General features: G+C 35.1%; 1 pseudogene; it reads left to right on the top strand.

Moving 5' to 3' along the window:
- The first annotated feature begins 309 nt into the window (after nucleotides 1–309).
- On the top strand, nucleotides 310–1,220 carry LOC122737035 (annotated as a pseudogene).
- The last annotated feature ends 142,959 nt before the right edge of the window (nucleotides 1,221–144,179 follow it).

The raw sequence follows: 144,179 nt of genomic DNA, 5'->3' as shown, positions 1-144,179 counted from the left end.
CAGGCAGCCACTCCAGCCTCCCGAACTCCAGCGCCACCCCCTTTTGTTTTCCTTTACACTCCCAGGCACACAGTATGATCATTAGGTGTTCAGTTTCCCAGCAGCTTTCTATGGAAAATCAAGAGAAGTGCCCCATGGTTGCTGTGAGCAACTTTGAAGAGCAGGACACCTTTAGAAAAGCTTGATCAAGGTGCCATCATCATGAGACCTTCCAAGTCAGGACTCTGGCAGAGTTCCCCTATCTTGTCTTAATCATCAGAGGCCATCTTATCATTTCTCTGAGAAGTAGCAGAAAACCAGTGTCGAATCATGGTTGGATTTAAGCCTACAGATGTGCCCCCAACAGCCACCATCAAGTTCCATGGGGCTGGCACTGCTGCCTGCATCGCTAACCTCATCACCTTCCCCCTGGACACAGCCAAAGTCAGGTTTCAGATTCAAGGAGAGAGCCGGGGGTCCTTCTGAGCTTCCTCTGCCAATACACAGTATTAGGGTGTCATAGGCACCATTCTGACCATGGTGAGGGCTGAAGGCCCTGGCAGCCTGTACAATGGACTGGTGACTGGCTTGCAGAACCAGATGAGTTTTGCCTCTGTCCGCATTGCCCTCTGTGATTCCGTTAATCAGTTCTACACCAAGGCATCTGAGCATGCGGGCATTGGGAGATGCCTCCTGGCAGGCTATACCACAGGGCCTCTGGCAGTGGCCCTAGCCCAACCTGCAGATGTGGTTAAGATACATTTCTGGGCCCAAGCTTGTGCAGGTGGCAGCTGGAGATAATCAGGGCTCACTGGATGCCTATAAGACAATTGCCAGAGAGGAGAGGCTTTGAGGCCTATGGAAAGGAACTTCACCCAATGTTGCCCACAATGCTATCATCAACTGTGCTGAGCTAGTGATATATAATCTCCTACCTCATGACTAATGATCTTCCATGCCACTTCACATCAGCCTTTGGGGCTGGCTTCTGCACCTCCATCATTGCCTCCGCTGTGAACATGGTCAAGAAAAGATACATGAACTGTGCCACAGGGCAGTATGCCGGTGTTGGCCACTGTGCCCTAACCATGCTCCAGAAGGAGGGACCCCAAGCCTTCTACAAAGAGTTCATGCCTTCCTTCCTCCCCTTGGGCTCCTGGAATGTCGTGATGTTTGTCACCTATGAGCAACTGAAACAGGCCCTGATGGCCACTCACTCTTCCCAGGAAGCTCCTTTTTGAGCCCTCTCCTGCTAGCTTTCTGCCATACACCTTTCCCCTTGGAGTCCAGACCCCCAGCCTGCCTCCCATGCCATTTTTCTTCCCTCTTTCTCTCCTCCCCTGAAGAACCCCCCTGCTCTTGAGTTAGCACCATTTTATCCTTTCCCATTGAAGCCTCCCCAATTCTTAAGCTCTCCTTGCTTCTAATAAAGCTGGACCAAAACCCAGAAAAAAAATCAATTGAGAGAGGTAAAAGAAAAAATGGGGTGAGAAATGAAAGCAACACAAAACAATTATGAATAAAGAAGCAAAGAATCAGCAGCTTGGAAAAGGAAGCACAAAGATTAATTGAAGAAAACAATTCCTCAAAAAATTCATTTGGCCAAATAGAAAAGGAAGTGCATAATCTCACTAAAGACAACAATGCCTTAAAAATTCGATTGGAAAGACAGAAGCTAATGACTCCATGAGACACCAGGAATCACTCAAACAAAAAGAATGAACAAAAAGAAGAAAATGTGAAATACCTCATTGGAAAGACAACTGACCTGGAAAATAAATTGAGGAGAGACAATTTGAGAATTATTGGACTGCCTGAAAGCCATGATTAGAAAAAGAGTCTAGACACTATTTTCTAGGAAATTATGAAGGAGAACATCCCTGATATTGTAGAATCCAAGAATAAAATTGTCATTGAAAGAATCCACCTATCACGTCCTGAAAGAGACCCCAAAAGGAAAACTCCAAGGAATATTCTAGCCAAATTCCAGAATTATCAGGTGAAGGATAAAATACTCCAAGCAGCCAGAAAGAAGCAATTTAAATATCGTGGAGCCATAGTCAGGATTGCACAGGATCTGGCAGCTTCAACATTAAAGGATAACAAGGCTTGGAATATGATATTCCAGAAGGCAAAGGAGCTTGGATTGCAACCAATAATCAAGTACCAAGAAAAACTGAGCATTCTCTGTCAGGGGCAAAGATGGACATTCAATGAAATAGAGTACTTTCAAGATTTCCTGATAAAAAGACCAGAACTGAATAGAAAACTTGATATTAATGTACAAGACTCAAGAGAAGTTTAAAAAGGTGAAAAGGGAAAAAATGTTATTCAATAATGCTAAACTGTTTACATCCCTACATGGGCAGATAATACTTCTAACTTTGAGAACTGTATATCTATTCAGGCAGACAAAAGGAATACACACAAATAGTATAAATATAAATTGTCTTTGATGTGATGATATAAAGAAAATTAAGGGGTGAAAAAAGGAATTATGGGGAGAAGGGAAAGGGGAGGCAGAATGGGGTTAATTATATCATATGAAGAGGTGCAAAAAACCTATTACAAGAGAGGGAAAAAAGGGAGAGGTGAGCATTGTTCCAACTGTACTCTCATCAGATTTGGTTCAAAGAGGGAATAACATATGTTTATTTGGATAAAGAAATTTAGCTTGTTCTTTAGGGAAGTAGAAGGGTAAGGGGAGGGGGGGAACTGATAGAAGGGAGGGCAGAAGCAGGGGAGAAAATGATAAATAAAAGGGTGGTTGATAAAAGGGAGGGCAATAAAACGTTGCTGAGGAGGAATAGGGTGAAAAAAGGGGGGAAAAGTACAAAGGGGGTAAATAAAATTCAGGGAAATAGAAAGCTAGTAATAAAAACTGTGAATTTGAATAGGATGAACTCTGCCATAAAAGGAAGTGCATAGCAGAGTGGATTAAAAACCATAATTCTACAATATGATGTTTACAAGAAACACATGTGAAGCAGAGAGATACACACAGAGTAAAGGTAAAAGGTTAGAGCAGAATATATTATACTTCAGCTGAAGTAAAAAAAGCAGGGGTACAAATCATTGTCTCAGACAAAGTGCAGGCAAAAATAGATCTAATTAAAAGAGATAAGGGAGGAGACTATATGTTGCTAAAAGGTATGATAGATAATGAAGTGATATCAATACTAAACATGTATGGATCGAGTAGTATAGCATCCAAATTCTTAGAGGAGAAGTTAAATGAGCTACAAGAGGACATTTAAAGCAAAACTATACTAATGGGGGATCTGAATCTTCCCCTTTTTAATTAGATAAATCTAGCCACAAAATAAATAAGAAAGAAGTTAAAGAGGTGAATAGAATCTTAGAAAAGTTAGATATGATAGATGTCTGGAGAAAACTGAATAGGGAGAAAAAGGAATATACATTTTTCTCAGCAGCACATGGCACATATTCAAAATTTGACCATGTATCAGGGCCCAGAAACCTTATAGTCAAATGTAGAAAGGCAGAAATAGTAAATGCATCCTTCTCAGATCATGATGCAATAAAAATTACATGTAATAAAGAGCCATGGAAAGGGAGACTGAACATTAATTGGAAACTAAATAATTTCATTCTAAAGAATGAGTGGGTCAAACAACAAATCACAGAAACAATCAATAACATCATCCAAGACAATGACAAAAATGAGACAACATACCAAAACCTATGGAATACAGCCAAAGCATTGCTTAGGTGAAATTTAATATCTCTAAATGCTTATGTGAATAAAAAAGAGAAAGAGGAGATCAATGAATTGGGCATGCAACTAAAAAAGGTAGAAAAAGAACCAATTTTAAATCTCCAATTAAATACTAAATTGGTTGACCCTGGGCAAGTCACTTAACCCCAATTACCTCGCTAAAAAAAATGCTAAATTGGAAATCCTGAAAATCAAAGGAACAATTAATAAAATTGAAAACAAGAAAACTATAAAATTAATCAAGAAAAATAAGAGCTGTTTTTATGAAAAAAAAAACAATAAAATAGATAAAACTTTGGTTAATTTGACTAAAAGAAAGAAAGAAGAAAACCAAATTACAAGTATCCAAAATGAAAGGAGAGGTGGAATGGGGTTAATTATATCATATGAAGAGGTGCAAAAACCCTATTACAAGAGAGGGAAAAAAGGGAGGGGTGAGCATTGTTCCAACTGTACTCTCATCAGATTTGGTTCAAAGAGGGAATAACATATGTTCATTTGGATAAAGAAATTTAGCTTGTTCTTTAGGGAAGTAGAAGGGTAAGGGGAGGGGGGGACTGATAGAAGGGAGGGCAGAAGCAGGGGAGAAAATGATAAATAAATATTTACAAAAATACAAATTGCCCAGGTTAACTGCTTAGGAAATAATAAGCCCATACTATAAAAAGAAATTGAACAAGCCATTAATGATCTCCCTAAGAAAAAATTCTCCAGGGCCAGGTGGGTTTACAAGTGAATTGTATCAAACATTTAAAGAACAATTAATTTCAATACTACACAAATTTTTTGGAAAAATACGTGAAGAAGGAGTTCTACCAAATTCCTTCTGCAGAAGTCATCAAAACTATTTACTACTGGCTTAAGCAATAGAGTGCTAGATCAATGGAATAGGCTAGGCACAGGAGACACAATAATAAATGACTTTATTAATGTAGTATTTGATAAACCCAAAGACTCCAGCTTCTGGGATAGGAACTCAGTATTTGACAAAAACTGCTGGGAAAACTGGAAGATAGTATGGCAGAAATTAGACATAGACCAACATCTTACACCTTATACTAAAATAAGGTCAAAATGGATACATGATTTAAGCATAAGAGGTGATACCATAGGTAAATTAGGAGAGGAAGGAATAGTCTAACTTTCAGATATTTGGAAAGGAGAACAGTTTATGACCAAACAAGAGTCAGAGAATATTATGAAATGCAAAATGTATGATTTTGATTACATTAAATTAAAAAGGCTTTGTACAAACAAAAGCAATGCATCCAAAATTAGAATGGAGACAGAAAGTTGGAAAACAATTTTATGGCCAGTACTTCTGATAAAGGCCTCATTTCTAAAATATATTGGGAACTAAATCAAAGCTATATATTCCCATATGAAAAAATGCTCTAAATCACTATTGATTAGAGAGATGAAAATTAAAACAACTCTGAGGTACCACCTGACACCTATCAAATTGGCAAATATAATAAAAAGGGAAATAATAAATGCTGGAGAAACTGTGGAAAAATTTGAACACTAATGAATTGTTGGTTGATAAATACTTACCAACTTAAAAACCCCCAAAAAACAAAGAAAAAAAACCATAAAATAACTGTGGACAATAAAAAACACTTGGGAGTCTACCTGTGAATACAAAACCCAGAAATATATGACCAGAACTATAAAACACTTCTCAAACAAATAAAGTCAGATCTAAACAATTGGAAAAATATTAATTGCTTATGGGTAGTCTGAGAAAATATAATAAAAAATTACAATCCTACCTAAGTTCATTTATTCATTTAGTACTATAACAAACTATCAAAAATATTTTATAAATCTAGAAAAACAAGAAAATTCATCTGGAAAAACTAAAGCTTGGGGGGCAGCTAGGTGCCACAGTGGATAGAGCACCAGCCCTGGATTCAGGAGGACCTGAGTTCAAAGCCAGCCTCAGACATTTGACACTTACCAGCTGTGTGACCCTGGGCAAGTCACTTAACCCCAGTTGCCCAGCAAAAAAAAAAAAAAAGAAAAAAAAGAAAAACTAAAGTTCAAGGATATTATGGGAATCTGAGGAAAAAATTACAAAAGAAGGTAGTCTAGCAGTTCCTGGGATCAAACTGTATTAAAAGTGGTAATTATCTGGGGCAGCTAGGTGGTACAGTACATAAAGCACTGGCCCTGGATTCAGGAGGACCTGAGTTCAAATCAGGCCTCAGACACTTGACACTTACTAGCTGCATGACCCTGGCAAGTCACCTAATCCTTAACCCTCATTGCCCTGAAAAAAAAAAAGAAAAGAAAAAAGAAAAAGAAAAAAGAGAACTGAATCAAATTTATAAAGATTCACGTCATTCCCCCATTGATAAATGGTCTAAGGCTATGAATCGGCAGTTTTCAGACAAATCAATCAAAGCTATCTACAATCCTATGAAAAAATGTTCTAGATAACTAATGACAGAGAAATGAAAATTAAAACAATTCTGAGGTAACACTTTACACCTCTCAGAGTGGCAAATATAACAAAAATGGAAAATATTGGATGTTGGAGGGGATATGGGAAATCTGGGACACTAATCCACTCTTGGTGGAGATGTGAAAAGATCCAACTCTCTATTTCATTTGATATCTATGATTAATGGGGTCAAGCATTTATAGGACCCACATAGGAAGCATCTGATGTAGAAAACCACTATGCTTAGAGTAACTTACAAGCTTTGGTGTTGTTTCACTCAGAAACATCCACACTGAAAAGAAAAAAAAGAGTTATCTGCTCACTGCTTGAATGTTTATCCTTTCTATTGATAAGGTATGGAAATTATCTTCTCTTTCTTACCCAAACATCTCATTTACAAATTCTTTCAGTGAATGATTGATTACTCTTCCAAGAGTATTTAGAGAATGTTAACTCTTAATGTGAATGGAAGTTTTCTTTAAATCAGAGAATCACAATGTTCATGAAACTGACTACACACACACACACACACACACACAAGCACCCATGCACGCACATGTGCATGTGTGTGTATGTATATATACAAATATATGTTTGTAAATTTTAAACTATGATAATTATAATTTTAATTAGAAATTGGGGATTCCTTTCATGTATACACTGGACAAAATTAAATTCTCTGATTCTGAGATTCTACTACTATCATATTAATTTTGAGAAACAGAGCTTCTCAAAACAATTTGACCATAAAATGCTTCAGGATTTGTGTCAGGGTCTCATAATTTCTGACTTCAGGTAATAAGGAGAGAAAATTATTCCTGTTATAATAACAAAAATAAAATACTGGCATGTAATAAGGAGTTTTAAAATGAATATTTATATCTTAGGGATTTTAATTGGTAAAATTTCGTTGGAATTTTTTTCATGGGAGCTCTATTCCCATCACATGGAAAAATAAAATATCTTGGAATGCAATTTTGGCAATATTTATAAAACTAATTTCTTAATAAGTATTATGATATTTATAATTGGAAGGGATTTTAGGTTATGGAGTCCAATTCCTTTCATTTACAGATGAAAAAAATAAGACTAAGATATTAAATGCCTGACTGAAAATCCAATCAAACAGTTACAAAAACAATCTAAGTTTAGCTTCAATCTGCTCTCTGTGTATGTGTGTATGCACATATATATATATATACATATATACTATTTAAGATAATATATATTGAGTATATAGTGAGAGAGATACTATGTATTGAATGTGTGTATATGTATGTATGTGTATATAGAAAGATATACATATATAGAAAGATGTATTTGGAAATCACCATATAAAATATATGTATATAAATATTACATATTATATACAATATACAATAATGCATAAAATATGAAATATAATATATATGGAGAGAGACAGATTGATTTATGTTTAGATTATGAGCTCTTCAGTTCAGATTTCAGGTATTTGTTTTGCCTCTTTTTGTATACCCAACATGTACATATATATATATACACACACAAACACACACACACACACATATACATACATACATTTGTGTGCAGAGAAAGTGTATGTAGGTACCATTATACATGCCAAATATACTGGTACATACATATTTAAAATATATTGGTATACAAATACTTATGTTTGCATGTACATATGTATATATGCATGCACACATGCACATAGCGATACACACCTGCATATATACATATTTTAACATGTATTTATCTGTGTGCATGTACAGGTACACAAATGTATATGTGTAAACACACATATACATACATACACATGTGAGAGAGTATTTCTTATGGTTTTTGCACAGACTAGGAGCTCAATGAATATTTGGTTTTTTTTACTTTGATCCAAGGCCTAAGATGCTATGCTGCCATGGGCAAGTTCTAAATTGTTTGCACTTCAGTAAGTATTTGAAACTCCACACAATCTTTTAGAAATTATTAGCAAGATTGCTAAATGTGCTAATCCATATAATTAAGCCTTACGTGCTTCTGGTGAAGAGATATTAATTTGGTTTAAGTTTGTGGAGATAGTAGATGAGTTTTCCTTTGTACAAAAGATGAGTAATAAACAATCAGATCATCCACATTTGCCCTCTGCAAATAATTAAGTTCTGCATGCAAAAGTAGGATAAAAATCCCATTGTCATATGCAGTGCCTTTGCTCAAGTTCAAATCTCATACTTTGTTGGAAGCTGAAATAAAAAGTAAATTAATCATGTATTCATTCATTTGTATATTCCTTCTTCCATGCCTTGCATGAATTCATTCACTCAACATTTTGTGTGGGGCAATAAAAAAAACAGTGATCCCTGTCCAGTGGCTCATAGATTCTATTTCTGTCTCTGTTGCAAAACAGCAGTGTAACCTAGATCAAGCCATTTCTTTTGCTGGCTCTTCCATTCATCATACAAAAAACATGAGGGCTTTAAAAGGTATTTCTTTTTTCCTATTATGTTTAAAGATAATTTTAATGTTCTTTTTAAAATTATGAGTTCAAAATTATTTCCATCCCTCACCTAAGATAGTAAAAGATTGTTATACATTATGTATATGCAATCATGTAAGATATTTCCATATTTGTCATGTTCTGAAAGAAACAGGTCAAAAGAAAAGAATTATGAAACAAATAAAGTGAAAATAATTTCCAAATCAGCATTCAGATCCATCAGGTTTTTTCCATGGATGTGGATATCATTTTCCATCATGTCTTTTTTATTGTCTTTTATCATTGTCATGCTAAGAAGCGTTAAGCCATACATCATTGATTATCACAAAATGTTGCTGATACTTTTTACAATGTTCTCCTGGTTCTGCTCACTTCACTCAACATCTGTTCATGTAAGTCTTTCCAGTTTTTCTGAAAGCTGCCTGTTTGTAATTTCTAATAGAACAATAATATATGATCATAATCATATATCACAGCTTGTTCAGCCATTACCCAATTGATGGACTAAAGGATGAGATTTCCCTAGGAGATCTTTGGGATCCCATCTAGATGTCACTTCCTAAGATTCTAAATATTTGTTTGCCTGTCTAACAGAGCAATCGAGTGCTGTAATTCTTTCAACTTATCATCCTTCTTTAATTGGAAGTAAATGGCTTGGAATATTGAGGAGCAATAACATCTATTTCTATATTCTTGAATGTTGAGGAGAAAAGGATGTAGTAAAGGGAAGGAAGCATTAATGATCCAAAGATGTAAGGAAATAAAGCCTATCCTCAAGAAACTTACATTAAATTAAAAGCTCCAAGAAACAGTGTAATGGTGGACCTGAAATTTTAGTCAAATCGTGAGTTAATGTCCACAAAGCTTGAATCTTTGCTATTATAAACCACTATTTTACTATGGTCATTTACTTCTGTGTATTGTGTATGTAATCTATCCCAATGATCCACCATGCTATTTCTTAGACACTAGTAGGCTGTCTTCATGATTAACTCTGTAATAAAATTTGATATCTGGTACTGCTAGGCTGCTCTCTTCCACATATTTTTCCATTAATGCCCTTGATATCCTTGAACTTGTTGTTTTTTTTCCTTCAAGATGAACTGTATTATTGTTTTAGCTCTATAAAAGAAGTTTTTGGTACTTTAATTGATATGGTGCTGAATAAATAAGTTGTGGTGGAATTGTCATTTTATTATACTGGCTCAGCCTACCCATGAACATTCTTTTTCAAATATGTAGATCTCTATTTGTGCGAAAAAAGTTTTTGTTGTTGTGTTCATATAGTTTCTCTGATACACTCACAAGTATTCTATATAGTCTTCAGGTATTTGAAATGCCATTTCTCTTGCTATTTCTTCCTGTTGGACATTGTTGGTAGTATATAGAAACAGTGATGATTTCTGGGAGTTTATTTTAAATCCTGCAACTGTGATAAAGTTGTTGACTTTTTCAATTTTTTAGATGGCTCTCAAGAATTCTATACATATACCATCATATTATCTGAAAGGAGTAATATTTTTCAATGTGATATTACATACTTACTTCTATTTTTCTTCTTTCAACTTTTTTTTCATGATGTTGTATGGAATTATTCACTTCTACTTGCAAACTTTTAATTTTTAAGGAATTATTGTCTTCAGTGAGCTTTTGCAATTTTTTTTGTCATCTGACCAATTCTCCTTTTCAAGGAGATATTTTCATTAGTGAATTGTGTACCTTTTTTTCCATTTTACCATTTCTGTTTTATTCTTCTTTTACCAAGCCACTTATTATCTTTTCATTATTTTCTACCTGTCAGCTCCTTTCTTTATCTAATTTCCTTCAACCAATCATTTAATTTCAAAAGCTTTTTTTTTTTCAAATTTCCTATTGGGCTTGAATCAAATTCTTATTTTTTTCCCTGTGAGTCTTTGTACCTGTTTTGAATTAATTGTATTTCTTCTAAATTTGTGTCTTGATCTTCCCTGCCACTATACCACCTTTTCTATGATCAGGTATTTTTGTTTTGTTTTAGTTTCATTTGGTTTTTGCTATTTGCTCTTTTTGTCCTACCCCATTTCTTGATTTTGAATTTTTTTTAAAATTGGGCTCTGTTCCCAGCATAGGGCTGCATGGTGAAGCACTATCTCTTCAAAGTCCTTTTTGAGTTCCTCTATGGCCTGAGACCAATTCATATTTTTTTTTGAATCTTTAGATAGAGGGACCTTGATATTAACATCTTCCTCAGAGGGTGCACCTTGATCTTCCTTGTCACTAAAGACACTTTGTATGGTCCTCATCTTTCTCTTTCTGCTCATCTTGCCTTCCTTTTAATTGACTTTTAGCTCTTTAAAGTTGAGCACTGTTTCCAGGCTGCATTATCCCAAATTTCAGGAGGTCCCAGGTGGTATGATTTAATGAGGAGCAGGTATAGTGGCAGGGTTTTTGAACCCTGCTGGGAACCAGGAGGTAGGCTTGAGTAGCAGTGGCCCAGGTGGTTTGTTCACTAGTCCATAGATAACACCAGACCGACTTCCTAATCAACCACCTTTGTGTGCTGTGGCTGTCAGCTCCAAGGAGCCTGTGCCCCTCCCCCACCTGGGCCACTGCTACTCAAGCCTACCTCCTGGTTCCCAGCAGGGTTCAAAAACCCAAATTAAGCCTCAGCACCAACAGAGGCCCCTATAATCTTCTCCCTGACAACGGCTTAGCCCTCTCACCAGACTGTGAGCTTAGTTTCAGATAACACTGGTGCTGCAGCTGATTCAGAGGCTCTGGGGGTCTCTTTCAAAGCTAGTTTTGAGGGTTTGGAAGTTTTTGATGCTTCCAAGGTTGTGTGAACTGGGGAGATGAGTCATCATTGTTCTCCTGGTTTGCAGTCTAGTCATTATCCAGACAGGCCTCTGATCCCTTTGGGTTTCAGTTGATACTGCTCCTTGGAGACCCACTTTCCTTGGAACTAGAAGCAGTATTTTTTTTTCTCAAGGCCCCTCTTCTCTTGGGGTTGTGTGATATTGTTCCTAAGGATCCCTCAAGTCTTCTAATCTAAAGTAACACTTTTCATTAGCACTCCTGCTTCCTTTTGGTTTTGTTTTTTGTTTTTGTGGGGCAATGAGATCTAAGCAACTTGACCAGTGTCACACAGCTAGTAAGTGTCAAGTGTCTGAGGCCAGATTTGAACTCAGGTCCTCCTGAATCGAAGGCCAGTGCTTTGTCCACTGTGCCACTTAGATGCCTTCCTGCTACTTTTTGACTGAAAGTATTCTTCTCTTCCCTTAAACAATGACCCAGAAATTGGTATAGGCAATTAATTTACAAAAAAATGTTTGGTTCTGTTATTGTTAGCACAGGGGTCCTCATTTTTGTCTTTTTGACCATTTGCCAGGTCTCCCTATTATCTCTGCTTTGAGACCACCCAAACATGCTGATGCTTCTGTCACCACAACTTAATCACACTCCAGGTGTTTCATCCACATGGGCTCTGGGCCAGCCTCCAGCCTCTTATCACAAATGTCTCTTCTGACCTCTTATGTTATCTTGTCCTTCATTCTTTTTTGTGTATTTGTGTATGTGTATGTGGGAGGGGGGGCAACAGGGTTTAAGCGACTTACCCAGGGTCACACAGCTAGTAAATGTTAAGTGTCTGAGCCTGGATTTGAACTCAGGTCCTCCTGAATCCAGGGCCAGTGCTCTATCCACTGTGCCACCTATCTGTCCTCTTATGTTATCTTGTACTGAAAGATATAGAATTTGATACATGGCATTATTTGATATTGTTTAGAAGGGAACATGGGTTGTTTTTTCTCTTAAGACAGAAACCTTTCTAACACCTATAGATATCTCACTTTTTCTTAAAAGGCTAGATGAAAGCAGAGGGCTTACTATATAATAGATTCATAATAGATGCTTGTTGATCAAGTGATAGCTAGGATACTGTATAGAGAATTATACCTTGGGTACAAGATTGGTCTCTCTGCTCCTTTCAGAGTCTTCGATTCTACAATTTGCATTGTGACTTACACCAAACCAAGCTTATTTCCCTAAATACCTCTGATTTTGATGACATACAAACATAAACCCTTGCATCCACCAGCTATAAGGAATCTCAAAAATCATCTAATATAATGAAGGACATAGCATGGTAAAGTGAGAGAAAAAATGTGCAATGGAAAGATGTTTTGTTTGGGATCAGAGGATCTGAGTTCAAATTTTCATTTTATTACTGTCTGTATAACTTTGGGCAGATCCCTTAACCTGTCTTTGCTTCAATTACCACATCTGTGAAATGAAAGAGTTTTCCTGGTGACATTTAAGATCCCTTCCAACTCTTATCATATGACCCTGTCATTTAATAGATGAGGATACTGAGACCATGAGAGTGAAATGCGACTTAACCCAAGATCATTTAGTGAGCTAATGATTGAGCTTGAATATAAATCCATATTTTCATCCAAGTGCTATTTATGATTCAGCTCTGAATTTAAAATACTATTCCCAAGATTTTCTCAGGACCACATATGATGTTCTACTGATTTTTTCTGAGTAGCCTTCCATGTATAGTGTCAATCTTATCCTTAGTGCTATTAATCATTTAATTTATTGCCTTTAAGGGTTTAGACAAACATGCTGTTTCATTATTCATTGTTTTTGAAAGAGGAAAATGTAAACTACTTATAAAGAATTTTCCCCAAAAGGGATTTTTGTCAAGTGAGCACTTTGCCTTTTCTATCACTGGAGTCAAACTGGCTGACCTTAAGTATCTTAACTGGTTGATGTGTTGTGATCATTAAGTTTTATTAAAAGGAGATTCAAGATCTTTTTCCCATTTCCACTGATCAGAGTTTGTCTGGTGATTCATTAGGCAGATTACATGAATTATCCAAAGTATGTAGTGAAGATTCATACTCCTAAATGGGAAAAGAATTTTGAAATTGAAAACAAGAACTTAAACATAAATAATTGTGGACTACCAATAACTCAGGCACTTTCAAAAACCCATAAAGTGGAAGATATTTAACCATGACAATAAATAAAATATTATATTTCATGGTGTTTAGTCATAGTAAATGATGCTTCTGTAATTGGATCATTGTATGTTAGACTCAATTTATTACCCTCCTCTTCCTATGGTTCTCAGATCAGTAATCTGGAAGAGCTGTTTGTACATATTTTCAGTTATTTATGTCGTCCATTTTACCCTCTGATTTAGTAAACTAAACTCTTTATAAAAAGATATAAGGTTGTGATGGTGGTAGTGGTGTTGGTTGTAGTGGTGGTGGTACTGGTAGTGGTGGAGGTGGTAGTGGTGGTCATAGGCAACTTAGCTTAGTGGAGGGAGAGCCAATATAAGAGTCAGGAATATCTGCAATCAAGGCCTACCTATGATATTTACTGGTTATGTTGCCCTTGACAAATCACTTAAACTCTTACTTTTCCATGATACCCTCTAAGATGAAGAGATTCAAAGCCATTAGCAATGTAATATCCTGCATCAGTACAATCACAGGTCTGGAATATAGACATACATGTCTATGCATATGTGCTTCAAATAGCTCCTACAGATACACTATAATTTCCCCTATAATTTCCCACTCACCCACAAAAACCATAAAATGGCTAACAGGTTTGTGTGTGTATGTGTGTGTGTGTGTGGGGGGGGGTTGCTCTTTTTCTACTGTGAAAAAAAAACACACTTGATGATATATACGTGTTTGAATTCTAATTTGCTAGAAACTTTTGGTGACACTTACTACTAAAATTGTCTTTTATAGTCCTGTGAGATATGCTTCTGTAGTGAGGACTCAATGGCATGTCAGAATCCTTAATGACAAACCTACTGAAACCCGTCTGCCACTTGATAAGATGGACACAGGAATTAATCCCAGACCTGTGACTAAATCAATGCTATATACCTTGAAATGCTGATAGGAATAATTCCTTAAAAATTAGAATTTAGGGGCAGCTAGGTGGTGCAGTGGATAGAGCACCGGCCCTGGATTCAGGAGGACCTGAGTTCAAATCCGGCCTCAGACACTTAATACTTATTACCTGTGTGACCCTGGACTAGTCACAACCCCAATTGCCTCACCAAAAAAAAATAGAATTGAGCAAAGAGGATCTAATGATTTTATGATAAATCAAGAAACAATCCAATGAAGCCAAAAGAATGATAAAAGGAGACAATGTGAGATCCTTTGTAAAACAACTGACCTTGAAAATAGCTTGAAGAGAGATAATTAAAAAAATATTAGACTACTTGTGTAAGGGTCAAATTTAGTATGGGAAGAGTCAAGTGGGTGGCTCACTGAAGTATTGGGGTAAGAAAAAAACAGCCTCTTTCAAAAAATAAAACAGATTTCTTAATAGAAACAAGTTCAAAATACAAGTGATGTTAATAGAGTTAGGGAATCTAAATCTCTGGGGTAAAAAAGCCCCAGGCACCCCAAACCTGCCTCCAGCCCAACCAACTCCAAAGAGCTAGCTTTGCCTCAAAAAAACAAACAAACAAAAAAACATACTCACCACCACCCAAAATCTGTAGCTCTAAGGAGAATTAGCTTGTAGTCTCTTCTATTTTGATCCTAAGGTAAAAAACCAACAGCTTCTCTGTCTACCTTCCTTCCCCATTTCTTTCATAATCCTCTCCTCAGAAAAACTCTCTAACTTCCTCCAACTGTCTCTCCCACCAGAAAGTGCAGTTCTTAGTGCACTTAGTGTATCTTCCATTGTAGGAATGTAAACAGTTTAATCTTTTAATATCTCTAATGATTTCTTTTTCCTGCGTACCTTTTTATGCTTCTCTAGGTCCTTGTGTTTGAAAGTCAAATTCTCTATTCAGTTCAGGTCTTTTCATCACAAATACCTGAAATTCCTCATTTTTATTGAAGTCCCATTTTTCCCCTGAAAGATTATCATCAGTTTTCCTGGTAGGTGGTTGTAGTCCAAGTTCCTTTGCCTTCTGGAATATCATATTCCATGTCCTCTGAGCCTTAAATGTAGATCCTGCTAGAACTTGTTTTATCCTTACTGTAGTTCCACAATATTTGAATTCTTTTTTTCTAGCTACTTGCAATATTTTCTCCTTGACCTGGAAGCTCTGAAATTTGGCTATAATATTTCTGGAGGTTTTCTTTTTTGGGATCTCTTTCAGGAGGTGATGAGTGGATTATTTCAGTTTCCATTTTACGTTCTGCTTCTAGAATATCAGGGCAATTTCCCCTGACAATCTCTTGAAAGATGCTGTCTAAACATTTATTTTGGTCATAGTTTTCAGGTAGTCCAATTATTTTCAAATTATCCCTCCTGGATCTATTTTCCAGGTCAACTGTTTTTTCAAAGAGATATTTCATATTGCCCTCTATTTTTTTTTTTAATTTGGACTTGCTTTACTGTATTTTGGTTTCTCATAACATCAGTAGCCACTAGCTTCCATTTGTTCAGTCCTAATTCTTAGGTAATAATTTTCTTCAGGGAGCTTTTTTATCTAGTTTTGATTTGGCTTTTCAAGATGTTGATTTTTTTCTCATGACTCTCCTTCATGACTCTCGTTTCTCTTTCTATTCTTTCCTCCACCTCTCTTAATTTCCCTCTTTCTCTCCTACTTTCTCTTCCAAGTCCCTTTTGAATGATTCTATGGCCTAAGAAAAATTCATATTTTTCTTAGAAGCTTAGGATGCAGGGGCCCTGAGGTTATTATCCTTTTCTGAGGGTGCACCTCGATCTTCCTTGTCACTAAAGAAACTTTCTATAATTCTCAACTTTCTTTGCTTGCTGATATGGCCATCTTTTACTTGACTTTTAACTCCCCCTTACAATGGGGCCCGACTCCTAAGCTACACTGTCCCAAGCATCAGAGGGTCCCAAGTGTTTCAGTTTGAGGGAGGGAAGGTTTTTCTCTCACCTGCCCTGTTCTCTGGCCTGAAGATAACCTCAAGCCAACTTGCTAATTAACCAGCCAGCAGAACTTTCTGTGCTGTGGTGGTTCTTAGCTCTAATGAACTGGTTGCCCTCCCTGGCCTGGGCCTCCCACCACTAATGATTTCTTCCTGGCTCCCAGGCGGTGTGAGAGAGACAAATTTCTCCTTAGGTCCCACAGAAACTACTGTATTTTCCCCCTGGCCAACTGTTCAGCCATCTCTCCCAACCATAAGCTTAGTTCCAGAAGATGTCAGTGCTACAGCTGATTTGGAGGCTTGGGCATAAGTTCCTCTGGTGCAGCATGCCTAGGGTCTGTATTGGTGTGATTGCAGGATTGGACTCTTCTTGCAGCCCAGCATGGCCCCCTCTAATTTGTCTTTGGCTGGAAAATAATCTCCATCTATCTTTTTGTGGGTTTTGCTGCTCCAGGGGTTGTTCTATTATTGTTTTGGAGGTAATTGTGTCAGGAGCTCTGTGTGTTTAATGGCTTTCCTTCTCCATCTTGGCTCTGATCCCAGAAGTCCCTCAACTTGATTCTCTTTGTGATATCTACACATTGTACCTAGTTCTTCCATCTGATGGCAAACAGGTCCAGTCTAATGCCTCTTCAAAATGGCAGTAGTATTCAAGTTCTTTAGCATTTGCATATACTTGAACTCAATGATATGCTTGGGATATACTTGGTTAGGAACTTTGAAAGTCCAATCTTAGACAAAAAGCTTGAAGATATTCTAAAAGATGTGGATGCCTATTGGGAAAATTTTGCCCTTAACAACTCAATTATTGCTTTCTAGGTGTCTTAAAGCATCATATCCTAAAAAGATTCCTTTTCTTATTAAAACATCCAGACTAAAAACTCTTATTCTAGTCAATAGTATTGGTTAATTTTCTTTACTCATATATAAAATGAGCTACTTTCAGCTAAAATATAGCCACAATATAAAAAATTTCATTTACTAATTCTCCCTATAATCTCCTGAGCCTCTCTTTGCTTGATTCTGACACCTGAATTGTGATGCTTAACAACAATATGCTAGTTTGATTAGTGGTCTCTTCCTTTATGTATTTAATTGTAGATTCCTATTGATTTCTATTACATCTCCATAAATATTCACTTCAGAATACAAAGCATTCACAGGTCCTTCAACCGATCATGACATAGCTTGGAGTTATCTGGATGATACAGTAAAAAGAACTTTGGTCTTGGAGTTAGGAAGAGTTGAGCTAAACAATGAGATGATAGCTGTATAATCTTGTACAAGTCTTGCATGTCCTTTGAGCCTCAGTTTCCTCATATCAGAAAATGAATGCTTTGGCCTCAGTCATCATCTCTAAGACCCCTCCTAGCTCTAATCTATGAATCTATTACACTTGTGGCCCCTTTTTTAACTATGGAGCCTTCCATTAGACATTCTATAGTTTAGCAATATTCTTCTTAAACTAAGATGCTAAAGATTTAACAAAGTACCCAAATATGATCTAATAAGACAGAGCAGATAGCACATTAACATTTTAGATGCCATATCATACTGTTGACTCATTTTCAGCTTTCTGCTGACCAATCCCTCCCAAATCTGATCCTTTTTTTCAAAGAAACTCCTGTCTACCTATGTCTCTCCAACCTTACATCTATGAAGATGATTTATTTTTAAAATGAAGTATAAAACAACATTTTACCTATTTAATTTCTTTTTCTTATATGTTTGTTGCCTCTTGGTAAAAGTTCTGCAGTCAAATCATATACAATTGTATAGTTGAATAAAAAGTTAAATAAAGTATCCAAGGTTACATAAATAGGGTATTTATAAAACAAAGCTTGAATGCAGGTCTTCTGAAATCTGAGGATCTCTGTTCATACTAAAGCACTGCCTTGATTTTTCCAAATAAAATGTAAAAAAATAATACTACCCTTGTTGTTGTCCATAGCTTTTTTTTAATTTGTAGGGCAATGAGTAGTAAGTGACTTGCCCAGGGTCACACAGCTAGTAAATGTCAAGTGTCTGAGGCTGGATTTGAACTCAGGTCTGCCTGAGTCCAGGGCTGGTGCTTTATCCACTGTACCACCTAGCTGCCCCTTTCCATAGCTTTTCTTGCCACTCTTATCATATTCTCTATTTTACCATTTCTAATACTTTTCCTATGGTACCATGCCATGATTTTATATCCCTCTTCTCCTATATAGTTTTGACTGTATGCACAAGGAAGAGGGTTAAGTTGCTTAAATGTAGAATAGTACCAGCCTTCACCAGTACCTTTCAGGGCTCTTCAAGTGAGAGTCCTCTTTGAGCCTCTAAAGTTGCAAAAAACTCCATTACATATTAATATTGCCTTATCTTGACTCCCTACATGAGTCAGTAGTTTTATAAAATGGCCTCTCAGTTATAAGAAAATGAAAGCTGTAGATGTTTTAAAAAAATCTCTTCAGATGTTTTTAACCTATAAGATTAAACTGTGTTAAATATGTAAATCCTTGTTCTTAATTAGCTATTTGCTTATTAAATCACAATAATAGAAAAACATATAATCTATTAATTTCATTGTCTGCTTAGCCATTTATAAGAGTCTTGGTTTTAAAATATGTAAATATTCCATTAACAAAGTGATGTATCAGGCATTTTTTTAAATGGAACATTTTTACTTTCTTTTTACTTTCCTTGCTTTGTCTCTTGCCTTGACTTTGTCTTTTCTTACTTTTTTGTTTGATGTGACAATATGGTTTCTTTATCCAACTATTCTTCTCTATTAGAAAGTGTTGAAGTTTTAAAATAGGTTTTCCTTCTATAATTGTCAAGAAATAATACAAAGTGGGGACCTGAAAAAGACTCAGACTTGTGTAATTATTTTTAACTTGATTTATTTTTTTAACATATTCTCTGATTCCCACTACTTACTTCCAACCTTTGCTCCTAGAGAGGCATCCTTAATAACAAAGAGTGGAAAAACATAGTTCAGTAAAGACAACACAACATATCCAATCTAATCCAGCATTATATTAAGGACTTGGTTTGGAAATTTGTAATATTCCAGTCTAACATATTCTTCTCTCAGTAGACTTCATCAACAAGCCATAGGCTAATTTTGAAACAAAAGTAGAACGAAATGGTAATTTATTTTGCTCTTATTGGTGGTGGTGGTATTGTTATTCCATGCACGCACACATATACATACCCACATATATACATATATATGTGTATGTATCTATGTTTATGTATACTTATGCATATACATAAATGTATGTATGTATGTCTGGATGGATGTATGTACACACATACATATACATATATATCAAAAATTACAATCTTAACATTTTGCAATGCCCTATGAAGACAAAATCACACATGAGAAGGTAGCATATACTGATCTTTTTGGAAGAAGATTAGCATGAAATATTTTACTAAAGTTAAGAGGGCATGAAGGAATCTGAGTGATTCAAGGATGGTGGAAAACTGTTTTATTTAATGGTTTTGTGCCATGGAATTTTTATGAACTTAATGCATTTTCAAAGCCATCCTAAATATTTATGAAGACTAAATGAAGAGAGAGTTTTGAGAAATTTTTGCCTGCCCTCAAGGTCTCTCCTAGAAACAATGCTATAGAGGTATCAGCATTTTTAAAGAGTTTGCAATGAGAGGTCTTGAATCTCTTCAGAGACCTAATTTGTGGGAATTTATTTTTCTTGATTGCTTTCTCTTTGCAAAAATGTTGTTATTCCCATTTGTTTCAAAATAGGCTGACTTAACTGATGCTTTAGGAAATTGTCTCTCTGGAACATAGAATTGAGAAATGTAAAATGTTATATGCCAAAAATTATGGATACTGTTGCTCTTGCTATTGGGTAGTCACTGAATTTTCCAACTTGTTTGGAATGATTGTTCTAACCATGAACAAAAAGAAATAAAAATAAAAAACTCTATGAAAATTATGATCAGAAAGGGACAGGGTAAAACTAACTTTAAAAAATCTGACCACAAATGTTACATTTGAGAGAATCTTCCTTGTTTTATTTTATTTTGAAAAATATGTATACACATATATACATGTACAAATATATATACATATATACACACATATACCTTCATTCATTTATTTAAGATGTTGAAAAATATTTACTTCTCAGCCATCCGTAAGTGTTTGGGTTTCAAAGCATATACTCATTTATTTAACTAATTAATCGATCAAGCGTTTTCCATTGGGAGTGTTATTGACTTTTCCTTATCCTTTCCTTTCCTCGACTTGAAATACTCAATAAACAAGCTATTTTGATTGATATAAAAGGAAGCACTATCTTTTCTGACACAATTCCAGTGGCCACACTCCTTCTTGTATATGTACAGGCCAAGACAGGATTAACCCCAAGTTCAAGGTAATGAGTGAATCCATAGCCACCCAAAATACATATTTTGTGAGGCCCTACCAATGGATTGAATTTTTCCCTTCAGCCAGAGAATGCAATTAAATCAAAGGAGAGGCATTTAATGAAATATAAGAAAAAGAGCAATAAAGCCTTCTCACATAAACATGGAAAGAGAATAAGCATGGAAAATAGGCATGAAGAGGCACACAAAAGGACTAAATGTGTACAGAGTACATGTGTAGGGGCACACAAACACAAGGATCACACATTGCCAGGGTACTTTCCTGGAGGGTCAAAAAGAGGGAACAAATGTGCCTTGAAGCATACCACTGAGGTGCAATCTCATGTCATTAATGCTGTACATCCTCTGATACCTTTTGGTGATGTCATTTTACTCCTCTCAAATGTGCCTGGTCCCAACAGTTCTTATATATAGCCTATATCAGATATTTATTCTATATATAAAACATCCTATATTAGACAGATAGTCTCTACAAGAATCAAAGTATCTGTAGCAGGTGGCTAGACTGATCCTTGAATCTCTGCTGGCTATAGTTAGCTATAACTCATTATGTATGTGGTGGCAGAGCTGTTTTCTGGTTCCAGCTTTTGGCTTCAGTTAGAATTCTAATTGAGCCACAATCTCTCTTTCAAAGGATAAAGTTCCTGGCTTAACCCCTTTGGTTTTTAATGCCCTAAGGCTTCACTAGCTATGGCTTCTTTGGAAAGAAGTGTCCTATAATAGCTAATAACTAGCTTTTGCCAGAGCATACAACTCTTCCAAGTTTTTTTTTTCCTTCTATATGGAATGGCTCCTAGATTTCCAGAATCCTCAATTAGAATAGGATTTCCTTTCTAGAAGGTCAACTCTTCTCCCAGTACCATTGTTTTTAGGGGTGTGGGGCCAACATCATAGGTACTCCCAGCTTATTATTGTCCTCAAGCTTAAGGTTATTTTTGAAATGCATTTGCCTATCTCCTCTACATCTACAAAACAGATACCTCAATGTATTTAAGATATAGAAAGTCCATGAGATGTTTTAATTTCAGTGACAATGGCCTCCTTGCTGTTTTATGAACAAGGCAGTATATCTCTCATCCCCAGTCATATTCTCTGCCTGTCCTCTATAACTGGAATACTCTCACTCATCATTTCTACCTGTTAATTTCCCTGGCCTTATTTAAGCTTCAATTAAAATCCCATGTCCTATAGGAAACTTTCCAATTTTAGTGTTTCCTTCTTTTAATTATTTCCTATTTATTGTTTGTACACTTATGAATTTTCTTACTTCCTCTTATTAGATTATGAGCTCCTTGAGAGTAGAGGCTGTCTTTTTACTCTGTCATAATCCCAAGGTCTTAGCATAGTATGTGAAACATATTAGGAACTAAATTAATTTTTATTGATTGTTTGGGATTCATAAATTCATAAATAAAGTATTTTTGGGACTCAATATCCTTTGTTTCTTCTACACAAATACATATAAAAATAACACCCTATTCAATAGCCTACTCCACAAAGACTATGGATATTGTTACTGTATCATAAAGAGGAAACAAAAAATAGGGAAATGTCAATATCATGCTGGAGTAGCTTATGAAAACATTAAAACTTTAACAGAGATTCTGGAATTTCTTTGTACTGTGACAGATAGAGATATTATGTAAGAACAGAGAAAAAAGATTAAGAGAACGTCTTTCCTTAGTCACTGAGTAGTTGAACCATCAAGGAGAAAGGTACTGAAGAAATGAACTGAGTTTAATACTTATCTTGTGAAATAACCTTCTGAAGAAAATTCTTGAAATGATTTTCTTGCTTTTCTGAGAGACGAATAATAGAACTATTTGAGAATTGAAGAAAAGTGAGCAGAAGACAGATGTGCCTCTAATTACGGTATTTTTTCATGGCTGATATATAATAAAAATTATTAATGTGATTCTATTATTGTTTTTACATTGTAAATTAATTTTACAGCCAGAGACCTTGAAGTTAACTAAATCGAATGGATTAGGCAGTTTGATATAGAGATAGATGAGTGAAAACTCATGATAAAAGAGTGTTCTCCACTTTAATACATCAGACTTAAATATGGTAGGGGACTCAGTTAATATATTAATTAATGAAAGATTTTGCATATATATTTAAGAGTACTTATCAAAATATACCCCTTGTATAGCTCAGAACTTGGAATAAGAGAATTAATAAAGTAGTGAGTCAGCAAACAAGTAGAGATAGGTGATTTTTCTTGCGGTTATGAAACAGGAAGAAAAGAAATAAGCATGTAGTAAGTGCCCACCCTGCACAAGTGCTTTACAAACATTATGTCAATTTATTCTTTAAACAAATCTGAAATGTGGAAAGTTTTATCATCTCCGTTTTACAGTTTAAGAACTTGAGACATACAGGGCTTAAATAAGTTGTCCAGGGTCACACAGCTCGGTGTTTGAGGCTGAATTTTAACTCAGGTATTCCTGAATCCAAGCTCTTTCTGTACCTCTGAATTACTAGTGTATTACATACCTGACCTTGTCATTGGCTAGTTATGGATAAGCCTTTCTAATATAGGAAGTGAAACATTTATTTTCTACCTAGACATATTCCTAAACTTTCATATGCATTTCTCCTCACAAAGCCTTTCCAGGATTTGAGCCCACTCTATACTGAGCTCCTAACAGATGGACAATGTGGTAATTGTCAGTGACTGCCTCCTCTACTCTGAGAGAGTAAAATTTCTCCCTTGCAACTTGGACAACTCCAGAATTGGTTATTTTATCTTTCCCCCTTTCTCTTTTCTCAGAATTTTTTTTTCTTAACCAAAAATTTATATATTCAGGAAACCAAACGGGCAATAAGAGGGTCAGATATTTTATCATTTCATGCTTTGGGATAATGATAGTTCCTCAATGCCAGTCCCTACTACTTCCTCAGGAAAGAGACTTAAGATCATTTGTAAGCCCCATTGTCAATTTCTCTTGCCTCAAAACATGCTAAACCCTCAAAATATAAAAGATACATCTTTTGAAGAATCATTTTGACCATAGTATAACAAGGCTTCTCAGCAGAAAGGCCAAAAGTTAAATGAGCATTGATCCTGAAGAAACCTTTGAGTAGAACCCAGAGCTTCTCAAATCTAGTAAGATATTTCTTCTTATTCCAATTTTTGGTGGATGAATCCAGATAGTCATTAGCTTTGTTCTAGTGAAAAATTATCAGAAATCGGCTCACACTTCTGACTTTAATCATTTTCTTTACCAGTATTCTCAAAAAATTCCAGAGGATCTGTGATGGAAAGGAGAGATGTGGAAATTCCCTTTAATTATTCAGATAATAACTAATCCTTGTCTGACTATGTCTTGCAACAATCATCCATGTCCTTCCGTAAGTTTGAAGGGCCCTCTTTCCTTTCACTAGGTGTCATGAAGATATTATTGCATACATACTATACATTGGTTATCCTTTCCTATTTCCAAATTACCAATCCATCCCATTTGTTTCTTCATATTTGGGGGGGGGAGTTGAGGCAATTGGGGCTAAGTGACTTGCCCAAGGTCACATAGCTAGTTAAGTGTCAAGTGTCTGAGGCCAGATTTAAACTTAGGTCCTCCTGAATCCGGGGCTGGTGCTCTAGCTGCCTCCCATATTTTTTTTAATAGCATACATTCATTGAATCCAGGGAACTGCACAATGGATAGCATACCAAGCCTAGAGTTAGGAAGACTAATTTTTCTGAATGCAAATCTGGCCTCAGAGACAAACTAGCTGTGTAACTCTGGGCAAGTCACTTAAACTTTATTACCTAAATTCTCTCAGCTGTAAAATGAGTTAGAGAAGGAAAAGGTAAATTGCTCTAGCAATCTTTGCCAAGAAAACTCCAAACTGGATCAATTAGTATCTGAAATGACTGAACAACAAAAATTCCTGGGCTTCTTTTTCATTTGTTCTTCATAATTATTGTAATTTATTCCAACCCATTGTGGTTTTTCTCTAAGTCTTGTCTTAATCTTAGGGTCTTACATAATAGTGCAGTTGGAATAGTAGTAAAAGGAAGAGGGAAGAACCTCCTAGCAAATGACCTTATTCTTGTTTCAGTCAACAGCCACCTCATGACTATACATTGTTTTCCACAAAAATGTTCCTGGTAGAAATGATGTTGGTACCAGTCTCCAGCTACCATTTCTCCTGTTTGGTTCTTACACCCAGTATCTATTAAATATCAGCTTGCTCATTATAATAGATGATGGCATTGGCCTTTACAACCTACTAGTCCTAAGACATGATATATGTATTGTAGGAAGGCCTAATTGCCTATTGTACATCATCATTCCATAGGACTGTGTCATTTGGATCTTCATTCTGTGAGAGCCAAATTGGATATATGGAGCATTAATCTCACCCTTTAACTTTCCCATATATCTATATCTACATATCTATATCTATCTATCTATCTATCTATCTATCTATCTATCTATCTATCTATCTATCTATCTATCTATCTGTCCCAGACCAATAAGAAAAAGGAGGCACTGAGCTTTAATCTATGATGGATCAGTTTTTTATTTTATTGCTTGGGAATTAATTAGACAGCAAGAGTTGAAACCAATTAGGGAAATAAGGAAGGAGAAATACAAATGAATAATCTTAGATCTAAGCTTAGTCTATTCCTTTATAAAACTCACCGAATCCCAAACTGCCCACCAAACCACGAAACTCTGAAAAGACTGAACACCAAACCACGTGCACTTCTTTCAATCCCACTCTGTCACTGCTAAATTCAAGGCCAGAGAGAGAGAGAACTTTCTTTCCTGCCCTCACTTTTAAGTCTGCATCCTGGAAGTTCCTCGAGTTCTCCTCCCCAAAAAAGGAGGTCCTTCAAAAGTTGCTTCAGTAGCATGCACAATCTCTCAAATGATTCAGCTAAAACTTCCGATATATATCTTTACAATGAATAATTTTTAACACAATTCACTGACAATATTTCAGATCCACAATTGCAGCCCACTTTTTACTGGTCCACTTACTACTGTCAAAGCCAAATAGGACAAACCTATATTCTTTCCTTGTTGGCTTCCAAGGTCAAAGTCATGTATTTTCCTTCAACAGAAGAGATAAAAGTGTTGTTGAGCATTACTCTGTTCTCTATTCTACGAGGTAACCAAATTGCTTTCTACATATTTTCAACATTTTGACATGAAATTTGTATTTCTAACAAAAATCAGGTTTTCCAGGAAAACCATAACTGTGTAAATGGTATCCACATATGTGTCAAACACATAAATGTTTGTACAATATATATACACACATATACATGCATATATAATATATGGGCCCATCTATATATATTTATCTGTGTATACACATTATATCATGCTTAGCATTACAATGTAGTACTGGGGGCAGCTAGGTGGCACAGTGGATAGAGTACCAGCCCTGGATTCAAGAGTACCTGAGTTCAAATCCGACCTCAGACACGACACTTATAAGCTGTGTGACCCTGGGGAAGTCACTTGACCCCAATTGCCTCACAAAAACAAAACAAAACAAAACAAAAATCTAGTACTGGGTGAGTATCATTTTATTTAAATATCCTATTTAGTACCTGGATCTTTATGGTTTGCTAAATAGTCTTGCCCACAATCTTTTTTTAATGATCTGAGAAATAAAAGAATGAGGTTGCCTGAGGACTTTTTTTGATTCTCAAACCCATACATTGCCAACAAAATTAGGTTTGAAAAGTCATGTCATAAAATTATTCTAAGGCTGCTTCTCCAAGGTATATTTTCTGTAGAAAAAAAGATCAACAATGCACTTTCCTGGTATGGATCATTGGGGATTTTCTTTGGGTAAGACATATACCACTAAGAAGTGAAGAAATAGAACACAAAGAAAGACTGGCTGCATACATTGGCTTTAATTTAAACAGGCCACCACACAGTAAGCACATCTAGAGTCCACATGAGAACTACTCATAAAGTTATAATTTACTGGAGCATGCAACATATTAGCCAACAATTGCTAGTAAAGGATAATGACATCTCATAAAGAGAACAGTTTCCTGCAAATCAGGAAATGAACTGGCAAGGGTGGCAGGCAAGAAAATGACCTGAGCTTTTTAGAGAATCCAGCCAAATCTGCAGCAATCACTTTGCAATGAAGAGCAGTTAAAATGTGACTTGATAATAAGCCCAGGACTAACTGGAGAGGGAGGAGAGGAAAAAGAAAACTGCAAACTCTGGGGAAAAAAGACAAACAGATTAAACTGAGTCTCATAGAGATTCACCTGATTTGGTAATTTATTTATAAGCATCTTTGAAGTGTTTTCACTTTCAGATTCCCAGTAGGGATTTTTCCAATCAATATTTATGTTACTTCCATTTTCAAAACAGGTAACCTTCAAGGGCTGATATATGTAGGCAGAGGATCATGTTATCTTATGATAGACTCTATCTATGAGAAATATCTATGTTTATATAATTTGACCATTAGATGTGGTGAATTATAAGTAGGAGATGCATTTCTCCTAGCATAAATTTTAGTTTGGGAGTAAAACTTTTAATGACTATCCAATACATGCTGAAAAATAAAAAAATAAAATTATGAGGACTTCTGTCCTGGTTGAGGGCTATAGAATTCAGGCATAACTCTGCTTGTTGCCTTTGAAATGTTGATTGTTCTAATGAATATGAGCAATTTCCCGTGCTTGAAGTCAGAGGGGAATAGAAAAAGATGGCTCATGAAAGGCAAGCCTTTTTACCAGCTTATCACCTTCTAATCTTTTTTTTTTTTTTAATCAAGACGTATCCCTACACTTGAATTAACAAGAACAGGGAATGGAGAAGAGTGAAGAGGAAACAGAGTTGAGCAAAAGTGGCATCCCAGCATGACAGAAATATCCAAGGATGTTTTTCCTTGATAGAAATGAGAAGCCTTCTTCAAATAATTTGATAGGATGTGTTCCCAGCTGAAGCCCTAGTGGTTTGCTACAGCTGTTTGGGTAAGACTCTATATGTTTCCGAGACAAATTCAAACATTGGAAGAAGGAAATATCTAAACAGATAAATGAGTCTGAGCTAAATGGCACAAGCCATCATATTTTAACAGCCATGTTGACAAGACTGCATGGTTCAATAGGACTATAGTTGATAGAACTGTACTTACCGCGATTTCCAGCCCTTTTCAGGAGTTATAATATATCTGGAGCCCCAGTATGTCATCTGTTTCTTTTCCAGGCCAACTCATTGCAATGACCTTAGGTTCTTGGCAAAAGCATAGCCAATTAAGCTGACTAGAGTAATTCCAGCAGAGACTACCAAAAGTCACTGAAGAGCGTGTAAATAAATCACACATTAAACAACTTACCTTCATTTATTTAACTTTCCATTGATATTCTGTGAACACATTGGGCCTCTTACTATTTTTTTTTTTTGCTTTTTAAATAAATTTTGAATTTACGTGACCCAAATGAGTATATTTATGTATGTATGTGTATATATACATAGACATGTGTGTATACATAGCACAATGTAGTAAAAGATGGATATGAAACAATAAATCTTTACTATTATCATTTGCATTTTAAAAGAACATAAAAAATGCAACTTTGCCTTCAAAACTGTCTAGCTTGTCTGGGCGTTGTCCTAAAGCTTATCTTATTCATAACAACAAAACACTTTTTGTGTCATTGCTTCAAATGCCTCCTCTCCCAACTCATGGTTCTTATTAAAAACAAAGAGATAAAGAAAAGAAAGAGAATAAGCAATAATAGTCAACATAACATGAATCCACAAATCTATGATTCGCTTTGGGCTTTTAACTGTTAAGGGCTAAAATTCTAGCTAAACTGTCTAAAATATCTAATGAGTGGTCGCCAATCAATTACAAGCTTTAGCAAGAGTTAGACTTTTAAGCATTTATTAAGGAGAATAAGAATTTGGTAAAGAGAGAGAGAAAGGCCTAGATTCCTATCTATTAAAGGGAGAGCACATTTCTAGCTCCCTTCTCCGCCAGCGTCCTCAGGCAAAAGCCCCAGAGTCAGCGCCAGTCTCTTCCTTCCTCCTCCCACTAGTCCGCGTCACTTCCTCCCGCCAAAGAAAAGGCTCCTGGTCTTGCCCTCAAAGACCTTCGCTTCATGGGCAGAACTCTTCTACAGTAAGTATCCAGCAGGTGGCATCATTCCAATCGTTACAGTCCCCCCTGTTGTTCCTCAAGAAACAAAATGTTTCCTTGACGGAACAGTAAAAACAATATAATAACTATTGCTAACTAATAATATGTGAACAACAATATAGAAAAGGAAGAGAGGAAAGTTTTGTCCAGAGGGGCGATTTTTTGTCCTCATGAACCGACACTTTGACATTGGTCTTGCAAAGGGAGGGCCTCTGCAGAAAATACATATTACAGATGGTGTATATTATAACAGAAAAAGAAAAGAGAAAAAAAAAAAACAAAACAAAACTGTTCATTTAAAGTCTCTGAAAGTCTTTTCTCAGATGTCCTCTAGGTGTAGTCGTGGAATGGAAGTCTTTTCAGGGGTTGATGTGTGGATACTGGTAATCAGCCAGGAAAATTTCCTACAAAATTGAGCTTAACACAACTTTAAAATAGCTTTGTCAATAATCAAATCCAACAATGAAAGTTCTCAAAAACATGTCTAAGGGAATTCAGAATCTTAGTTGTTACACATGAAACATATAATAAAACAAAAATTGAAACATTCTTTAAAATTATAATATTACTATAGTCCCCCCCTTATGGAGGGTAATTGAGAAGACAATTGCTGCGATATTAATTATTAAAAATAATTTTTTATCTTTGTTTCATCACTTTTTGCATCATCTGCCTAATTATCCTCATGCCATTATGAGAAATTAAAAAATCTAATATAATTGGTAACAGGTGTCAAGGCCAAATTCAACACTGTTATTTATCATGACACCTGAGATAATTATGGGGGTTACCATAAAAGAACAGAGAAATGATGGGATATGAGCATTCCCACACTTGAGCAATATGTACTGCCCATACAGTATGCCAGGCTTAAAATAGGTGGATGGAATATACGTCCATGCCACCGAACATATTGGAGGAAACTGAGTCAGACTTAATCAGATGCATGGGATTGAGATGTCCATGGCATCAGGCATATAGGAGGGAGCATAGAAGCCAGGTGTAGAAGTGAGATGGGTGGGATCAATACTTCCAGCCATCTGTACAATATCATGGGGAAAAATAAAATAAAATATTAAACCAAGAGAATCCAACCTCAACATTTGTCAAAAGCCGTTCCCTCGGCCATACCTTAACTTCGTGCATGTCTCCCCTCATGTAACAGTTCAATGTCTGCTCTTTGCATGTATTCCTCTTGTGATTGGATGGCATCTTGGCCAACTGGCATCTGATAACTCAGAATAAAGGCAATTAATGTCTTAAATGATAAGTTCCCATAATCCAAGTCTCATATGGATTTAAAAATTGAGGATAATAAATGATTGCAAAAAATGTGAATACATCTTGACTCAGAATATAATATTATGCAACAATTTCAAATAATACCTTTTTTTTACTTAGCATACAATTACTTTTTTGAAAAATCTGAACATATTTAAATACAAGTTAAAGCACAACACAATCTCAAAGACAACTTTTACAAATGTTCCTCTCTTTTTTTTTTTTTTGGAATATGCTTATCAAAAATAATACTTCTAGAATCAATTTACACTTGCCATGGCAAACAATTTGCCAGGGAAATGCTTTAAAGAGTTTGATCAAATAATCAGTTGAGAAAAAATAACAAAAACAAACAACTCAGAATATGGGAGCACAATACTCCTAGAATTAACATTGTATTATGAAATCAAAACCATGTTTCAAAATTAGATAGATGAATGAATAGAAGAAAATACACGTGGAACAATAAAAGACAGTGAAATCCAAACTAAGGAAATCTAAATGAGCATGAACTTAATATTAATAAGAGTACTATAAAATATAAACTTGATCACATGACTATAAAAAGCTTTTACAAATATTCTCCTTGTTTTAAAAACTAAGTATGACACAATCTCAAAAGCATTAAAATCTCTATAAAAATAAACCCATACCATTAATTTCAAAATGTATATTTAATAGCACAGAAATCCTATGTAACCTCTGAACTGACATTAATAATCTGAGTGAACTCAGAACACTCTTGATTCCGATATCTAAAATCCCCAATACTCATATCAATACCTTGCTGCTTACTTCTACATTTCTGTAAAATATATACCCTTCCATGGCAAAAGAAGCAGAGTCTTGAACTATGTTGATTGTCATTCTTATTCAGCTTAAGTTTTTCTTCTTTAACCCCTCTATATTGTCTGTCGGGCTTTTCACCATACAAATGCTTTATAAGATTACTAATTAAAGACAAAAGCAGGTTAGCAAAATTATGAACAAAACGAGCATATCTGGAATTTAAAGAGTTTTCTAAGATTGTCTCAAAAGCACAGCCAGGCCGGGGAAGGGCTGAGCCTGAAGCTGCAAATGCAGGTAGAAAAAGTTGAGCATGCGCACCAGATCTCTGGACTTCCCAGGCAGGGGAAGCTATGGGCTTGGCCATAGGAGGAGTAGAGGTTGGGGTCTGGAGAGGAGGGGAGGGACCAGCACAATTTGAATCACACTTGATTTTGAACTCAGGTCTGGATTCCTCTTCCCCCACTTTGCCTCCAGGTGCTAGGGGATTAAAAGCTTCTAGAGGGTGGGTCATTGCCTCCAGGCATGCAAAATTAAAGCAACAATTAGTGTTAGAACTGGGAAAAGCTGCGGGAATCTCTTCAGGTTTCTCTGAAAAAGCATGGTTGGGAGAGGGAGAGATATTTCCTTGTGTGAGTAAGTTGCTGGCTCTTTTAACAAAAATAAAAAGAAAAATAGAAAATCCACAAAACAAAGCATTAACATGATCTTATCTCCCATTTGTCTGGTTAAACAGACTAAAATCAAAAATAGGGTAATTAGGGAGTTTAAAAGGTCCATTCGAAAAAATTTAAAGGGAAAACACAGCCAGTGCGCCAGTACTTAGCAGTTTAAAGGGTAGGGGAAATTTCTTACCCAACCGGAAGATCAGAAGTGAGGTTCAGCTTTCCTCTTCGTGGTCAGCCATCTGTTAAGGGCTAAAATTCTAGCTAAACTGTCTAAAATATCTAATGAGTGGTCGCCAATCAATTACAAGCTTTAGCAAGAGTTAGACTTTTAAGCATTTATTAAGGAGAATAAGAATTTGGTAAAGAGAGAGAGAAAGGCCTAGATTCCTATCTATTAAAGGGAGAGCACATTTCTAGCTCCCTTCTCCGCCAGCGTCCTCAGGCAAAAGCCCCAGAGTCAGCGCCAGTCTCTTCCTTCCTCCTCCCACTAGTCCGCGTCACTTCCTCCCGCCAAAGAAAAGGCTCCTGGTCTTGCCCTCAAAGACCTTCGCTTCATGGGCAGAACTCTTCTACAGTAAGTATCCAGCAGGTGGCATCATTCCAATCGTTACATAACCCATTACCTTTCTGTCCCGAGGTGAGTGGCATGCTGCGTCATAGGGTATTGAAAGCAATGGGTGGTAATTCTTTATACAAAGCTCTTAAGTTCTGTAGGGTTTTCCCCTTTATGTTGGCATTTTGCTTTTATACATTATTCCGAATTAGTTCATGTCACTTTATAGCATTTCATCATAAACAATAAATTGTCATTTCTTTATACCCAATTTTAATCCATTACTTTCCTTAACCAAACATCATTCAGCTATTTCTACTCACTTAAATTACATTTCTAATTATTTTTATTTTATTGTACTCCTTAGGAGCAGGCAGTTTGCTTTGCATGGGACTATTTTCTCACTGGCATTATCTTCCTCTTTAACCATCCTTGACATAACCCCAATTTGTTTCCGTTGGAGTTTGCCTTATTTCTATTCCAACTGTGTACAAGTATATTTTCCACACTTTTTTTGAAAATAGTAATCTCCAATATGCATTCAGACTCCATAGGTTTTTTTCTGGATGTGAAGATCATTTTCTTTTATGAGTCTTTTGGCTTTGTCCTGGATCATTGTATTGCTGAGGAGAGCTAAGTCTGTCACAGTTGATCATCACACAATCATGTTGTTACTGTATACAATGTTTTCTTAGTTCTGCTCATTTCACTCAGTGTCAAGTCATATAAGTCAGTTTTTTTCTGAAATCTGCCTACTTATTCTTTCTTTTCTTTCTTTTCTTTTTTTTTTTTTTAGTGAGGCAATTGGGGTTAAGTGACTTGCCCAGGGTCACACAGCTAATAAGTGTTAAGTGTCTGAGGCCGGATTTGAACTCAGGTAGTCCTGACTCCAGGGCCAGTGCTCTATCCACTGTGCCACCTAGCTGCCCCCTACTTACTATTTCTTATGAAACAATAGTATTCTATTACTTTCACATACCACAACTTGTTCAGCCATTCCCCAATTGCTCAATTTCCAATTCTTTGCTACCACAAAAATAGAAGCTATAAATATTTTGTACATGTGTGTCCTTTTTCCTTTTTTAAAATCTCTTTGGGATATAGACCTAGTAGAGTTGTTGCTGGGTCAAAGGGTATGCATAGTTTTATGGGCTTTTGGTCATAGTTACAAATTGCTCTCCAAAAAGTTTGGATCAGTTCACAACTCCACTGACAGTGCACTAATTTTCCACTTGTCCACATCTTCTCCAACATTTATCATTTTCCTTTTTTGTCATATAAGCCAATTCAATAGGTATGAGGTGGTAACTCAGAGTAGTTTTAATTTACATTTCTCTAATCATTAGCGATAGAGAACATTTTTTTTTCATATGGCAGTAGATAGCTTTAATTTCTTCATCTGAAAACTGCCTGTTCATATCCTTTGACCATTTCTCAATTTGGGAATGACTTCTATTATAAATTTGATTTGGTTCTCTATATTTGTTATAAATGAGACCTTTATCAGAAACATTGACTATAAAAATTGTTTCCCAGCTTTCTGCTTCCCTTCTAATCTTAGTTGCATTGGTTTTGTTTCTGCAAACCTTTTAAATTTAATGTAATTAAAATGATGCATTTTGGTCAAAATGACCATTTTAGTCATTTTCATTTTTGGTACAAAATAGATCTGACAAATAAACTATTCTTTCTTTTTTTTTTCTAATTTGCCTATGGTATCACCTTTTATGTATAGATAATGTAACCATTTTGACTTCACTTTGGTGTATTATGTAAGATGCTGGTCTATGCCTATTTTCTGACATACTATTTTTCAGTTTTCCCAACAGTTTTGTTAGTTTGTGTGTTTTTTGTCAAATAGTGAGTTCTAATCCTGGAGGCTTGGGTTTATCAAACAGGACATTGCTAAATTCACTCTTTTACAGTGGTGTTTTGTGTACCTAACCTAGAACACTGATCCACCATTCTGTTTCACAGCCAGTACCAAATCGTTTTGATGGTTTCTGCTTTATAATATGGTTTTAAATCTGGCACAGCTAGACCACCTTCCTTTGCATTATTTTTCCAGAGCAATGAGGATTAAGTGACTTGCCCAGTATCACACAGCTAGAAAGTGTCAAGTGTCTGAGGCCAGATTTGAACTCAGGTTCTCCTCAATTCAGAGCCAATGCTTTATCTACTGTGCCACCTAGCTCCCTCCCCCTTTGTATTTTTTCATTAATTCCCTTGATATTCTTTTTCTTTTTTTTTTTTTAAGTGAGACAATTGGGGTTAAGTGACTTGCCCAGGGTTACACAGCTAGTAAGTGTTAAGTGTCTGAGGCCGGATTTGAACTCAGTTACTCCTGACTCCAGGGCCAGTGGTCTATTCACTGTGCCACCTATCTGCTCCCTCCCTTGATATTCTTGATATTTTATTCTTCCAGATGAATTTTGTCATTATTGTTTCTAGCTCTATGAAATAATTTTTGGTAGTTTGATTAATATGGCACTGAATAGGTAAATTAATTTCATTGGAATTGTCATTTTTAATATATTAGCTTGGCATAGCCATGAGCAATTGATATTTTTTTGTCCAATTGTATAGATCTGATTTTATTTGTTTGAAAAGTGTTTTGTAATTGCGTTCATATATTTCCTGGGTTTGCTTTGGCATGTAGACTCCCAAGTATTTTATATTGTCTAGAGATATTTTATTTGGTCATAAAAAGAAATGCTGATGATTTATATGGGTTTATTTTATATCCGGGAACTTTGCTAAAGTTGTTAATTGTTTTGAGTATTTTTTAGTTGATTATTTAGAATACACTAAGTATGCCATCATATCACTTGAAAAGAGTGATATTTTTTCCTCCTTATTTATTCTAATTCTTTCTATTTTGTTTTCTTTTCTTATTGCTAAAGCTAATATTACAAATACAATATTGAATAATAGTGGTGATAATGGACATCCTTATTTCATTCCTGATCATATTGGAAATGCTTCTGACTTATCCCCATTGCATATAATGTTGTTGATGGTTTTAGATAGATACTGTTTATCTTCTTAAGGAAAACTCCTTTTATTCTCTGCTCTCTAGTGTTTTAATCGGAATGGGTGCTGTATTTTGTCAAAAAACTTTCTCCGCATTTATTTAGATAACCTTATGATTTTGGTTAATTTTGTTATTAATGTGGTTGATTATGTTGATAGTTTCCCTAATATTGAACTAGCCCTGCATTCCTGGCATAAACCCCACCTGTTCATAATGTATTATATTGGTGATACATTAGTATAATATGTTTGATAATATTCTATTTAGAATTTTTGCATCAGTATTCATTAGGGTATCAACACCATATTTTTCTCACAAAAGAAATTTGGTAGAATTTATTCTTCACCTATATTTCCAAATTGTTTGTATAATATTTGAATAAACTGTTCTTTAAATGTTTGGTAGAATTCACTTGTAAATCTATTTAGTCCTGGAGTTTTTGTTTTTTTCTAATGGAATTCACTGATGGCTTATTTAATTTATTTTTCTAAAATGTGCTTATTTAAGGATTTTGCTTCCTCTTCTGTTAATCTTGGTGTTTTTAAATAAATATTCATCCATTAAATTGTCAAATTTATTGGCATATATTTGGGAAAAATAGCTCTAATTATTGTTTTAAGTTCCTCTTCATTGGTGGTGAATTCACCCTTTTCATTTTTGACACTGATAATTTTATTTTCATATTTCTTTTTCTTATCAAATTAACAAAAGTTTAAGTATTTTAATAGGTCCAGCTCTTAGTGTTATTTGGTAATTCTATAGTTTTTTTACTTTCAATTTTTATTAATCTCTCCTTTGATTTTTAAGAATTTCTAATTTGGTATTTAATTGGGGAATTTTAATGTTTTTTTTTTCTAGCTCTTTTAGTTGAATGTCCAGTTTATAGATTTCTTCTTTCTATAGACATTTAAAGATATAAAATTTCCCTTAAGAACTCCTTTGGTGGGGGAAGAGGAGCCAAGATGGTGGAGGAAAGGCAGTGACTTCCCTGAGCTCTCCCCAAGACCCCTCCAAATACCTTCAAATAATGCCATAAGAAAATTCCTAGAGTGGCAAAACCCACAAATGGAGAGGGTTAAAAGATTTTCCAGCCAAAGACATCTTAGAAGGTTAGCAGGAAAGGTCTATTGTACAGGGGTGAGAGTGGAGTGCAGCCCCATGTAGGCCATGGGACATAAACCCAGCCCCAGCACCAGGGAACCAGGCCTTGGGAACCTCTGAATCAATTGTGGTAACAGCTGCTTCTGGAATTCAGCCCTTGGATGGTGAGAGGGTCAAGTGTTTGTCCAGGGGGAGATTATAGGGGTCTCTGCTGGGAATGAGACAGGATTCTTGTTTTGTCATGCTCAGATCTGGGTCACAGTCTTGGGTGGCAGTCCCAGGTAGGGAGGGGCAAAAGCACACAAGAGCTTGGAGTAGGGCTTTGTTACAGGTCAGAGAGAAGAGACGCAAGAGTGTGATTGCTTGCAGGCTGGGCACAGGCCAGGGGAGTGGTGAATGTGGCTCTCCTTAAATCATTCCACCTTGGAAGAATGAGGGACTTACAAATTCCTAAAAGTATATCAGAGAACAACTATTCAAACTCACTGAAGCTTGGAACAGTGCAGCCTCCACCCAGGATGCAGTGCCCTACTTGAAGAAGTAAAAAGTCAAGAAATAGGCTGGGAAAATGAGCAAACAGAAAGAATGCTGACCCTAGAAAGATTCTATGGTGACAAGTGTAATGATTGAAATGATGCCACATACTGGAGATTTACTGTAGGAGAGCTCCACCATGAGGAGAAGGCCTCTGAGGGCAAGGCCATGCAGCTTTTCTTTGGCGTCAGGAAGTGATGTTTCCTTGTGGGAGGAAGAGGGGGCAAGGCTGGCTCTCTCACTCTCTTTCCTCAGGACTCGGGTGGAGAAGGGAGCTAGACATGTGCTCTCCCTTTAATAGACAGATGAATCTAGACCTTTCTCTTTTCTTTCAAAAAATTCTTATTCTCCTTAATAAATGCTTAAAAATCTAACTTTTGCTAAAGCTTATAATTTATTGGTGACCACTGATTAGATATTTTAGACAGACTAGCTAGAATTTTAGCCCCTTACACAAGGAAGATCAAAATACACCCTCAGAAGAAGATAACAAAGTTAAAGCTCCTACATTCAAAGCTTCCAAGAAACATATGAATTGGTCTCAGGCCATAGAAGCACTCAAAAAGGACTTTGAAAATAAAGTAAGAGAGGAAGAGGAAAAACCGGGAAGAGAAATGAGAATGATGCAAGAAAATCATGAAAAAATGTCAACAGCCTGAAAATACAAATTGGCCAAATGGAAAAGCAAGTACAAAGCTCTCTGATGAAAATAATTCCTTAAAATTAGGATGGAATAAATGAAAGCTAATGACATTATGAGAAATCAAAACACAAAAAAGCAAAACAAAAAGAATGAAAAAGTAGAGAACAATGTGAAATATTTCCTTGGAAAAACAACTGACCTGGAAAATAGATCTAGGAGAGATAATTTGAAAACTATTGGAATACCTGAAAGCCATGATCAAAAAAAGAGCATAGACATGATCTTCCAAGAAATTGTCAGAGAAATTGCCATGACATTCTAGAAGCAGAAGGCAAAATGGAAATTGAAAGATTCTACCAATCGCCTCCTGAAAGAGATCCCAATATGAAAACTTCCAGGAATATTGTAGCCAAATTCTAGAGCTCCTAGTTCAAGGAGAAAATATTTCATACAACCAAAAAGAAACAATTCAAGTATTGTGAAGCCACAGTCAAGATAACACAAGATCTAGCAGCTTCTACATTAAAGGATCAGAGGGCTTGGAATATGATATTCAATAGCACAAAGGAACTGGATTTACAACCAAGAGTCACGCATCCAGAAAAACTTAGTATAATCTTTCAGGGTTAAAAATGGGACTTCAATGGAAGAGAGGACTTTCCAGTATTCATGATGAAAATACCTGAGCTGAATATAAAATTTAACTTTCAAATATAAAATCCTAGAGAAGCATAAAAAGGTAAACAGGAAAAAGAAACCATAAAGGATATTAAAAGGTTAAACTGTTTACATTCCTATATGGGAAGATGACACTTGTAACTCATAAGAACTTTCTCATTATTAGAGCAGCTGAATGGAATATATTTAGACAGAGGGCACAGGTGTGAGTTGAATATGAAGAGATGATATCTTTAAAAAATAATATTAAAGGGTGAGAGGAATGCATGAGGAGTATCAGAAATGGAGAGGTAGAATGAAGTAAAGTATCTCACATAAAAGAAGCAAGAAAAAGCTTACAGAGTGGAAGGGGAAGATTCAGGAGGTGCAGGTAAATGGGTGAGCCTTACTCTTATCAAAATCAGTTCAAATTCTGAATAACATACACACTCAATTTGGTCGAGTAATCTATCTAACTCTGAAGGAAAGTAGTAGAGGAAGGGGATAGTGGGAGTTGTAAGAAGGGAGGGCAGATTGGGGGAGGGGCAGTCAGAAGTAAAAGATTTTTGAGGAAGGATAGGGTAAAAGAAGACAGAAAATAGAGTAAATTTCATGGGGAGGGAATAGGATGGAGGGAAATACAGTTAGCTGTAGTAACTGAAAAAAATTGAAGCAAGTTTGATTGATAGGCTTCAGTTCTCAAACACATAGAGAACTGAGTCAATTTTGTTAAAATAAGAGCCATTCCTCAATTGATAGATTATTAAAAGACAAGAAGTTTTCATGTGAAATAAACTAAACTGCACATAGCCATAAGAAAAAAAAATGCTGTTAACTCACTATTGATTGGAGAGATTCAGGTCAAAACATTTTTTTTTATTTTTTTTTTTTACATATAAGGTATTTTATTTTTTCTGTTACATGTAAAGATAGTTCTCAACTTTCGTTTATACAAGCTTTACAATTTCAGATTTTTCTCCCTCCCTCCCCTCCCTCCCCACTCCCCTAGACAGCAGGTAATCTGATATAGGTTATATCTATATATCTCTATACATATACATATACATATAGGTATAGATATATCTATACACACACACACACACACACATATATATATACACACATAATAACATTAATCCTATTTCTGCATTAGTCCTGTTATAAGAGAAAAAATCAGAACAATGATGAAAAACCTCAAAATAGAAAAAAAAAACAGCACCAAAAACAAAAGAAATAGTATGGTTCATTCAGAATTTATACTCCACAGTTCTTTTTTTTTTTCCCTTGGTTTTGGAGATCTTCTTCTATCATGAGTTCCCTGGAACACTTCTGTACCATTGCATTGGTGAGAAGAATATAGTCCATCACAGTAGATCAACACTCAATGTTGATGATACTGTGTACAATGTTCTGGCTCTGCTCATCTCACTCATCATCAGCTCACGTAAGACCCTCCAGGTTTCTCTGAACTCCTCCTGCTCATCATTTCTTACAGCACAATAGTATTCAATTGTATTCATATACCACAACTTGTCCAACCATTCCCCAATTGATGGGCACCCCCTCAACTTCCAATTCCTTGCTACCACAAAAAAGAGAAGCTATAAATATTTTTGTACATGTGGGTCCCTTTCCCCCTTCCATGATCTCCTTGGGAAAAAGACCTAAAAGTGGTATTGCTGGGCCAAAGGGTATGCACAGCTTTATCGCCCTTTGGGCATAATTCCAAATTGCTCTCCAGAATGGTTGGATCAGGTCACAGCTCCACCAACAATGCATTAGTGTTCCAATTTTCCCACAGCTTCTCCAACATTTATTATTTTCCTTTTTTGTCATTTTAGTCAATCTGATAGGTGTCAGGTGGTACCTCAGAGTTGTTTTAATTTGCATCTCTCTAATCATTAGATATTTAGAGCATTTTTTCATATGGGAATAGATAGCTTTGGTTTCTTCATCAGAAAACTGCCTGTTCATATCCTTTGACCATTTCTCAATTGGGGAATGACTTGGATTCTTATAAATTTGATTTAGTTCCCTATATATTTTAGAGATGAGGCCTTTATTAGAAGTACTGGCCTCAAAAATTGTTTTCCAGCTTTCTGCCTCCCTTCTAATTTTGGATGCATTGCTTCTGTTTGTACAATTTTTTTTTAATTTAATGTAATCAAAATCATCCATTTTGCATTTTATAATATACTCTATCTCTTGTTTGGTCATAAACTGTTTTCCTTTCCAAAGATCTGATAGGTAGACTATTCCTTTCTCTCCTAATTTACCTATGGTATCACCTCTTATGTCTAAATTGTGTATCCATTTTGACCTTATTTTAGTATAAGGTGACAGATGTTGGTCTATGCCTAATTTCTGCCATACTATCTTCCAATTTTTCCAGCAGTTTTTGTCAAATACTGAGTTCCTATCCCAGAAGCTGGAGTCTTTGGGTTTATCAAACACTACAATACTAGTGTCATTTACTACTGCATTTCCTGAGTACTACCTCATACCTATTGGATTGGATAATAGGACAGCAGAGGAAAATGACAAATATTGTAGGGTATATGGGGGGAAGGAGACATTAATACACTCTTGGTAAAATTGTAAACTGATCTGATTCAAACATCCTGTACAGAAATTTGGAACTATGTCCAAAGGACTTTAAAGCCATACATACTCATTGACCTAGTAATACCACTAACTAGGCAGGTATCAAAAAGAAAAAAAAGTTGAATTCAAATATGGAGAGATGCCCATCAATTGTAGAATGGCTGAACAAATTGTGGGATGAGATTATGATGGAACACTATTGTTCTATAAAAAATTATGATAAAAATGATGAGCAGGATGCTATCAGAAAAACCTGAAAAGACTTACATGAGGTGATGCAAATTGAAATGTACTGCATACAAAATAACAGCAATATTATATGATGATCTGCTGTCAATTACTTAGTTATTTTCAGCAATACAATGATCCAAGAGTACTCTGAAGGACTTATGAAAAATGCAGTCCATCTACAGAGAAAGAACTGATGGTATCTGAATACAGATTGAAGCATAATTTTTCATTAGTTCCTTTTTCTAAATTTTTTTGTCTGTTTTCTTTCACAACCTGACTAATGCTGAAGTGTTTTGCATGACTACACATGTATACATTATATTGAATTGCTTGAGTTCTTAAAAGGAGTGGGGAGGGAGGGAGGAAGAGAATTTGGAATGCAAAGTTTTAAAAATTGATTTTAAAATTTGTTTTTACATGTAATTTGTGAAAAAAATAATACTATAAATAAAAAAATTGTGTTGGCTGCATCCCATAAGTTTTGGTATGTTGTCTTATTGTTGTTGTTATCTTTGATAGAATTACTGATTGTTTCTCTTATTTGTTGTTTGAACCACTCATTCTACAGGATGAGACTATTTAGTTTCCAATTAATTGTGGTCTATCCTTACATGGCCCTTTGCTACACATAATTTTTTTTTTTTTGCAGGGCAATGGGGGTTAAGTGACTTGCCCAGGATCACACAGCTAGTAAGTGTCAAGTGTATGAGGCCAGATTTGAACTCAGGTACTCCTGAATCCAGGGCCGGTGCTTTATCCACTGCACCACCTAGCTGCCCCCGCTACACATAATTTTGATTACACATGATCTGAAAATGATGCATTTACTATTTCTCTCTTTCTGCATTTGGCTGTGAGGTATGTATGCCCTAACACATGGTCCATTTTTGTGTAGGTGCCATGGCCCACTGAGGAAAAAGGTATATTCCTTTTTATCTCCATTTAGTTTTCCTCAGAGTTCTATCATATTTAATTTTTCTAATATTCTATTCACCTCCTTAATTTTTTTTCTTATTAAGTTTGTGGTTAGATTTATCTATTTCTGAGAAGGGGAGATTTAATTCCCCTACTATCATATTCTTGCTATCTAATTCTTCCTGTAACTCACAACTTCCCTAAGAATTTGGATGCTATACCACTTGGTAAATATATGTTTAGTATTGATATTATTTCATTTTCTATGGTACCTTTTAGCAAGATGTAATTTACTTCATTATCTTTGTTAATTAGTTCTATTTTTTGCTTTTGCTTTGTCTGAGATAAGGAATGCTCCCCCTGATTTTTCTACTTCAGCTGAAACATAATATATTCTACTCCATCCTTTTATCTTTACTCTGTATCTCTCTGCTTCAAATGTGTTTCTTTAAACAATATATTGTAGGATTCTGATGCTTAATCCACTCTGCTATCTGCTCCCACTTTATGGGGGAGTTCAGCCCATTCACATTCACAGTTATAATTACTGGATATTTCCCTACATCATCCTTTTCCCTTGTTTTCTCTTCCCTTTCCTCCTGTCCCTTCTCCCCAGTGTTTTGCTACTCATGACCACTTCCCTCAATCTACCCTCCCTTCTATCAACCCCACCTCCCTTTTTCCCTTTCCCCTTTTGCCTAGTTTAACCTCCATTCTATCAACACCCCACCCCTTTCTTTCCCTTTTACCCTCTTAGATACCTGTAGGGTAAGATAAATTTCTATACCCAACTGAGTGTGTATGTTATTATCTCTTTGAGCCAAATCAGATGAGAGTACGGTTCAAACAATGCTCACCCCTCCCTTCTTACCTCTATTGTAAATTCCATATTCCATTGACTGTCTATCTTTTCCCCTGAAAGAGAATGATCAGTTTTGCTGGTAGCTGATTTTTGGTTGTAATCCAAGCTCATTTGCTTTCTAGAATATCATATTCCAAGCCTTGTGATCCCTTAATGTTGAAGCTGTGTTATCCTGACAATGGCTCCATGATATTTAAATTGTTTCTTTCTGGCTGCTTGGACTATTTTCTCCTTCATCTGATAATTCTGGAATTTGGCTACAATATTCCTTAGAGTTTTCCTTTTGGGGTCTCTTTCAGGAGGTGATTGGTAGATTCTTTCAATGGTGATTTTATCCTCTGATTCTATAATATTAGGAAAGTTCTCCTTGATATTTCCCTGAAATATGGTGTCTATATTCTTTTCTTGATCATGGCTTTCCGGTAATCCAATAATTCTTAGATTATCTTTCCTGGATCTATTTTCCAGGTCAGTTGTTTTTCCAATGAGGTATTTGTCATTTTCTTCTATTTTTTTCAGTCTTTGGATTCTACTTGACAGATTCTTGCTTTCTCAAGGATTCATTAGCTTCCATCTGCCCAATTTTAATTTTTAAGGCATTATTTTCCTCAGTAAGCTTCTGCATCTCCTTTTCCATTTGACCTATTTTTTCTACTATTTGGCCTATTGTATTTTTTAAGGAATTGTTTTCTTCAGTCAATTTTTGTGTTTCTTTTCCCAGGAAAACTCTAATTTCTCTCATTTCTTTTCCCATTTTTTCTTCTACCTCTCTCATTTGATTTTTAAGAGCCTTTTTGAGGTCTTCAAAATAGGGGTTTTTTTTTGTTCTTGAGACAAGATCATCTTCCTAGTCACTTGTAGGCATTTTGACAATACTTATCTGAGTCTGTGTTTTGGTCTTTCCTTTCACCATAGAAGCTGTCCGTGGTAAGTTTCCTTTTTGTTTCTTACTCATATTGTAGCCTATTTTTAAACTTATAAAGTTGAAATCTGCCCCTGGGGCACAGGGGTCACTGTGACAAGCTTTTTATCACTTTCAGCTGTGCCTCTCTCATCTGTACCACTCCCATCTGTACCACTCTCAGCTGTGCCAAGATGTCACTATGCTGAGCCATCCTACCCTTTTGCCTAAGTGAGACAGACCTTTCCTGAAGTCTTCTAAATTATCTCAAGTAAGAAGATTGTGTCTCTCTGTCTTTTTGTGGGTTCTGTAGTTCCAGAATCCATTTAGAAGTTTGATTTATTGTTATTTTTAAGGGAAACACAGGAGAACTCAGGCAACTTCCTGGCTTTTCTCTGCCATCTTGCCTCACTTCATCTATTGTAATAGGTGGTTTGGGCCTTTTCATGTGGTGTGCATTCTGCTTTCTCTTTCCTCTTTAAGCAGTAAAATAATTTTTGTCACCCCTTTTTTGTATTATCACATCAAAATAAACTACCCATACTCTCTTTCTATGTGTACCCCTCCTGTTGACCTTAACAGAGATATAGTTCTTAAGATTTACAAATATCTTCTTCCCATGTAGGGATATAAAGATTTTAACCTTATTGATTAACATATATTGCTTTGTTTTTTTCCTGTTTTACCTTTTTATGCTTCTCTTGGGTCTTTATTTGTAGATTAAATTTTCTGCTCACTCTCAGTTCTGTTCTGTTCAGTTCAGTTTTCATTAATAACATGTTAAAGTTCCCTATTTTGTTTAAAGCTCATAATTTCTCCTGAAATATTATGCTTAATTTTACAGGGTACTACAATTTTGGTTGTAATCCAAGCTCCTTTGCCTTCCATAATATGATATTCCAAGTCCTCCAATACTTTTATGTTGAGGTAACCAGGTCCTATGTAATCCTGATTGTTACTCCTTGAAATTTAATTTTTTTCTTTCTTCCTATTTGTAGTATTTTTTCCTTTTTCTGATAATTCTGGAATTGGGCTACATTATTCAATGGAAGGTTTGTTTTGGGGTTTGGGGGGGATTTGGAGGGGAGGGTTCAGGAGGTGATTGATGGATTCTTTTAATGACTATTTTTCCTTTGTTTCTAAGAAATTGGGTCAGTTTTCCTTGATGTCATGAAATATGCTCTCCAGGTTCCTTTTTTATCATGACCCTCCTGGATCTATTTTCCAGGTCTGTTGTTTTTCTGCAGAGCTATTTTATACTTCCTTCTACTTTTATATTATTTTGATTCCATTTAACTTCTTCCTGTTGTCTCATTGAATCATTAGCTTCCACCTGCCCAATTCTGATTCTGAAGGAATTATTTTACCTAGTCAGCTTTTGCACCTCCTTTTCCATATGTCCAATTGAATTTTTAAGGCATTATTTTCTTTTTCCAAGCTATTGATTCTCTATTGCATAACTCATATTTTTTCCCAATTTCTCTTCTACCTATTGTATTTGGTTTATAAAATACTTTTAGAGCCATTCCAAGAGGGCTTTTTGGTCTTGAAACCAATTCTTCTTCCTCTTTAAGGCTTTATATATAGGCATTTTGACATTGTTACCATGCTCTGAGATTATGTTTTGGTCCTCCCTCTCACCACAGTAATGTTCTATAGTGAGTGTTCTTTTGTTTCTTATTCATATTTTAGTCTATTTCCTACCTTTAATGTTGAGCTCTGCTCCTAGGATATAGCATGAACTGTCTCCAAGCTTCTTTTGCTGGAGGTCAACAGCCCAGTTACTGGCTTTCTGCTCTGAGGCTTCAGCAGCTTGCAGATTACTCACTGCACTGAAGTGGCCCAGCCTACTTTCATCTGTTGGGTAGCAGATACACTAGTTGGCAGGTTGCCTTCTGAATTGAAGCTGGAGGCCTCACAAATGGCCTTCTATGACACTATTTTGATGAGCTAGGACAAAGTGTCCTCAGCTCCAGATCTATGCTGTGGCTAAGAGCCTTCTGCTGGCTTGCCCAGACAGCCTCTTTGCTGAGCTGTACTTCCCTTTTACCCAATTGAAACAGACCTTTCCTAAAGACTTTATAGGTTACCTTAAGCCAGAAAATACAGTCATTATGTCTTTTTTGTAGGTTCTATAGCTTCAGAATCCATTTAAAGGCTTAATTTAATGTTGTTTCTGAGGGAAATTTGGGAGAGCTCAGGCAACTTCCTGGCTTCTCTCTGCCATCTTGGCTCTGCTTCCAAAGCCTTCCATGCTTTTTTTCTCCAATTCATATGTGATGTTTATCTCAAGCTTGTTATCTTCATTTCTTCCTAAGCATTTGGAAACTCTTATTCTCATGTACTTTAATTATAGAAAATAGCAAGTTCCCCTCTTTTTCATCCTCCTTTCTAAATTAATCCTCTTTCTATGTCCCCTTCTTTTTCCTCTTCAAACTAGCCGAAGAGAACCTCTTTATGTCCAGATCCTCTATTTACTATTAAATTCTCTCAATGCTCTTTGAAAGTGTGAAAATTCTGAAGGAATATATCTTTAATCCCTATTAGAATGTTAGCACTACATCCTTATGTAGACTTTCTAATATTTCAAACAAATTTACCTTTCTAGCTTTCTATGGAGATTTGTGTGTGTATTTCAAAGTTCCTACTATCTTTAACCTTTACAACATAAATGTTTAAAAGCCATCTTTTCCACTAAAGTTCCATTTCAAACTCTTTAAAATTATACACAGGTTTACAGGGAAATGAATCTTGACTATAAGATTATGTTATTTGCCTTTCTTATGTGATCTTGACTATGGTTCCTTCATATTTGAACCCCTTCTTTCTGATGTATGCAATATTATTTTCTTGATCTGGATTGCTGAATTTTGATTATTATATTCCTTCAACTAGCTTCTGTTTGTTTTTGGTTTTTTGGGTTTTTGGGTTTTTTTGATGGGGCAATGAGGGTTAAGTGATTTGTCCAGGGTCACACAGCTAGTAAGTATCAAGTGTGACTCAGGTCCTCCTGAATCTAAAGCTGGTGCTTCATCCACTGTGCCACCTAGCTGACACAGCAAATTATTTCTATCACTGTTTTACCCTCTGATGCCAACAGATCTAGATAATTTTCAGTTTGACTTCTCTATATAGAATGTTCAGGCATAAAAAAAAATAATGTTTTTTTTGGAACCTCAATAATTCTTAAATTATTATTTCAGACTTGTTTTATTTGTTTAAGGCAGATTGTTTTCATATTAAATATCTGCATTTACCAGTATAGTTTCCAGTCTTTTGATTTTATTTTAATATTTATGGTGTCTCATGGAGTTATTGATTTATATTAGGTCTCTTTGAATTTACAGGAAGCTTGTTACTTGGGAAAGGTTTGCCAGTTTTTTTTATCTAATATATTCTCCTTCAATTTTTTTTCCCCTCACAACTTTTACTTCATCATTCATCTCTTTCTTCGTGTCTTTTAGGCATTCATGAAGTTCTTGTGGAAAATATATTTTCTTCCCCTTAAGACTCTTTCTGTAGAAGTCACAGTTTCTCTTTATAAACTTAATTTTGGATCTTTACCTGATTGACTATATAAGACATACATATCTGTGTATATACACATATATGAATAAACATATGCATATATATATATGCATATATAATGCAACATATTAACTTATGCTTATACATATACAGAAGCACACAAATATCCAAATAGTAATACACATGCATTATATTATCATATATTTATATATAATATATTCACATAGCCTTGTGTGTGTGTTTCAATTCACATATGTATAAATATGTAAATTAATATGCATAAATACACACACATTTACACACATACACATTATATTTATTTGTTTATACGAACATGGAAATATCTATATAATACATGCACATAAATTAACACACACACAAATGAACACTTATACATAGAACATTCATTCATTCATCCATCCATTCTTTCATTGATTCATTGATTCATTCTTTCATTCATTCATGTTTTGTAATGGTCAATAGCTTTTAGCTTATTCATTTCTCAAGTTCCTAAATTAAGAATCATTTTTCTAGTTAGGTTTCTTCTTATGTTATATGTTTTAGGTAGGATGCCCAGCTTGGGTAGGTTGTCTTAGCATGGGTCACTCTAATCCTGCCTTTATTTCAACCCTCTGTGGTTAGGGTCCCTTAGAACTTTGTAGCCAAGAGTGCTTGGTCTTCAAAAATCTTTGCGAAATCTCAAGTGAGAGTGGTAAGGACCTTAAAGTTCCAACCTGCAAAGGTTGTCAGTGTGAGTACTTCCAGCTATATTGATCTCTTGGTCTCTTGATAGCTTAAAAGGTCCCTACTTTGGGCTTATGGCCACCCCAGGCTTATTTCTGAAGAGATCTCCCTTCTTATTTCCTCCTGACATATTTCTATAGGATACATGCCACTGCCTATTTTCAGGGCTGACTGGGAGACTACAGTTTGATTTGCTTCTGCTAATACTTTCTGGCAGTCCCTTTCTCTATTACCTATGAGGTACTTGCTGATATTTGATAAAGTTGTCAATTGGGAAGAAGTCATTTGCCATACATTCTCATAGTATTAGTTGATCATTATTCAATCTCATATGAATATCAGAGATTTTTTTTGTGGGGAATTCTTTTTTTCTGGCATAGATATGTGGGAGCTGGACAATCTGTCTCTATAGTGCAATCTTGGCTAGAAGCCCCCATTCTTCTTTTTAAACAGAAAATGAACTATTTCCCCTTAGTTTTATCCAATATTCCACCAGGAGAAAAGCACCATGGGAATAATCCCTATCATGAGAGTACTATATTTGCTTCCTTGTGAATTTATTTATTTTTACTATTGGATGGCTAGTTCCTTTTCTTGTATGTGCCTGTTGTATATGGAAAAAAGTATCAGAGTATGAGATGAGGTATAATAGATGGACAACCTAAGTATGCCAATGCTATTCATCAAAAATTATAATTCCTAATGGAAGGCCTTCAATAATTTGGGTAGATGATCTACTGAGGATTTGTTGAATGGCATGGAAGTGAATTATAGAGGATACGAAGCTAAAGATGTGCTATGATCCATAGCAATGTCAGAAGTATTCACATCAATGGGTTTTTAAGCCTATTTAAGCACCAGAAAAGGGAAAGGAAAGGAAGTTCCCAATAGGGAACTGATATGGTTTTGCAGAAAGAACACTGAATGTGTATTTAAATTCTTAGCCTTTTCACTATATGCATCATCTTTGTGTTTTCCTTTTCACATCTAGAAAAAGTTCAGGTTGCTCTAGGTAATTTCTTGAGGTCTCTTCTGTTTCGATTCTATGACCCTAAGTAGATGGTCTTACTATATATGTAACAGTAGGAAAGGTTTCCTCTCTATCCTTCAATTTCCTCATCTATAAAATGAGAGGGTTAAACTAGCTTATCCTTAATGTCCCCAAACCTAAGATTCTATGAAGAAAAAACAGCCACTCTTTATTTATAATTGTCTGATTATTAAGCTTCATAAATGGTTGTTTTAATCTATCTGAATAGTGATTGATGGGAAAAATATACCCTTCTATTTTTTTCTTTAATTAACTTGCCACACTATTTTAATGGACAGGTAATATTAATGTTCATAATTGAGGGCAACACAGTTCATTTGGTGATATGTGAAACAATTCAAACACCAGTTATAGGATTTGAATTTTTTCACTTATATATTTACTCCTGAGTTCATTTCTTGTTTTTTATAGATAAATTCAATAGATAACTATTGATTTTCAATAAATAAATGAGCATAAGATAGGATCAGTTTTCAAAAGAAGCTATGGAACCTATCAAATAGTCATTTGAAAATAATGTTCCATCACTAATTAACATAGAAATACAAATTTTAAAAGCTCTGAAGTTCCACCTCACTCCCAGCAAATTGATAAAATTGACAAAGTTAGGAAAAGTTGGAAATAGTGAACATTGGAATAGCTGTGAGAAAAAACATGTTAATTCACACTGGTGGAACTGTAAATTGGCCCTACCCTTTATAGAAGACAACTTGGAATTATACAATAAAAATTAACCAACTGTTACATACTTTGATGTAGTCTTCCAATTCCTAGGGTTTTACCCAATGAGTTCAATGATGGAAAAAAAAAAGATCCAATATATACCAAAATATTTATAGCAACTCTATTAGTAAAGGCAAAAATATGTAAATAAATTATATTAACAACAATCAGGGAATAAGTTGAACAAATTGTGGAATAAAATAATAAAGGCATATTATGTTGCAAAGAATGATAGTTATGCAGAATTCCAAGAAACGAGGAGAGATTAAATGAATTAATATAGTGAATAAAGTAGAACTAAAAGTATAATCTAACTGATAACTATAAAATTTAAATGAAAACAATATTTAAGTAAAATTCCAAAAAATATATGGAAAATTGTTTGAAATGATGCTGAATAAAGAAGGTAGCACCAAAGATATGATGTAGCTTATAACTTTACCAGTTAAACAAAGACTAAACTAAAGCAGAATTTGGTGTATACATGATGACCATTCTTTATTCCAGATGACTAAAGTTAATTCACACTTACTCCCTATTAATGATTGATAAATTGTTTGAAGAAAAATTATAGGTAATATGGAAAATGCTATATTAATTGTTTTGTCCTTACTGTTATTGCCTTTTTTAAAATCAAAAGTTCCAATAATATTAATTGAAATGTGTTATTTTTAAATGAAATGTAATTAATATTTCAAAAGAAAATGTCAATAAAGTTAAAATATATTTTTAAAAAATCAGATCTTCTGACGCATTATACTAGGACTTAATGAGTTGAATGAAAAACTATAAGGTATGATTTCTTTTTATAAGGGACAGAAAATTGTATCACAATTGGGTAATATTTTTTTTATAATTTTGAATATGTAGTTTCTCTCTCAATTGAAAAAAATAATAATCACTCTTGATGTTTGATTTTCAAGGTTCAGGGGAAAAATACTTGATTATTTTGTTCATATTGAAGCACTAAAGAAGAATCATTGAATGGTAGACAGAGTAAACCTTTGAGTCAAGAAATCCTGGTTTTAAGTCATTCCTAGACACATACCAGTTGTGTGACAGTTACCGCCTTACTTAATGTTTCAGTGTCCCAAGATAATTCTCTAAAACTACAGTTTATAGAACATTTGCCAATTTGCATTTTTTAAATTGCTTTTCCCCATTTGTAATTCTCTAAGCAAATTATATCACTGGTCTAGAGAAAAACAAAAACGAAAAAACAACCAACAAACAAAAAACAAAGTTAACGCAAAAGACAAACAAAATATTTTAATTTCTTTTAATTCTGGTGGATAATAAACTACTATGAATCTTTAACACTAGGCACATTACAGTCAGAACACTCTATTGGGCACTAGGGAAGGAAAATTGTTGAGATGATGCAGGCCCTCTGCCCAAAAGAAGCTTATTCCTAGTATGAGTATGAGGCACAGATACCAACAGCTATAAGATACAATATTCCATTATTATAAGTGGTTTATTGATATGTGCAACTAAATGTGTAGAGTTTCAAGAGGAGGAGGTTATTAAGGAGAGGGATTTAAGTAGGGTATTAAGGGATGTGTAGGAATTCAAAAGATAAAAAGGGTAGAGATGGGTAAAGATGATAAATGGTAAGTGTTGAAGCAGGTTCAGGAAAGTAAGTAGACTTATGCCCCATTTCTATAGTTGTGTATTGGTCCAACCATTCTGGAAAGGAATTTGTAACTATCCCAAAAAGGCTACTAGATGTCATATACCCTTTGACTCAGCTATATATCTTCTAGACCTATATTCCAAAATAAAAGGGAAAAGACCTATATGTTCAAAAATGCTATTTTAGTTCTTTTAATATTAGGAAAAAACAAAATAAACACATATCCCACAGGTGGAGAGTGGCTAACAAATTTTAATATATGAATGTAATGGAGTATTACTTAATATAAAAATAATGAAAAAGACATTCTCAAAGGAAACTGAGAATGTCTATAGAATAACAATAATCTAACAATAATAACAATGATAATAACAATAATAATAATAACAATGTCTATAGAATAACAATAAGTAAGAATCAGAGGTGAACTTTGCTACAACCTTTGGTTAACTAGATTATAAGAATTTTGTTCTGGTTTTACTGCCTTTCTGTATTTGATGCTACTCTTTATGGGTGGAAGGTTCTTTACACCACCTTAATAATTTCTTCTTTATTTTTAAAAATATTTAATTATTTATTTATAGAAAAAAAATTCCCTCCTTTTTAATGACTATTGAATTAAAGAATAAAAGTAGACCTCTCATAATAATATGAGAGTCCATAAAAACAAATTCCCACATTGACAATGTTTTTCATTCTGCATTTTAGATGCATTACCTCACTTCAAAGAAATTGGTGGTATATTTCATCCAAAGTACTCTAGGATCGCTTGTTTGTAACCACATTTAGCAGAGTTCAAAATTTGTATGTCTCTCTATAACACCAGCATTCTATAAATTCTTTTCTTAATTCTTTTCATTTTATTTGGTGTCATGACCCAAAGGGGTGATGGATCAGTACAATATAATATCCAAAAGCATTTGGCATTTTCTAGTACAACTTCCAAGTGTATACACATGTGTTTTCAATGAAATAAAGTTCAAGTCAAATTTTGGAAAACAATGCTACAACAAAGAACTTCCTGCAACTATTTAGAATAATAGAATGGGATATGTACCTCTGCCCATATCTAAGCTAAAGGCCCTCAAATCTTTGACTTGCCTTGCATTTTCAGTGTATTTCCCTTCATCTTTGAGAAGAAATCAGTAAAATGGAAGGGGTATTGTACTGTAGTCAGAACACTTGGGTTATAATCCTGGCTCTGTCACTGACTGTTTGAGTTTGGATAAATTAGATGTTCTTCCTGGGTCTCAATTTTAGCAACTATAAAATCAATTATTTGGGCAGCCGAATCATTAGCTTCCCTCAGTGAACCTCTCTTCCACCACTGATAGTCTGTCTTTATTAATTCCTCAGTGGTTAACATACTTCCACCATAGAGACAGGTACATGACTTATTGGATAGAGTGGAGGACTTGGTGTCAACAAAACCTAACTTTAAATACAGCTTGAGCTATTAATTATTGGGTCACCAACTATTTGCCTCAGTTTGCTAACTGTAAAATGGGAATATCAATAACAACTACCTCCCACATTATTGTAACAATCAAAGGAAACAATATTCTAAAAGTTGAAAATTCAAAGCCCTTTATAAACTAGCCCTCCCTTAGCTTTCCAGTATTCTTACAATTTATTCCGATAAAACAACACTAATCTCCTAGCTATCTCACAAACAAGATTCTCAATCTCTTAGCTTCAAGCATGTTTTTCTGCTGGCTGCTATGACTGAAACACTCTCCCTCCTCCATTCCCACTACTGACCTCCTTGGATTCCTTTAAATCCCAACTAAAATTGTTTCTCTTACATGAAGTCTTCCCTGACTGCTTTTAATTCTAGTGTCTTCCCACAGTTAATTATTTCTTATCTATCTTGTATATAGCTTGATTTGTTTGTGTGTATACATATATATGTGTGTATATATGTATATGTATGTGCATGTGTGTGTGTGAGTGTGTGTATATATATGTTAGCCTATTTACCCTCCCATTGTAAGCTCTTTGAAGATAGATATTGTCTTTTACCTCTTTTTGTATCCCTAGTGCTTAGCACAATGCCTTGTACATAATAGTTCATTAATAAATATTTATTGAATTGAATAAAATGTTCCGAACACAGGAACTGACATATAGTACTGCTATACAAGTGCTTTTTCTCTTCCTTTCCCCTTCTATATCTTTCTGCTCTCCCATCCTAGTGATTCTGAATTTCCAGTTGGTGATGTATAGAACCCCTTCTCCATCACTACCTGGCCGCTTCTGTCCATTTTCACTCTACCATTGCAATGTTCCAATATATATATGCCCACTCCTTCCCTGTGCCCTCTGGAATACCTCCTCTATAATGAACAACTTTCATTTTTTACTTACACAGCCATCTTTCTCACTTTCTCACTCCTTCTATATTCACAGATTAATGCCTGGCTTCCTCCTGATGACAACATGGGTTCCCCACGTTTCTTGGGAATTCAAACCTCTTGGGATCTAAGGGAAATATTCTGTTTTTTTATTTCTAAATTCAGCCACAGCAGAAGGAGAGTGAGCATGCTTTCCCTTCATTCAGCCTTTTCCAAGGAAAAAAATAAGCTCTGACTCAAGAAGAATCTGTCCTATTAATAAATATTAAGTTAACAGCCTCACTATATGAAATATGATCTATTAGAAACAGCTGGAGATTTTTGAAGCCAAATTACTGTCTAGAATCAAGGTGTATGTGTTTTGGGAGGTAATAGTGTCATAATTCTATTCTGATTCAGTAAGTTAAAAAGTATTGAGCTTACCATGTGTTTGGTAAGTGGAATTGAGCTGTGCTAAATTCCAGCAATAAAAAGCAAAGCAACAAACAGGTTAAGTCTTCAAGAAGCTTAAATTCTAATGGGAGGTGTGTGTGTCATGTATATCAACAGGTACCTAGTAGAATCATGTAAAATACATAGACATTTTCCCAGAAGGGAAATTGTTAGCAACTGTGGAGCCTTCAAAATACCTTAGAAGGAGATCAAATTTGAACCGAGATTTATAATAATCCAGAAGGTCAGGGAAGCTGAATAAAGGGAGGAGAGCATTTAAAATGTGTGGTTAAGTTACTACAATGGCATAGAGTAAGAAACTGGAGTGCCACTGCAAAGTGTAGGAGGAAGAACAGTGTGTCTCAATAATAGAGTATGTGGATAGTATTAAAGAGTAATGAAGAGCTAGAAAGGAATTATAAATTTTTTTCTTTCTTATTTTTTTTTGATTGGGCAATGAGGATTAAGTGATTTTCCCAGGGTCACATAGCTACTATTAAGTATCTGAGGTCACATTTGAACTCAGGTCCCCCTGAATCCGGGGCTTGTGCTTTATTCCCTGCTCCACCTAGTGGCCCTCTGAAATATTTTAATTACTAAACCAAGGCCTTGATATTAGGTAGAGGAAATTGGGATCCAATGGATTTTATTGACTGGAACATGAAGGATAGGGATGGGGTCACTTGTTTAATATTGCACTTTTTTTTTTTTTAGTGAGGCAATTGGGCTTAAGTGACTTGCCCAGGCTCACACAGCTAGTAAGTGTTAAGTGTCTGAGGCCGGATTTGAACTCAGGTACTCCTGAATCCAGGGCCGGTGCTCTATCCACTGTGCCATCTAGCTGCCCCAATATTGCACTTTTTGAAAATTGTTTTGGCAGGTTTCTGGAGTACAGATTGTAGTGAGGAGAGACTAGAGGAAGATAAAATAACTAGATATCTATTATAAAAATCTAGGTGAAAAAATGTTGAGGATTTAATCTAATTTGTTAGGAATCAAGGGGATCTGTATCAGAGATATAGTGAAGTAGAAATGTCAGTATTTTGAAAGTCATTGGCAAAAAAATTTAAAAATTAAAAAAAGTCATTGGCTACATGGTTTGAGACTAAAGAGTGGAGAATGAAACACAAGTTGTTAATGTGCATTACTAGGAGGATATTAGAGCCTTTGACAGCAGGAGGGAGGTTGGGAAGAGGGGAGAAGTTAATGACTTCTGTTTTAGGTGTACAGTTTGAGATATCTAGATGACAGCTTTGGATGTGGGATTGGAGTCCAAGTGAAATTTATGCTAGATAGGTATTTTCTTAAAGTTGATTTATTGAACCTAGCAGAGATGCTGAGATCACCAAGTGAAAGAGTATTGAGGTAAAAGAGAAGATGGCTGAGGACAGTCCCCTAGAGGGTATTCTCATCCCTAGTGAGTATGGCATAGATGAGGATGTAGCAAAGGAGACTCAAAAGAAGACAGACATGTAGGGAAAACCCAAAGAATGTTTAGAGCTGCAACTGGAAGGTATTTGTCAATTACTATGTGCTCACGGTCACCACAGAAGACAGGATCCTAATCCAAGATCATGGATACCCTCAAAAGCCAAGTAACAATGGGATTTTTCCTTGGTAACCAATGGGGTTCCATCTGAATGGTGAAGGTCTCACAACATCATAAATATAAAGCTGGAAATGATCTCGGAAGTCTCTTAATTCAGCCTCTTCATTTTACAAATAAGGAAACAGACCCAAGGCAATTAGGTGACCAGTTCAAAGGCACACAGTTAATAAAGTAAGGGGAAAGAAAAAGAATAAGAATTTGTATAAAGCCTACTCTATGCTGTGCCCTGCACTAAGCCACTGTTGAAAATATTACCAGGATATGAGACCTTTACTGTAGTATCCTTGATCTCATAATTTTTAGCAGGAAGGTGATAAGATTTAATCTGTGTTCTAAATATAATCTCTTAACACTCAGACATTATGTCTTTATTTTATTTTATATTTTAAAATGTGTTGGTATAGTGCCTAGCATAATAAAATGCCTTGGTGAACCCTTAATATTTTTTATGCTGATCTTGATGATGTTTCCTGCAGATATTTCCATTATAGCAAAGGAAATATTTTTCCTTTGTCACTACAGGATGCCAAAGCACATGGGTTCAATTCTGGGGGTTTGAAATTATCTTCATCTAATTGATTTTTGAGTGTTCACCCAAGGCAACCAAAGGAGATAGAAACAGTGTTTGCTGGCAAAATTGAGCTGTAGAGATTATTGGTGTAGGGAAGTGAGGGTATTTTTTTTTTTACTAGTTGAAATTGACATGAGATAGCCCCAGTCACTGGATAATTGCAATCTTCCACCTGCCTTGAGGCTACATAAAAGTGACTATTCGTGCTTTTAGATTAGCTTATCACAATAAAACCATTCTTTGATTTGATCTGTCTATGATTTTTTTAATCTGTTGGAGCCAATAACCACATAGCCATTTAGGGAAAAATAATTCCTTTATATAATATATTTTCTCCATAAACAGTCTGACAAAACATCAAGACTAACAAAGTGGAAGAGACCCATAATCTGCTGTCCTATCATATTTTCCAAAGAATGCTTTATGAGGATGTCTATGTAATGAAAACAGCTAATTACAGAAATTATGTCCATTCACTAAAAATAAATTTATCTACTTTAACAATAATCATGGTAATAATTCACATTTCTATAGTGTTTTATTGTTACACAACATTTTACATACATTAATTATTTTTAAATTGTTAGAGTGCAATGAGCACTGGCTCTAGAAGAAGAGGGCCTGGGTTCAAAACCTGCCTCTGTCACTTTCTGTGAGATCTTGGACAAGTCAGCCATACTTGGCTTGAGTTTCTTTATCTGTAAAATGAGAGGATTAGAATAGAATGCTTCAGAGGTATATTATACTTTGATCCCAAGAAATTCTCAACATTCCTATGATGTTAAGTAATGCAAGCATTTCTATCATTTTTTCAGAAGCACAATTTAATCCAATAATTCAATAAGCACAAAGGAGACAACATGCAAACAAGTATATAATAAGGAAACTATATTCAGGATATTTAGGGAATAATTGACAAAGGGAGGGCACTAGAGTTAAGAGGACCTAGGGAAGGCTACAGGTAAAATAAGAGATTTTAGTTTGGACTTCAAGAAAGTTGTAGAGGCCAGTAGGCAGTGGAGGAGGGGGAGTATTCCTGAGATGAAGGAGAGGTAAAGAAAATGCTAAGATCCAAGAGATGAATAGAGAGGGGATATGACCCTATTTGATGTCAGTTTATAAAACAAAAACAAAAGGAGTATTTAGCTCTCACTTGGTAAGAATGATCAAATAGATTGTAAGCCACGGGATGCTTTACTCCCCCTTCCCTTATAGCCACAGTTCCAGTGGTCTTCCTACTATGCCTCAATCCTTCTCCTCCATATGGAAGCAGCTACCAGAGATCAGTGTAGCAGGACTCCTTTCTCCTCTTCAATTCTCAAAAAGATATTGTCTTAAATTTGAGATTTTTTTCTCTCGCTTTCCTTTGCTGTTTCTCTTGCTTTTCTCTTGCAACCAGGTGAAACTCACTCTGAATATAAGGGAAAACAATAATTATATCTCCTTTAGGAACAAATACAAAAAGAAAGGAAGAAAACAATTTGTTTCATATCACATTAAAAAATAGACTGCTCATCTATAGTCCAACCTGATTTCCCTTTAAATCATAAGTGACAATCAAATAAAATAATATTTGTAAAGTACTTACCACAAATGCTTATTTCCCCCAGCCCTCTGCCCGTCACAAATTCTATGTTCCAGACAACAGCTGAACTACTAGCATATCTCTATTTTGACACAATATCTCTACGCTCCAATCATTTATACAACTCCCTATCATATTGCCAATTCCATGAAAGCCATTTCTTCATCCTTATCTTCAAAATTCCTCATCATCTTCCAAGTTCAGCTTATGTTCTGAACTTTTTTTTTGTGGGGTGAGGCAACTGGGGTTAAGTTACTTGCCCAAAGTCACACAGCTAGTAAGTGTCAAGTGTCTGAATACAGGGCCAGTGCTTTATCCACTGTGCCACCTAGCTGCTGCATTCTGAACTTTTCTATGAAACTTTTCCTGAGTTTAGTGTCCTCACTCCTTTTGAATATTCCTAGAGCATTTGAATCACCCACTGTCATTGCCTTCAGTTCTGCATATTTGCTCTCCAGTGTAACATAGGCTTCATAGAGGAAGGAATTGTCTTATGTTTGTCTTGTATCTCCAGTGCCTTGCACATACTAAACGCTAATGAAATGTTGGTTTAATTGAATGGAATCAAATGAAATTGGATTTTTCAAGGATTTCCTTTCTATTTTCTAGGCCTGAGCAAGGAGACAAACAACAAAATCATTTTTTTACTTTTTTTTGGCGGGGCAATGAAAGTTAAGTGACTTGCCCAAGTTCACACAGCTAGTAAGTATCAAATGTCTGAGGCCAGATTTGAACTTGGGTCCTCCTAAATCCAGAGCCAGTGCTTTATCCACTGTGCCACCTAGCTGCCCCCATTTTTTACTTTTTATTCCAGTTTTTATCCTCTCCTTAGAGAGATCACCATTTGTCCAAAAACAATATCCAAATGTAGTAATTACTACATGTCAAATTCTGTAAGGGTCAGAAAAAGAAGAGAAAGGTAGGAAGGGAAGGTGACTCCTTGCTGAGGATGTTTTCTGTTCATTTAAAAGAAAACAAAACAAAAAAAAAGGCCTGCTGTCTTCCATAAAAATATATTCATGACATGACTTGTCAAACAAGATTACTACTATTTTTTCTATTATTTATATAGTACTTTAATATTTGCATACACTTTACATATTATTTCATTTGACCAACAAATCAGTTCTGTTGATAATATGATCCCCAGTTTATTTATGAGTAAATTAAGACTTAAAGATGTTGAAGGATAAGTCCAGTGTGACACAGATAAAAATATCTGAGGCAGGATTTGTCCTCAAGTCTTTTTAAATCCGATTCCAGGGGCAGCTAGATGGTGCAGTGGATAGAGCACCGGCCCTGGAGTTAGGAGTACCTGAGTTCAAATCCGGCCTTGGACACTTGACACTTACTAGCTGTGTGACCCTGGGCAAGTCACTTAACCCCAATGGCCTCACTAAAAAAAAAAAAAAATTCAATTCCAGCACGCTACCAAATATGCTCCCATTTGCTTAACATGTACACCCACAAAATTCTTAGAGGGAACCTAGAAATTCCTGACAAACATTAGTAAGAAATTAGGTCAAGAAATTCAAAATCTGATGAGCATAGTGTTCTTATCACTGTTACCCATTCATGGCAATGAATGCAAATGGTAATATATATATATATATATATATATATATATATATATATATATATATATATATATGTGTGTGTGTGTGTGTGTGTGTGTGTGTGTATGTATATATATATATATATATGTATATAAATTGGTTAAGTTTTTGTGTCTAAAATGTTATTGAATTTCTGTACCATGACTTAAAATGCATTCTTCTCCTCAATGTGGCAGCTTCCCACTGATCACCAGAAACCTTTAATTTTTCCTGGATTTTGAAGATAGAATTACAAAAACATCAATGCTAAGAAAAATGAAAGGTGTTATTTGCCAAATTGTCCAATTCTCACAAGGTATTTAAAAGGGAAGACTCAGCATTTTGTTGCTCCTTCTCATACACTTCAGGGGCTTTGTCTTTCAGTACTTAATGTTTGGGAATTGGGTTCTTCTAGCTGACATATTGAGGTCTGAGATACTGGGAGAAGCTGGAGTCTTCTTAGCAAGTCTATGGCCCATGTTGATTTCCCTAGGGCTTGCATCCTGAGATATTATACAAACTTCCAGGATATCAAATACAGTACGATAAACAGCATATTGTCAAGTAGGAATTGAATACATTTTCAAACAAATGTGACACATGTGTCACCAGAAGCTGGATCATGAGAAACCAATTTCCCCTCCCCCATTGTCTCTGATATTAGGGATGTTTAAAAGTGCGTCCTTATAAATATGTATTTGGGTGTATCTGTTTTGCATTCTAAAAAGGATTAAGAGAGGAGAGGAACTAAAAATCAATTTTACCAAATAAAATTTTGCTCATTTTGTTAGCTCTAGTAGTTTTTTGATTTGTTTATTTGTTTGTTGTCACATTCCATGTAAATGCAACTTAAGCCTAGAGTATGTGCCGGTGGAGTAAGTTGTTTGGGAAGAGAAGCTATACTACAATGCAGTTTGTTGGACAAGCAATATTGATCTGTTATTGAAACATTACTTTCCATAGACTTTATGTATGGAGCCTTGAAGCACTAGAAAAGATACAGTAGGTAGAAATGTTGGTTTTGCTAGGCTGATGTATGTTGGAGTCAGTTCAAACCCACTCCTGAGAGTCAATTGTTATATTAGGGAACTGAAAAATGCTACAAATTAGCAATCTCTTTATTTTGTTAATTTCTAAACTTAAGTAACTGATAGAGAAAATGTTAAGAATACTGATTAAATATAAATGTGTTTTGTATGCATGCATCTTCTTCCTAAGACTGTCAGATGTTAAACATTTAAGAGCATGACTCTGGGTATAGGTGTCTGATTTATTTTTATTGGAGGGGACTTGGCAAACTTAGTTTCATATGTGATCTGTTGACTTGCACCTGAAGCTGTAGCTCTAAGCTGTACCCCTTGGTGCTAAGAGATAGAGGATACATAGAGAAAAGAGTATCACACCCCTTTTTCTGTAAGAAAAGTAACTTCATTCCAGCCATAGAGATCAATCACACCTGCTTCTTGAAAGTTGAGGTCTCACTTTCTGCAGAACATATGCTTCATTCTCAAGGATAAAAAAAAAAAAATCCCTGTTACTGCTCCTTCCTAAAGCCAATGATAGAAAAGCAAGCCTTTGTCCTCTTTTAGAAGCTTGCTCTGATCACAAGGTCTATTACAGTTAGCTATTAAAATAACAGGTTCTTTTCTTAAGTCTATAAAAAGCCTTCCACATATTCATTTCATAGAAATTCATCTACTCATTTCTCTATAGCTATGTGATTAGAGATTAAATTGTTTCCTGACCTGTACTAGAAACTGTGTGTCTTGTTTACCACAAAATGGAATAGGCTTAATAAATGTTTATTGATTGAATAACTGTCTACATAAGACTTCCATTTCCTATGCATTTGTATGTATGTGTGAGAATTTCAATAGAAATAATATGGTCATAGCTAGTAATTAAAGGTATTTAACAAGGGCTAGTAGAACATATATTTTCCTAGAGTCTTGAAAACCTAATACAATACAGTGCAGATATAACCACAAAGCTACCTTTTTATAGAGATTATCTCTGATATATAAAGAATATTGAAATTTAGATACATCCAGAAGTTATAAAAATAAAGTAATAATTTATGTTTCTTTTTTTATTTTCAATTCCAATTTTTCTCCCTCCTTCCCTTTACAATCTGCCCCACCAAATGAGAAAGCAAGAAATACAATACTCATACTTATGGATCCATGCAAAATATTTTCACATGAGTTACATCGCAAATAAAAAAGCAAGAAAAAAAAGTGAAAAATACGCTTGCATTTACACTCAGAATTTATTCTGTCTCTGGAGGTGGATAGACTATTTTATAATGAGTCATTTGGAATAATTATGGATTATTGTATTGATCAAAGTAACCAAGTCTTTCACTGTTGATTATTATTACTGTTACTGTATACAACATTCTCTTAGTTCTGCTCACTTCACTTTGCATCAGTTCATAACATTCTTCCCACAATTTTTGAAGCCATTCCCTTTTATATTTCTTATACTATAATAGTATTCCATCACAGTCATATGCCACAACTTGTTCATGTGTTCCTTAATTGATAGGCATATTCTCAAATACAAAAAGAGATGCTATAAATATTTTTGTACATATAGGTCCTTTCTTTTTTTCTTTGATCTCTTTGTGCTACCGACCAAATAGTGGTATTGATGAAGACAGTTCTATAACTCTTTGGACATAGTCCCCAATTGTTCTGCACAAGGGCTTGACCAGTTTACACATCCACCAACGGTAGGTTATCTATTTTCCCACATTCCTCCAAAATTTGGCATTTTCCTTTTATGTCAAATTAACCAATCTTGTGTCTCAACATTGTTTTAATTCACATTTCTTTCATTGTAAGTGATTTTGTGCATTTTTTCACATGACTTTATAGTTTTGATTTCTTGAAAACTTCCTGTTCATAACCTTTCATCTTTTGTCAATTGGGGAATGACTGTTTTTTTTTTTGTTTTGTTTTGTTTTGTTTTTACAAATTTGTCTCAATTCCTTTAAGTTTACATCATGTACTCATTTTGAAATACGGTGTGAAATATCGCTCTATGCCCAGGAATTTATGAAACATTTCCAAGTCTGGCACAAATGCATGGTATTACATTGATCAGGGGTTTCTATTATACAGATATCTTTGGCTGCTATTTATTTGTCTAAAGCAGATTTCATGCTTTAAAAATTGAAGGAATAAACAAAGGATGGATGTACTCTGTGATGGATTCTTATCCACCCCTAGGAACTGGTTATAGGGATAGAAAGCATGGGAAATTGGGTCTAAGTGACTGCTCCATTAGAAAGGAATGCTCTTATAAAAAAGGAAAACAAAATTAGTCTGACATATGAGATGAAAGGTTATCACCTGAAATAATATTTATCCCTGAGGATAGAAGACTTAGAATAAAGAAATAAGGGTGGATAGGAGGAAGGAAGAAAACATTTATTGAGTGTTGTGCTAAGTGCTCTTAAGCATAATTAGTCCTCAAAGCAATCCTTTGATAGAGATGATGATGATAACAATCACATTTATGTCGCACCTAGTATGTGTCAGACACTCTACTAAATGACTTATAGTTATTGTCTCATTTTATCCTCACAACCACCCTGGTAGGTTGCTGCTATTTTAAAGATGAGGAAATTGAGGCAGACAGAGGCTGAGTTACTTGCTCATGGACACAGAGCTAGTAAGTATCCGAGACATGTTTTGAACTCAGATCTTACTGATGCCAGGTCCAGCTCTCTATCTACTGCATGACTTAGCTGTCCATAAGCATGCAGTGTAATGAACATGATAGAATTATGTAGGTGGATAGTTGTCATGTGGAATGTAGGTGCAACTTTTTTTCTTTGACCCCAGAGGGAACAACTAGGAACAACTGGTATATGCTTCAATGGAACAAAGAAGTTTGGCATGTTATATCTTCCTAAATATTAGAGTTATGTCAAAGTAAAATGGACTGATTCAGAAAGCAGTGGGTCACTCTGAATTGGAGCTCTTCTAGTAAAGACTGAATTATCACTTGTTGGACATGTTGGTAAGGGAAAAAGTTTTCAGGCATAAGTTAGATTAGATTTTACTGAGATATCTTCCAATGGTTAAATTCTATGATTCTGAAAACCCCGCATCCCAACCTAGTCTTAATGTATCAATTTTCATTCTTTCAGTGGTGCTTTAATGAGTCATAGGCTTGTACTCAGGTATATTCTAATTAAGTGTTTTTGTAATAGCTTTAGTTTTTATTGTCAAATCATTCTTTAGTCAGACTTTAAGCTGATGGTTGCTTTTTAATTGCTTGGATTTTTTCCCCTTAAAATTAGCTTTAGATGGCAGAACAGATGGGCTGTGAATCCATCCGTTGGTGCTATATATGTGTTAATATATTTTGGTTCTGGCTGACGGGGCAGCTTTGGCTCCCTCCTCCCCCCCACAATTTGGTCATTAAACAGCATTTTTAGTTTCTTAAATTCTCTTTATTTTCTCCAAGAATTGATACATCATATTATTTATTTAACTTTTTAATTGTTAATCTTGACTCACATCAGAACCAAACTAGCTACTGGTTTTAATTTATTAAGAACTTAAATGTATAAAGTTGTATATAGCCAATGTTATTAAAGTGAATGTAATCACATTCTTGAAGTCCTTTTGATTCTTCATTTCACCTATATTTTCACTCTTTAAGTCTATCAGAATAAAATGTTGTATGACACTATTACTCCAGCAACCTTCAATTGGAAATGGAAATCATAATAAGTTTCTGATAAAAACAAACAAACAAAAAAAAAACGTGACTAAGTTAAGGTCCATTAGGGCAAAATGCTCAATGCATCACTTCTTTGGTTTCCTATAAGTATTTTAATTATTGCCATTTAATACTGAAAGGAAACCCCATAATTTACACTGGGGCCAACACTGTATTCTCCAGTCAGGATGATCTTTATGAAAAAAAAAAAGAAATGAGTACCTGACCATCATAAAAGAAAACCCCCAATTGAATAAATAAAATAAATTAGGTGGTTTGTAAATAAAAGTTAATGATGGCAAAATAAATTATTTTAAACATTTGGATACAAACTGTATAAGGAAAATTGAAAAAAGTACATAGTTACATTATGAACTCCGTATTCATCAGAGAAAAAAATGCCCAGAAGATCAAGATGATGAAGGAAGGCATATTACTAATATATAATATGAAATTTTTTTAGTTCAACACCTTTTTATTGAAATAGCATGGCACCCATCCACATGCACTTATGAATATTAGCAGTCACATGACAGTATGGTATCATATCATCTGGGTCTGATTATGCTGATCTGATAACAGCAACTTTTCCAACATTTAACCAAAATAACATGTGAAGCCTTATCATCAGAATATAAAGAAATTGAGCTCAGGGTATATCCAGTATTGATATTTTTCTTGTAATTTTGTTCTTGCATAAAGTACTTTTCACAATACTATCTATGACTATACTGAATAAATCCCTGCATTGCATTAGATAGGATTTGGTTGGATTGAACTGGATTGGATCAGATTGAAATGGATTAGATCATGTATTCTACCTATGCATCTCTCATAAAAGTTCCCTTTCCCCTCTCACTTACTAGCACCCCTACATTGAAATCTTTATCCCTTATGGTTTGGAAAGAATTGCTTACTATTGGATAATAGTCCACTCACTGGACAAGAGTTTCTGGTCTTTCCTGTCTCCATTCTACTCTAAACATGCCCTAAACCCATAAAATGTGTCACCAGACAGACAGAATTAATCTCACTATCTTTATTTTCTTTAAACTAACAAGAAAATTGATTTTATATTGAAGACACTTTTAGATACTAATATTTGAAGCTCAGGAATCTTTTCCCAATCCTTTTATTTTTCAGGGAAATGAGGGTTAAGTGACTTTCCCAGGGTCACACAACTAGTGCCAGATTTGAACTCAGGTCCTCCTAAATCCAGGGCCAGTGCTTTATCCTCTGTGCCACCTCGTTGCCCCTATCAATCATTCTTAATTATAGTGTCTTCCCTTTGCTAATTATTTCCTGTTTATCCTGTGTGTGTGTGTGTGTGTGTATTTGTACATAGTTGTTTATATGTTATCTCCCCCATTGGATTGTGAGCTTCTTGAAGGTAGGCTTTCTTTGTATTTCCAGCACTTCATTAATGCCTAAGACATAGTTAATCTTTTAAAAAAATGTTTATTGACTGAAAATTATGTTGATTCATGAGTTTTCATAAGCACTATGATTAGCATTCTTATCACCATCATCCTTCTTGTCACATTCATCACCTTTATATCATCAATATTATCTTCTAAATCAAGGATCCTTAATGTTTTGTTTTTGTTTTTCTTTTCTTTTCTCATAAATGCCTTTGGCAATCTGGTGAAATATAGGGATATTTTCTTAGAATGAGATGTTCAGATGCATAAAATGAAATAGCTTGGATTACAAAGAAAATCAACTGTGTAGAAATAAATATTTAGTTGTTTACCCACCCCAATACAAAGGGACTTCTGAAATCTATTGCTGATCCTCATGAACTGCAAGTTAAGAACATCTTCTCTCATGTATAATCAAAGATTCCTGGATTCCTGGGCACTGTTCTGTACACTTATAAAGTGTGGCCAATGATGTCATGACCTCTCTTATTCATATAAATTCCAAGATGTCCAATTACCATCAAAATAATTCTCATAGAATGAATATCTAAACACTTAATTGTTCAAGAATAAAGGTTGCTTAATATTTATTGCATTTAAGAGAAAGCATAAAGGCCTTAGTTTGTCATATAAGGCTCTTCAATTCTGACTATAACCTACATTTTCCAGATAATCATTTTATATTTTTTCCATGCAATGTATATTCCAGACAACCTAATTTATTATTAACGAAACTCAGCATTCATTGTCCCATCTTCCTGACTTTGTCCATATTGTCACCCATTCCAGAAATATTTTCTTCTTAATCCCCATCTCTCAGAATCCCTTAGCATCTTCCTTGGCTCAGTTTCTGGCCTCCCTCCTAGAGGAAGCTTTATGTGATCACCTCAGTTGTCACTCTTTCCTCCTACCAAAAGTATCATCTACACATTTCTCTTTTTACATGTTGCAACCCACCAATGGAAAACAAATTCCTTGATGTTGGGGAGACATTACTTTCATTTTCTTCTTCTTGGTTTTTTTTACTTCTTTAAGTCCAATAGCTAACATGCTGTTTTACATATATTAGGTGTTAAGTAAATGCTTTCCGAATTGATGTGAAAAGATTGTATGAGAAATACAAGATGATTAATTGTTTTCTTTTAAATAAACTTCATTTTCTGTTCCATGAATTTTTATATTGTTTCTTATATGAAGTCATATAATATGTCTCTTTTTATTCTTTTGATATTCACCAGCAGCACTGACCTAATAAAGTTAGGAGAGAGATAGATAGATAGCATATGTGCTAGGCTCATAGTAATTTGTTGATGCATTGATTTATTTATTCTTTTGAGTACTCTGTTCCATGGTAATTGCTTTCTTCCCCAATCCTTTCTTGGTGTTTTCAGTCATTTAAAAATAATTTCTATGGGGGTAAAAATGCTTTCACTCATATGATTGAGTATGACTGACACTAAAAATCTAGGAAGATGACTGTCTTCTAATGTAAAGTTGTTTTTTTCTTTTTCCATAAATAATAAGTACTTGATGCGACAAGAATGGACATTCAGTACCTTAAATTTTAACAACATAATTTCAAAAAATCACTTCATTTAGCCATAACCCAGTTTCAAGCTCCCTGACTATAGTCAGATAATTATTTTCTATCAATAGCTACTTGAGGAATTACAGCTTTTCCTGGAGTAATGAGGCCATCCAATGATGAGTCAAAAAAAATTCAAAGGATTTGGAGAGTTCTTCATATCTCCACAGGAAAGAGAAAACATTCTGCCAGTAAAATGTATTTGCCCATAACCCACAAGGAGGCACAATATGATGTGTCCAGGCCCCAATGAATCTTCAGCTGCAGACACAAAACCTTTCAGATAGAGATGAATGGTCCAGCCTGATTTCAAACGAGAAACCATTGATTATCGAACAGATGGATTCTGATTTTTTTTCTGAAATTGCAGATAAATTTGTTTTGTTTCTCCCAGTGGAGATTTTTGAGTATTTAATTAAAGGGTTCATTGCCCCATCATTAAATTCAAAGAAGCATATCTAATGTGAACACTTAAATGTAATGTCACTCATTAGTCTTTAATGAAGAGAAACTTATTCTTTCTCTAAAGAACAGCTGTAAAAATAGTATCCATCACCTACAAAATTATATATTCCAAAGATTATTAATGTGTATTTAATGGATTTAAAATATGTCTTTGCAATATGTACTGAGTGTTTTCCTCTCTCTTTGGCTTCATCTGTGAAAGAGGTTAATTAAAATTGGAGAACCCCTAGAATTGGTACCCTATGGGGTGCTAATCAGAAGTAAAAGAAGAATTCTCTCTGATATCAGTGACAGACCTAACAGGGAGCTACTTGGCTTTCTATGCCTCAAAATTCACTTTGTTGTCCTTCACTTAAAAGTTGTTTTCTTTCTGCCTTAACTATTGAATTTACTATTAAACAAATGAAATACATCTCTCCACTTATATTCTAGCCTTGTATCAAAGGGAAAATTATTTTGATATTTCTGCCATTTCTGGATTTTACATTATCAACATTGTCATTGTAACTGCTGTCATCATGTAATCATTATCTTGACCCCTTAAACATCACCAAAATTATTCTTTTGAGAATAATTAAGCCCTAGTAAGCATTGTCCTAGAAAGGTTTAGGAGACAATTAAGACAAACATAATTCCTAACATTTTGTGCAATTTCCAAGAAATGCAGTTACCATTTCATTTCCTCACTACACACGAAGTGAATAGTATTATACTGTTCTGTCTATACTACTCAAAATCCCTAAATTTTCATGATCTGTTGATTTCTCTTGGCATTTCTAAGTACTGAAGTAACTGGGTACATGGCAATACAAAGTCTGTTTGTTTGACTGTAGTTTGTGATTTTCAACTTTCTGACCCAGGTGATATGGTGGGAGTGACATAGAATGTGGTATGCAAGGAAATTCTCTGGACTATTTGGTAAGTATACTTTGATTAACATCCTACTTCTGACATATTTGAGCAATACAATCATAAAAAATGACATAAGATCATCAGGTGTTTTGCTTTGTTTGGTGTTTTTTTTTGTATCTGTAAATTTTCTTCCTGACATGTAATTGTTTCATTGTAAGGAACTACCAGTGTGGAGACTATCTAACATTGATGCAAATGCATAATTAGTCTATAACTTTAAATATTATGGATGTCTGAAATACTGGAAGGTTGACATGTAGACACACATACAGGTATACACACATATAAATGTATATGTGTGTGTGTGCGTATATATATATATGCTTGTAATATTCAATTAATTTGAATAAGCATGAAGTACCCAAATGCACTTTCTGGAAATTTTTTACACAAAACAAATTTGAGGTAGTACTTGCTTTCAAATACCTTCTATTAGGGAGATGTAACATATTTACTGGCAAGCGTAATTTATTTTAGATAATCTCATAGCTATAAAGTTTGCCTCCTGGTGATGAAGTTTTTTAGCCATGATAAGTCATCATGAGCATCTCCCAAGGCATAGAGGGCTTATTGTCTTCATAAGAAGAGCCACGTTCCTTGCAATGATTGATCAATCTTTATGTTTGTATTGTCTCTGATGTAAATGCTCTCTTCACTTGTACAGATCACAATTGATCTCCTTCCCATTCAATATTATACTTTTTTTTCTTATCCTATAGACCTCCTCAGAGATCTAGTCAGTATGATAGGGAGGTTCTTCTTGATTTGTTGATAGTGATCATATACCAATGAAGCTCATGATATACTTCCAATTTGTCCATAACTCTTGCTACATGAATTCTACATGATTCACCCACATTTTTTTTTCTGGCACATAATTCTCTATGCCACATATACTGCACAGATTTTTTTTCCCATAGTGATAAAATCAAAGATACTTAACAGATTGAAATGTACATAATTAAACATAATTCAGATGAGATAGAATCATTTTTTTCTAGAAGCCTTCTAAGATTAAAATAGGATATTAATAAAATCAGTAAATAAAAATACATCCAGTATTTATCATCTTTTAAACAACAACTGGTCTATAGTGATTTAGCACCTTAAAGATGATACTTGGTTGAAGTATTCTTAGGACGCAATCATCAATAAGATGAGTAGCATCCTGTAAGACTTCAGTACTTCATGTTGGGCCTGTGACTTATTACTGCCAATCTACCTAGTGTATTTTTCTTCTCTAGTCCCTTATTTACTGCATAAGTGTATTAGTAATGCTTTGGGGGCTTTATATGGGTTTGTAGTTAAAATACACCAAAAGTCGTAACATTTAGATGTGAGCACCCTGAAATCTGAACTGTTTTGCTTTATATTAATCTATGATAACTTTGCTATTGCTCAGATCTATTGAGTTAAATGGTAGTCAAGAACAGAGGAAGAAGGAAGGAATTATCTCATATTGAAACAGTTATTCACTGAACTCACTTTTGAGGGTAATGATATTAGGGGGAGGGGGGATATTGAAATCCTAACATGGCCCACTTTCATTCCACAAGGAACCAGGAATTATAGAACTGTAACTTTCTGGAACAATCATCTGTCCTAGTTTCACTGTAGCTACATAATTCAGCCCCAATAGCAGCTGGGTAAATAAGCTATTCAAATTCATATTTACCTATGCATAGACAGAGAACAGGTAGCTAGAATGGAGACTGTGGGTGGCATTACAAAAACAGGAACTAATCGCAGGATTGCATTATTACTCATGATCACCTATTTTTCTAAGCAGCATTTTTATGCTAATTATCAAAATTATTGAGTTCTCACACTGAGGACACCCAGTTCATTTGGGACAGGCTCCTGCTAGTCTTGGAGAGAAAAAAAGAGAAAAGTAATCCTATCTATTCACCATTGAATAAAAAAAGTACCTAATTATGAAGTTTCCAAATTTATTTCTAAAACTCTCACCCAATTCTGCCATCTGGGGCAGGCTAGGAACAAGCAACTTTTTTTTGGCATAAAAGAGGTATATTCCTTGACCCTTTTGAGTGAGACATCATTTTTTTTCAATTGCAAACTAGTAATATTCAAAGAGTCACAGTACTCACCAACAGTAGAGACACTTAAATTACTTGTATAATCTGAGTGAAAGTGGATGGTTTTACTGATTTTATCTCCTTCATTGCCACAATTTTCTGTATTTCTTAGATTCAAAATGCAGGTGATAGGGGCACCGGCTTTATACTAAATTTCATCAAGGAAACTGATAGTTTTTGAAAAGTAGTTTTCTAGCTTTTTATGTAGCTAGTGTAACAGATTTTGTTTTTTTTTCTCTCTCAATAGCATTTTATTTTTTTCCAGTTATATGTAAAGATAGTTTTAAACTTTTTTTTAGAAGATTTTGAGGTCAAAATTTTTCTTCCTTTCTTTCTTCCCTTCCCCCTTCCCACGAAAGAAAGCAATCTGATATAGGTTATATATGTACAATCACTTCAAACATATTTTCACATTAATCATCTTGTGAAAGAATCATAACAAAAGAGAAAAACCTCAAAAAAAATAAATACAAAAAAAGTAGAAATAGTATGGTTCAATCTGCATTCATATTTCACAGTTCTTTTTTTCTGGATGTGGAGAGCATTTTCCATCATGAGTCCTTTGGAATAGTCTTGGATCATTGCATTGGTGAAAAGAGCTATCTATCGCAGTTGATCATCATGCAATGTTGCTGTTACAATGCTCCCCTGGTTCTACTCACTTCGCTCAGCATCAGTCCAATGAAGTCTTTCCATGGTTTTCTGAAATCTGCCAACTCATCATTTTTATAGTACAATAGTATTCCATTACATTAATATACCAGAACTTGTTCAGCCATTCTCTAATTGATGGGCATCCTCTCAATTCTTTGCCACCACAAAGAGAACTGCTATAAATATTTTTGTACCTGTGAGTCCTTTTCCCTTTTTTATGATCTCTTTGAGATACAGACCTAGTAGCAGTATTGCTGGGTCAAAGGGTATACACAGCCCCATAGGCTTTTGGGCATAGTTCCAAATTTCTCTCCAGAATGGTTGAATCAGTTCACAACTCCACCAACAATGCATTAGTGTTCCAATTTCCCCACATCTTCTAAAACATTTATTATTTTCCTTTTTTGTCATATTATTCAATATGACAGTTATGAGGTGGTATCACAGTGTTGTGTTTATTTTCATTTCCCTAATTAATAGTGACTTAGACTATTTTTTCATATTACAATAGATAGCTTTGATTTCTTCATCTTAAAACTGCCTATTCATATCTTTTGACCATTTCTTAATTGGGGAATGATTTGTATTCTTTATATACTTTAGTAAGGAGCCCTTCATCAGAAAAACTGACAGCCAAAATTGTTTCTCAGCTTTCTACTCTCCTTCTAATCTTGGCTACACTGTTTCTGTTTGTACAAAACCTTTTTAATTTAACATAATCAAAACGATCCATTTTGCATTTTGTAATATTCTCTGTCTCTTGTTTGGTCATAAATTCTTCTACTTTACATAGATCTGTGAGGTAAACTATTCTATCTTCTCCTAATTTGCCTATGATATCACCCTTTATGTCTAAATCATATATACATTTAACCTTATTTTTGTATATGGTATAAGATGTTGGTCTATGTCTAGTTTCTGCCATACTATCTTCCAGTTTTTGCAGTAGTTTTTTGTCAAATAGTGAGTTCTTATTCAGGTTTCTACTTTTTGAATACATAGCTCTGGTGCCACCTCAACTTTGAGATATTTCTAGAACCACTAAGTCAATAAAATCCTCTCCTCCTTGAACTTACTTTGTATGATTTTGTATGTGCTTTTAATTTAAGAAAAGAGTTTGGATAAAAGATACCACAATCAGTAATAAAAATTCCAGGTAAAGTTTAAACTATGTGCATGAATTCACAAAATGAAGAATATTAAAGGTTATAGAAACTATTTCTGCAAGCCAACAGAACAATTAAGTCTACCTGACAAGGGAAATGATCTAGAAGTGAGGACAACCTTAGTTTAGAATATAAACTAATTTGTAAATCTTTCAGATAAGGATGCAGAAAAATGATAAGGAGCATTACTTCATAAAGCAGCAAGAATCTGTACAAGAACCAATAAGTTGAAAGAAAGCTTGGTGGGTGGAAAGTTTATGTAAAGTGACCCTAAGGACATCTAAGGATAAAATTGAAATACTAAGAAGAAATCTTAAGAAAAGTGGGTGTATAGAATGCAAAGGCTTTTATAACATATTCTTTTCACCAAGAAATACAATGATAATGCCACATTTGGGCTTTAATATCACAGTTATGGATGGCCATCTTAAGGAATTAAAAATACGACAAACAAAACAAAGATAGGGAAAAAAACGCATGTACTAGAGCAGATTATGTCCATGCTGGATCATATACAATTTTGAAAGTATTGAGAGGAAAGTCAGTGAGCTCTCGAACTCATGACATGATCACTCCAAAAACCTTCCAAATAATGCCACAGGAAAATGCCTGGAGCAGTAAAACCCACAGAAGAATGTGCTGAAATCATTTTCTGACCAAGAACAGTTTGGAAGGTTGGAAGGAGGGAGTTGCTGTGATGAAACATGAGTGGAGCCCAACCCCACAGTCACCCTGACACAGATCCAGGCCTATAAGGCCTCACCAGAGAAGGAGACACCCAGAGCCTTTGAATCAGCTGCAGCTCCAGTGTCATCTGGAACTAAGCTCACAGTCTGGTGAGAGGGCTGAGCCCTTTGCAGGGGGGGAGACGATATGGGTCTATGATGGGGCTGAGGAAAAACTTGAGTTTTTCACCCCTGCTGGGAACCAGGAGGTAGGCTTGAGTAGCAGTGGCCTAGGTGGGGGAGGGGCACAGGCTCATTGAAGTTGACAACCACAACACACAAAGCTGGTTGATTATTAAGTTGGTCTGGAGCCATCTAGGGACCAGGGAACAGGCCAGGTGAGTGAAGAACCTGATTGTCCTTAAATCATACCACCTGGGACTTCTGTAACTTGAGATAGTGCAGCCTGCAAACAGTACTCCACTTTAAGGATCTAAAAGTCAAGTAAAAAAAGGAAAGATAAGCAGACAGAGAAAGGTGAGGACCATAGACAGTTTCTTCAGTGACAAGGAAAATCGAGGTGCACCCTCAGAGGAAGATGTCAATGTCAGGGCTCCTATATCTAAAGCTTCCAAGAAAAATATTAATTGGTCTCAGGCCATAGAAGTGCTCAAAAAGGACTTTGAAGATAAAGTTAGAGAGGTAGAGAAAAAATGGAAAGAGAAATGAGGGTGATGCAGGAAAGACATGAGAAAAAAATCAACAGCTTGAAAAGTCAAATTGGCCAAATGAAAAATTGTCTAAGAATTAGAATTGAACAAATGGAAAGCTAGTGACTTTCTGAGAAACCAAGACACAATAAAGCAAATCCAAATGAATAAAAAAATAGAGGGCAATGTGAAAGTTTTGAGAGATTAAGTCTACAGGTACCTGAAAAAAGGGAGAAGAAAAAAATGCGAAGAAAAATGTGGGACTTGATGATTACAAAAAAAAAAAAAAGCACCTTAAGAACCCTGAAAAAATGGGGGCAGCTAGGTGGTACATTGCATAAAGCACCAGCCCTGAATTCAGGAGAACCTGAGTTCAAATCTGACCTCAGACACATAACAATTACTAGCTGTGTGACCCTGGGAAAGTCACATAATGCTCATTGTCCTGGAAAGAAAGAAGGAAGGAAAGAAAGAGAGAGAGAGAGAAAAAGAAAAAATACCAACCAAAAATGCTATCAAGAACTTGTGAATGATCAAGAACCTAAATGTATAGATTCCTATCTATGTAAAAATATGTGAATTGTTCAAAGCTTTAGAAGATATCCTTGATGAAGGGATTAGATGGGAATAAAAAGGCTCCCACAAACTATTTTCAAGTAGTCAGTATGTCTTTTTTATTTTATATTTTTACATTCCTTTTTAATTTGAATTCCAAATGATCCTCCTCCATCTAGACCCTCCCCCACTTAGTAAGAAGGCAAGATATGAATAGACTATATATGTTTAAAATAACGATTGGTGGATACAGAAAATGAAACATTTATTTATGTTCATTTTTTGTTGGTGATAAAGATTTTATGTGGTGGAGCAAAATATTTCCACAAAGTCTCTCTTCAAATAATTTGTCTCCCATGCATGCATGTGTGTATGTATATATCTTTATTTGTAGGACTCATCATGCATCTTAAATGAGTTATCAAATAGGAAGACTTATGATCCCCATAGTTATTCAACAGGGAGAAGACCCAGCACCTACAGGAAAGTATGATTTCCTCCATCAATGACAAGGTCCTCAAGATGTTTTGGTTTCCAGATGACACTGTCCTCCCTGAAGCATTACAAAAACTCCAAAATGAGAATGATTATCATTCTGAAAATTTTGGCCTAAATCTGCAAACAAGAAAAAATAAGTATAGGAAAAACATGCATATATAGTTGAAATAACAACTTTGAAAAGCTATCCATATCTACATCAATATTGAAATCAATATTTCTCTCTCTGTTTCTCTTTCTCTCTGTCTCTTTCTCTCTCTCTCTCTCTTTCTCTCTCTCTCTCTCTCTCTCTCTCTCTCTCTCTCTCTCTCTCTCTCTCTCTCTCTTTCTCTCTTTCTCTCTCTGTAAATAAAAATTGACTTGGACATAGAATAAAACACAAGGAGAAAAATGGACTGGATTGTCTCTGGAAAAACCTGAAATATATTCCTGAAAAAGGGGGAGGTGGAGCATGTTTCAATAGTAGTATTTTTTCCAAAAAGTATATTAAGGGCATGAGACATAGATTACTGAAATGAAGGATTATCAATGGTAGGTATAATCGAGCTGCAATATATTAAAAACAGAAGAAACCATGTCAAGGATTTCATTAAAGAAAATAATGTTTGATAAAGAACACAGTGAAAGCAAGAGATGACCAATAGATGGCCCATGTTTGTTTTCCTTTTGATATTAATGGAAAGGAAAAACTCTAGCACTTTGGATGGATATGCTTTGATGAATTTATGGGAGAATGTGGCCAAGAGATGTTTTAGTTGAGGAGGTAGGCATGGAGTGTTATTTGCGTTGATCTAGATAATACTAACAAAGGAGAAGTTAATAAACATTTATATAGTATCTACTATGTGTCAGGAACTGTGCTATGTTTTTTTCCCTTTTATTCTAATATTATTGCATTTCCTTCTCAAACAATCATGGGAAGAAGTTATTGTTTTTATTCCCACTTGATTGTTGAGGAAGCTGTGGCAAACAGAGGTTAAACCATTTATTCAGGTTCGCTGAGTTAGTGAGTGTTGGAGACTGGATATGAAATCAGATCTTTCTTGCTGCAGGCCCAGTACTCTATCCTCTGAACCACCAGCTGCCAATGAGTTAAGAGATCCTTTGGAATATTATTACGTACTGAATTTACTTAAGTGATTTCATGTTGTATCCCCTAATTTGGAATGTAAACTACTTGAAATATAAGAAAATTTCATCTTTATATGTGTATCATTGATTTCTTCCCAACGCAGTGCCTCGAGCATAGCAGGCAACAAGATTTAACTGATCATACTGCAAAATGTGTATCAAAAATATATGATATCATAGTACTGAGTTAGGTGCTATTCCTCATTGTTGTTGTTCTTTTGTTTCAGTCATGTCCAACTCTTTGTAACTCTATGTAGGATTTTCTTGGCAAAAATACTAGAGTGCTTTGTTATTTCCTTCTCCAGCTTCTTTTATATATGAAGAAACTGAGGCAAACAGGATTAAATGATTGGACCAGTTACCACACTGTTAGTAAGTGTTTGAAGGCAGAGGGTTTTTTTTTGTTTGTTTGTTTTGCTTTGTTTTGTTTTGTTTGTTACTTCAGGCTTAGCACTCTATTCACTGTGCCACCTTGCTATTCCTAACAAAGTAATGAAAATGGCTCCTTTCCTTTAAGGAGTCAGAAAATTTGCCTGTGTGTGAGATCTATACAATTGAAAAATTCTATGGCAAAGCAAGGAAGCATAAGGTCATAGACACAACTATGGAGCAGAGTGGAAAGAGTGCTATTTTGGAAGTCACATGGCCTAGGTCCCAGTCCTGGATTCACTATTAGTTTTGTGAGCATAAGATTTAGTGTGGGGATTATGTGGGTAGAGATAAAGTGAAGAGGAGTAGCAAGACTATATGCTATGGGAGAAAAAAATGGAACAGCATGACAAAAGGGAAAGACCTGGTAATCATTTAGAAAGTAAATGGAGGGGGGAAGTATGGCATTAATTGGACCAATTTCATTCTGACAGAAGGTTCAAGTTCAGTAAAGAGCATAGGTAGTATTCTGGTGCAGTGGTAATTAAGAGGTGTGCTCTAGTTATGACTATTTAACTTCAAGGAATTTCTCTTAGGTCCAAAGTCAAACAAGTCAAAAGTCCATAATATAAATTAGGGTCTCTTAGGAAAAGAGAATTAATTGGATATAGTGCTCTGGGACCAATTGAGAAAGAAGACAACTTGAGCAGCTGAGGTTATCAGGGAAAGTTGCATCAGGTAGCAATCAGGTTGATTCTTGAAGGAAGATAAAGAATTTGATGGACATGGATGAGGAATGAATATATTCCTGGAAAGTAAATAAGCCTAGGGAGGTAAGTTAGAGGTAGATATTAGAAGGCTTTAACTCATAAGCTGAGGAGTTTATATTTTATTTTATGCACAATAGGAAAATTTTAAATATTTTTGAGCATGAGAAATAAATGAAATGGAAGTGAGCTGAACCTTAGGCAAAATAATGTTGTTGCAATATAGATAATAGATTAGAAATAGGAGAAACTGGAAGGAGAGTGACAAGTTAGTAGGTTATTTCAATGATCCCAAGAGGTCCTTGTATACTATTTATTTAACATCAATATTGACCTGGCTATTCTCTGTGCCTATGAGTCATGGGATGATGAGATCTTAAAATAAACAATCAACAGATCAAAAGAAAAATGTTTGTTAAACATTTGTTATGTGAAACACTTGAAAGTGATCCAAAAGAAATTGAAATGTGCCTGATGGATATAAGTAGGCTCTAGTTTATTAGCAACTGTACCTTTTGTTCAAAAAGTGGCTTAAAAAATCACAATAGGGGCAGCTAGATGGCACAGTGAATAGAGTACCGGCCCTGGAGTCAGGAGGACCTGAGTTCAAATCTGGCCTCGGACACTTAACACTTACTGGCTGTGTGACCCTGGGCAAGTCACTTAACCCTGGTTGCCTCACAATCCACCCCCCCAAACAAAACAAAACAAAAACATCACCAATAAAGACATTTTAACCACCACCACCCCAGTCCTACTTTGAAGGTTTGAAGTGGTCTGCAGTGGGCTAGCAATGGAGGAAGGGCAAGGAATAGCAGAAAAGGCTAAACACTCTGTTTTACTATCTGTGAAATATTAAAAGTCCTTTAAATATTCCAACATATAGGAGACAAATTCTATGGAGAATTATTTGAAGGATATGAGAAAGAGTCTCAGAGAAAGATCACAGAGAAGGATTTTGATCTTCATTCAGTAGGGAATGACAACATTAATAATGTCATAGATCCATTAAGGTAAGTGCGGGTTCAAATGGGAAAAAAAAATTAAGAGTAACCAAATAGTGGAAAAGACATGATGAGTACATTACATATTAAAAAACCAAGTGGAAAGAATATATTCAATCAATCCTTGACAAATCCTGCCTTTGATGCTTACTGCCTATATGACCTATGTTGAGTTATTAAACTTCCATAAGTTTTAACTTCCCCATGTATAAAATGAAGCAGGCTGATTAAATTTTCTCTGTTATATTTCAAATATTATTTTAAGATCTTATAATCTTGTAACTTAACTTCAATATTTTAGTTGAAATTATAATTTGATTTTTTTTAGTCACTTACCACATTCACTTTATTTAATTTGGCTAATTCTAAAGGAAAGGAGTAGTGGATAGGGCCAAAATGGATCAGCGGCAATCTACTTAAACTCTCTCATGATACCACTCAAGACAATTTGAATGTAACACCCCAAATCAAATTTTGGAGTGACAGAGCCAACAAAAAATGATGATGAGAGATTTTTCTGGACTAAGAAAACTTAGGAGGTTGGCAAAATAAATATGTGACACCAAGGTAGAAACTTGTCTGGGTCATGATGGGAGGAACAGTGACCAAAGAAGCCATAGCTTCTGGTGCTCTCAGCCCAGAGATAGTAAAGGTGTAGTACAACTGATCAGAAAGATATAAGAGAAGACCCTTTGCTGGTACTGGGTTTAGGTTGTATTTATTGGCAACTTTATTCCCCATACACAAATTTTGGTTGCAGAGGTGAGTGCTGAGGGAAAGAGAGCAGAGCACTTATGGCTACACAGAATGAAGTGCACTTCCTGGGTAAAGACAGGGAAAGCAATCACCATATTTCTTCCTAGATCACATTACCTTGGAAGAACCAAAAGCCTGCAGACCTCCCAAAATAGTTTTCAAAACAACACCACAAAAAGCCTAAAGTTTTGAAAGTATTCCCCTATTCCCAAGTGATAATTTTTCAAATTTAACATGAAGTTCAAAATCAAGAAATAAGTTGGGAAAATGTACAATTGGTAACAACAACAAAGAGCTTTGGTGGGGAAACCTACCTCAGTGGTAGGAAAGAACAAGACAAACTTGGCAAAAAACAATAATGTGAAAATGGCTGCCAACAAGTCCTCAAAGAAAAATGATAATTGGAACCTTGTTCAACAAGCATTTCTGGAAGAGTTCATGGACAAAATAAGAGTGGTGGGGTAAAAAATGAGAAAAATAAGAATGATATAAGAAAAAAAATTTTAAATGATTAACAGTTGGGTAAAAGAGGAAAAATGCTGAAGAAAAATACATTGACAAACACAGAATTGATAAAATGTAAAAGAAGCACAAAGATTTATTGGAAAAATTATTTAGGGGCAGCTAGGTGGTACAGTGGATAAAGCTCCAGCCTTGGATTCAGGAGGATCTGAGGTCAAATCTGAGCTCCGACACTTAACACTTACTAGCTGTGTGACTCTGGGCAAGTCATTTAACCCCAATTGCCTGACCAAAAAAAATTTTTTTTAATATTTAAAATAGGATATGCCAAGGGGCAGCTAGGTGGTGCAGTGTATAGAGTACTGACCCTGGAGTCAGGAGGACCTGAGTTCAAATCCAGCCTCAGACCCTTAACACTTACTAGCTGTGTGACCCTAGGTAATTCACTTAACCCCAATTGCCTCACCAAAAAAAAAATGAATATTCCAAATGGAAAAGGAGATATACTAGTTCATTGAAGAAAATAATTTGTTAAAAAATAGAATTGACCAAATAGGAAAAAAAGAGGTGTAAAATATCACAGAAGAAAATAATTCCTTAAAAATTAGAATTGGACAAGTGGAAACTAGTAAGTCCCTTAGACATCAAGAAACAATAAAGCAAAGTCAAAAGAATAAAAGAAAATTTGAAATATCTCATCAAAAAGACAACTGACATGGAAAATAGATTGAGGAGAAATATTTTAAGAAATATTGCTCTATCTAAAAGTCATGATCATAGAAGGAGTTTAGATATATTTTAAGAAATTATCAAGGAAAACTGCCTCAATATCTTAGATCTAGAGGGTAAAATAGAAATTGCAACAATCTCCCATCTCCTGAAAGAAACCTCAAAATGAAAACTCCCAGAAATATTATGCAGACAAATTCCAGAGTTCTGAGCTCAAAGAGAAAATGTTTCAAGCAACCAGAAAGAAAGAATACAAATACTATGCAGCCAAAGTCAGAATAACACACAATTTAGCCGTTTCCATTTTAAAGTAGCAGAGAACTTGAAATATGTTCTGAAAGGCAAAGGATCTAGGATTACAATAAAAAAAATCTTATGCAGAAAAATGAGTATAATTCTTCAAGTTAAAAAATTGAATTTTAATAAAATAGAGGACTTTTAATTATTCCTGATGAAAAAAAAACAGAGGTGGATAGAAAATTTGACATTCAAAAAAAGATATAAGAAGAATATAAATGTACACATGAAAAGTATACATAAGAGTCTCAAGAAAGTTAAACTGTCTATATCCCTATATGGGGAAAGGAGGAATATGACACCTAAGGACTTGATCATTAATAGGCAGTTATAAGTAGTGTACATAGATAGAAGGCACGATATGAGTTGATTATGTTGAAATGATTTTAAAAAATGAAAGGGTAAGAAAGAGAGAAAAACAGAGAAGGGGAAAGGGAGAGATAGAATAAGGAAAATTTTCTCACATAAAAGAGGTATGCAATAAAGAGTTCTTACAACGGAGGAAAAAACTGGGGGTTGGAAGGAAATGTTTTAACCTCAGTCTTATAAAATTTAATTCACAAGGAATTTAATTTCAAGTGTGGGCCTGTATATATCTACACACATATATTTACATACATGCATGCATGCATATAAACATACACACGCAATTGTGCATAAAATTTTAACTTAACCAATAAGAAAATAGAAAATGAAGGGAATAAAAGAAAGGAGAATGATGATAAAAGTAAGAGATTAAGGGAGAGATTGATCAGAAACAAAATTGACTTTTGAAGAGGGAGAGGATAAAAAGAGAAAAAATAGAAGAAAATTGAATAGAAGGAATGCACAGTAATCATAATTATGATTGTGAGTTGGAATGAGTTCACCCATAAAACAGAAGCACGAAGCAGAATAGATTTGAAACCAGAATCCAGCAATATATTTTTTACGAGACACACTTAAAACAGAAAGACAATCACAGAGTTAATATAAAGGGCCAAAGCAGAATTTAACAAGTTTCAGATCAAGAATAACAACAAACAACAAAAAATATGGGTAGAATCATGAAAACAGACATAACAAAAGCAAAAAAGAGCTCTTATTAAAAGGGACAACTAGGGAAAGTACATTTTGCTAAAAGGTACCATAGAAAATAAAATAATTAAAAAATTGCAGTGCTTCTCTGATCAAGGCCTCATTTTTCAAGTATATAATTTAAAAAAGAGATGATTCAAATTTATAGAAAAAGATCCATTCTCCAGTTAATAAATGGTGAAAGGATATAAACAGGTGGTTTTCAGAAGAAATCAAAGTGCTCTATAGTTAAAAGAAAAAAAACATGCTTTAAATCACTATTGATTAGAGGAATACAAATTAAAAGAACTTCAACATACCATCTCACACCCACCTGAAATGACAAATGATGGATAGGATGGGGTAAAAACAGGCACACAAATAAGAATGGCTGAACAAGTTGTTGCACATGATTATGATAGAATGCCCTTCTGCTATATGAAATGACAAAGGGGAGTTAAAATGGCAAGACTTGATGGACTTCCTGGGTGGAGAAATGATGGTGGAGGACAGGCAGTGACTCCACAGAGCTCTTCCCCAAATCCCTCTAAATCACTTCAAATCATGTCATAAAATAATACCTGGAGCAGCAGAACACAAAAAAGGACAGGGTGAGAAAATTTTCCAGCCAAATATGGCTTAGAAAGTTGACAGGAGGTTTCTTCTCTGCTGGGGTGGGAGTAGAACCCAACTCTGAGGTTGAGCTGACACAGATCCAGCCCCAGGCAGGTTGCTCCAGAGAAAGAGACCTCCGGAGACTCTTAATCGGCTGCAGTGCCAACATCTTCTGGAACTAAGCTCACAGTCTGATGAGAGGACTGAGTGGTTGTCTGAGGGAAAATTATATGCATCTCTGCTGGCTCTGAGGCAGAATTCATTTGTTTTACCCCTGCTGGGAACCAGGAAGCAGCCTTGAGTGGCAGTGGCCAAGGTGGGAAAGGAGAGCAAGCTCACAGGAGCTATCAAGCCAGAAAAACAAAAATTTCATTTTCTGGTTGAAGAGCAAGTAGGCCTGGGGTTATTTTCAGACAAGGTAAGGTGAGTGCAGAATATGCCTTTCCTGAAACTGTACCACCTGAGACCCCTTGAAGCTTAGGAAAGTGCAGTCTGGAACCAGTGCCCCACTTTAATAAGGAGTAAAGTCAAGTAAAATGTGGGCAAGATGAGCAAGCAGAGAAAGATGTGGACCACAGAAAGTTTCTTTCGTGACAAGGAAGATCTAGGTGCACCCTCAGAAGAGGATAGCACTGTCAGGGCTCATACATCCAAAGCTTCTAAGAAAAATATGAATTGGTCTCATAAAGGTACTCAAAAAAGACTTTTGAGATAAAGTAAGAGAGGCAGAGGAAGAAATGGAAAGAGAAATGAGAGTGATGCAGGAAAGTCGTGAAAACAAAAGTCAACAGGTTGAAAAACCAAATGGAAAAGCTTTCTGAAGGAAATAATTGCCTAAGAATTATAATTGAACAAATAGAAGTGAGTGACTTTATCAGAATCCAAGACACAATAAAGCAAATCTAAATGAATAAAAAATAGAGGATAATGTGAAATATCTTCTTGGAAAAACAACTCACCTGGAAAATAGATTCAGGAGAGATTATTTTAAAATTATTAGACTACCTGAAAACCATGATCAAAACAAGAACTTAGACATCATCTTCCATGAGATTGTCAGGAAAAAATGCCCTGAAATTCTAGAAACAGAAGGTAAAATAGAACTTGAAAGAATCCAACAATCACCTCCTGAAAGAGATCACAAAATTAAAACCTCCAGAAATACTATAGCCAAATTCCAGAGCTCCCAGGTCAAGGAGAAAATATTACAAGCAGCCAGAAACAATTCAAGTACGGTGGAGCCAGAGTCAGGATAACAAGATCTAGCAGCTTCTACATTAAAGTATCAGAGGGCATGGAATATGATATTCCAGACGTCAAAGGAATTGGGATTACAACCAAGAATCACGTACCCAGCAAAACTTTGTAAAATCTTTAAGGGGGGGAAATGGGACTTCAATGAAAAAGAGGACATTCAGACATTTGTGATGAAAAGACCTAAACTGAATAGAAAATTTGACTTTCAAATACAAGACCCTAGAGAAGCAAAAGAAAAGGTAAACAGGAAAAATCAATCAAGAGGGATGTTAAAAGGTTAAACTGTTTACATCCCTACATGGGAAGATTATATGTCTAACTCAGAAGAACTTTCTCACTATTAGGGCAAATGATAGGAATAAATTTAGACTGAGAGCACAGGGTGAGGTATTGATTATGAAGGCATGATATCTGTAGAGCATTTATTTTTTGTTTATCATTTTTGTGGGGTGGTTGGAGGAGGGTGACATGCCTGGGATTGAACAGTGGGTGAGGGTCTTGTGTCTGAGGCCAGATCTGGGCTCAAGTCATCCTGGGTCCAGGGTGGGTGCTTTGTCCACTGTGTCACCTAGCTGCCCCATGATGACATCTTTACTGTAAAATTGAGGAGTGAGAGGATAGCACTGGGGGAGGGGGAAGGGGACAGGTAGAATGGGGTGAAATCCTGCATGAAAGAATAAGGAAAGGGATTATGGAGGGAGGGGAGTGATGGGGGAGCAGTAGGGAAGTGAACAATCCTTATACTCATCAAAATTGGCTCTAAGGCCTTAATTTCATCAGAGTTGACTCAAGGAGGGAACAACATACACACTCAACTCGGTGGAGTAATCTATCTAACCTTGCAGGAGGGTAGGAAAGGAAGGGGATAAGGAGGAAGGGGTGAAAGAAGGGAGGGCAGATTAGGGGGGAGGGCAGTCAGAAGCAAAACACTTTTGAGGAGGGATAGGGTGAGAGAAGATAGAAAATAGAGTAAATACCATAAGGGAGGGAATGGGATGGAGGGAAACAGTTAACAATAGTAACTGTGGAGGCAGCTACATAGTGGAGTGGATAAAGTACCAGCCTTGGATTCAGGAGGACCTGAGTTCAAATCCAGCCTCAGACATTTGACACTTACTAGCTGTTTGACCCTGCACAAGTCACTTAACCCTCATTGCCCTAATTTAAAAAAAACAATAGTAACTGTGAAAATAATTTGAAGTAGAAGCAAGAATAATGTAAGTAGATGATGATGATGATTGATTGTTCAATTGATGGATTAATCATGATTGGATGAAGATAATAATTGATTAAGTAGGATTAATTGACAATGACTGATAGATGATGAGGAGGATTAATTGATGAAGATGAGGTTTTATTGATGATGGTGATGGTTTATTAATGATGATAAATTGTATGTTACTCTATTGGGCTGTGAAGAAAATTCTTTGTCAGGAATAAGGTACCATATAAATGGTATCTATTACTGTTGTTGCAAGAATCAACCTCATGGGTTTATTGTAAGGAAATCTCTCATTAAAGTACCATATAAATATAGCTTACCATTAAAAATTGATGAGCAGGATGCTATCAGAAAAACCCAGAAAGACCTATATGAGCTCATGCAATGTGAAATGTACTGTATACAAAATAACAGCAATGCTGTAAGATGATCTGCTGTGAATGACTTGTTTATTTTCAGCAATGCAATGATCCAAGACAACTTTGAAGGTCTTATGAAAATGAAATACAGTGAGAGAACTGATGATGTCTGAATACAGATTGAAACATAATTTTTTTGTTAGTTCCTTTATCTGAAGTTTTGTTTTTGTCTGTTTTCTTTCACAACCTTGCAAATGTGGAATTGTTTTGCATAACTGCTCATGTATAGCTTTTATTTAATTGCTTGAGTTCTTGGCAGGGGAGAGGGAGGAAGAGAATTTGGAACACAAAGTTTTAAAAAAAATTCATGTCAGAATTTGTATTTACATGTAATTTGGAAAAATATAATTCAATTTAGATAATCTATTTAGATTGTAAAAAATAATGGCAAGAGATATGAAATGAAGTGAAAAGAAACAAAAGATCATTGTGCATAGTAACATCTTTATTGTAATGATGATCAACTGGTGTAGGCCCTCATTACCTCATGCCTAAACTATTGCTTGACCCATATGGTTTGGCTCCCTGCCTTAATTCTTTCTGAACTACAACCTGTCCTCTATTCACCTTAAGTGATCTTGGTAAAGCATAGGTCTAATATTGGCACCACTCTATTCAGTCAAATTCAGGGTTTCTCTATTGTCTCCAGGATGTATTATAAAATATTTTGTTTGGAATTTAAATCTTTTAAAAATCTAGCCCCTTCTAATCTTTGAAGTATTCTTGTACCTTATATGCCACCTCCCACAAGGAATTCTGCAATCTGATGATACTAACCTTCTTGCTGTTATGTTCACACAATTCTGCATATCCTGATTCCACTATTTTTCACTAGCTTGTCACCCATTGCCTGTAATTCTTCCTCTCTCCTCACCTTCCTATTTCTCTGGCCTCCATGAAATCTTACTTAAAAGTCCTATCTTCTAAAGAAGCCTTTCTTAACCCCAGCACCAAAGTTAGTTCCTTCCCTCAGAAATTTTCTCCTCTATTTCCTGAATATATTGTGTCTACACATAATTTGTTTTGCCATGTTTTCTCCTTGCTTAGATTGTATGCTTCTTGAGGACAGTAACTGATGTTTTTGGTTAGTGGGTGGGAATTAGTCTTGTTAATGACTTGACAATTTATTGTTCAATCATTTTTCAGAGTGATATAACTCTTCACAGCCCCATTTGGGGTTTTCTTGGCAAAGATACTGGAGTAGTTTTCCATTTCTCTCTCTAGTTTGTTTGACAAATTAGGAAGCTGAGGCAAACAAGCTTTGAAGTGACTTGCCCAGGGTCACATAACTAGTAAGTGTCTTAGGCCAGGTTGGAACTCAGCAAGATGTCTTGACTCCATGACTGACATACAGTCCACTGTGCCACCCAGCTGCCCTGACTTGGCAATTGCATCTGGTTAAATGATAAACCTTTAGGGCCTCTTCAACCTTTCTGAAACTAAGATTATCAGATGATTCATCTGCTATGGATGGTTCCTATGTAGTTTAACATTCTGTCAGCAGCACTTGTTAGCTGTTTATTTTTTTTTCCTTTTTTCTTTTTTTGCTTCCCTTTCCAGCCATGTTCAGTCCCTCAGATGTTTTGACTTTTAGACTCACGATTCTACATCAAAAGATTAATTAGTTCCTCTTGTAACAGAGAATATTAGAAAATTATCTTGGAAACAAATCATTTCTTAGTCCCTAGATAGATTCACTAGTAAATTCACTCTAGATGAAGAGTACACCCATACCATTTCTGGTTAAATCTTTTAAGAAGATTTTCATCATGTTGTTCATTATTCATTCATATGTGATTCTTTGTGATGTCATGGACAATAGCACACCAGGCTCTTGTATCCTCCACTATCTCTCATGTATGTTGTTTCAATGACTATTTATCCATCTCAACTTCTGCTGTCCCCTTTTGCTTTTGCCATCAATCTTTCCAATCATTAAGGTCTTTATCAATGAGTCCCATCTTTTCATTATGTGGCCAAAGTACGTTTTAGCTTCAGTATTTTGATCTTCCAGTGAATAACCTTAATTAATTTCTTTAAATATTTACTTATTTGATCCCCTTACTATCCATGGGACTCTCAAAAGTCTTCTCCAGCACCACATTTTGAAAGCATTGATTCTTTGCCACTCAAGTTTCCTTGTAGTCAAGCTCTCACAACCATGAATTGCTCCTAGAAATATCATAGCTATATGGTTCTTTGTAAATAAGGTGATGTCTGTGTTTCTAGTATGCTGTCCAGATTTGCCATAGATTTTCTTCCAGGGAGAAAGTATCTTTTAATTTCATGTCTGTAGTCACCATCTGCAGTGTTCTTTTAGCCCAAGAGTATAAAATCTGAAACTTCTTCCATTTATTCTCCATCTATTTGCCAGGAAGTAAGTTCTTTCTTAAATATGGTGTCAAGAAAAAAAAACCCATGATTTGAGATGTTTCAATTATAGTATATGAACTATCAGCTCCCTAGAGCTGTACACTATCCTTCTCAATTCAGCCTATATTTAATTAATTTTCCCCAAAATTTTGATTTCATTTGAGTTTGAAATCTATCATAACCCCTATATCTTTCCCCTATAAATTTCCCATATAAACACTTGCCTAACCATGCCTCCCACATTCTATGCTTGTAAAGCCAATATTAATTAAATGCATAAAAAAGTCATATTTATCTATAATAGGTCATGATTTCCTATTTATGTCTTCAAATGTTTAACCTGACCTGTTAATGTAAAACTTGCTATTGTTTTTAAATATATAAAAGTTATCATATACATTCCTTTTCCACCTTTTTTCTTCCCACCACCCACCCTAGAGATGGCTAGCATTATAAACAAATATGTGTGTATACAAACACCCACTCACACCCCCACACCCACCATATTTATATATATGTAAAATTATTCTACACATACTTCTATTTATCAGTTCTTTCTCTGGCTGTAAATAGTGTCTTTCTTCATGTCCTTTATATTTAATTTGGTTATTTATGCTAGTCAAAGTAGCTTATCTACTCAAAGTCATTCTTAAAACAATATTTTACATGTAATGTTGTATATTTGAAAGGATACCAAGGTGTAACTAGCAGATTTGCATTTTCATGCCCAATCATCCTTTAAAAAAACTGTACTATGTTATGGAAGTACTTATTTTGTTCCATAAATTAAAAATATATTTTAAAATATTGGTGTTATTGTATACAATTCTCTCTTGGTTCTATTTAGTTTACTCTTCATTATTTTGTGCAAGTCTTTCCATGTTTTTCTATAATGATTTAGATATTAATTTCTTATGGCACAGTAGTATTGCAAGACAATAATATACTACAACTTTTTCACCTACTCCTCAATTTATGGCCATCCCTAATATTTCCAATTTTTTGCCACCACAAAGAGAGCTGTCATAAACATTTTTCTCTCCATTTTTATTTTCCTTTTCCCCTAGTCATCTTTGTAAATATATCTAGTAATGGTATTGTGGGTGAAAGTGTATAGGCAGTTTAATAACTCTTTTGGTCATAATTTCAGATTTCTCTCTAAAATGGTTGAATCAGCTCAAAATTCCAAAAACAATGAATTAGTGTCCCTACTTTTTCCATACTCTCTCCAACATTTTTCACTTTATCCTTCAATCCCTTTAGCCAATTTGGTAGGTGTAAAATGATGTCTCAAGGTTGTTTTAATTTGCATTTCTCTAACCAATAATGATTTAGAGCATTTTTATATGGCTATAAATTGTTTTGATTTCTTTATAGGAAAACTGCCTGCTCATATCCTTTCACCATTTGTCAATTGGGGAATGACTTTTATTCTTATAAATTTGACAATTTTATACATTTGATCTATGAGTCCTTTATATGAGAAATTGTCTATAAATTTGCCCCCATTTTTTTGCTTTCATTCTGATATTGGCTACATTTGTTTTATTTGTACAAAACCTTTTTAATTTTACTATAATCAGAATTATCCACTTTACATCTAACTGTTCTCCATCTCTTTTTTATTCATAACTTGTTCAGCTATACATGTCTGATAAGTAATATGTTCCGAGTTCTTCTACTTTTCTTTTAATATGTATCTTTGTATCTAGTCTATATATCCATTTTGAACTTTTCTTGGTAAATGGTATAAGATATTGACTTATACCCAATTTCTGCTTTACTACTTTATAGTTTTCACAATTTTTTTATCAAATAATTAATTCTTACCCAAAAGTCATAAGTCTTTACACCTGTCAAATACAAGGTTATTATATTTATTTGTTGCTGTAAATTGTATGTCTATTCTATTCCATTGATCTACCTTTCCATTTCTTAGCAAGTACCAGGGGATTATAAGATTTTCAATTAATGATTACCTGGAAAAACTACATATTTATTGTTACTAACTTCTAACAGAAGTTTAGCATTTCCTTCACTTATTAATTAAAATAACATTTTTTCCTGAGGAATATTCACCACATTGTAAGAGTCCATAACACAAAGAAAATAAAGATGTTCTGATGGAATCTTTGCCATCTCTCTCTGGATTTCTGAATTTTGAAATGTACCAACCCCATATAACTAAATCATTTTCCTAATCCAAGACTCTTTGCATCCAGGTATCTTCCCATGTCTTCAATTTCTCTACTGCCAACACTCCAGGATATATATCCCCAGTGTGATGGTTTCATGCCTCTCCTGTTTTATGTCCCCTTTGTGATCTCACAGTTTTCTACATTCCCAACATGAGAAACTATTTCCTGATCAACTCTTCAATAGATTGTAGAGGGAAATCCAGAATGATGGTATTGTCTTATTCATCATAAGTATAGTAGTAGTCCTATCCCTTCTTTGATGTTCTTTATTCTTTTTTTTATCTGGTTTGTATTTTGATTAATGTGGGGAAAATTCCTGGTGAAAATGAGATAACTCAAATTGGCTAACATGAAAGAAAATGAAAATGACAATTGTTGGAGGGTATGTGTAAAAGATAGGGACAGTAATATACTGTTGGTTAGTTGTAAACTGATTCAAGAATTCTGAAAAGCAATTTTGAAGTATTCCCAAAAGGGAAAAAAACCCTGTGTATACCCTTTGACCAAGCAATACCACTACTAGATCTGTATTTCAGAGATCAAAGAAAAATGAAAAGGACATGTATATACAAAATATTTATAGCAGCTCTTTTTGTGGTAGCAAAGAATTGGAAATTGAGGGCATTCCTATCAATTGGAGAATGGCTGAACAAGTTGTGTTGTGATTGCGATAGAATACTATGGTACTATAAGAAATGATAAGCCAAATGCTTTCAGAAAAAAAAAACTGGGAAGTTTCACATGAACTGATGCAAAGTAAAGTGAGAAGAACCAAGAGAACATTTTACACAGTAAGAGCAATATTGTAAAATGAGGAAATGTAAAAGGCCTGGCTTCTCTGATCAACATAATGATCCAATACAAATCTGAAGGACTTATAATGAAAAGAAAATCCACCTCCAGACAAAGAACTGGTGAAGTCTGAAAGCACATTGAAGCATATATTTTACAACATTTTGGGGGGATGCATTTTCTTTTACAACATGCTTAATGTGGAAATATTGTGCATGACTCAACATGCATAATCTATATCAAATTGCTTGCATTCTCATGGTGAGATAAGGGAAGAGATAGAGAGAATTTAGATCTCAAAATTTTTGAAAAATTATGTTAAAATATTTTATAAGAAATTAAGAAAAATAAAAGAAAAATGGTAACTACTGCTGCCAAAGAGATTTAGTAACTGCACTGAAATTATTAGTTTTAAAGATTTTCTTTTGAGCCTGAGAGCCTAAGTGATTTGCCCAGGTCACACATTCAGAACATGTCAGATGCTGGACTTTAACCTAGCTCTTTTTTCCTTCCAAGATAAGCTCTCTCTACATTAGACCATACTGACAGTCCAATATATGCATCACTAAGGTGTCATTTTTCCCTCTCATCAAGGTTGTTAAGAGTTCCTTAGCATAGAAATCATTTCCACCTGTTAAGCATCCTCTTCAGTCTGCTTCTGGGATCTAGTTTTCCAGCTTCAAAACAGTTTTATCATTCAAGCAACTATAATCAAGCACTCTTACCTTTGCAGATGGCAGGATTCTGATTCAATTTCATACCTGAGTTTCTTGACAGTATGTTATGGAGGCACGGAGGGCCTTTGTTCAATCCCCAGTTATTTATTTTCTTTTCTTTCCTTCCTAGAGATTATAATATAACAGCTGTGAGTCTGTCATCCCCAAATTTTATCTAATCATTACATCACCACTCTCTGCCCTTCAGTTTCCAAATTAGACTCTGTTAACTAGTTTTGTAGCTTCTAGAAACTTGTAGCAGAATTATCTCCTATGTGTACTAAATAAATAGACTTAATGGGCAACAATATCCCATGGCACATAAATATTAATACAAGTGCCATTAGTTAAAGTGGGATGGACTCACTTGTGAGTGTTTTAACATATAAGTGCTAATTTATTTTTATGTTAAAATGTATATTAACATTTGGAGTCATTTTTGCTTAATTGGTATCAGCCATTTTGCATAAAGGAGTAAATTAAACTTCTGTTGTTAGCCCCAGTGGCACAAGAATTGCTAACTTCTGACACTTTTGTAGACCTTGTAATATAACTGCACTTAGATTAATCCAATTAACTAGAAGAGTCCTTTCAGTCAACATAACATGGCTTTGATGTAAACATTTAGAAAAGGTGCATTGAAACATACTTGTTGGAAGAAATAACACATTCGATATAATTAGCAAATTCAAAAAATAGATACAAATTTGCAGCTTTTTGTCAACCAAGTTTTCCAAATATTTGTAGATCTCAATAGATGATGTTAGTGTGCATCTTCTAAGGTTTACAGGGATTACATTCATGGAATCTTAGAAATGTAAGGGAACTTTGAGATTATCTAGTAAAATGCCCTTATTATGAAATGAAGAAACTAGATCTTAGAGGGTGAAATTGAATAGATGAAATTCACACAATGTGTTAGTGGCAGAACCAGAATCCAGGTTTCCTGTCCTCTTGGCTTTTTCCCCCAGGACCCTTCTTCACCAAGCCCCATTAATTAGGATACTATTCAAGTTCTTTATTGGAGCTGGTATACAATTATTTACCAGAGTTTTTCTTCACAAAGACAAAATTTAAATAAATGTGGGATTATAAATAATTCCTTTTTTGAATCATATAGCTACATTTACTTAATCATTGGTTACAGTATTGAGTTTATTAGAAATTGTAAGGAGGAGATTGTTTGGACTTTGTTGTTACAAGTTCTTACAAATGTTTCTGGATTTCTTCATGTGGATTTTTTGAAGGTTATTTGCATGTCTTCTACAAAACTATGGTGTAGCAATTAACTTGCCATCTGTAAGGATATGTCCATTGAGCACGAGCTCTGTTAGATCATCTGCAAAATGAGAGGATTGGCCTAAATTGCCTCTGAGGTCTACTTTACCACTACATCTACTATCTTACATGAGTCTATGCACTGAGGTCCCAATGAGTTAGAAAGGCTTTGAATGGCCCAGGATAGACTCTGTTTTCTGAATACCAGCCAAAGTACCTGATAGTTCATCATTAAGTTAACCACAGAGTGATTAATCTTTTGGCCACAGAAACTCATAATGACTTTCTACTGTAGAGGTGTAACAATTGTTTTATCAGAGGCAATGACCACATTTCTGTGAAATCATGTATTCTTGAAATTTCAGATATGGTGAGATTTTTTTTATTTGAGCAAGGGTTCATGGGATAATAAATCTAGAGGTGGTAGAGACCTTGAGGAAATTAAGGACTATGGAAGTTAAGTGACTTGACCAATGTAATTCTGGTGGTAGATCATAGAAACACAATCCAAACCCAGGAGGTAAGTCTCTAGAGCCAGTGCTCCTTCTGCTATACCACACTTTCTTCCCATCTACTTTTATGTAGTAAGCTACCTTAAGCATTTTAAGAGGTCAGTAAGTTCCCTGTTTTCCCTCTTTTTAAGAATTCATAAGCCTAGCATATTCTTCAGAATTATAATGGAGGGGATGATGCCATTCTGAAATACTGATTCTTCACTTGTTAACTAATGTCCAATAAATAATCAATGCACATAATAATATAACTCTTTTTTGCAGGACAATGAGGGTTAAATGACTTGCCCAGGGTCATACAGCTAGTAAGTGACAAATGTCTGAGGCTGAACTTTAACTCAGGTCCTCTTGAATTCAGGGTCAGTGCTTTATCCACTGCATCACCTAGCTGACCCCTTAATATAAATCTTTAAAATTGGCAGACATCCCCATATTCAATTCTCATTGTTGCCCTGTAAAGTAGATGGTACAAGTATTCATACTTAATAAATGTCCAATCTAGGACACAGACCTAGATCTTTATTCCAAAGTCAGTGACCTTTCTATTATATAATGCTGCCTCCAAATTTACTGAGGATTCTATAACTATTTTAAGCTATATCAAGCCATTTAAAAGCAGACATTTGTCCTTTGCCAGCTGAGCTCTTTCCATTGGTTGAATGATCTGATACTTATCTTTACAAGTTATATACAAAGCCAGATAAGCTACTAAACTTCCCATGCTGTAATAAAGGAAAATATATCAGCTTAGGTAAGATGTCCAAAAAGTGTTTTCTTACTTGAAACAGAAAGACTAACCATATCACAAATTCAGAGTTCATTCATCCAACTGAATCATTTTATAGAGTAGGAAAGTGAGGTCAAGATCTTATCCAAGGTCCCTCATAAAGTACACAATGTAGTATAGTATTTTCTGCTGCCCTTTCCATTAGGTAAGCATGTGATTCAGTGTAGCAAATGTTTATTCCATTCTGTCAATGTCCCCATTGTCCTTCCACTTGTTTGATTTGGCTATGAAAAATTTTGACATTACTGTTAAAGCATCTGTGAATTCTCTGAGTCTTTCTTATTTCAACAGAGATTGCTGCCTTTCTGTACATTTCCATGCAGCATACTTCTTATCTATATTTTCCATAAATCAAATGTACAGAGGCTATCCTACACATTGGACGTCTTTTACTATTCTGGAGTTACCAATGTAAAACTCAAATTCCTTGCCTATTGCTATTTTTTCCCTACTACTTAACAAATCCACCTCCTTTTACAAGATGAAATTACAAAACAGAAGGGAACTTAGAAGTAAACTCCAAGGAAAATATGCAAAAAAATCATCCTCCTCTTTTAGTCAAAAGATTTGCACATCTACCAAATCCAACAAAATTGACCATCAACTTATTCATATATTCATGTCTGCCTGTCAGCTCAACTAAAGCCAACCTCCTGATTCTATAATAGAATGTGGTTGTCATGTTAGTAATTAGCAAGATACTTCATAATAGGTATTGCTTGATAAAATGCTGTCAATCCTTTGAGTACTCAATATATGCAAATAGATGTCTCATCTAAAGCTCAGGAGTCTCTCCTTGGATTCCATTTTGATAGAGGTGAAATTTTATGTGTTCACTGATAATGAAAAGGGTCCATAATCTCTGAGTTGGTCAGCATCTTGCACATCTACTGATGGAAGTTGTGAAATGATATTGTGCCCTTTGGCACTGACCCAATAAAATCACAGACATTAACTCACACTCTGTGGCTGGAATTGTTTTGTATCAGCGTTTTGTTTTAGTTTACACTCAGCCAAATGCTAGGCAACATATTTTCCATCTAAAAGGGAGGTGGGGGAGCATCATTTTAAACATATGGTTTTCTAACTCTTCTCAATTTCCCTGAAATTGAAGTGAAACTAACATTTAAATGAAACTCTCTAGTATCTGATCTCTGACAAAGTATGCAGTCTCAGAATCAAATTTATAGACATTTAGAGACAAAGGTTTATACTCTCTACAGCTTTCTATGTAATATTCTAGGACTTTATTACAACCTCAGTGGAAATTGCCCTTCTTATGTGTACCCCAAATTATAGTCTATGCCTACTAGGTATAAATTTCTCTGCATCAACTCATGTAATCTTTGGGTACCTGAAATCCACTGGCCACAAATAAACAATCCTTGTGACATTGATAGTGAATTGACATAAAAAGGAAATACCAAAAGCAAAGCAGAATAGGTTACCAGTCAAATCACCCAATCTGAGAGGTTCTATTCAAATAACATGATATTATGGCTCCTAAATTAGTCTTCAGTTCCCACATGGCCTCAGATCTTTATAGTCTGGCTATCTGTTTTGCTATGATAGCTGAATAGAAGATAAACAGATGGGGCTGAAAAAAATCCAGAAAAAACAAATGGGATAGAAACTGCCTTAGGCCTTTGAAAAGCATTGTAGTAAGTTGTATGAGGTGCTTTTTTTCTCTTTTCTGTTTTTCCCCTTATGTTTGAACAACTAATCTCACAGAACACAAAACTCGATATGCTTTTACTTTTCGACCATATCACAATAATGTTTTGTTTCTTGGTATCCGGAGTTGGGTTTAATTATTTTTAATCTGATCATTGGATGATCAATGATTGATCTTTGGGCAGGAAATTAAGACAGAAGAGTAAAAGTTGCTTGGCATCAAGATATCTATAGATTCCTTTATTCTACACCAAAAAAGTTCAAGAGTAGGAATCTCATTAATTAAATTGTTTTTCAAATAAAGGCCAGTTCCATTGATACCTGACAAAGATAAATTATTCCCTGCATCAGCTTGTATTTGCCTGCATGAGCTTGCCCTTTATGTGTTGACTTCAACTTAAAGAAAATCTCACTGAACATGCTTTTTCTTTCCACTTTCAAGATAGTCTATTTTTCACCTGTCCTTGTTGTGTCTGCTGCACTATCAGGTTACTTCAGAGGGCAAGCTTTGAGAGTTAAATTGAAGGTCTGATTTGCCTAGATTCCACTATTACTTTGAAAAACATCTCTTTTCCTTCTAAAACAAGGAGGACATGAAAGGAAGGACCTGCTCCTCACATGTTTCACACATGTAAACAATAAGCAACCAAGGATAACTTCTGAGTCTGATATTCAATCATATGAACAGGATGAAAACATGGTTTTGGTGCTTCTGATATTTCTTCCTATTATATTCAGTAGGGATTTTAGACATATAACACACAATTATAAGTGCAAGCTAAAAAAGCCCTTTTCAGAATTGACTAATCACTTTGGTATATAAAATGACCCAAAAAGTGTCTGAGTGGACAGAGTCAAAAAATGAATTTATTCTCTGGGTTTACCTTTCCTCTTTGCCTTTTCCTTGTATACACACATACATGAAAGAATCAAAGAAAGATCGCGTATGAAAATTGAGAAGCCTTGAACTACAGGGCTTTTTGCTAATGATCAGGCAAATGATCTTTACTTTACTTTATATAGTCTTCGGAGACATAAAAAGTGCGAGATATATGCAATACTAAACATAAACTAGCAAGAAATTACTTACAAAATTCCAAAATGCCAGGAAAATAAGGCTAAGGAATAGACAGACTAAAGGAAAGGAAAGTGCCTTGCCTATGGTCACACAACTGTTAAGTGGAGGAATTGAAAAGGAACTTAGAGATTGAACTTTCTCATTTTACACATTAATTAACTGATTCCAAGATATATGAGGCAACTTGTGAAACATTTCATATCAAGTCAGCATTATATTTGTGATTCCAATATGGTTGTCCTGATTCTCTCCATTACATAATAATAATAATTGTTATATATCAACATATTATATAATAATAGTTGGCTTGTATTTAGATTTACAATGTGCTTTATCAATATTATCTCATTTTATACTCACAACAATCCTAGGATAGAAGTATGATTATTATTCCCATTTTACACATGAGGGAATTATGTATAACAGAAGACTTGTGACTTATCCATGATCACACAGATAGTATTTAAGACTATGTGGTCTCAGGTCTTCCTGACTCCAGGCAAAGCTTTGTTCTCCTTGATTGACTCTGAAGAACAATCTGGCTAGATAGAGCACCTGCACTGCCCAAGATCAAGATTTTGTTTAGAAAATCAATCCTGCACATCATTCATTGCTAAGTAGCAAACTTTAAGCTACAGGCTGACTAGAAAAATGAGGTTACCACAGATCTCTTGCTAAAACTTGTAAAAGAAATACTGAGTTCAAATCCCACATCTACTAAATGCTCTACTAAATGGCTTGTATAGTCTGAGACTAGCCCTTTAATAGCTCTGGGATTGAATTTCCTTCCCCATCTGTAAAATGGACATATTTGTACTATAGACCTTTCATGAAACATATGGAGTAATGGAACAGTGAGGCCCAAACACACAAAGCTGAAATGGAAATAGAATTTATATAGCTACTATCACGTATCCGGCACTGTGATAAGTACTTTTGACAAATATTATCTCATTTGATCCTCATAATAATTGGTAGAGGTTATTATCCCCATTTGACAGTTGAGGAAAATGAGGCAAATAGAAGTTAAATGGCTTGCCCAAGGATCTGAGGCCAGAATTGAACTCTGATCATTTTGATTCCAGGATCAATGCAATGTCCACTGTGCCACAAACTGCCTCACATATCAGAGTGTGTGTTTGAACTAAAACAAAAGAATATGAATACTATTTCTGACAGTTATTACCTACCTGATCTTGGGAAGGTGATTGATTTCACTTTCTAGACATCAGTTTCTCCTCTGCAAAATGAGGGGTGGGGCCAGATGACCTACCATTCTAAATCTATGTTGAAATTATACATTAGGGAATGGAAAATTAAAGAAGTCCATAGAGAGAGGCTATTGCTAACAGAAGGGTTCAGGTAAGGCATCATAGATAAGAAGTTACTATATCCAAGCAGAATAACATCAAACAAAACTCTCCCTTTCCTCGGCAGCTGCCACAGCTTTTGACTTTGCTTCCACTGAGTAGACACATGCTGTGGCTTCTGAGGTTTCAGCATGATACAACAGCAAGCTATTGGTGTCAGTCTATGAAAATCACAGGCTAGCTTTACTGAGCAAGATGAGTTCTGCCCTCCCGATGGTCTCTGTTGTTCATTTATGTTTTCAGCAGCAGGCTTTCCAAATACCTGGAAGAAGCTGAGACCAATATGGGGGACTCAGAATAACTGTGGTAGAGAGGTCCAAAGAATCCTTGATTTTGCTTTTGTCAGAGTTGGTTACAAAATTGCCTTCACTGAAATTTTTTGAAAAAAGAGCTAGATGGAAAAGAAAGAATGGGAAGCATTCATATTTTTTGAAATCTGGCTGCAGAAGGAAGTGAGCCTTGTGTGCCCATATGTAGACAGTGATGTGAGGGTGGAGGGGAAGGTGCAGCTCCAGGAATCTCCACATTCAACATTGCCCTGAATCCCACAAGAGATGGGAGAGCAATTTGCTCCTCTTTCAATTAGAAGGACAGCTGCAGTACAATCTGCTGCCGATGAAGAAGTAGGACCAGTTGAGAGGAGAGAGCACAGTAGAGAACATCTGCTATGAGACGCCTGTTGAAAAATGACTATCCTTTAGCAGAGACATCTGTGTAACACAAAGGAAAATGCCACCAGCAATAAATGCCAGAGCAGGGTTGGGAGAGAAGGGAATCATCTTAGAGAAGGCAAGGGTAGGTCAAGGACAAATCTTTTACAATTTTTTTTTTAGTTTACACATTGTAAGTGGTAATGACAGTTTGCTAGATGAACTTTTCCCCTAATAAACACAAAATGTGTTAATTTTGTAGATTACACTAGTATAACTGAGAATCATAAATATCCTACTTACTCAATATCAGATTTTTTTCAGATAAAGATTACTGGTTAATGTTTTCAGTAAGGGGGAAATTACTAAATGATGAAAGTTTTATATATACTGGCTTTAGTCAATAGAATCACAAGATCACACTATCTTAGAATTGGAATGGTTCTCATTAACTTTCTCATCCAAATACTTCTCGAACACGGATCTTTACTACAACATATCTCCCAAGTGGTCATCCAGCCTTTGCTTGAACACATATGAAAGGAATCCCTTTACTTCTGGAAAAAGCCTATTCCCCCTTTAAAGTCCTCTAACTGTTTGAAAGTTTTTTCCTTGCTTTGACCTTCTATTATCCCTGCAACCTCTACCCATTTTTCCTACTTCTCTTTTCTAGGACCTAGCAAAGGAAAAATATGTCCTCTTCCTATTGGCATCCCTTCATCTACCTATAGATAGTGCTGTCACACCCTGTTAAGGGCTAAAATTCTAGCTAGTCTGTCTAAAATATCTAATGAGTGGTCACCAATAAATTATAAGCTTTAGCAAGAGTTAGACTTTTAAGCATTTATTAAGGGGAATAAGAATTTGGTAAAGAGAGAGAGAAAGGCCTAGATTGCTATCTATTATAGGGAGAGCGCATTTCTAGCTCCCTTCTCCACCGGAGTCCTCAGGAAAAAGAGCAAGACCGAGCACCAGTCTCTTCCTTCCTCCTCCCACTAGCCAATGTCACTTCCTGATGGCCAAGAAAAGACTCCTGGTCTTGCCCTCAAAGCCCTTTGCTTCTCTTCTACAGTAAGTCTCCAGAAGGGGGCGTCATTCCAATTGTTACAATACCCAGTTCCACATCATATGCAATGAACTAGAGGACTTACATGCTAATTATATGCATTAGCCAGTGAAAGTATTTATTGACCCTGGACCTTTGTTGTTATTTGTAAAAAGGAAGATGCCAAAATATTTTCATTCACCCACAAGCCACAGCAGCTTTGAGCAAATTGGGGCAACTTACTTTGAGACACAGAGGATTAGTTGTGAAAACAAATGTGTAAATAAGGGGCGTATATTTTTTGTGGGAGGAAGCTTTTGTCTAACATTTGCTCATTAGTGATGACACGTTGAGTAAAACACTAAAAGCTAGTTTTCACTAAAGAAGAGGGTCTGTAACCTGGGCTCTATGAAGAGATTTCTGGAGGCCTGTGGGGGGTACATCTCTATTTAATTATAATTGGTTTCCCTTATGTTCTTAAGTATATTATTTAATGCATTAAAATATTCTGAGGGGCAGCAGTGGATAGAGCACCGGCCCTGGACTCAGGAGGACCTGAGTTCAAATTTGACCTCAGATACTTGACCCTTACTAACTGTGTGACCCTGGGAAAGTCACTTAACTCCCCAACTGCCTCACCAAAAAAAATATTCTGAGAAATATTTCACCACACTTCTCAAAAACATTAAGTACCAGTGTACTAAATGATAGAACCTGATTATGTTTGGATTACCATCAATGAATGTGATACCCGAATTCTTTGAAGGCAGATAGGGTTTCATTTGAATCTCTGTATACCCAGGATATTAGACAGTGCCTTGCACATGGTAGGTGTTTAATGTTTATGGATCAGAAGTGAATTAGAAAAAAAACATGTTATCAATCAAATGAAATTGAACTTAATATAGATAAAGACATAGAGAATTTGAGAACTATTTTAGTAAAACACCTATATTCTCCAGCTTAACAGTAGCTCACATTTCAATAGCATTTTAAAGATTATAAAATATGCTCCTCAGAACATGATGAAGTAGGTAGCACAGTTATGATACTTCCATTTTACATGTAAGGAAGTCAATCCTCAAAACTGATAATTACTTTTTCTATAGTCAACCAAAAAAAATAGATGATGAAACGGGATATGAAAACCAGCGATCTGGGCTCTAAATTCAGTATTTATTTGCTTTCTAATTTCTTTAATAAAATATCGAGATTTTTCTTTTCTTTTTTTTTAATTTTTTTTAAGTGAGGCAATTGGGGTTAAGTGACTTGCCCAGGGTCACACAGCCAGTAAGTGTTAAGTGTCTGAGGCCGGATTTGAACTCAGGTACTCCTGACTCCAGGGCCAGTGCTCTATCCACTGCGCCATCCAGCTGCCCCATTTTTATTTTCTTACCTAATAATGGAAATATTTTGTTTCTAGCTAATTTAAAGGCTCCAGGTATCTCTCCCACCAATATTTTTCAAGTACAAGTAACAATAAGTCTAGAGAGAAAGTATTGTCCCAGGATTTTTACCTCTTCTCTCTTTTAATTTTAGTCCAACGTTGAGAATGAAAATTCATGCTGATAAATTGTTCAAATTTTGTTCATAGATTAGCATTCTCAATAAGTATGCTATTGAATAGATGTGTCCTCTTCATATATGTAGCCCAAGTGACCAGTAATCAACACCTGGAGGTGGTTGATAGAATCAAACTTTTAGGAAAAGATCTATTATGATATCCATTAGAACAGCTGGTTTGTCTCTATGCTGACTATTTACAGAAGCAAGTAATACTGGTGGGAAAATGGAAATTTAAAAAATGTGGTGAAGCAAAAAAATATATAGAATTAAGCAAGTTTATCTTAAGGTAAAGCTTGAAAATGACATTTTTTTTTGTCAAAATGCAGACTGTTGAGATCAGGATAACATAGTTATATTGAAAGGAAGTTTTAAATGAGACCTTTGAAGGGGTCACCTTTTTTCTCTGACTTTGGTCATGGGGATGGGTTTAGGAATAAGATATGGACCTTTAATTCCAATTGTATAAGGAATATCTCTTTGTAGAAACTCACTCTAACAATGCCAGCTAGCACCTCCTCAAAGTATAGTTTTACAGAGTTTACTAGAGCCCTAAAAATTAAGTGATTAGCCCAGATTCACATGGCCCTTATATGTCAGAAGCAGGATATTGTCATGGGTATTGTAAAAAACAGTCATCCAGTGCAGAAAGATCTTTTGAGCCTTGGACTGGGTGATTAGTCTTATTGATCTAATTTCTTAGTTTACATAGCAGTTGGGATGTGGCAGTATTGTTATGTTAAGGTAACGAAAATGAAAATTAATCTACTGATGGCAGAAAATGGTAGTGAATGAAATGAGTACCCATTGTCCTCTGAGAGCCTAGAACCATGCTACTATGACCATTGCTAGTAGCTTCTTCCACCACCAACTACCTGCAGGTGTGTTGTTTGAAATATTTGGGGGGAAGTCTGTCTCGGTTCTAAGTTATTGAGGAACTTAGCTGGGGCTACTAATATATTGCTATTTATAAATGAGAGGCTATTGCACCAGTTTGGGTGGCAAGCATTTATTATTAAATCATATTAAGTGTTAGTAAAGAGTAGAACACATTTTAAAACAAGTTAAAAAACCCCCAAACAATAGAGAGAGAGCAGATGGCTCGGAGTTCAGAAGCCCTACATTACAGAGAGAGAGAGAGAGAGAGAGAGAGAGAGAGAGAGAGCCAAGAACATGTGGCTCATTTCCCCAGCTTCCCCACAGAAGAGATTGCAAGCCCTTGTAGACCAGCCAAGAAGGCCTCTTACACACTCCTCAAAGCAAATTGACTATCATCATTCAATTCCATTGCTTGACATGACTTGGAGGTGGTCCATATCAAAATGAGCAGTGCCATGCTAAGCTCAGGGTCATGTGAAAGACAGATGCTCTGGGGGCAAAGGCTTTCAGATATGTGGTCATAATCTCTACTGGGAGTCTGATCTCTAATGAACTTTGGGGACTGGCTCTGAGAAACCAGCTAGAGTTCCTGAGTGGGGTAGAGTCACTGGGTCTCCCCCCAAACAAATTATTAATAATTATTTTCTCACACAGGACATTACCTTCAAGATCCAAAGGGAGTTCAAAATCAACAGAATCAAAACAGAACTCCTAATCTTACCTATTAAACCTATTCTTTCTCCAATCTCCCCTATTTTAGTTGAGAGCAACACTATCCTTCCAATCACCAAGTTTGACAGCATCAGTCATCTTTTTTTCCTACATCCTATAACAAATGTTCTATTTCCAAGTATTTGCAATTTTACCTGAAACAAAAAAGATCTCTTATATTTGCTCCCTTCTCTCTAATCCTCATCTTCTCTCCTTTTACAAACTACCACCCTAGTTCAGATCCTCAGGATTTGTCCTGGCTTATTGTAACAACCTCCTAAATAAATGATCTCCCTAACAGAGAGCTGTGGTGTCACACATTGCCTGAGAGACACGTGTGGCACACCATTCCTATGTATACGCAAAGCAGATTACAGTGTAGTATTTATCTGATTTTAATGAACTGATGTATGTGTGTGTGATTTTCAAAGTCACTCTGCTGAATATTTCTTTTGTTGTTTGTTTGTTTTGTGGGGCAATGAGAGTTAAGTGACTTGCCCAGGGTCACACAGCTAGTGTCAAGTGTTTGAGGCTGGATTTGAACTCAGGTCCTCCTGAATCCAGGACCGGTGCTTTATCCACTGCACCACCTAGCTGCCCCCAAAAGAGGGTATTATAGTTAACCCCTCCAAGTTATAGCAGCACTTTTTTTTGCAGGGTCTGCTGAATATTTCAAATGCTGCCATGTTCAAGCAAGAAATGGGGCTAATTTTGAAAAGCCATGAGTAGCAAAGGCTGTGGATTAGTCATCAATCATTCAATAAGCAGTTATTAAATGCATATTATGTTCCATGTACAGTTTTAGATGATGAGGATACCAAGACAAAAATAAAAATAATTCATTCAGGAGTTAACTATAGATCACAAGGGACAACATGTCCACAAATAAGCAAGTGCACCTAGAGGAATAAAGCATTAAGTGACTACTATGTGTCATGCTTTATGCAAATCTCTGAGGATACAAAGTTTAAAAATGATATGCCTACTCTCAAGGAAATTCAATGGAGGAAGAAAATATATGAAAGGGAGCTGATCCTAAGGTGGGTAGGGGAGGAACTGGAAACTCAAGGTATGTCATTCAGTTGAGGAATGCTTAAATAAGTAATGCTATGTGAAAAAAATGGAATGCTATTCTGTTAGAAGGGAATAAAGAGATAATTTCAAAAAGACACAGGAAGTTTATATGAACTGATTCTGAGTCGCTTTGTCAGAAACAGAGGAAAAATTATGCTGTGACATTTTTCAATCTTTTATAATTTTGAAGACATCTATAAAACAAAAAACGAAATGAGCAGAACTAGCAGAAAAAATATATAATAGTAAAGCTGTGAAAACACTGAAATTCAATAGCTATACGAACAAGGATCAATACAATGAATATACATGATTCCAGAGAATTGATAAGGAAACATAGTATCTATCACAGTGATGAGGTGATGAGAGATTTTGGGTGCAGAATACACTTACATAGAAACACACCTGCATATACATATATGCAATTTTGTTTATATACATATATGTATACACATACATACAGATTTGTTGTGGTGTGTATATACATGTTTGTATGCACACATTTGTATATGAGTCCACGTGTATGTACATGTTTATACATATATATTCATATACAGGCATTGAGGTAATTTAGTTTGCTTCACTATTCATATTTCTTGAAAGGAATTTGCTTTTCTCTTTTTTTTTTCTTTTCTAATGCACTGGGGAGTCAGAAAGAGAGAAAATAGAATTCTGTGAGTTAAAAAAATAGAGAAGTAAAGGGCTAAAAATGTCAAATATTTCATGTGGAAGTCACCATATTACTATCTTTACCTAATTATTTCATTTTGTTACAAGATAATTCTTATAAGATGGTGATAATCTATAAATTTTGTAATGTAAAATAAAAACATCAATTAAACACTTTTTAAAAGAAAACCAAGGGGCAGCTAGATGGCACAGTGGATAGAGCACTGGCCCTGGATTCAGGAGTACCTGAGTTCAAATCTGGCCTCAGACACTTACCACTTACTAGCTGTGTGACCCTGGGCAAGTCACTTAACCCCAATTGCCTCACCAAAAAATAAAAAAATAATAATTAAAAAAAAATAAAAGAAAACCAAAAAACAAAGAGAAGTGAGCAATAGTGATGATAAGTATGGAATAACTTCTGGAATGAGGTATCTACAGAGAGTGCGGAAATGGATGGTAATAAGGAGTTGGAAGGTGTGGCAAGTGAGGATATACACAAGACATGCTACAACAACAATACAACATAAATCTTTTTGTGGGAAGAAACTAGCAGCTGGAGGCATCGCATCGTGAAAGTCTCTATGGAAAAAAAAAACAGTGTTCATGAACCAGAATTGTGAAGTAAGCAGGGTATTCTTTGTGTGCGTGTGTGTGTGAGGCAATTGGGGTTAAGTGACTTGCCCAGGATCACACAGCTAATAAGTGTTAAGAGTCTGAGACCGGATTTGAACTCAGGTCCTCCTGAATCCAGGGCCGGTCCTCTATCCACTGTGCCACCTAGCTGCCCCCCAGCAGGGTATTCTTAGAGATGAAGGTGTAGTGACAATGGATTACACACACTGGGAAAAGACCATGAGAATTCATGGTCAGTCAAGAGGAAGACACATATACACTGATGCTGCATTGGTATCCACTGACTATAAAATGACTTAGAGGACAATTTATATAACACTTGCCAAACTCATTCTGGAGGATCAACAGGAGCACCTACCTGCACATGAGCTACACAGGAGGAGAATGTGTTGATGGACTTTGATTTATATTGATGAAAGATTGGGGAGAGAACTATCTACATTGATAAGATCTCAGATGACTAATAAATGGAAATGCTGGCATGCTGAAGAGAGGAAGAGGCAGGGGATTTGACATAAGCCACGACTTTTAGAAAGTTTACAAGATGCCTTGAATTTGTCATTCTATTCACAGCACACTCTATTGGCCATCAGAGAACTGTTGATTATGTGTAATCTTCTAAGAGGACACTCTCCTGAAAGGCCCATGTGCTTCCAGCCTCCACATGAACAATACTCCACTTTCCAAATAAATCAGAGTGACGACAGCTCTTGAGGGAAAATACTTAATGTATATGAATGTTGAAAACATCTGGAACTCAGTTGAATGATTTGGGTGAAGTAACATGGCTGTATAATCTTGGACAATTCACTTGTCTCCACTGGCCTCAACTTGCTTATCTATGTGAAAAAATTCTGTTAGATGGCTTCTGAGTACCCTTCCAAGGCTAGGTGTTTGATACTAGTATACTCTGATACAATATGCCTCCCCTCCATGGTTTTAAATGGTGGGAAAAAATAAATAAATAATGTCACGTATCCCTGTGTTCACAAATGAAGAACCAGCATTATGAGACTTTTATTCCTTCTCATTGCAGAGAAGGAGTTCTAAAATTGGTTGTCTTTGGGTCTTATTCTTCAAAAATGGAGATAGAGTTGTTTACACATCTAAACTTAGCACACACACAAGAAAATTGATTATGTACATGTTTGCATATTTGTGGGTATGTATGTAAAACATGGATATTCAGTATCCCAACATCTTTAGGAGATAACCAGTTTGTACAATAAAAACAGATTTTTCAGGCTGGCAACGTTTTTTGCCCTTGGCTATCTACAAAGCTAACATAATCATAGTCTTTTTTTCCTATCAGAGCCTGTGGGATTAATCCCACTTATTCTTGCAATTCTTTGGTAAATACTGTAAATAAGATGACAAATTTGACAGACAAACATTCATCATATGCAACTACCAATGATTAAACCATATGCTAGCTTCTGATTACAGGCCATATTCAAGCTTAGGCTGGAGACAATCTGCCTATTGTTCTGCTTTAATAGTTTAATCTCTTAAGAATGTGTGTTATATCTGTTTTTCTATTTTTTAATTATATGAGAATAACAGTGAGCATTTTTATATCTCCTTTAGTTTTACAAAGTGCTTTATACAATATCTCATTTAATTATCATGGGAACTTTGTGAGGTAGGTGCTACTCTTATGCCCATTTTATAGATATTGAAAAGAAAGCTCAGAGAATATATGTTGCTTGTCCATGGTTACACAGCAAGCAAAGATGAGGGGCAGGACATGAATACTTGCTCCAGGGTCATCACTCTTTTATGATACCACTACCTACTATGTGCCTGCCATTTCCATTTGATGTACAATTTCTATTTTTAAAAAAATAGACACTAAATCATTTCCACCAAGAAAATGTGGGCAGTCTAATTCTGAGTTTATATTTATTGATTATTGTTTGTATTTATTTATTACTTTTAATGGGGTGAATGAGTTTCCACTAGATTTCATTATAAAATATTTCTGACAAAATAAATGCCAGGGGAAACAACCTTTAACTTTGGCTTGAAGAGAATTGAACTTGGGCTCAAATTCCAAATGAAATTTCCACTAAAAAGAACTTTTCACATTCACAAAAATATTATTGTTGCAGAAATTTTCCACAGCTGTAAAATCTCAGAGCACTGTGATTTACAGAGGAAGTAAATGGAATCTTTCACCATTGCCTCACTGAATCCTTTATTTCACCAAGGGTAAGCAAAAGCCCAGTATCAACTACATTCTACATCATTTCTAGAAACCAGCAATATCACAGAATGAGTTGGTAAGGATCTTGGCAAAATCAGTTCTGATACTTCATTTTATGTAGATGGATATTGAGATTCATAGAGGGAAATCAACTTTTGCAAGTTCATACAACTCAGTGATTTAAGAAAGAATTGAAAACTCCATTTAGTTAACTGCCATTTAGCTAAAACGTTTTGATCACAGATATCAACACCTCCTACCTAATGGAAAATAATGGACATGAGTAATATAAGAAGAGAAGGCACAGATTGATTATAATCTGCATTATTGCTGGGAGAATTCACAGATACATTTAAAAATTGGATTTCTTGCAGTCACTTGGTATGTATTCTTCTGCAGAGATAATTTTGCATATCTTCCACTAAGATTTTCCATATCACTGTTTGTTTAATGCTGTAATGAAAATCTCTTTCATTTTTTATTGCCCAATAATGACAGAGTGATTTCCTCCATTAAAGGCAACATGTGTCATATCAAATGCTGTTATTCATTGCAAATCAAGGATATTCCATGAGGCTGATGATATTTTGATAAATAATGGCATAATAGGTGATGAGGCTGCTATAAACCCTGTTCCCAGACCATTCCTTTTAGTCCAGTGAATAACAGCTGCCACATATGGCAGTTCTTTGAGCAGTTCTGTTGAATCTCTGCTCACTGGCACAAATAGTAAATGTTTGCATGTTCTATTTTGATACATCTCCTGTGAGACTTTATTTCCACATTTAAATATGGAGCACATATGGTACATTGAAAACACTCCTTATATGTAAAACATATGTCCAAGGAGTAAACCAAAGAGATGTAGTCTATGTCACTGCCATGCTCCATATGCCTGCTATAGAGAAGAAACTTGGAATGGAAAATGATGAGGCTAATGGTAATGTTCAAGTGATGAAACACGGGATCTTCATTGATATAAACTAGAAATTGGCACTTCAAATGAAAGATTTATTTAATGTATAAGAAATATTATCACTTATCATGAAAAACAGAATCTACTTTTCTCATTTGAACTATCCTTGATATTCATTTTGATTAAATTTTACCTGGATATAAATGTCTTTTACACAGACACATATGGTGTGATTTGCATGAGGATGCATGCTTTTTTCTTTTAGTGGCTGTGTCACACTCTCCATTTCAGTACTTTTTATGATGTGAATGTTCCTAAATTTGGAACTAGACTCGGGGCCCTAAAATAATACATTCAGAAATTACAATAAAATGTAAACTCCTTGAGGGAAGGGACTTTTCTGTCTCAGTATTTGTAGTTCACAGCATCTTGTTTAGTATCTTGTAATTGACTAATGATAAATGAATAAGGAATCTATGTAAAAAAAGCATAGAAATTATTGAAATATGAAAGTACTAAAAAAGGATAAAATGAATTTCAAGAAAACCATTTTACAGCAAATACCACTTTATCTGAAATCTGAAAAATAGAAATAAATTATTGTTTCCCTTTTGCCCTACTTTTAAAAGTGAGAAATAACAAAGTAGATGCACTGCTTCTCTTAGTAAAACATATTTGTTTTTTATCAGCACATCCTCACCTTTGAACAATGAAGTTTACAACCACTTCAAGACTTCTAGCAAAATATTTTCTTAAGTATCTCCTATTAATTTATGGAAATTGAGGATAAATGTGGGCTACATTTTAATAAAATTGGATAAATTAAGAATTGATAGATTGGTCAGACTTAATGAGAGTTTGGCTATTCATTTTTGCAAGTCAACTTGTAAAGAACTATCCTTTGGCTATGCCCCAGGGATCTATGCTCATCTCTAGGCTTTTTGACATTTTTATCAATAACTATAAATTGTTTACAGTCACTCATCTTTATAGTGAGAGGGAGTTTCCTTACTGAGTTCCCTAAGCTGGTAAATACACATATACTAATGATTAGGATTGTCAAAAATGGGAAGGAGCTACTTAAGGAGCTTTTGGAGGATCGTAGTTTGATAGTTGAAAGAGAACACAGAAGCTTTCTATCCATCCCTCTCATTTAGCAGATGATGAAACTGAAGCTTTAGGAGATTATATATCTTGTAGTGGCATCCCCTTCATGGGAGGTTTTAAACAAATACTGTCTAATCATTAATGGTTGGGCTGTGGTAGATATTCTTTTTCATGTATGGTCTGTATTTACTGAAAGTGAAAAACTCTTAAATTCTGTAACTTTGTGACACTAAGGCTTCATAGATTGGCGTCCAGGAATTGTGGCTAAAGAAATTCATCGTTGTTCAGCCAACCTAAATATACCTAGGCTGATCCTTGAACAACAGACATAATATTAATCTAAAAGTTTGTGTGTTAAGGCTAGCTAGCTTTATAGAACTTGTTACAGTTGGAATTCTCATATCCGCTCTTCCAGTCATTGGTTGCACTTATGGTTCAAGGAAGCACTGGCACAGGAGTTAAATGAAGGATACTCTTTTAAGAAAGTCGCTTATAATTTTTAGTAGTTCTTGGAGAATTTGTGTGTATAAACATATATACACTTGAACTTAGGTGCAATGATAATTGGGCCATGAAAGGAAGAGGAATATGAATAATATTTCAGAAAATGGTATTTTTTAAAACTTGGTACACTAAAACAAGTTAAGTTCTTGTAATTTCTTCCACTCAGTGTATGGAACAATGTGTGGCTATTTAATCCTCTATAGCAGGGTAATTGAGTGATATGGGACAAGTTTATGGATTTATTTTGGAGGGACCCATTTTTATTCAAACATGCCTGATTGCTTCACCATCTCTTCACCATCACAGGCATAAAAATTCTAGGTATTTTTCAGTAAGGCCCCTGGTGTAGAAGTTTATATCAATAGGAGGTTCCAGAAAAGTGGATATCGGTAGAGAAAGGAGCATGTCTACTACAGTTAGTTTAACATACATCAAAATAATGAAAGAAAGGAGAGAGAAAGAGAGAGAAAACAAAGAGTTAGAGAAAGAAAAAAGGAATGAAGGAAGGAAAGAAAGAGAGAAAGAAAGAAAGAAAGAAACTTTTTTTTCTAGACTAGCTACGAGGATTAATTGTTTAGTTTTGGGGGGGGGTGGGGCAGGGCAATGAGGGTTAAGTGACTTGCCCAGGGTCAAACAGCTAGTAAGTGTCATGTGTCTGAGGTCGGATTTGAACTCAGGTCCTCCTGAATCCAGGGCCAGTTCTCTATCTACTGCGCCACCTAGCTGCCCCAGGATTTATTTTTAAAAGCAATTTCACAGGTGGCACAGTGGACTAGGTGGTGCAGTGGACTAGGTGGCTCAGTGGATAAAGCATCGGCCCTGGATTCAGGAGGACCTGAGTTCAAATCCATCATCCAGACTCAGACACTTGACACTTATTAGCTGTGTGACCCTGGGCAAGTAACTTAACCCTCATTGCCCTTCAAAAAGACAAAAAAAAAACACCCAAAAAACAACAACAAAAAAACAATAAAAGCAATTTCAGGGTTAGTAGTGATTTACTCTAGTTTTCTACTCCAGAGATGTCAAATACATAGACAGTAGGACTGACCACAAGACTCCCTAGTGGAATCTGAAGCAGATTAAAATGTAAATTAGGAAATATTGTACAAAATAAATTAAAATACAGTAGAGTATTGATAATATTAATATATGGTTTTCAAATTCAATATATGGCCTGAAAGGATACTTATATACAGTTTATCTGTTTACATTTGAAAAAAAAGCTCTATCCATTTAAGAGTGACTCTTTAGACTTATTTTTATATAAGAATTAGATTTTGATATGAAGATCCTAAACCAATGAGGAAAGATTTATTTGTGCTCGGTCCAGTTTGACTGCTCATTGTATTTTTTCTGTTCTGAATTCTTGAAAGCTGATATTCCCACCATGATGTTTCTGGTAACTGTCATCAATAAGCAGAAGTAATAAAGACCTCACTGTTTCTAGGTAACTAGGAACAAAAGGGGTTTTAATCTGTCTCAGGTGTTTGGATTATTCTTATCATATCACTCAGAAACACAGTGGAGTGTGTGTCAAGGAATTCCAACCAACCTAGCCAGCAGAGAAAATGAGTCCTTCCTTGAGTCAGTCTACAACCTATCCATGCAGCTTTAAAGACCTTGAAGAGCATGACTATTTTAAATTTAGATACTCTATACTTGCTACCTATATGACCTTGGAAAATTGACAAAAACTGTCTAAGCCTCACTTTCCCCCTCTATAAAATAAGGTTGTATATTTTCTATCTCCCTGACTTGCATTGGGGAAAACTGCTTTCTAAACTTATTATTACATCAATGATTGAAATATTGTTTGAATATGAACTCCCTCCCCAAATACCAATAAATCTCAGATAGCTGTTGGAGCCCTAGAGAGGATCAGTGACTAATCCATGATTACACAGTTAACGTGTCAGTCAGGATATCAAACCAGGTCTTTATGACTCCAAATACAAAACTGTAGTCATTATACAAAGGCCTTTCGAGTTATTGTTATTACTGTAGTAATTATTGTTGTCATTATTTGTGTTCTCATCTTTTTCAAAGAAATTAAAGGTTAAACAGTTATGGCAGAGGTTATTATCCTGCCTTTATTCCTTTACACATAATGTTATTTAATGCACATCTGTTGTAGATTCACTGAAAGCATCCTGAGGACAAATCCATTTGCAGTAAGGGGGAGGGGGAGGAGAGGAACCTGATCTTATGGCTTTTGCTAGATCTCTATGCTTTGAAAGCTTTTTTTCCCCACATAGTTTTGAAACTGTAAGAAAATGGGATAGCAACATTTCTCGAAAGTGTTGCTTTGTTAGGAATCAATGTTTTGTTAATTTTGTACGATAATGGAGGACATTTTGCCAGTGTGGTTTATTTGCCAAGTTGTTCAGAACATTTTAGCATCTCCATTTCTATTGAGTTGTTACCTGTTCGTTTGTGTAAATCGTGAGCCCTGGTTGTATAATTCCAGCTATCAGGACGTGTCTTGCTAGGTTTTGGGCAGGTTCTAAATTTTTGCAGCCTTCTGTGAAGTTAAATGAATTCTCCTGATTCCTTATATAATCTGCATTGATTGCTATGTCCATATTCCTTAATGATAATTCAACTTTAATTTCTCATAACAATGACCTGATCTGAGTTACCATCATAAGCCCTTCCATTTCCATAAAAATGAGTTTATATGATTATTATTGTATGAATATTGTTGTTGCTGATTTATAGCTATGATTCTAATATGAATCTAAAGGAAGTCTAATGGTTTTATTTTCTTATGAAGAATTCATTTTCAATTTCTTTTTTTCTTTCTCTTTTCCCCAGTGTAGCTTGAAGTGGAAAGAATAAGAAAAGAAAAGTTAGAGAAGATAAGGATGCAAGAGCAAAAATAAGAAAGAAAAACAGAATAAAAAATAAGGTCATTGCAACATTTTCTTCTAAATATGGAGAGTAAAGAACAGGATGAAGGCCAGAAAGGCCAGACAAGCAAGGAAGTTTTGACAGCGATAGGTCACATTATATACAGAAAAAGAAAAGAGCTACACATAATAGAGATCTGTATTTTTACATGACAAAAACACACACACATATACATATATATACACATGTGTGTATGTGTATATACAAATATATACTACATATTCATACATGTATATAAATATATATATACATATATGTGTGTGGCTGTGCATAAAAATAATGATCTCTATTATGTATCCACACGTATATGTGTACATACACATACAAAAATGCTCAGTTTGTTGTACTTTTACACACATACCACACACACATATATATGTGTGTGTATATATATATGTATATATAGTGTATATATAAATAATCTTTAGATACAACTTTATATATACACATATATGTATATATGTGGTGTCTACATATGTATTTGTGTGTATGTATATGTATATATGATTGTGTGTAAACATACAGATCTCTATTATGTTATGCAGATATGCATATGGAAATGTGTAGATATACACACATGTGTGTGCATACACATATTTTCACATTCATATATATGCAAAATGCTTATTCCATTTGCTTTTCAAGTTCAGAATAAAAATGAAGAAAAAGAGTCTTATTTAAATAAAACACACCATACATGATGAGACTTTGCATTAATCAATCAATTGTTCTATATGATAGAACACCATTTACCACATTTTTAATAGGTGAAATAAAAATATATGTGGTTATGTGTGTATATAATATATTACATGAATACATATATCATATATAATTTTATGTGTGTATCCGTGTATGGTTATACACAAACACATGTACCATTATATACATCTTTGGTATTTATAATTTTGGTAATTTTTGAAATATGTTTGATATTGTAGTTCTAAATGAGAGGACTCTAATATTAAGTTATTTAGGTTAAGTGGCCCAAATAGCCATAAATATATAAGCAATAGCAGTCAGTCTATACTTTTTCACTGTCCTGACTCATTCTGAATATATGTCAAACATGTAAACAATCACAGCTCTTAATTGGATGAAGGTCCAAGTAAGCTGCCAAAACTGTGCGCCAAAATCTCTTCTTGGAGTCCATAATTACCAACTTGAACTCTCACCCAATTTCTGATCCTTATTAAGAAATTCTCTCACCCAAGTTTGGTGTCAATCTATGAATTGGGGATTTACCACACCACATCTGAGTGTGATTAGATATGTCCATTACCATTTGGAGCACATGCATTGTTACTGGAGTTATTGACCTGGTCTAACTATTCTGAAGAGCAATTTGGAAGTATGACTAAAGGGTTATAAAGCTATGCATACCCTTTGACCCAGCAATACCATACCACTATTGGGTCTTTTTTCCCAAATAGATCATAAAGAAGGAAAGATGACCCACATGTACAAAATTATTTCTAGCAGTTCCTTTTGTGGTGACAAAGAATTGTAAACTGAGAGTATTCCCATAAATTGGGGAATGGCTGAACAAGTTGGGATATGATGGAATACTATTGTACTATAAGAAATTATGAGTAGAGGGATTTCAGAAAAAAACCTGAAAAGACTTAAATGAACCAATGCTGAATGAAGTGAGAAGAACCAGAAGAACATTATAGACAGTAACAGCAACATTGTGTGATGACCAACCATGAAAGACATATTTTCTTCAGAAATACAAAGATCCAATTCAATTCCAAAAGATTCATGATGGAAAATGTTATCCACATCCAGAGAAATAACTATGGAGTCTAAATGCAGATTGAAGCATACTATTTTCACTTTGGGGATTTTTCTGTCTTGTGCTTTTTCCCTTTTGTTTTGATTATTTTCTTTCACAACATGACTAATGTGGAACTATGTTCAGCATGATAGTACTGTATAACCTGTATCATATTGCTTGGAGTCTTGGGGAGGGGAAAGGGTAGGGAGGGAGAAAAATTTTTAACTCAGTATCTTGCAAAAATGAATGTTGAAAACTATCCTTACACATAATTGGGAAAAATTAAATACTATCATGGAAAATCAAAATAAAATCTCACCTCAAAAAAATGAAGGCCCCTTCCCACATCTGACATTGATTACCTATTCTTGACCAAGCTAATCTTGAAGGAATAAATTTTCCCTGCTCAAATCTCACTTCTGCATATTTACTCCCACTGAGATCTTTGCCTTCTGCACTTGAGCAACTTTGGCCCTGTGTGTAGCCAAATCTTTTTCTCTATGTATTGTCATATAGTGTGTGCAGGTGTTTTGCCTGTGCCTACTTGCTGCATCAAATATTAATACATCTCATTCATACCCTAACTTTTGAATACATATTTAATCTAAATCCTTGAACCCTTGCTTTAATAAGATTTGTGAAGTCAAATAAAGCAACATCATCATTATTAAACTTAAATAAAAATACTTAGGAAACAGGCTGTCAGGTATGTCTTGTGATCAGAAAATTAGAAGAGTAAGAGTCCAAAGGATTTATGATGGAAAATTTTCTCCACATCCAGAAAAAAAAAAAGAATTGTGGATTCTGAATGCAGATTGAACCATACTGTTTCTACTTTTGGTATTGTTTTTTTTTCTTTTTTGAGGGTTTTCCCATTTGTTCTGATTTTTCTTTCGCAACATGAATAATGAAGAAAGATGTTTTGTGTGATTGTACATATATAAACTATATCAGATTGTTTTCTGTCTTGGGGAGGGGGGAGGAAGAAGGGAGGGAGGGAGAGAAATTTTAACTAAAATTCTTATGAAAACAAATGTTGAAAACTCTCTTTAAATGTAGCTGGAAAATAATAAAAATAGTTTTATGATTTAAAAAAACAGTATGAAAAATTAGAAAAACAAAACATTGGGGATCTAGGTGGCACAGTGGATAAAGCATCAGCACTGAATTCAGGAGGACGTGAGGTCAAATCCGGCCTCAGACTCTTGACACTTACTATCTGTGTGACTCTCGGAAAGTCACTTAACCCTGATTGCCAGCAAAAAAAAAAAAAAAAAAGAGAGATAATTGATGATAATGACAGGATAGCCACTTTAAAGGGAGCAAGTTTTGTGATCAGACTAAATTGTCATCTTTGCTACCAGATTTATCAGAGTCTCTCTTCCTGCTACTGTTAATAGCAAGTAGAGAGGAATCTACATTTAAATTAGAATGTAGAGACAAAAGGCTTCCTAGAACCTTCCCTGTATTTTGTGTATACTATATGGCATGTACTGATACAAAGAGATTAATACAGTGAGTTAATATACTATCACTCCAGTGGTTCATAGAATCAGATTCTTCTATATTATCTCAGTTTCTGGTCCATGTATGATCACCAAGAAGTAGAGAGTCCTGCTACATTAAAATCATCTAAAAAATCAAATTTATCTGTAATTTTGTTAGTGAAGGCTACATCATCCAATGAGATAAATCAAAACTCATGCATGCCTGCTCATCCTGTGTTATTCTTGTCCAACTGCCATGTTTTTCCTGAAAGTCTCCTTAAATCTTGAGCTTATAAATACAGAAGAGTTGTTCAGTTATCCCTTTTTCTTGTCAAATAACCAATGCATCTTTTTATAATCATACATTGATGCGCTAGCATCCTTTATAAAGCTGCTTGTCTTTCATAATTCCTTGATAAATTATGTTGCAGAGCATAGATAACCAAGATACTCCACTCCACAGCCCTTTTCGTTGTCTTCATTTTTTTATCTTTTAGCCATGTGACGTCACCAAGGCTGGAAGACTGCTTTGGAAGGGGCATTTTCTGAAATAAGCGTGGCAACTATAATACAAATTTCAATTTTCCAAAGGCAATTCAGGCCACTTTACTCCTGTTGTTTAAGTGTAGGTCCACCTCATCATGCAATTGTAATATCTTTCTGGAGTATATGTACTACTGACTGATGAACTTTGTAAGTTGTTCTTCCTTCCTATAGGACATTATATTAAGAAAAAGTCAGTATTCACCCTCTTAAGTTTTCCTTATGTTCCTCATCTGAATTATTAATCAAACGGACGTGTTCATAGCATGCATTTATAATTTCCTGAAATATTCTAGGGATACACCATTAATCCATCACAAAACCATCCTCAAACAAAAGAAGCCAGAGGACCTCACAATTTATAGGTAAATTCTCTTCCATTTAGACTCTATGATTTCCTCAAAAATCTTCCCCAAGCATGCATCTCTCTCTTTTTTATTTTTTCTTGATATTAATGGTCAGGGGATGATTAAACCAAATTATTCCTGTTATTATATTCCTCAGCAAATACCAGGTAATTTCTAAAAAGATGACATCTTTTAGGAGAGTCTCAAGACTGTTCTGCTCTATCAAATCAGATGTGTGTTTTTTTATAAATAATCAAAATTGAATAGCACTGTAATCTTGTAATACTTGTATCATTTACTCAATTGGATAAATATAAAATTAGGGTCTATTAGGAAAATTGTTGCAAAAGTCTGCTTATTTGTTTCTAATGCTTTCATCACTGATTACTTCATGAAATGAGGTGCTCATGAAAGGAGATTTATGTCAAAGTAAGCATAGAGTTCCATGCCTATATATCACCTGGACCTCACATTTTTTGGCTAATAATAAGACCTAAAATGTTACCCAAAACTTTAGAATCTTCCCCTTCTCCTTCACACCTCTCTATCTCTGTTCCTAAAATTCCAAACTTCTCCACCATGATTCATCAGCCTTCTCACTTTAGATGATCTCTCTCCCCATTGGCCCTCTCTGTCCATTTGTGAGCTTCTCCTAAAAATCTACATTTTGAAGAAATGCCCAAGACACTCATCTTCACTTTTTAACTCCTTTTCAGCTTTTCCCCTGACTTTATAGATTTCACCATATCCCTTTTCTACTCCATACAAATATTTAGCTCCATTGTTTGTGTTTTTTCCCCAACATTAGAATGTAAGCTCATTGAGGTCAAGGGCTCCCTTTTGCTTGTATTTATGTTCCTAGAGCTTATAAGCAATGCATAGCATACAACGAGCACTTGATAAATGTTTATTGATGTGAAATCTTCCCATCCTTCAGAACCTTTGAGAATTAGTCCCCACAATTCCTTTAAAAGTGTAAAACATCTATCATAAGTCTCCTTTGGTCCAGGCAAAGTGGATATTTTGTCTAGTCCAGCAGCTTTTCTCATTCTTTTTTTCTTCAGTACCACTTTAGCTTCATTCAGAAGCAAATGTAGAATCTGAATTTACATTACTTCTAACTGTAATTGTTCCACTGCCTTCAGTAGACAAAAATGTTGTTTCTACAAATTCTACAGAAATTTCTCCTTTTTTTCTAAGGGTTTCTTTGTTCCAAATCTATACTGAAATAGCCTTTGGATAATGTTGTGCACTTAGATTTCTCAAATATATTTTTGCAGATTCTCATTTTACTTCTCCATGTTTTAAATGGTAATGCTGATCACAATCTTTCACCAATCTCCTTCATAGGAGCCAGGATGAATTCCATGATAATAAAACATTCTCTTTGGAAGCTAATGTACTCCAGATGCTTCTTGTTTAATGAGATTGTACAGGCACATAAAGCCCTAGAAATTTCAGAACATTTGATAGGAGATCCAAAACCACTCAAATATGTTTGACCTGACCATTGACAAAGCAAAAATCTCATGGACAAAGAAAACTAGCCCATCTTTCATCAAACATTGAAATTAAACAAGTCAAGATTTGCTATGGGAAATCTCAGAAGTCCTATAATTACACTAAAATTTTTCTTTACAAGTTCCCCTTCAAAATTATAATCATTTTAATGATATTTTGAATAATAATGGGTCATGATCATGGAAGCCTTCAAAGAAAAAAATCAGTATTATTCGGAGGCAATGGAGAGTCAAATAGTATAAATGGGCAGCTGGAACTATGTCCAAAGTGCTATGGGATTATGAATATCCTTTGACCCAGTAATACCATTACTATGTCTTTATCCCAAAGAGATTATAAAAATGGGAAAAGGACCCACATGTACAAAAGCATTTATAGCAGGTATCTTTTTGGTGGCAGAGAATAGAAAATTGAGGGATTTCCATTAATTGGGGAATGACTGAAAAAGTTGTGGTATGTAAATATAATGGAATACTATTGTGCTGTAAGAAATGATGAGCAGGCAGATATCAGAAAAACCTGGAAAGATTTAAGTGGACTGATGCTGACTGAAGTGAGCAGAACCAGGAGAACATTATACACAGTAACAGAAACATTGCGTGAAGATCAGCTGTGATAGACTTAACTCTTCTCAGCAAAGCAATGACCCAAGACAACTCCAAAGGATTCATGATAGAAAATGTTCTCCACATCCAGAAAAAAAAAAAAGAGAACTGTGGAATATGAATGCAGCTTGAACAATACTGTTTCTACATTTTTTTGTTTGTTTTCTTTTTTTTGAGGTAATTCCCTTTTGTTCTGATTCTTCTTTCACAACATGACTAAAGCAGAAATAAATTTAATGTGATTCTACATATAGAGCCTATATCAGATTGTTTTATCTTTTGGGGAGGGGGGAGGAAAGGAAGAAAGTAGAAAAACAAATGTTGAAACAAATGTTGAAAATTATCTTTAATGTAACTAGAAAATAATGCAATATTTTATGATTAACAAAAAGTATAAATGAGAAGCAACTTATAAAAAATAAGGAGAAACAAAGCCAAAGTAGAGCAAATTATGTCATTTAAGAAATCTGTAATCATGTGAAATTAGTTAGTAACCAATGGCTTACCCATATGCTCTTTAGGCATTCTCATGATGGCAAGAGAAAGGAATGAAAATCTCAGTATATTGTCAGAGCTCCTATCATTAATTTATGATAGGATCTCATCAGTTCAAAGGACAGGCAGGCATACACGGTTTGCAAAAAAGCAAAAAGAATGTGAATATTGACATTAATATGATCACAGTTTCTTTTTTATTCATTGATTTTCTGAGTTACAAGAACTTATATCTTGCTAAGAAAGATGACTATTTCCTAACTAAGGCTATTGGAAGGCTCTTTTGGTCTCCCTGTAATTGTGATTGATTTATAGTGGTTAAATTTCCAAATAAAATTATTGTAAGCAATATTGATGTCCTTATCACCATTAATTTCCCATTTTTCGGCATCAGTAGCTTATTTAAATAAATCATGTTGGGACTGTTTTACTTTCATGCTATATATTTTTTTCTCATTTTAATCTTTTGGCTTTATATTGATCTTGATCTTTGATTAAGTTGATGATTTATTGGCCAGCTAATTCAGAAATGACCATCACATAACAAACAAGTGATTTGATTTCTATCCGGCCTTCAAATAGCTACATGGCATGTTAAAAAGAGCACTGACTTTCAAATAATCTCATGTTTGCTATTTATTGTCTAGGATTCAGAAAGTCATTTAACCTTCTAGTTCCTCAGTTACCTTATCTGGAAAATGGAGAGTTTGGATTAGATAACCTCTTAGTTACCTTTATGTCCTAAAATTATCATACTCTCCCTCTTTCCTTCATTCTTTAGTCTGGCTTCTGGCCTCATTATTCTAATGAAAACTTACCATTGATCTTGTAATTACCAAATCCAATGGTCTATTGTGATTTTTTTATCCTTCTTGACAGCTATGCAGTCACTGACACTCTTGAACATCCTCTTTTCCTTAACATTCACTTTTCTCTTATCTCTTTCCCTTCTGCCTATCTGACTGTTCCCTCTGTTTCCTTTGCTATGTTTGTGATTAATTCCTGATAACCATGGGTGTCGTCCATAGCTCTGTCTTGGTCCCTCTTCTCTTTTATCTATGCTATTTCAATAATTGATCTCATCAGCTCCCAAGGTTTCAATTTTCATCTGTAAACTGATGATACTGAAATCCACCTATCCACCCCTAACTTCTCTTCTGATGCCTAGTTTCATATCTCCAAGTGCTTGTTGGACATACCTGAATTGGATATGCCATTGACACCTTAACTAAACATATCCAAAAGAGAATCCATTATCTCTATCCCTAAAACGTACCATCTTTTTTAACTTTCCTAAACTGTCCAAGGGTACCACCATGGTCATACAGCTAAAACTTACGTGTCATTCTTAACTCCTCAGTCTCTCTCACTCTCCATGTCCAGCATGTTTCCAAGTTCTGGCAATTTTATCTTCATAACACTTTTTTTATTCTCCCCTTCCTCCTCTGACACTGACAAAATTTTGAAGTAAGCCTTCATTACTTCATGTGTTGACTGCTGTTCTAGTTGGCTGGTTGATTTTCTAAGTCTCTCCCTACTATTATCTATTCCCCACTTAGTTATCAAAATGATCTTCCTAGGGGCAGCTAGGTGGCGCAGTGGATAAAGCACCGGCCCTGGAGTCAGGAGTACCTGGGTTCAAATCCGACCTCAGACCCTTAACACTTACGAGCTGTGTGACCCTGGGCAAGTCACTTAACCCCAATCGCCTAACTAAAAAAAAAAAAAATGATCTTCCTAAAGCACATATCTGTACATATCAGCCTGCTACTCAATAAATCTCAGTGATTCCTTGTTTCCTTGATGATATAATATATCATAATCTGGAATTCAAAATCTTTCATAACCTTCCCTATCATAGTCATCATATATATTACCTATACCACTATATTCTACATACCAGTGACACTGTCCTTCTTCCTATTTTTTGAACCAGATATTCAATTTCCCAAAACAGGAACTTCACAAATGCTACATACTGGAATCCCGGGCTTCCTCCCAGTACCAGAAAAACACATTCTTTTACAAGAAGCCTTCCATAATGACCCCCCCACACACACACACACCCCTTGTGCTAGTGCCTCCCCTCACTTGAATATTCCCAATTTATTTTGTCCATATATTACTTTCAAAAATTGTATGCATGTTATCTCTCCTATTAAGTCTGTGAGCTCCTTTAGAGAAGGGACTAGCTTTTTTATAGGGCAATGAGGGTTAAGTGACTTGCCCAGGGTCACACAGCTAGTGTCAAGTGTCTGAGGCCAGATCTGAACTCAGGTCCTCCTGAATCTAAGACTCTATCCACTGTGCCACCTAGCTGCCCCTCAGGGACTAGCTTTTGCCCTTCTCTATGCAAGTTCTTAATATATGCTATTGCTTGCCGAACTGATATTATCTTAGATCCTACTAGGTAGATACAATGTTGACATGGAGAAGACGATGTAAAAAAATACAAAATAACTTTCAGAAATGAAGAGCCAAGGAAAGCCTTCTTTAAAGGGCCATAAAATGAACTGTGCTTTGAAGGAAAATAAGGATTCTTATAGTTGGAGGAGTGATTTCATCACAATTCTACAAGATAACATGCAGAAAGTTATAGACAAGAGGGGAGGATTTTGTAATGGGCATAGCTAATAGGTCAGTTCTGCTAGAATGAGGACTCTGTAAAGGTAAATGAAAAGAATGGAAAACTAGTTGGAAGCTATATTATAATAGTAATAACATATTTATTGAGCTCTTCTTAATTACAAATATGCCAAACATTATCTCTTTTGATTCTCCCAGCATCCATATTACGTAAGTGGTATTCCTATGGTCACATAACAAGTGTACGATACAACTGGAACTTGACTCAGGCTTTCTGACTTCAAGTCCATTGACCATTTCATGAAAAGTGTTGCTTGAATGTAAGCTTCCTGAGGGCACAAGTTATTTTTTTTAAAGCAGCTAGCACAATACTTTGTACTTAGTAAGTGCTTGATGGATGTTCTCAAGTTGATTTGAATACGAGGAAGCAGGTGCATGAGAATGGCTAAAGGTGTAAATGCAGGTTTGATTTTTTTCACTACTCTCCCTTACCTCCATTTAAATGAATAACTTAGAATTGGTTCAAGGTGAAGAAGATACACAGGCAAAGTGATAAGGAAACTGAACTAGGTCTCTATTGTATCATGGCATGTATTCAGAACTTTGGCTGAGAGAGCAGAGTCAGCACATAAGTATATTGAAAAAGTTTCACATATTAGGTAACATTCTTCTGATTGAAATTTATAGGATATCTGCTGCCTTATCTTTGTTAACTGAACATATAATTAAATCAGTAATGAATACTGGTAGGATGAGAGAGAACCTGAATTTCATTTAGTGAAATTAAGTTCAAATAAAACACACATATAATCTTATATTTTGTTGTATTATATTCTGTTGTATTATAGTATGGTATACATGTTATATTATATTATGTATGTGTGTATATGTATGTGAATATGTATATGTATATAAATATATATTATATATGTGCATATATACTTTTTTCATTAACTGTAGTGGGGAAAAGCAAAATGTGCCATCTGACTTTATGATCCAGGACATTTTGTTTTACTTCAAGTGTTTGAACATTGCAATTCTCATTTCTCTTTTTAAAGCACAGTTTATGAGAGAATACAACACATCAATTCTTAAGAAAAAAACCATCATTTTCTTACGTCTGCATTTTTACAAATAACTTCATTGTGTTGGTTTTTATGGTAGAATTTGACTACCTTGTGAATTTAGATTTTAAAATATATTTCCTGAAGTTATATGACTGTGGGCACATCATGTTAGCTTTCAAGGCTATTAAATGAGGTGGTTGGACTAAAGCCTTCTAAGGTCCATCCAGTTCCATGTGCCTATAAAGGCACATCATAGCAACTTCACTCCAGGTGTTCTAATCACTGAGCAGGAAAGTAGATTATATAATCTCCAAAAGATATAATAGACTGTATAACTAGGCTGTAGAATAAGGATAACAATACATATGCTGTATGCCTTGCAGGGTTGTTATGAGAAACATGTCACCTGAAGGATATAACCACATAAGATTTTACTATTGTATAGTAACCTGTCGATAATATTTAAAGTGTTGGATAACAAAATTAGGGTTTGGGTTTGTGAAAAGTCTGAAATGTAATTTCATGATTTTCAAATATCAAACTTGCCCTACATAATATCATAGATTTAGAGCAGGAAGAGTCTTTTGAGATGATAGGATCATAGATTTTAGAACTGGAGGGTACTTTCAACATTAATATTATTTCTTCATTTTACCAATTAGAAAATAGAGGACAAGAGAGATTTAGTGACTTGTACAAAGTTACACAGTTAAGTTTCAGACCTAGCATTTAGACCTCATTACTTGGCCTCTAAATTAAACAACCTTCCTGCTGCACACATGACTAATGGAGACAAGGTGAGAGAATGTTAATATGTTGTTGTTGTGTGTTATTTTTTCCCCATTGGGCCATCTTATGAATTCTTTTAAATTCTTACATTTGTAAATTCTTATCATTTCTTTTAAATTCTACAAATAATTTTGCATATTTTAAAATTATTATGTATGTTGTCATTACTTAAGCATAGAAAATTAAGTGACATTTGAAAAGTAATTTAGCTTTTCTTACAAAATGAGTATAAATACTGCCCTTGTTTATTTCCTTGGCAAGCTTTTTCCATGAATACTATAGGCCAAACTTTCCCATTAGCATAAATGTCTGAAATTAACCCCAAATTACTAATTATGGACTACTTAATAAGGTTTTCTTTCACACCCAAGTTATTTAATAATGAATATGAGTTAACTTCTTCCTTTCTAGCTCGGTAGGAATTTTGTGGTTGGTTTTTGTTTTTTTACTTGTTTTCCAAGTCTCAAGTGAAGCTCCCCAATTTGAAATGTGAACATGAACATTTCTCAGGGGTGACCAATCATAGCAACACTGAATATAGCCTCAGCACTTTAATAAGGTGAGAAAAGAGAACCACATCCCTCACACAAGGCCAGTTCTGCCCCACATTTGCAGAGTGTTTTCAATGGTAGATGGGCTGGGGTTGTCATTTCTATTAGTGGATGTAAGATCACTTTTTTATATAATTTTATTAAACTTTGCTTTTCCTCCTACCTGTACAGATGTACTTTATAGGAAATATTATAAGCAAATAATAATTTTACTTCAAAATAAAAAGAAAACCATATCTCTAGTATGGGCAAATCCAATGTCTCAATTGATTCAACTTTGGTCTTTTGAGGTATTCTTAAATTCCAGTGCTTCTACTGTCTAGAAATACACACACACACACACACACACACACACACATCATATTCCATTGAAAAAAGCATTTATCAAGTGCTTACTATGTTCAAGGCACTGTACTATTTTCTGGGAATAAAGAGAAAAAGAAAATAGCCACTGACCTCAGAAAGTTTATAGTCTACTAAAGGAAATAAAAGAAATCAAAACATGAAATTTAATAAATATGAAGTAAATATAAGTCATTTGTACTGCTGAGACAGAGGATAGAAGGGATAGCATCATAGTTTAGTAGACACAACTCTAGACCAGGAGTCACAAAGGCCTTGCTTTGAATAAAGCTTTGAGCATTTGCTAGTTGTATAACCCTAGGCATGTCACTTAAAATGTCTGACAATGTTTTCTTATGTATAACTTGAAGAGATTTAAAGTGTGAGTTCCCTTCAAGCTCTAGATTTGTGGTCCTGAAAACTGCTGGGCTCCAGCTTTCTTCATTTGTTAGAAACAATTATCACTAAACATGCATTAAAACAGAAACTATTAATGCAAAACTCTGAAATGTGATAGGGTAAAAAAGGATGAAATATTTAATAATAATAGTGATGATGTCATTGATGATGATAATGTATACTTCTAGAACCTACTATGTGCCAGACATTATGCTAAGTGCTTTAAAAATAGTCTTATTTGGGGGGCAGCTAGGTGGTGCAGTGGATGAAGCAATGCCCCTGGATTCAGGAGGACCTGAGTTCAAATCTGGTCGTGGACACTTGACACTAGCTGTGTGACTTAACCCTAATTACCCTGCCAAAAAATTTTTAAATTAAAAAATAAAAATAAAAATAGTTTTATTTGAAACTCACAACAACTTTAGGGAGTAATTGCTATTATTATTCCTATTTTGCATGTAAAGAAGCTGAAGCAAATAGAAGCTAATAGAGTTGCCCAGGATAACACAAGTAATAATATCTAAGACAATATTTGAATTTAAGACTTCCTCATTCTATATCTACTGTATATAGCTATATCTATAGCTATATCTACTGTAGAATCTAGCTGCCAAGATCTTAAGAGCAAACAAGAAAAGGGAATGAACCTGATGGAATGAATGTGATATGTAAAAAATAATTTTGAATACACTGGAGGGAAATCATGGAAAGTCTGGTATTCTTTCATTTCTACTCTTTGGAGAATGTGAATGACCATTAGTAAAAATTCAATTAATTTAAAGCCAAACAAACTAAGATAGAAAAATATCATATTTCAAGGTCTACCAATTTTAGCATTCTGATATAATATATGGATAGATTTCTAAGTAAAGCAATCAGGTCAAGTTCAGTTTTTAAATTTATTAAAAAATTAGTAACATTGAAATTACTTTTGGTTTTAGATTCAGATAATTAGTGTGATTCATTTTGATGTTTCCCCCACCATTCAAATCCTTGCTACTTGCTGAAATTCAAGAAGAATGTAAGCTCTTTAAGGGCAGGGCTATTTTTCATCTATTTCACTTGTATGCTCCAGTTGTTTGGATGTTTGATGGGGATGGGGGATGAGAGACATGCAAGGTGATGAGTCATGGTTAAATTATGATCTTTATCATTGCAGAGACTACTCACAACATTGTAATCATGAACACATCAAGTCATTGGAGTATTTACAAACCATAGCAGATTGCTTTGCCAATAATAGGAACTTATCATGTTTGATGGAATAGATTGGAATAGATTAATATGCCTTCCTATATACTACAATAGCACCACTCTACAGGATGCAAAAATATCATTTTTGTTTTTTTGTTTTTTTGTTTTTTTAGTGAGGCAATTGGGGTTAACTGACTTGCCCAGGGTCACACAGCTAGTAAGTGTTAAGTGTCTGAGGCCGGATTCGAACTCAGGTCCTCCTGACTCCAGGGCTGGTGCTCTATCCACTGTGCCACCTAGCTGCCCCAAAAATATCATTTTTAAAAATCCTATTTTTAGGGGCAGCTAGATGGCGCAGTGGATAGAGCACCGGCCCTGGATTCAGGAGTACCTGAGTTCGAATCCGGCCTCAGACACTTAACACTTACTAGCTGTGTGACCCTGGGCAAGTCACCTAACCCCAATTGCCTCACAAAAAAAAAGAAAAAGAAAAAACAAGACAATATAAATTAAAATACAATGAACATAGAAAAAAAATCATATTTTTATAAGGAACTGAAAATAAGAATTTCAAATGGAGCTATTTAGAGGCTTGTGTAGTAGGGAGAAAAAATGACTTCTATGGACCTATCTTGTAGAATTTAATCTGGAAATGATACATCATTTTGTACAAATTGGAGAATAAATTATTTAACAAGTTCTTGTAATGTCCAGACTTAAATGGATAGAGAGGGGAAAAGAACCTTTATAACTTAATTTTAGTAATTTAAAATGGCATGGAAGTCATTGGAATACAAAATCATTGAACCAGGAAATAAAGAAATGGTTCTGACTTAACAAAAAAATTTTACCTTTCCATTTGATAACATTTACTGTTGATTAAAAGTAGATCTTCCCATATAAATATCTCTTTTGAGAATGCTATAAGGGCCTTGTTCTTAACCAATCCTTTTTACCCTGTGGATTTTCTATTAAGTTAAGTATCCTATAACATATTGCTATGATGTTTGAAGTAGCGTTATTATATTAAGTACAGTGCTTTAAATCATCCTTCACAATATACCTTCATCCTTTTGAAGGCATAGAGAAGTTGGTTTTAAAAATCATATCTTCTTCCATAAATTATAAAAAATTAATAATAAATTATTTAACATGTTCTTGTAATGTCCAGACTTAAATGGATAGAGAGGGGGAAAGAACCTTTATAACTAAATTTTAGTCATTGAAAATAGCATGGAGGACATTGGAAGACAAAACCATTGAACCAGGTCTTCCTGACTTTAAGCATAAATTTCTGAATCACCCAACTCCCTGGAATCTTACCTCCTCCATGACATTTTATCATATCATAGATCTCAGAGAATCATAGAATTTCAGAGTGAGAAGCAACCTCATCTATTTCAAGACATACAGGAAAAGGAACTCCATGATAACGAACCCAGAAAGTAGTACTCCAGAGTGTGCTTCAAGACCTAAAATGAATGGGAACTAATAACCTCTTAAGGCTTCTCATTCTAAATATGAGTAGCATTCCATCATTCTATCTCTACTCAGATTTTTAATAGATAATTTTAGAACACTTTGCATTTGTTTGTAACTTCTATTGGTTGTTATGGATTTTTATGTATTTTTTTCCTGGGGTCATCATTAAATTATAACTTTCTAAAAGAAAAAAAAATAAATTCAACTCAATTCAACAACCATTTTTGCTGGAGAGAAAAAGAGAATGAGTGAAAATATATCTCTTAATTGCTTACTATGTGAAAACACTATGCTAGGTGCTGAGGATAAAATTTTTTAAATCTCAACTCTCTAGGAACTCACATATAGGAATAGTCAACTACAGGTCATATAGAAAAATTCAGTCATCCTTAAGATACTTCAGAGGGAAAAATAATAAGGCTTCAGGTGACAGAAGTGCCAAGGCAAGTATCTCAGAGTCTGGAGAACATAGTTGGAGGACATGCCTAATGGCCATTGATCTTACCATAATGATTAAGCACTCATTATGTAAAAGAGTCCTATTCAGCATTTCTTCACAATTCAGATTCATTATATTTTTACATATTAGATACATAAACAGAAAATTATATTTAGTTCTTGTTACGTGTACTGGCTAGCTCTTCTGGTTACATTTCACTTTGCTCTTGTTTAGCCTTTTAATTAATCCTTAAAAAAGCATTATGTTTCTGACAGTCATGGAAAATTTGCCTTGCTAAGGTTCAAGACTCTTCTACACGTCAAGTTCTCAGCTCTCTCACTATTGGTTATCAGACTATAGTTGGACAAAGAGATTTTAGTAGGACAACAAACAACTCTTTTCTTGGGGAAGATGTTGATAAAATGGACAATTAGTGGGGCATGTTCAGGAACTGACAGAAAATATGCCACTGGGAAAAATGTCCAACACTTTAAAATTGTGCTTCCCAAGGTACCTAGGTCCAAACTGTGCACTAGATAAATACTTATAAAGATTCTTAATCACATTTTAATTTTTAAAAACATATTTAGAACATAATTATTTAGAGAAGTAATCCCCCATTTTCTAACTTAGACTTAAAGTCATAATGATTCTCTTTCTGAATATGCCCGTACAGGGTTAAACCATCTCCATGCATAAGAGAGGTTAAAAATCCAAAAGATTTTCTCACTCTGAGCTTAATAATTAATAACCACATTAATTTATTCCCCACTATGTAGGACTGTGTTGCCCAATAGATAGAAAGCTCACATCTTAGTAAGATTCTTTGGACATATACTGGATTTAGGACCAAGACCAAATCACTTGACCTTTCAAATCCCACAGGAAAATCTAAGACTATAAATTCCAGAAGAGTTAATGGTCTATATTTTTAAAGGGGTTTGCTCCCTATGACTTCTCTACTCCAATGAAATAACATTGAAAACAAAAAATAAAATGAAATGAAATGTAAATCATTTAGGGTATCATGTTATACCTATCAGGTTTTCGAAAATGAAAATGAAAGGGAAAGCAACAAATGTTGGAGGGGATATTGGAGGGAAAAAAATGGGACACATTTATTTTTGGTGGAATTGTGAATTGGTCCAACAATTTTGGAGAGCAATCTGGAATTATGCCCAATGAGTTATTAAACTGCCTATGTGCTTTGATCCAGCAATACCACTACTAGATCTATTTCTAAAGATTGTTAGGGATAATGGGTAAAAAACTATACATTTTAAAATATGTATAGCAGTTCTTTTTGTGGTGGCAGAGAACTAGAAATTGTGGAGATGTCCATCAATTGTGGAACAGCTGAACAAGTTTTGGTATATTATTGTGATAGAATAATATTGTGCTATAAGAAATGATGAGCTCAATGATCTTAGGAAAAACATGAATAGAATTGCATGAAATTAAGAAGAGCAAAGTGAGCAAACTGAAGAGAGTGTTGTGTACAGTAATAGCAAATTGTTTTAAGAACAACTTTGAGTGTATTAGTCATTTTGACTATTATAAGCACCCAAATTAGCTACAAAGGACATATGAAAGAAGACACTGTCTACATCCAGATAAAGAACTAATAAATATAATCTGTACAGAATGATTTTAAATATATACATATTTGAGTCTAATGGTAGTCATTTCTAGGGTAGGAGGCAAAGGGAAAAATGAAAAGAAATGTACTTGATAACTTTATTATATATATATATATACACATATATATGAGTAGAAAGGTGTACATAACTGATTTGCATTTTCATGTGCGAATACCTTTGTTATTATACTATGTTATTGAAATGATTGTTTTTATTCCAAAAATTTTAAATAAAATAAATAAAAATAAAAAAGAAATGTGAATCATTGTGTTAGGTGATATGTGAGATACAAAAACAAAAATAAATATCAACCCTCCAGGAGAACCAAAATATCCAATTGACATTTCTGATTTTAAAAAAAAAATCCTGGCATTAACTCTTTATCTTTCATGAAAAATTGATCCCTCTGCCTTATTTTCTTAGTTGTGTGATACCATTATTCTTATAATCATGCCTGCTTGACTCTCCCTCACTCTCCACATTCCATCATTTCTAAAATCTTATTGATACAATTTCCCTTCAATTTTTCCTGTATCATTCATCTGCTTTCAATTTCCCAGCAGTCCACTCTATCTTTTTTAGCCCTAACTCCTTGACTTGTTATACAATTCAGCTGTACTTCATATATTATGTAGTCTAACTTGACTACTCTCTATTCCAAAAATGTCAAATATTTTCTGACCTTTGTGACTTGGCTTATGTCCTCCCTTTGCTTTCACTTAATTCCCCCCTCTTTCACCTCTTACTATAATTCTATACATTTCTCAAAATTAAGTTAAACTATTTATTCCTTTATGAAACCAATGCTGATGATATCCATTCAGCCATAATTGATTTCTCTAGAAACTCTCTTGAATCTAGATTCCAATCTAATTTCAGACATGAATTTGACATTCATTCTCATAATGTGAATTACAGACACATGGGTGATTACCCCCAAGAGAAAAGGAAAGAAGAAAAGAAATAAAATAGTCGGAGGATAGAGCTTTGGGATATAACAGCATAAATTGCCTGAGAAAAGGAAAAGGAGATAGCAAAATAAAAATACATGGTTAGATTTGGTTTCCTCAGCTAGATTTTATATATATATATATATAAGTATATGTATGTATACCATGAAGAGTTTGTCTTAATTATCTTTATATGACTACTTCTGGGCAGTGGAGAAATAACATCATGATAATAATGGTAGCTAATGTTTAGCATTTAAAGGTTTTGTTTGTTTCTTTTTGGAGGTTATTGGGGATATATGACTTGCCCTGGATCACACAGCTAGTAAGTATGAGATTTAAACTCAGCTCCTCCTGACTCCTCGTCTGTTGCTCTATCCACTGCACTACCTAGCTGCCCATACTGTTATCTTTCAAATGCTTTAGAAATATTGTTACATTTTGTCCTCTTAACCACTATGTGAGGTATATGAAATTATCCCCATTTTATAGATGAGGAAAATGAGCCAGACAGAAAATAACTGACTTGCTCAAGGTCACAAAACTAGTAATTATCTTAGACAGGAACTGTACTCACAGCTTCTAGACTCCAGGTCCAATACTCTATCCTATGTATCACCTGCAAAAGCTATACATCTATGAGGTAGAATGGAATGTTGTGAACTGTGATCATGAGAATGGACTCTGGAACTGAGGGAGGCTTATTAATTTGAATCATCTGAAAATAAGCTTTGGAGAAGAGATTGACTATGTTGGGAGGGGAGAAAGAGATAATTCAGATAAAGTGAGTGTATGTATGTATGTATGTGCATATACATATTTTGTAGATATGTGTAGATATGTAGATATGTGTATGTGTATAAATGTATGTGTTTATAGAGGTAGAGATAGAGATAGATATAGGGATAAAGATATCTTCATATTCTTTGTTGCATCTATATGACCCTTCTGTACTTAGTTTCTTTCTAAGAAACTCACTTTATCTGAAAAATCCCCTAGCCCTCCACATAGACATAGACACATTCATGCACAGAGTGAGGTATAACCAAAGCATGGGTTAGAAAAATGCATTTGTAGTATCCAACTGTCTATATTAATCATAGATCACAATCAGATTCAAAACTAAATTCCTGGTAAACTTCTTGGCAAAGAGGTCTGTGAGTTTCAGGATTGTTGCTTTTCAACATATTTCAGAGTATATCATAATTGTAAATAAGTATTTAAAATAATTCTCCTATCCACCCATTCAGCCTATCTATTAAGGAAATGTATTTACATGCATATATACATCTATCTACATATCTACACACATACATACATGTATGTAATATGCAATATTATATGTGCATAATATATACATTTCTGCTCTTGGATTTTGGAGTATTCTTTGTTACCTGCATGTCAAATGAAATGTAAAACAAAGAATAGAGTATCAATACTTAATAAAGGGATCATCAGAATCTTTGCTTATGTTGTCCTTAAGCTATACATTTTTCCATCTTGGTTTTTCTTTTCTTATCTCCCTTTGGCATTTATATTTAGCACCTTAAAAGACAGTAAATGTGTCTTTAAGAGATACAATTACATGTGAAAACTGCTTTAAGAGGAGAAAAAGCACACAAGGGAAGGGTGAAATGGCTTATTTTGAAAGTGCGATTCACACATTGGAACCAGTTGTGCCACCAAACAAGCTATGGAAATCCACCTTGGGAGGTGAAAATGTGATTTTCAGGAATGTGATAATAGTTTCTGTAGAGTGCACCGAAAATGTGGTTGAATATTTGTCATTCCTTTTTTTTTTTTTTACTCACTATATCCTTAGAAAATTGAATGTGAGGTTTTGAATGAAAAGGCCTAAAGGTAAAAACCAAAGTAACCTAAAACCTTTAACTTTCTTCACAAATTTAACTCAATAATTTTCAGAAAATAAAACCTATTCTTATGCCCATTTCACAGATAAATACATTGACCCAAGAAACTTTGGGGACAACAGAGGTTAATGACAGTAATCATCTCTTCCTAGCTTTATTTACAGTAAATGAGATCAAAACCCAGAGAGGATAAATTATTTTCCTAATGTCATTCATCTAGTAAGTCCCAATGACAGGATTTATATCCAAGTCAATGAAGTGCTTTATCTTCTCTTGGACACAAGGAAATGACTACTAACCAAAGATAAAAAAGAAAAGAAAAAAATAAATCTAAACACAGAATTCAAAAATTGGGTTTATAAACATTTCAATAGCCACATGACTTAGCAAAGGAACACATACAAATTATTTGTCAATATCATTGTGAATAGGCAATGACCAAGGATAGAGAAGAAGGGCTGAGCTTCAAATGGGCTCCAAAAAGCTGCAAATGGCCAAATCATTACTTAAAATTAGACATTAGCCAGTATAATCAGAAGCAAAACTGAATTCTATATCTTTTTGTGAAATTCACTGGTTTCAGTGGAGATTCTACTATATAAATGTTTAGAGATCAGGCCTGTAATTCAGAATTCTACATTGAGTAAGGCATAGAAATAAAGCTAATAGGCTAGTTCAGTTTTACCACACATGGGTCAGACTTTCCATCCTAGATGATTCTCTCTAAAGCTGTTCCTGGAGAACATAATACTTATAAAATTTCAGATATCAACAAAATTCCAACATGGAGGATACCCAGATTGTCTTTTTTTTTCCCCTGGAGCAATGAAGATTGAGTGACTTGCCCAGGGTCACACAGCTAGTAAGTGTCAAGTGTCTGAGGCCAATTTGAACTCAGGTCCTCCTGAATCCAGGGCCGGTGCTTTATCCACTGTGCAACCTAGATGCCCCCCAGATTGTCTTAAGAGAATGAAATTTTCTATGGTATGTAGCTCTGGAGTATAAAGAGACAGAGGTCAAAATGGCCAATCTATTTTTGTCCCTTTCCTCCAAAAGTGGAGGAATGTTATTTACAATTAAAGCACACCATATGATATGTGGTTGTATTGTATGTTTCCCAGATTTCTGCCTCCCTTCTAATTTTGGCTGCATTGCTTCTGTTTATGCAAAAGCTTTTAAATTTAATGTAATCAAAATCATCCCTTTTGCATTTCATAATATTCTCTATCCCTTGTTTGATCATAAACTTTTCTTTCCATACATCAGAGGTAAACTATTCCTTCCTCTCCTAATTTATCTATGGTATATCACCTTTTATGTCCAAATTGTGTGCCTATTTTGACCTTATTTTAGAATGTGGTGTGAGGTGTCAGTCTACACCTAGTTTCTGCCATACTAACTTCCAGGTTTCCCATCAGTTTTTGTCAAATACTGAATTCCTATCCCAGAAGCTGGAGTCTGGGTTTATCAAACAGTAGATTACTATACTCATTTACTATTGTGTCTCTTGTGCCTAACCTATTCCACTGATCCACCACTCTATTTCTTAGCCAGTATCAAATAGATTTGATGACTTCAGCTTTATAGTATAGCTGCAGATTTGGTACAGCTAGCCCACCCTCCTGTGCATTTTTTTTCATTAGTCCCCTTGGTATTCTTGACCTTTTGTTCTTCCATAAGAATTTTGTTATTATTTTTTCTAACTCTATAAAATAATTATTAGGTAGTCTAATTAGTATGGCACTGAATTAGTAAATTAATTTAGGTAGAATTGTCATTTTTATTATATTAGCTCGACCTATCCATGAGAAATTGATATTTTTCCAATTATTTGGATCTGATTTTATTTATGTGAATTGTTTTGTAATTGTGTTCCTGGGTTTGTCTTGGCATGTAGACTCCCAAATATTTCATATTGTCTATAGTTACTTTAAATGCAATTTCTCTTTCTATCTCTTTCTACTGAGCCTTGGTGGTCATGTATACAAATGCTGATGGTTTGGGGGGATTTATTTTATACCTTGCAACTTTGCTAAAGTTGTTAATTGTTTCAAGTAGTTTTTTTAGTTAATTCTTTCGAATTCTCTGCTTACTGTCATATCATCTGCAAAGAGTGATAGTTTTGTTTCCTCCTTGTGTATTCTAATTCTTTCAATTTCTTTTTCTTCTCTTATTGCTAAAGCTAACATTTCTAGTACAATATTGAATAATAGTGGTGATAATAGACATCCTTGTTTCACTCCTGATCTTATTGAGAACACTTCTAACTTATTCCCATTACATATAATGCTTAATAATAGTTTTAGGTAGATACTGCTTATAATTTTAAGAAAAGCTATATTTATTCCTATGCTCTCTAGTGATTTTTTTAAAATTCTACTTTCTTTTTTCTTTCTTTCTTTTTTCTTTTTGCAGGGCAATGAGGGTTAAGTGACTCACCCAGGGTCACACAGGTAGCAAGTGTCAAGTGTCTGTGGTAGGATTTGAACTCAAGCTATTCTGAATCCAGGGATGGTGCTTTATCCACTGTACCACCTAGTTGCTCCCTCTCTAGTGTTTTTTAATAGGAATGGGTGCTGTATTTTGTCAAAAACTGTCTCTGCATCTATTGAGATAATTATATGATTTCAGTTAGTTTTGTTATTAATATGGTTGATTATTTTGATAGTTTTTGTTATATGGAACCAGCCATGCATTTTTGCCATAAATCCTACCCAGTCATATTGTATTATCCTGGTGATAAATTGCTATAATATATTTGATAATATTTTATTTAGAATTTTTGCATCAATATTCATTAAGGAAATGAATCTATAATTGTTTTTCTCTGTTTTGGCTCTGCTTGGTTTAGGTATCAGCACCATATTTGTCTTATAAAAGGAATTTGGTAGGACTCCTTCGTCACATATTTTTAAAAATAGTTTATATAGTATTGGAGTTAATTGTTCTTTAAATATTTAATAGAATCCACTTGTAAATCCACTTGGAATTCATCAATGGTTTGTTCAATTTCTTTTTCTAAAATTGGGCTATTCAAGTCTTTTATTTCCTTTTCTGTTAATCTGGACAATTTATATTTCTATAAATATTCATCTATTTCCCTAAGATTATCAAATTCCCTTCTTTCCCTCTATTATAATAACTCTTTTGTGCCTCTTCATGTGATATGGTTTACCCCATTCTGTACCCCTTCCCTCTTCTCCCATTATAATCCTTTATGTCAGCCCTTAAATTTTTTTTATATCATCACATTAAAATCAACTTATACCCCCACACCCTCTGTCCATAGGTACTCCTTCTATCTGCTCTAATAGAGATACAATGCTCAAGAGTTACAAGTATCTTTTTCCCATGTCGAAATATAAACAGTTTATGGTTACTGAATAATATGTTTTCTTTTGTTTTCCCTGATTTACCTTTTTAAGCTTCTCTAGCATCTTGTATTTTATTGCTGAATTTTCTCTTCAGTTCTGGATTTTTGTCAGGAAATTTTAAAAGTCCACTATTTCATTGAATATCCATATTTCTTCCTAAAAGATTATGCTTATGTTTGTTGGGCAGTAGATCCTTGATTGCAATACAAGCTCCTTTACCTTACAGTATATCATATTCTAAGCCCTCAGATCCTTTCGTTTTGAAGTTGCCAGGTACTAGGCAATCCTGATTGTAGCTCCTTCATGTTTAAATTGCAGTATTTTCTTTTTTACCTGACAATTCTTACTCATACTTTAGCTTATTCTGTGCCCTTTAAAGTTGAGCTTCGCTCCTGGCGTATATGGGCACTGCCCCTAAGTTCTTTTGCTGGAGCCTAGGGGCCTAATCACTGGCTTTATGCTCTAACACCTCAGCAGCCAGAGGTTTGCTCACTGCACAGGGGTGGCCTGGCCTAGTTGTACCTGTTGTGTAGCAGATATCCCAGCTGGCAGATTGCCTTATGCATTGAAGCTGGGGGCATCACAATTGAAACACTAGGCTACTGAGCCAGGACCAAGGGGCCTTATCTGCTGCTCTGTGCTGTAACTAAGAGCTTTCCTTTGGCTTCCCCAGACACTATGTGTGCTGCTCTGTGCTCCCCCTTTACCTGAGACAGATCTTTCCTGAAATCCTTATAGGTTATCTTAAGTCAAAAGATATTTTGGTATGTTCTATAGAATCCATTTAGATGGTTAATTTAACTTTCATTCAGAGAGAAATTTGATAGAGCTCAGGCACCTTCTTGGCTTCTCTTTTGCCATCTTGACTGGCCCCTGCAAACTAGTTTTCTATTAAGTGCTGGATTAGGTAGAGGTAGACCCATATAAAGTTAAATGCTTGGGTGTCTAGGATATCTCCAGAGGGTGGGTGAGAGGGTCAGTAAAAAAAAATCAAACAAAACAAACAAACAAAAACCTGCTCATTTTTCACGTGGCTTCTGAGGTAACCTATACTTGCTCTGAAATTTTGGAAATTGAAGGGAGTCCAAATAGCCTTCCTTTCACATGAAACTCTATTTGGAAGTATGTAATCATGAAAGTTTATTTTATCATTTACTACAAATTGTCTCATCTAGAGTCCTGAGACATAGGGTCTATCCTAGGACAAAATTAACTGAAATAGACAAGTTGGATAGTATTTAAAGTAATCTTTTGATTTTGTTTCATTCTTGAAAAACCAGCTGTAAGAAATAGTTTCATATATTAATGTATAACCTCTCTTCTGGTTCTACTGTGTATTTGGAAATGCACATTTTAGTTGATGGTTCTGATTTTTTTTAATGACAACATTAAATGAATTTCATCTCAATGTCTTATCTTATTCCATCTCCCCTGAACCCCAAAGTGAACCCTGCCTGTGCGTTACTATAGTCTCTCTAATATTCCTTCAATCCTCTTCTCCAATAAATTATCTCTTCCATGGGCCATATTTTCTTAGGAGATTTGCCTTTCAAATCATAGGATGGAATCTATAGTCAAACAAACAACTTGGTCTTTCAAGTGAAGAAATACAGGGATAGATATGGGATATGATGGTGTAGTGTATATATAGTCCAATAAATAAACCCAAACCTGCTAACTGGGACAGTCCATGATCCCCTTGGCCATATCTGGTGGGCTATCTTCCTTGAACTGGGTGAACTTTGGACCACAGTCTGTTCATCAATTAACAAAGGCACTGTTATACAGGTCACATCTGTACTCATATGGGCTGGCAACATTTCTTCCCTTAAATGATAAAGAAACCATTCTCAAGATTTAGTGGTTCAGTAGACTAAAGTTTCAATTATTGACATACATTACTGACACACCTAAAGACAAAATCCCAGCCCATGAAGAGTGAATTTGATTTGATCTTAACCCACCTCCCAAAGGCCATCAAAGCAAATACGGGAGCAAGTTATCTGTGCCCTGCTGAATCAATTTTGTATCCTTGCTGAATATGCACTTTGAAACTTCTATTTAGTAAACATCTTTTCATAAACTATTAAATGATCTGTGGGTATCTAATTTCATCTCAATTCCAAATCTTAACCATTGATCATCCCTGTTTCAGGATTGCAGTCCACTAGTACCCCCTTTTTTAATCATCTACTTATTCTGAGTCATAACAAAGCTTTGATACTGAGGGAAGGCAGTGCTTCCCTCAGGGCAATGGGGGTTAAGTGACTTGCCCAGGGTCACACAGCTAGTAAGTGTCAAGTGTCTGAGGCCGGATTTGAACTCAGGTCCTCCTGAATCCAGGGCAGGTGTTTTATCCACTGTGCCACCTAGCTGCCCCCGGGGCAAAAGGATTTCTAATGTCTCTTCCAGGTATAAAAATTTCTGACTATAAGTCCTAATTACCCCAATTTCAATATAAATGGGGTAACCCTTCATGGCTTACTTCAGGCAAGTTACTTCCTTTGCCTTGGGGCCTATTCCCTCCCCTGTAAAATTAGAGAATTTGACTAGATGTTTCTGAAATTTCCTTCCTACTCTAACACTTTCTCATGATACTAAAATGAATGAAATATCCCAGGAGACAAAGTTTCTAGGCAACTACTAACCAATTTCTTAATTTGGCTAGTTGGTAATCAATAAATTGATGGTCAATGGTTTCTGTTGACATCCAAAGATGCCCAGTGGGTTCCTCAAAGTTTTAAGTAACCCTTCTGCAAAACAAATTCCCTTGGCAAGTGAAAATCAATCCTGATTGGTGAAAATTTAATGAGAAAGTGAGCTAATAGTCTTCAGCAGGATCCTCCATCTGAGAAAGTGGCTTGATCATGAGATAGCCACCTACAGCAATCTGGACAAGGAAATCCATTTCCATCTAGACCACTCTGGCTGTGTTGTTGTTTTGTTTGTTTTTTCCATCATGAGCTGGGTCACCCTAAATCCTAAGGGAGGGGTACAAGAACAAGCCCTCCTTTTCCCAGGGTAAAGACTCTCCTTGACCAGATTGTGTTCATACTCTAAACAGAAGTTAGGTCTCCTAGTTGGGTGAGATCCCACACAAGATTGAAGAGCATCTTCCTTGAGGCCTCAGAGTAATCTCATCAATAAGTACTGTCCTTCAGAGACTGACTTTAATAAGGGCTATACCTTAATGAGGAAATTGAGGAGAAAAGCCTAGATCCAAACTTAATAATTGGTTATTAATATAATAGTATAATAGTATTTTCTCAATACCCTTAGCATTTAGGGAAGTGACTATAAGACCTCTTTCATATTGTAAGAGGGACCACTTCACTATACTTCTTCAACTAGCAGCATTTTGGGTGCTAAGTGAGGAGAAACAACTGACTTGAACATTCTGCTATGAGAAGTAGGTAGATAAAAGTACAAAGCTTCAGTTCCTTGATGTAGATTAGCTGACAAGCCCTCTGCTCCTTAATGGGCCTGTGTTTGGCCCTTATTTCCAACCTTTGAGGATGCCTTTTGTGCCACATGACCTGAATAAAGTTGATGGTTATCTAGCAAGGTGCAAAAAACTCTCTACTCCTTGAACTGGACATTTCATACATTTGTGCTGCTTCTGAATTATACTCATGTCTATCCCTTCCTCCTCTAGCTTCTGCCACACATAGTCACAAAATAAGATTTTTTTCAAATACTTTATTCAAATTTAGCTCAATACTATTTATAGCATTTTGACCTATCTGCTTAGTAATACTATTTTAAAAAAGAAATGAGGTAAGTCTGTCATGGTTTGTTCTTGAGCACAAATTGGATCATTTTGAACATCTATTTAACAATATAATTTCAAATTTCGGTAGACCTGGAAGTCAAGTTCAATGATCCATTTTTTTTCTGAAAATTGGGACAATATTTGACCATATCTAACATGGCAAATTTCATATTCCATGATAATTTAGAAATCACTTACAATCACATTTGGGAGGTCTTTCAAAGTTGTATGAGACTGTTCATCTTGGTGAGGTAACTAGAATTCAACAAACCAATTAGATCCTGGCTCACTATCTCCCTAATTATTTTGGTTATCAACTATTAGTCATTTTGATTTGTTCCTTCCAGTCCAAAGATCATTCTCTTTGCAGAAAAAGCAAGTACAATAAGATATGACGATGTCTTCAAGTGTCTCCATCATCAGTTATGTAAGACATGTATTTTCTTATATCCTACTACTTTTACATAGCTTTTGGAGGGAGGGCAGGGCAATGAGAGTTAAGTCACTTGCCCAGGATCACACAGCTAGTAAGTGTCAAGTGTCTGAGGCCAGATTTGAACACAGGTCCTCCTGAATCCAGGGCCAGTGCTTTATCCACTGCTCCACCTAGCTGCCCTCACAAACATAGCTTTTAAAAGCTCCTTTGAGCCTCCCTTATGATACTTTATCATTTTCTTAAATATAGCACTTTTAACACTATTCTTACAGGCTGGTGCAAAATAATTGTGGTCCCCTCTATTACCTGTCTTTGCTTCCAGCTTCCACATGTGCATGTGTATTCTCTCTCTCTCTCTCTCTCTCTCTCTCTCTCTCTCTCTCTCTCTTTCTTTTTCCATACACACACATGTACATACATACATACATAAATGATAAAGAGTAAATTAATAGAGGGCAAAACAGATTAACAGTCTATCCAATATAATAAAAAGTCTTACATTATATTACATATTCAACCCTCTCCTCTACCTCTTTAGAAAAAGAAAAAAAACAACATTTAAGGAGATGCCTTTTCATATCTCTTATTTAGGGCCACACTTTTTCATCAAACTTTCATGGCATCTAGTTTTGATAATTCTGTTGTTCTTCATAATTATATTGCTGTGATCATTATGCTTATCATTTCCCTGGTTCTGTTCTTTTCAATTTGTATCAGCTCATGTAAGTCTTCCTGTGCTTCTATTTACCATCATCATTATTTACAGGCAGATCCAATTTCATCCATTTAACAGGTTCTGTTATTTCCCAATTGATTGAAGTCATATATGTCTTCAACCCTCTAAGTTGGTTCAAGATAGTGATGCCCACCTTTACTCATCAGAACTTATTTTTACATCTGCATGAAGTTGTTCTTAAAAGTTTTGTTTTCTTCCTGAACTTCCTACTCTATACAGTTTAAATCCATTTCTGAACCCTTTGCTCTGTCCCAAAATTGAGGGTAAACATGAAATAGTTATTTTTTTTTCATTTCCTTCAACTCTGTCACGAATATTGAAATGGAGTGATCAATTCCCAAACCAAGTATCCCATCGTCCCATCATCCCTATGCATGCAAACAGGTGCTTCATGTTATGGAAAATCAGGTCCATAATATCAGTTCCCGTCCCTATTTCCTCCAGTTTTTGAAGAATGACATTATCATTAAATCAAATCAAACCAATTATTCTGTTTTGGGGAAGTGACAGATAGTTCTAGCAGATGCCCAGATAATTTTAGGTTCCCATTGATACTCTATGATACCTCTGGGTCATTCATGTGTTCATTTCATAAACTGTTCATCTACCTACTTTTTCTGCCCAAGTCACCTATAGTATACACTAACAAGATCACTTCTGTTTCTCTAATTGCTCTCAAGGAACATTCTATTGAGCCCATGTGGGTGGTATAATCATAATCATACTCGTAAACATAATCATAATTACTAGCCTTTATATCTTACTTATGTATCAGGTACTGTGCTAAGCGCTTTACAATCATTATTTTATTTGACCCTCACAATAACCCTGGAAGGAAAGTGCTAATATCATCCCCATTTTGCAGTTGAGGAAACTGATACAAACAGAAGTTAAGAAACTTGCCAAACTTACATAGCTGTTAAGTGTCTGAGGCCAAATTGAACTCAAGTTTTCCTGACTCCAGGTCGAATGTTCTCTGCCCTGTGCCACCTAGATGCCTCGTAAGTTATTAAAGAAGTTAATGATTCATAAGGTTGTCTTACCTTGTCTTTTTCTTTTAAAGGCAGATCAATTACAACAACACCTTTCTGAATTCCTTAAAAGCTAGAGCTTTTGTCTAATTCAGTGTTTTGCATCCTATGACACTTATAATCCAACCTAGATGACCATATAAGTACAAAGTATTATTATCTTAATTATATCATGATGATGTGTTGATATTGTTTCTGTTATTCTTACAAATATTCAGCACTGTAAGCCTTATCCCTTGGAACAGAACCCATGCCTGCATATCAAGATAAACACTTGGCATTCATCCTCAATTCATTAAAGCCAAAGACAAATGAAGAGTCATCCTAGTTACAGCAGCTTTAGTTTTTAATGAGTTCCTCCAGCAATGAAGTAAAGGCTTAATGACAGCCAGATATGCTTTATTCACAAACACAAAATGCTGCCACTAAAACCTGCCTACGTGATATTGGTTTTATTTCCAAAAGACAGAAGAGAGAGACACTTTCATCCCAGACTTTGTCATTAGCTACTTGCATGTGAATAACTGGAGTACATTCCCATGTGCAAGTAGCAGCCAGTACAATGTGTGACCTGTATTAGAGGCTCATTATCATCTCCATTCCTCTGATGGGTATGGAGGAGGTAGAAACTAGGTTCTCCAAAAGCTAACCATGTATCCTCTACAAAAATGATGCCCAGAGACTAGAAGAGAAAAACAACAACAACAATTGGTCAACCACAAAAAAAAAGTTTCAATAAATAATTCATCTAGAGTATCTCAAAGTAAAACTTGCAAAGATCTAATCTGTGTTTAAAATATGAATATGAATGCACTGATGAGATGGTGAATGTTGCTGGGGGCATGAGATCGCTCCCCACCCCCATAGCCAGTCTCTTGACTTTCCTTCTGCTAGTCTTACTCCTGCCAATGCAGTCAGGTCTCCATATTCAACCTAAGTCTCTATACGTAATCTGCCCTCTTCTCATGTTTAAAACAATTCTCACAGAATAACAAGATGCTAAACATGAAAGGACTTTTAGAGATCATCTAGTTTAGCCACCTCATTTTATAGATCAAGAAACTAAGGAAGAGAAAGGGAATGCTACTTGACAAAGTTCATACAATCGATTGCTAACAAATCTTGGATTTGAGTCATTATCCTTTTTTTGTGTCATGGGCCCCTTTGGCAATCTGGTGAGGTCCATGGATCCTTTCTTTGAATATTGTATTTAAATATATAAATAAAATACATAGTATCGCAAAGCAAACCAGTTAGATTGAAATACTGTTATCAAAATACTTTAGAGTTACTAACCCTGGGTTGAGAATATCTAATTGAGTAGAAAGATCATTGGATTTGCAAGGGGAGGCCAAAGGTTTGAATTATGGCTCTGATGCTATCTACTTAACCTCAAACTAGTCGCTGAATTTCTTTGTGCTTCAGTTTCCTTATCTAGAAAATTTAGGATGTTGAACTAGGTGATCACTAAAGTTTCTTTCCAACCCATTTCTATATTGCCCTGCAGTTATATGAGGTATCATGATAGACATCACCCTAAACCCACATACAGGAATGGGCTTATAGGTATATCAGGGTGAACTAAATGTTTCACATATCATATGGGAAAGAAGGGTTAGAAAAATTTTAATCTGAATCCTTTCTACATTTGGGGGGGGGCAATGAGGGTTAAGTGACTTGCCCAGGGTCACACAGCTAAGTGTCAAGTGTCTGAGGCTGGATTTGAACTCAGGTCCTCCTGAATCCAAGGCCAGTGCTTTATCCACTGCACCACCTAGCTGCCCAAATTCTGTCTACACTTGCTGCACATGAATATATTACAGATCAGATATGACCTCACATTTACTAGCTAGGAAACTTCCTATTGAAGTTAGGCTTTGGCTCTTAAATA

This window comes from Dromiciops gliroides, chromosome 1, assembly GCF_019393635.1.
Source record: "Dromiciops gliroides isolate mDroGli1 chromosome 1, mDroGli1.pri, whole genome shotgun sequence".
NCBI classification, from domain to species: Eukaryota; Metazoa; Chordata; class Mammalia; order Microbiotheria; family Microbiotheriidae; genus Dromiciops; species Dromiciops gliroides.
The sequence above is the reverse complement of the archived record's forward strand: the minus strand, read 5'-3'. Positions and strand labels throughout refer to the sequence as shown.